Here is a 140,212-nt window from a genome sequence, read left to right as displayed (position 1 = left end):
TTAATCACACAATGTTTATCCAAATCATATACCCTTCATATTACACATATATTGATAGCATTGCAATAAACAAAACATATTTTAACATAGATTGATAAATTAATAAACATTATTTGGATATTGTATTGCCTTCAGCAAACAAATTAATATTTTCCAAAACATCCATTTAAGATATTCTGCCATGATTATTCTAACATTCAAGTGCATTGTACTAAATTACCCAAAACATTACACTATAAATCATCATTCTATTAAATTGCTCAGCACAGATTACTCTTTCAATGAAATCAATCAATCTATTCTCGAGGGTATTGTCAAATGTTTTTCAGTTTAATTCACGGATTAGTGTTTGTAATTCTAAGGAATTCAGAGTATGGGAAATTCCGGAGCCAAAGGATCTCTATTTGAAAGACCTTCGGAATACCTGGATGCGCGGTCCGTTGATCCGCACCTGGCGAAACGGTCAAGAGAAAGACAGACATAGAAGCGATCCCAGCCGGTGTGTGTCAGTAACCAGAGACAGGGCCGTAGCACGGCAGTACCGCGGCAAAGGTGGCTCGGTTCAGTGGAGGGAGATAGCACAATAGCGGGCGACGTTCTCCAGAAGAGCCGCAGTCTCGTTCGGTGTGTGTTTATTGGCGGTCGTAGTAGCGCGGGTGGATTTGTTACGTGTAAAGGAGCGAAGCGTACGTACAAGTCGCGCTCAGCTCGCTAACAGTGGATGGAAAGGAAAAGCGTGCGTTTTTCTTCGCGATTCGACGTAAACTAAAAGGGCACGCGGTTACAAATGCGGTGACCGAGGATGCCTAGTGAGTGAACGTGCAACAAGAGACGCCGTGAGTGCGGGTGTCCTCGAGCTCGACTGCAGATCTTTAGACCGGTCAACGAAAATGCGGGCGCGATACGTCGTGGCAGGTGAGTAAAGTCCCGAGCATGTTCGCCATTCGTGCGTCGTTCTTATTCCCGTGTTTCTCTTTGCCCGCCGTTTGTGTGCGTACTTCGCGCGGCAATCAACGATCTACAACACGCGTATAACGTAAATCTCTTTCATTCTCGTCGAATCGTGTACAGTTACCATCGATCGATATTAAAAACCATGGATCAACGAACTTTTCAAATTCTCGATGCCTGCTAGATGTTTGTGACTTCCGTGACGGTTAAACCACGCTACGTAACGCGGTCCCGAGTTTCTACGTGGGGATTCAGACGCAAATGATGTGCTACCTCGACGGCGTAGAATTCATGACAGGTGGGGAGGCCGTCTTGCCAAACCGTTCCGCACACCTGATCGTCTACCTGAAGTACTGTTATATGTCCGTATATACTAGGATAGTCTAAAATAAACGTCGTTCTTCATGGGAAACCGGTATACTCTTGTGAGTGTTTCGACTCGTTCCTTTATTTTCGGGACGAGCACCAGTTCGACTCGGGGTCTTTCCTAAACAAGCATTAACCGTTCATTGTGCAAACATCATCCGTTTAGTGACCCTGTTCATAAATTTACCAAGTTTCTTGGTCGAACGAACAGAAATTCATTGTAAAATAATTGCTCGACCTTTACGTCGGAGAGACAGTGGGAAATTGAAATCTCCCAGCGTTCAAGTCACTTCGACGATTCTTGGTCCTCTCCCCCTCCTTTCGAACGTGTCGCCGCTGATCCACCGAATCGCGTAGTGTCACGCTTCACGGGCAAAAGGAATTAAAACTAGGCATTGGAAGGATCGATAATGTTGGTGCAATGACCCCCATAGGCCCTTCACACGATCGTTCAATCTTTTCGCCTAAGGATTGATCCGTTCGTAAAATTACTAGGTTATACAAATAAACTTCGACCACGCGTAACGAATTAAGGCGATAACGGGACACACGCTCTGTCTCTTCTTGAGCCTACGTAATACTTGGATTCGTAAACCAGACCACCGGAATATCGATCGTTTTAAATCTCATATCTCCCGTTGTTCAACGTTTCCCACTTTGCTAAGTATACTCCCGTCGCGTAGCAAAACAGTTCAGCCTAAAACTGGTACACTTTTATCTAATACATACTTCTGTGTCTCTGCCAGCCATTAACGAGCGTACACATCTCGCGGCTCACTTTCTTTTCGTGCCATCTCTTGTATACGCGTAATTTCCTTTCGTGAAAGCCTCTACGTAGGTAAACGCTAAACGTCAGAGATTAAATACAAGACATCAGGAGAGAATCAGTTTCTAGATCGTGCACTCGCGATTAATGGTAATTAACCAAAGTAATTCTCAAAATTAACGAGGACCATTAAGAGGAACTTTTTTTGCGCGCGAACGGGTTATCAACTTCGGTGGTGTGGTTCCTTGGGCGAAAATGCGCCGCCGAGCGTGATACTGGAAAAGGTCGGCTACGAATTTCTAGGTGAAGGAAAAAAAACCTTACTTCGCCCCGTCTAGCGCAGGTGGAAGCCACGTCGTTGCATTAACGTTGGCCCCCTCGCTTCACGCTCAGGTGCGTGCCATGAGCAATACACACACACACACACACACACACAAAAGCATTTCTATCCCCCCACGTATAATATGTGTGTATATAAATGCAGTGCGTCAACGGAGGCACCGCAATGTTCGTTCGTTATATACCTGCCGGACGATGCCTGGCGTTATTGCGTTAATCGGTTTCCGTTTCTTCTTATCGTCAGCGAAAGAAGACTCTCGGGCTAAATTCCGTAACAGGTGCCCCCGCCTTCCACTGGTATACGAAATTATACCGGCGTAACCGGAGACTGCTGACATTTTGAATTCGGTAGGGAACTGTGTACTCTAAAATGCGTTTGAAATTTTTAAATCTGTTGAATTGAATAGTAGTGAAGATTTTTTTTATTAAATTGATATGTTGAAAGGGGCTCTCTAAAAAGGCAAAGTATCATTACAAAAAATGTCACAAACAATTATTGGTACCTTTAATTACCAAGTATAGATGATTATTAGTATCGGTTTTTGTTTATTAAACTAGGTCTAACCAACTCTGATCAGTATAATGCTTTGAAAATGAACAATTAAACCTCCTTTTTACTGTTTACAGTTTATATTCTTTCACTTAATCTATGTTTATAGTGACGTTTATGTTAGGTTTCGGTTACAAATTTAACTTGCAATTAAAGGTACTTATAATTGTTTGTGATATTTTTTATAATGATACTTTGCCTTTTTGGGGGGCCAGTTTCAACATAATAAAGTTTAAAGGCAATCGGAGATATCAACCGAATTTTATACTATTACCATTCAGTTTATTCGATTAAAATGGATTGTAACCCAGAAGATTTATCTGAACTTGGAGATGGAACATTTAGCAAAAGAAAAAGAAGTTATATAATATTAAAATATTCAGTTTATTCGATTGATCGTTACTTATGGAGTCGGGAGAAGTTGTGACCTAGATTATTTCCTAAGTACACAGATTTATTTTGCATTTAACTCTTTGAAGCACAGAGTTTTACAATAAAAAATGCGTTGTTGCATAGAAATGTTATTTTTATGAAATGTGACAAAATAGTTTTATTTTCAAACGTTCAAGCACTAAAAAGTGGGACATTTTTCATACCACTATGCTTCAAATAATTGAGCAGTTTACAATAAGTTCGTAGTTGTTCGATTCTTTATCATCTAATTTCTAATGTTTTTCTAAAGTATCACTTATTTGACTTCACCGTGGCGTATGGGGACTCGATTTCTGATCGTAATCATTTACTGTAGGAATGTTTCAATATTAGAATATTTAATATATTAAGTATAAAATTAGAATGATAAATTTAATACAGAAGCCATTGTTTTCTCGACTAGTTATCATGATGATTATGTAGAGGTATCAATTATGTATAGCATCTCTACATAATAGTAAAATCATGTGTTTATAGAAAATAAATTGTGAGCGAATAAATTGGATTAATGTTTCTAACTGACATCTACATAATGACGTTCGATTTTGAATGCATATAATAAAATATATTCTTTTAAAAACAGTTTGAACAGCAAATTCTAAGATTTCAACGAAATGTTCTATTAATTAAAATAGGAGAATGAGATTAATTTCTTCAAACGAGTTAACTTATTCTCATTTATGGTTATCTTGATGATAATGCGTTCAATTTACACGTTTCTTTATATACATCAAGCCTGCCCTTCGACTTTTTCCCCAGAATTTATGGCTTCCGCGTTGTTTATATGTTATAAAAAAAAGAGCTTATGTTCACGTAACTCAGCACTCACAGTCTTGATATTGATTTACCGAACAACTATGCCACACTGGCACATTCGTTATAAAATTTATGAACCCTAGAAACTATTCAACTCCTTCAGAACTGTATTTCATTCACTAAAATTCTCCGTTGACCAGAGTAAAAAAGTAATTAAAATCACTCTGAAAATATCAAACTTTATGTTCGCCTGAATTTCACAAAGAAATAAATCTTCCGCCTAAACTTTGTAAAGTTTGAAAACTTATACAGAAAAATCTCTATATGTCAAATATTACGTTACTAATAATATATACAAGCAATTCATCCCTATATTATTTCCTACCAAACAAACGTAAAGTTTTACAGAAAACATTTTAGTAACTCATATTCACCACCGTCGAAAGACCAATCACATTGATTATCACTAGACTGCGGATTTCATGAATTTATAGCCTATAGGGTTCTGTGAAATACAATAAAAGACAAAACTTTTATTGGATCCAACGAGTTTCTATTTTATTTCGAACCCAATAAGGCACTTAACAAAAAAACAAAATTCCTACATTTTCTCCTGTCTTTATAAATCACTTTAAAAAAATGTAATTTTGCATAAAAATCCTCAGTCTAATTATCACAATCGGATAAATTCTAGAGACGAAATTCACGTTTTGGAGAGAAAAAATGTTTCGCCTTTACATGATGGATGTTTTCATATAAATTACTCGGCCATAAATCAATCAGAGCGCGTTATTCCAGTTATTCCCTTTTTCTCTCCTTCTTTCTGTCGCTCTCTCGGACTCTCATCTTCGTCGTTTTCGACTGGAATTTCGCCGTCTCTCTGGTTATCACGGAAGGATACCCAAGCGCAGAGGATAGGCTACATTTCGATTATTTCAGCTAGTCGATTCCGGGGGCCGTATGCCTCGATTCCTTCTTCGGCGTTATACGTGCTTTCGACGAGTGCGCAACATCGACATTCCAGAAGATTGCATTTTTTCGGGACCATCGAGGCGCGACGGAACGGAGCGAACGAGAACGTACAGCTCCGATTCAGTCCGGTTGTTTTATTCGTGCCGGTGCGTTTTATACCGTGTTTCCATCGAGCCTTTGTCACGACAGTGTTGTCGTCGGGTGACAATTCCGTTCCCGAATAAAGACACCCCTGAAAATAAATCACGACCGGTAATGTAGTAATAACGATAACGAGGGCACAGAGGCAAATAGGATTGTCCGCGTCGACGAGCAATGGAAATTTTACGATCAATTTTATCATCATCTGTTCATGTTTCATTTATATGGACATCTTCCATTTACTTGTGAATTAATAAGTATTGCAAAATAATAACGACATATTATCTGCTGGTCCTTGTTTACATTTGATGAAAGTAAGGACTATGAAAATACATCAATGGGATTACAGATAAATCTTTACAATTAATTATTGTTTCGAAAGTACATGAACAAATGTATGAGTTACTGTATATATATATGTACATGTATTTTCACATTCCGTAGGAAATCTTGGATCTTTCGTGTCCAAGACTAATCGTTTTAACGTTTTAAGCTTTCAAAAAATCTGAAAGTACCCTCGGATACTTATCAAAAGTCTCTACCACGTTATACAATAGTTCGTTAACTCAAATGTTTATAACTTTGTTCGATAAAAATGAAAATTCTGAGGAGAGTCTGGGATAAAATAAAAATCCCACATTGCATACCGAGGATTAATTTTTTAGTATAACCAGTGTCCTAGAAATAAATATTAATAGTTTGTTTTTAAAAAAAAATTCAAATCCTTTTGACGAACCTATTCAAATATCATATTTTGCACAAAATGGTAATTTTTTTTGATTCCGTGTGTATTTGTAAAAATATTTCCTGACAATAATCATGACGGACGAAATGTTCCCTTAACGATGCAACGGAGAAACAATTATTCCTCGGACGATGACACACATTCGGCACTTACTCACGTATCGCTATCTTCTCTGGCTAGTTAAGGATGATGATACCGATACTATTGTTATTACTAACGTAATGTCTAGAATGTTGTGGAGCAGCTAAGTTGCATTCCTCTAACGGTAGGTTTGATTAACTTTACTATACTTAACTGTATTACCCATTACTTCCTGGATGCGCCGGCTTCCTTATACACGCTCTGAGCGGGGTAAACCGTTTTCTCGTTATTATGCTAGAAACAACTTTTATTATATTCCGTTTCACGTTCTATTAATATTCCTGAAATACACAACTGCGAATTAGTGTGATCGTTGCACAGTGAATGGTATTACTGCAACTTCATATTATCCCTGTGCCCTGCCCACCTGTCTTATTGTTACAAATCGACAGAATCTAGCGCAAGAAATACTGAAATTTTATCATAGAACATCAAATTACAAAATCTAACTAAGAATTATTCATTCTTGTTTTGAAATTGCATTTGAACATTTAAACGTGATTTGTATTTCTATTCTGAAAATTTGAAATTGTAGGAAAAAGTGATTGTCCTAAGTAATTTTCAAGGATTCTTTCAATTTTCTCTCGATTTTATTTAGATTTTATTTCGATTTTCTTCGTTGTTCTCTCCACCATCCTGAAGAAGAATGATGAAAGCCATATTCAGAGTTTCTATAATTATATTGAATTAGTATATCTCTTTTCAAAGAAAACTAATCTCAATGTTTGACGATGAAGAGCATCAATCATTTTACAGAAAATTACTGTTTTAATTTTAGTTCGAAAACTATTGGGACAGATCGTGTGTCTTGCGTCGAGAAAGAACCAACGAAGTCCATTGGAGTGTCAGTGAAGCATGTTCTTTTTCATCGTTTTCGGAATTTTTTTTCCATGTTTCCACGGTCACATCTGTGTAAACGCCACTTAAGGTCCCCTCGTAGAGCCCGCACCCCGCACCGCAGAAACGGATGGTCTGGTTACTATCAGAATCAAGTATAGTAGAAAATTCTTGAACGGTTCCCGGTGTGTCCTGTGAAAGGTTTTTTCTTTTAAAGAGCTCACGGGGCGCAGGACACTCTAAAGAGGCGTTCCCAAGGGGCCATATGCCGCGTTCATCGGTATTGTCTCCTCTACTTTCCCGTAGTCTGCTTACCATTACACGTAATCCTGTTTTTCTTCGCCTTGAGACAAAAACCAGATTTCCGGATCTGCTGGAAAGTTCATTCCCCGGAAAACCGCTATAATCCACCGTGAAAATCGAGAAACACATTTCAATATTACACAATTACTTAATGAACTTCTCATGTTTTTTAACGTATACCACTTTAAAATGCTTCAATTTTTATTTACTTAATAGACTTCTCGGGTTTTTTGATATAAACCACTTTAAAATGCTTCAATTTTTATTTACTTAATGAACTTCTCAGGTTTTTTAATGTAACCACTTTGAAATACTTCAATTTTTATTTACGTAATGAGCTTTCCATGTTTTTAAAATGTAAATAAATACTTGAAATTATTATATTAAGAATACTTTAAATTATTTCAATCTTTATTTCGAAGAAGTACTTTCTCGACAAAAAGACAAATGATATCGATATTTTATCTTTAAAATCACACATGCATAAAATGGGATTATTAAAAAAACGAAATGACTACTTCGGAGAGTGTGCTAGTTGTTAATTGAGTTCGCTGTATAGTTAACGAAGTTGTAACAAAACGTGGGAACTTTTTTATAAATTGATTTAAATATGCTTTTATATGGAACTATGTAATATTCCTGACCATACTCTATCATTAGTTAATAAATCGTGTTACTTCACTGTGTGAAATTGTTCATCAACTTTAAATAAAATCAAATTTTTCAGAAATTGTACGCTTCATTGAAGCAGCAGATCGTACCTGGTCTGAACTGTTTTATACTTTATACGTGTGAAATAAAATTCAGCTGATAATTACGTTTTTACACGAGACGAGGATATCGAAATTTTACGCCAGATTCGCCCAGCAGTTCCTTCTGTAATTCAATATGAACTGTGGAGACGTGGCGTCGTGATCCAATAACTGTCACGACCGATACAGATTTTCGCTCGTGTCGCTACTTTTCCGCGATAACCTTGTTGAAAATAAATTTTTTTCACTGCCAGTCGAACACACTTTTTTTGATAAATATCAAGCAGCGAAGCTTAGCTTATTACTTGAGTGATTGAAATAATGCCTATTTAAACAATAATTTACTACAACCTCAGAGATTATTTACAAAAATAAAAATTAAAGATTGCATTCTCATTAACGTCTTTATTCTATTTTATGCTAGTACAAGATTTATTAAACTAGAGGACAGAATTCATTAAATACCGTATTTGTTCAACGAATAACCAATATAAAAATTAATTTATCGAGTATTTATTTATCAAAATTTCCGGTATTTGATTCCAAAATATCTGTAGAATTTATCACAGAGAAACAATGTGATCGTTTTCCTTTGAACAATGAAAAATCTGGTAATTCGTCCGCTCGTACGAATTTCGATCATGCTAATCGCACGGATCGTTGTGTCGTTAATGAAAGATGGATTTCATGCCCGACAGATGCTCGTGTTGCTGAGAGTCGGCCACGCAGCCAGCGCCCATACGTTGGCTTGATCCGATTAATTAAATAATTTACTCGCGACAGTAATTATTTGCGCCTCGCGTGGCCCGTCGAGATCAACTGGCATTATACGCTTATACAGGGTGACCCGAAAACTCAGATCAACCCCTAATTCCTCTTTTCCCATTTCATCGAAATGAATTCAATCGAAATAAATTCAATCGAAATAAAACCTTGGACCATAAAACTTTCTTCTTCAAAAAATGTATTTTTTCACTGCGTAAAATTTTATACCTTCGAAAGTAATGGACTTGAGGAATTACATTCCAATGCTTCTACCGTTGTTCAATATTATAGGGATATATTTTATTTGAAAGTAAACCTTGTATGTACCTATTTCGTTTCTTTGAAAGAGGGCACAGTCCAGTGCTGCCAACTGACAAAGACTATTCTGGCTGAAACGTACGATATTTTTTTCATCATCCCGCGAAAAGGATTCAAATTTTCGGATTTCCCTATTTTGATCCGACAAAAGCAAGGTATAAGAGGAAGGATCAATATTACACAATAGACAGTAAATTCTCGGTGAATGTTCGAAGGCTCTTCGTCACTGAGCATTAAATATTTCATAAAATAATGAGCATAGGCGGTTGTTTTTAAAAGTTTTATAAAAAAAATATGTTTAAATGTCTACAGTTTAACTTACAATGAAACAATTCTGAGATCAACTAGTCTGGTCGAACTTTCAGAACCACCCTATATACGTGACTCGGGTACGTGTCGCAATTGTACGCGAACGATCCACTGCATTGTACACGTGCAACGCACGAAACAATTTCCATCGTCGATGTGGACCGTCCAGTCCGAGGAATGTTATAGATAATGTGCAGAAAATTTCATTGGGACCCCGGCATCAAAGCGGCATTCACTTTAATCGTGCTAGCAGCTGCCGTTTCGCTTTGATACCGTCGCGTAAAGCTTCTGGCTATCGATATTTCAATTAAAATATACATACAGAGAAAATATATTTCTTTGCTGACTTTGATTATCGATTAACGTCCGTGTTTGTTTTATTCTAATTATACTTTCTTGATAATACTGAACCATGTGCTGGAAGTACATGCTTTCAAAAAACATACTACTAATACGAAAGCAACTGTTTTTAGGAAAGCAGAAGAAAATATACAGGGTGTTCGAAAAAGGATGTAATACTTCATGCGGTTGTAATACTCACCGAGTGGAGTAAAGAATTTCTAATCAACATGGGTCCTAAAATCAACACTTTCGGTATAAAATTAACTTTTATATTTACGAGACATAGTAAGATACTGTAATTATATACAGGATGATCCATTTAAATCGACCCACTCGAATATCTCCGAAACTATTGACGATATTAAAAAATGTTTCAGATAAAAGTTCGATGATATCAGAGGGCACGCTTTCTGATGCTAGTAACTTTTCTGTTATTAGCAGTCCAACCGAAAATATCTTTATCAGGTATAGCATGGTTTCAAGAGACCTTTAACGTGATCATAGCAAATTTTTTGTCGACTCTTTTTTTTCATAATTCTTCAAGGTCACCTTTAATTTTTTGCAAATACACCCATAATTTTTTTACGCCTATCTGTTAGAGGATTTCAAGACGAATTCGGTAAATATCATAATATAACATGTGTTACTTTTTTTTTCATCTGGGTCGAGAAAAAATTAAAGAAATATTCGAACTGTAATATTCCGATGTTAAGCTCTTGCCTACTGTTTGTAAACATTTCTAAAATCTACTGATCACGATTCGTGGTTCACCCTGTATATATTGTTACAAATTATCTTTTCTATGAATTTCAAGTGAAATGTCTCCCAATCGAACGTTCCATGATGAAACAAACATCGAAGTTTCAATCGAAAGCGTGACATACTGCGTGTAGCTATTATAGAATTCACGACGATCGTTTCACGTATCTACCTGGACGTTGAAGTTTCGTTGAAAACTATCGGTTTTCCGAGCGACACATATCAAAGCTGCTCCACAAACGTCGTGGAAAGTTCGCCTAGGGCTTCGGTTTGAATGGGGGGCCGTTCTAGTGGACAGTACGATGCCGCTGCACACACACATCGTTGTACGATCTTAAAGATCGCAATTCCGTGCCTCTTGAATTGAACAAAATTCCATCTCTTCTGCATTCTACTGAAATTTTGGTTCCAATTTGAATTTTGAAATTCCGCAGTATTTACCCGACAAAACATTTTGAAATACATGAAATAATTATTATCCCTCCGTAGGCAATGTGGACCCATGCGAATTCCCATTTTTCTCGTACTTTCCTCCGAATTTTTATTTTTATCGAGAAAACTTTTAAACGGTCGTATAATCAGTAGAGTACATATTCTAAATCAGTTTCCCTGTTAAAGAATATGACTAAATCGGTAAAAAAAAGCTAGGCCTGGGTATGATCTCAAATTATTTGTTAGAGAATACCAAATCAGTAGAAATATTAAACTTTGAGTTTAAATTCGCCTAATGTGAAAATATATGTTCGCCAACAAAGGGTTAAAATTACGTGTAGCTATATTACCCTATATGATACAGGTTGCACATAAATCCTTATAACTGTAATATTTAGGGATTTATCGTGAAAATAAAAATTTGTGTACTCAGTTTAATTGTACAAAAAAGTATTCGCAAAGTTTCAAAGAGATCGGTTTAATAATGTCCTCGCAAGAAATTTCCAAAAGTTCATTCATTTGTATCCCGTTTACACCCCTTTAATCAATTCTTTTATTATTATGTCTATATAAGTCTTCGTGCTCGAGAATTCATTTCAACCGATAACGTTTCCCCGTGGTTGGTCGTGCAGAATCCATACCGAATCGATTCTTCCACAGAACTGAAAAGAACCACAAATTACAAGAAGTAAATACATCCGTGAGCAATGAATTACGTAATTCGCGCACGTATCGTATTTGTCTCCGTTACAAGCCGTGATCCTGCTTGAGAAAATCTGGCACAGGGTTGCACGCCGAGAAAAAGTGGTACAAGGATATACGGAACACTATTTACGTTTTCCGCTGTTTTTTTTTTTTTTCTTCTCACGAACTCCCTGTACACGGAGAATTAGAAATGGAACACGCTCGGTTTCCCGACCGCGTGGACATATTTCTACCTGTTCAAGAGAAAGAAAAGGAGGGGCTGGCGCTATTGCTCCAGTTCAACACGGTTGAACCAACCACGAGAAACCAGTTTTTCCCTGTGCAGTTGGAAAAATTGGAAGTCACGCGATGAGTCACGACCACAAGACACATTGTGTCTCGGTGTATCTCGCCGTTCGCTTATCTAAATGCACGCGAAACGCCATTTACATCTCAAAAGAGTAGTTTTAAGGTAAAACCCGCGCGGAGGCCACAGAAATTCCTTGGTCCCGATAACAGACCCCCTCGTTCGTCTGCGGCTCAACAGTCACACACCGTCAAATAGGATTTGTTTGTGACCCGTAGACGTAGGGGGAAAATAGATTTCGAGAGACACCTACGACGAACAGAGAGTCGTGGGCGTACGACATTTACATTTTAAACCCCACAGCTTACCTGCCGAAGGCCCCCGGTAGTCACGCTAAGGTATTTTTCAGCTTAACCCTATGGAGCACACGTTTCTGAGAGGCTGGTGCTATTGTGTTTTATGTTACGGAATATACGTTTCTTTAACTGCTTTGAGACGGATTCTTCTTTGACGATGAACTCGGTAATATAGTATGTAGTACGTGTTAGTAGGGATGAATCGATAAAAGTATATACAAGTACATTACTCGATACTTTTGTTTCAATACCGAGTATATTTGGTATCGATACGTACGGTTACGATACCAAGTAGATATCGAAAAAAAGTACTCGTATCGAATGGAGTGAGTAACGACCCATCAACATTTGATATTATAATTATTTTCTACATAAAATAATGTTCTTTATATTAATAATTAGAAGGATACATATTTTTTTTTGTCGGCTAAGACGCTCCGAAGTTTCGATCGGAAATTTTTTTGTTATAAACAAATTATATTTTGGACAATTTGTTAGCATCATATTATTCTGCATAAAAAACCGCAATCCTCGTCCATTAGAAGTTTTCATGTATCTCCTCTGGTTTTCGAGATAGTACTTTCGGCTCGAAACTTCGATGGGTAGTTTCACCCCATAAGTCGTGTCTCAGCCGTTAAAAAAAAATACGTATCGCTTATTTTCGAAAGTTTATCCGTGCCTTCCCTTGTTAGAACCTACTGTCCTATCAGCGAAGGTTTACCTACACCTTCGAAATTCGTCGAATCGAAATCTGTCCAAACAATGACTTCCCAATTCGATTCCCACCTAGATTGCTTTTTCGTGAAACTTCGAAGACGTTCATTTATAAATGTTCCATCACGTTCCCACGAAAAATTCTGCAATCCCTCGAAAACGAAGCGGACGACCAGACAACAGTCGGTGTTCGTCGGTCCCGTACGGTTCATTACGGAACAATTTCGTGCTTAAGTAAATGCAAAGGAGCTCTCTGGTTCATTTGAGAAAACCGTGTGCGCCCCCTTCTCGTATATGCGCGAGACGGCTCTCTTCACCGTTCGTTTTTCACGTTATTCTTCGCCGTAGTGTCACACTCATCGTCGGGCCGCGTCCTCTTTCTCTCGAGCATCCTTTCCTCTTAGCGAGCGACGCCTGTCCTACGGAGGAGGCGTTGGCGTACCCCGAACACACAAAAGAATCACTCTGTGACGGCCCTCTTTACATACATATATTCCTTTTTTTTTTTTTTTTTTCTCGTTCGAAACGCATTGCGTTTGTCAAAGGTGAGGCGGGAAACAATAGCTGCGCGACGCATAATAAAACATGCGTTATACATACATCGAATGTAGGGGAGACCAGGGACGAATGTAACAACTATTATTAAACAAATTCCAATCGACCAACAGTCGTCATCTCCCATCTTTATACTCAAATTCTATCTGTCTTACAATTCACAAGGGAAGTTCGGTAACCCGAATATTCCGATTTTTTGTAAACTTTGCAGGTTCGTAGGGGACCTCAAGAGAAGTATAACGCAATTTTTGTTAAAAAAAAGTTCTTTCGTTTTAACTCTTTGAGACAGACGATTTTAAAGAAAATAAAAACCCTAGTTGCACAGAATTTTTTTTAATATAAAGAAATTATATAAAAATAAAATATTAGTTACAACTTTTCAAGGTGGGTTGAAATATATCCCACCGTGCATAAAAAGCTAAGCAAAAAATGGGACAGTTTTTAACCCACCTAACCCTAAAGAGTTAAAGGTTGTACGAATACTTTTGACACCGACTGTATGTACGAATTTCGACCAGAATTTTCAAATTCTGAGCTATTGTAGGTACAGCCTGTGCACCAGGGACGTCGTTCTCTTCGAGGCCGAGGCAACGATTTCATGGGTCGTTGTCGGTTGCTTCGGGTCGGTCACTGATCCACAACGATGATCCAGAGGAGAGCCTCGTGGTAAAAGTTTATACCGTTACGAAAGAGAGACGTCGTGCCACGGCGAATATACGCGGGTTAGAGGCGGCCGAAACGTGTTCCTCGTGACGTTCCACGGAACCGGAAGCTCTATCAGTGTAGCTCTCCTTCGGGATTACACCGATGGACAGTAAATTATTCGCAGAGTTTCATCCGAAACCTTTCTCTCTCTCTCTCGGATACCTACAAGGTCGGATGTATGTCCATTCAGTTATTCCTGGGCACGTTTTTCGAAGACTCTCTTCTGCCATTCTTCTGGAAAATATCGTAACGAGCTCGAGCTGAATACGAATGTTGAATACACTCGGTAACAACTGCGTTTCAGGAACTGCCTAGAACAACGTGCATTCACGTGGAAAAGTTAAATACGACCTGGGATTCGTGTGGGAGAATCATTTGGACAATTATTATTTGGATAATTATTTCTGGTGTTTGATTTTGTGGAACTTGTGGAAGAATTTATAAGACGATTATTAGTTATAGGGGAAAGATTTTTGGTTGGTAACACTAGAACTACCAATGTTGAATGTATAATAAATTAAATTGCGAAATGTATAAATATTTATAGTATGTAACAGAGTTGGGCAAAATGTAATCTAATTAGACAATCTATATTATTGTGAATTTAATGTGGTTAATTACAATGCAAATGTAATTGTCTTGCATTTACATTGTATTTGTGATTTTGATTTTGTAATTAGATTACATGTTGCCGAAAAACAGTCAATTTTTAAAATACAAAATTTTCAAAAGTTTGTCACGTTTATGTACCAATCGAAGCAAGTATGCGTTTATCGTCGGTAGTTCTAGTGTTAAAATCGTGCATTTCTCTGCATTTCGAACAACTTTCTGACTTTGCAGTGTACATAATATAATACAATGTATTCGACATGACCAATTGTCTAGAAAGTCATTGTATGTACTCTGTCTATAATTCCTTTAACTTTTCTTATTTTCTCAAGTAACAATAGTTACTAGTATTGTCTCCATACACCAATTAAATAATATCGTTATATCATTGTTCGCCATAAAACTTCCCGAGAACCAAAATGGCGTCCAGTAAGAGAATATCGACGAACCGATCTATCGACGAGATCGTACACTTCCGAACACGAGATCGTAACAATTCTGTATGTATTTTCTCCATATTTGCTCTCTCCTTTTTCAGTATAATATTACATCTGCTTCTTTTAGCCTTCCCTTTTAACTTTCCATATCGGGACCGGTTTACAAACGAAAGAAGCTGCATTGAATTACCATCGCGTTAAAGCACGGGGAATCCGTTTCCGTAGACGCGCTGCTGCGGTCTCGCAATTTCGAAAACCGTCGAGATCGTTTACCGCGTTAAGCTCACCCTCTGCACGAGCGATAAAATCATTAACGTCGCGTTTACCTTCGGCCGGCGGTCGGCGTCGTCATCCTTCGAAGGATCCCGTGTGGCACAATTGCTGGAACGTTACTGAATAAAAGTTGCGTGTTTCCTGCAATTACCGTTCCTCCTAATTACTTGACCGGCTGCCTTAACCTGCAATTTTGCGAGAAGCGCACACACCGTCGCCGCCGATTTACATCCTGCTGGCATACCTGTTCACTTTTACTCGTGAATCATGAACTGACCCAACAGTGGCAGCTACGTCGAGTGATCATTAGTCTCCGAATGCTTTTATCAAAGTTTCGACTGCACCATGAAAAATGTAAAAGACAATGGAAATTGCTCAAGTCCCATAATTACGTTTCATACTCCTTATGTGAATAGTTAATTGTTAAGCATTTAATACCTTTTGTTTGGTAAATAGCTATTATCTGTGTCTGGAATCCCAGAGACAGAGTGGATTAAGTCGCACTTCTCAAACTTCAATCGAAGGTGCAACTTCGGAACGGTTCGGTAAGAATTAAATGGAAACAATAGCTGCACTGGTCGAAATTTCTATAACCATGTTTTTTTATGAATTCTTATAATTATTCCATACCAATGAAAAATTTGTGTTTGGTAGCATTTTGGGATTCATCGAAGAAGGGATACATATCATTGTTTATATTTATTTAAAAAAGATATATATAATTATTTAATGTATGTTTGTATAACATTTCGTAGCTCATTATTAATAATGGTGTCACACATAGTAGATAACATATAACTTGCTATATGACACAAAAAATGTTATATAACATTTTTCTTCCTGTTATTGTAACATATATTATAACTTCGATATACATATAACGTCTTATGCTCCATAGTGTAGACGCAGCTTTACATGAACCTCACCTTTCTAAAGCTGCGTCTACACTATCTAACAAAAGAGTGTTATATAACAAATTGTTCTGCATATCGATGACTTATGTTAGTTATATGTATACATGTTGAAAATTCCATCAAAATCGGTTAACATTATCAGATACAAACGATTGAAAATCGGACCAATTTGAAGAAAACTTGTTCCGTTTTAAAAGGTGTACAAATACTTTTGTCCCCCACTGTACGTAGATATGAGCATAATTTATTCGTATTATTATTTTTCCCCCGGATCGTCGATGTCGTCGTTCTTTCCCGTCGTGTGTTTTTTCTCTCATCTTTTTTATTTCTCCTTGGAATCTCTCGTATGCACCGTCCATCGAGCGTATTACGCAATCAATGCACGTCAATCAAGACGAGTCCACTCACGGTAAATCGCGTACGCACGATAAAGTTGCGGTATTCTCTCGATCATCGTCGGTCTCGTCGACTTTCTCCCTCTTTCAGGCGTTAAATCGAACCTCATCCCCCTCCGCTTCTCGTCGTCGAGTATGTATTTACCCCTGCCCCCGTTTTCTCGCTTGCGTTTCACCCTTTTATTCGTGTCCGTCTCCGTTTCCCTTTATTCTGACATTCACGTTCACGGAAGCGTTCGGTATATCGTTGAACAAAATAGTCGTCCACGGTGCAGCTGCTTCTCAAGACGTTTTAGGAATAATGGCATTTCTCTGTGTGCCACGATGATCCAACAAAACGGTTTTGTCGGTGATAAATAGACTGTGGACGTGTTTATGCAACTTTCAGATACCAATATCGAAAATTTCAAATAGAACCGAATGTTCAATTCTGTACTAGAGGGTTTATTGCAGTAATAATGTGTAACATATATAAATAGGATTGAAATTAATTGGAACCTTTATTCTATTGCATTTTCCTAGTTAAAAAACACTGTAAATGCATAAGTATCCACAGTCTAGAGATAAAAGGCATGGAAATGTCACCCTCCGATTTTGATGAAACTTCGTATGTCTGTTAAGCAGTCAAAAATAAGGGATACGTATTTTTTTTTATCGGCTTAGACGCAACTTTAACGGGTTAAACCACCCCTCGAAGTTTCGATCCGAAATTTTTTTGTTATAAACAAATTATATTTTGGAAATTTTGTTAGCACCATATTGTTCTACATAAAAAACCGCAAACCTCGTCCATTAGAAGTTTTCATGTATGTCCTCTGATTACTTTAGGGTTTTCGACTGGACCAATTGATGGACTGCATTTAATTCTGTGAAAGAAAAAATAAAGAATGTCTTTAGTATTGTGAGTATTGTTGTAAATTTTACTCGAAACATTGGATGATATAAATGTTACATAATGCATCGTTTGAGATGTAAGTTTACATTAAAGTCTGTAAAATATATAGAAATGAACATGTTAGAAATATGGAAATTAAGAAATGTAGAGTGTTATTGGTCAGTTCGTCTTCTGAGGAATTCAATTATACTCACGTAAAATGATACTAACGTGAGTAGTATGTTATAAAAAAAAAACGTCTATAAAATACTGTTAGGATAGCTGTACGACCTTCGAGTAGAATGTCAAGGTTTACTCATATCGCAACATTATCGACAAGACGATCGATGTCGAGATTACCGATTAAATAGAAGTGACTCTTTTCCGGAACTTCGAGTCGATAGCTTGTGAGTTTGTAGAAACGTCAGACAATTTTTCGTCTCTCGCTAATATTCGATTCTTCAGGGTGAAACCACCCCTTAACCCTTTCATTCCCAAATTATCTAACAATCACGAACAAATATTTCAACAATTAACTTAAATCAATAAATTTCTTTATATATTGATTTATTTGTTCAAAAAAACCAAATGTTTACCAATTTTATTGCACAATTTAAGAGCATAAAAATCCATAAAAGTTTTCTTTCGACAGTTCTTTGACATCCACGATATTTTACAAGATATACAGAAAAATAGGAGAAGGCACATTAACCTTTAAAAGGTAGTTTCATCCTAACGAACCGAATATCAGCAAAAAATGAAAAACTGCTGAGTATAAAAGAATCTGAAGTTTCCCAGTACAAAAATTCCCCGTCAGCCACCCAAAATTTTCTTCTCCGGTGAGAATCATTTTCCCTTGAGAACCACTGCGATAATGAATGGAGCGAACCCATTCACCGATCCGCGGGAGCCGATCGTGGCATGCCGTAATTCGATAGGAATCCATTTTCCTACCCGAGGAACGGGTCCGTAAACCCGAAAGGCGAAATTAACGCGACGCGTCTGGGTCTCTCATTTCCTTGGAAATTGGTGACTACGGTCAATGGCGGCGCAAGGCCGTCAACCTTGTGTGTGTATCGAGTAAAGATGGCGTGCAAAATCACTAACGGTGATTTATCACTAGACTGTGGATTTTTATGCAAAATAACATTTTCTAAAGTAATTTATAAAGAGAGAAGAAAATGTATAAATTTATTTTTCCTCCTAAGTACCTTATTGGGTTCCGACTAAAATAGAGAAATCATTGGATCCGATGAATGTTTTGTTGTTTACTGTATAAATGCATAAAATCCGCAGTCTATTTACCACAGTGATCGCTGAATCACGATCACAGTCGTGATTTAAAGGATTATGCCCAGCTGCGAACTCGAAAAAAGACATGTACTTTCGGAATTTATTTTTAAAAAACTTGAAAACTCTTTTAAACATACGTCATTGTATTCGAAAGTGTACATTTTAAAGTGCTTATAGTAATTTTTTCAATGCAATATATGAATAAATAGGGGAAATATCAGCGATCGTAAAAAATCACTGTGAAAACTCACCGTGTTTGGGAACGAACGTAATCGAATCACTCGTGACTCACAAGTAGCAGTTCACGACATCTCTAGTATCGACGTCACACGACGTTACGTGGGGAAACTGCATATTAAAGCGTGGAACACACGGCTTTCCAGCTCTCAGTCAGAGGTTTCAGCAAGAAATTGAAAATTTATTAGTCCCGTCCACCCCCTCCGAGTGGTCTCTCGACGATCTCTCCTGCGCCAGGATGAAACGATCCCGGGGAAAATTTGATATCGATGGGAAATAGAATAATGGTGCACTCGGTTTTCTTTTTCGTGGTGGTCCTGCGGAAATTTTTTTTAATGAAAAACGTTCTTCGAATCGACGTGGATATATGATCTATCGAATAATTTTCACGTGAAAACTGCATAATGGTCGAAGAGATTATTGTTTAAAAATCGAAGTTTGATTTTTAGTTACGTTTTTTTTTTTATTCTAGAAATTCGTGAGGTAATTTGACATCGAGAGTCAGTTATAATTTTTTGGGAGGAGTCAATTCGATTTATTTTGGGTCAATGCAGTGTGAGGATTGATAACGTGATAGCTTCGGGGATTAGAAAAAATTTTTTAGGTCTTGCATAATAACAGTAAATTTTTATAAGAAGAAAAAAATATGAAATAAATGCAAAACGTATGCATAATTCTCTAAAACTGGATCTCTTACATACTGTTAGTGACATATGAAATTACTTTAGCTACTTTCTAACGTACTAATAACCTTGATCGTGTTTTAATTGAACTTATCCTTCTTTTTTTTTAAACAAAATCCTTGATTGCTTTTTGCTCCATTGACCAATAGAATGTACCTCGCTCGATTCTGATGTGAGAAATCATTTATGTTCCATGAATTTCCGATAGAATTTAATCAGAATGCTACAACGATCATTATGTTTCTTTTGCTGTAAACACGTTTTTATGTGAAAATTGGATTGTTTCTTGAAACGAAAGCAAAGGGAAAAAGTGCGCTGGATCATGTCCGTTCCTTTGAAACGACTCTTCGCACCTGTGGCAAACTATATTCCCATCAGCGCGACGTACATATTGGTCCTCTGGACCGTTGCGAGAGAAGCATGCCCATTCTATTACGCTTCCATCATCGTGTTTCATGGCCATTAAAGTACATCGTGGCTTTAATAGATTTCAGCATTAACACCGTTCCATCGGAGTGATGGACTATCAAATTTTGGATTCCATGGAAGGACTTTCTTCCAATCTTCGCTGCACTCTCAATACTCGTGTGATATTTCGCTAAAGGGAATGATACACGTTTACCGTTGTTCCGCTTTTGTTCGCTAGAAGTATGTAATTTAATTATTTCTTGTCGCCTGTAAACGAAGCGACGCTTGTACGAACAGAAACTTTCTCTGTTGTAATGTCCGCATTCATTCGTACCTTTGGTATTGCTTTTCTTTATTATAAATTCGGAATGAAACGTCTTCAAACGAACAGAGGACAAAAATAATATTTAGAAGGTAACGAAATGAAAATTTTCAGAAAATCTTCTAATTATTATTTCATTATTCATATTATTAAGTGATTCACGATATTTCCAATATGAACAGCGATACATTTCAGATTCAGAATATCTTTCTTCCTAGTCAAAATGCCAGATAACAATGGAAATAAGTAACGTATATTGTTCAAACAGAATAAACCTATACGAAGTTCCACAAAAACTAGTGGATTACATATTGGTGCTCCTAATATAGGTACATATTAATAAGGTTTAATTTATATAAAACTACAATCAAAAAATTTATCTACAGTACTAAGTCAAAGTTATATCAGTTTCTAAGTAAAAGGACAATTTCTTATAAATAGACTGCGGATTTTTATGCAAAATAACATTTTCAAAAGTAATTTATAAAGACAAATGTAGAAATTTATTTTTCCTCTTAAGAATCTTATTGGGTTCAGACTAAAATAGACAACTCATTGGATCCGATTAATGTTTCGTCTTTTATTGTATTTCACAGAGCCCTATGGGCTATAAATGCATAAAATACACAGTATACTTATAAATAAAAAAGAACTTAAGAATAAAACGGAAGAAGGCTTACTTAGTCAGCGATTGCTGGAAAAGGAGAAAGTACAATTATCGAGAAAAAAGATGACTACGAGGATAAAAATCGAATGCTGTAAAGGAAGAAGGCATTCTTCCGCGATGGATCAGCGTTTTTACCATGAAACAGCCTAAAGGCGAGGATCGGTCACTGCATACCTTTCAATTTCAATTTTATTTACATATAAACCATCTCGTAATCGCGCCCCGAGTCGAACAAACGTTCACGTGGATCACATCGCAGAATTTCCCTTTGAGCAATTTGTCGGAATCAACTGCAATCTAATAACAAACGCTATTGTAATGAAAAATCGACGGTGACGAAAGGCTACTGATTTGACATTACCGTAACTAAAAATACGCTTTCCGATGGAGGCAAAACGTAACAAAAGCCTGCAGACACAATGTAGATGGTATCTCGGAAGTTATACACGGTTATTGGTGTCAGCTTTAGAACCCAGGGAGCTTTCAGTATTTGTTTTCATTTACATAAAATCATGCAAAGTCGGTTTATTGTCTACGACAAAGTCCACCCTTTGACATTTTTAAGCTCTTTATGGGGAAATAAGGTTTCAAAGGGATCGGTGTTGTTACGTTGCTTCGAGGTAATCCGAAAATTCCAGCGGATTTATATTGCACGGTATGTGGACTCGAGCTCGAGACAACAATCGCAGGGAACAGTGTCTACATACGTCGAGCTGTGGGCGTAAATGGTCCCGACTATACCGAGGCATATGCTTTGGTGTACCAGGCATAATAGGTACATTGGGCATGGCTGGACGCAGATAAAACAATTGCAATCGTCTTGGAAAATACAATTTTGGTGCGTGATTCAAATGGAAATGTAGGACCACCGTGTATCTATTATGTTAAACGATTTTTGTTGAAAACCAGGAAATCGAGGAGAAATTATTTTGTTAGCTTCTAAACGCGAATTGGATAATTTCAGTTCGAGATTTAGATTACTATGTTTCTATAATATTGGACAATTTTTGTTGAATCCCAGGAAATTGCAGAAATATTTCTTGAAGAATATCTATAGAAAAAGTAAGCGGAGTATTTACTTCTTATTCATAAAAGAATCGGGGACAATTCGTTCAAACGCCATTCAGTGTCGTCAGTAAGACAGAGAACTTTGTCATTTACAATGGAAAATTTTATCTGTGCCAGTTAAAATTGTCAGGAACCGCGCACGTTTTTATTCACGATGATGAAGTGTTGTCTGTATATGACAGTCGTTTGCGTCAAAATACATGTGACATCGACACCAAAAAACCGCGTTAAAAATGAGTGTCGAAGATGCAAAACTGATATATCCGTGTCGGAACGTAAATAATTTTTCAATACGAAATACATAGGTATTAAGTGTCGTACAAATTTGCTATTTGTCTGCTTAGAGTCCATCGTACTCATAAATAATTATGAGAAACATGAACTACTGAGATAATCGCTTCATTTTTTACAAGTATCGATACATGTGGAATTCATGGTTAAACTATTCTTGTAAATCATTCATATATATCACCTAATATACACAAAAATACAACAAAATACGCCTGGGTAATTTTTAAATAATTTGGGTACAAAAGAGTTAATTTATCGATACGCATATTTTCAACAAACTGTCCCTCTTACCAACATGATATAAAAAAATAGAAACACGTTCGTCTTCGATACTTCCATATGTATACAGTAAATCCTCGATGAGTGTTCGAAGATTCCTCGGCACTGACAGAGGTCCCCAAGTGTAAGCACGACTTTTTAATGAGGTTTCACACACTGATAGAACTAAGAATTCTGAAGCCAGCGACATCTGTTTCAGTCGCATATGGCCATTAGTCTACGAAATATTTAATATTCAGTGCCAAGTGAACCTTCGAACACTCATCAAGGATTTACTGTATGTAGTTAAGTTAATTACACTAATTCCCCTCCCTTCCATTTAACATCCGCAAGTTTATCTTCACCAGTACCGCCAATTTGAAACAACTCTTCTTCGCCTCCATTTCCACAAGCCGAACCGACATTAACGGAACTCCCCTAGAAGTACAGAAACAATTTAAGCAAACATTCACGTATGCCACGCCGTTTCCGAAATTCGAATACGCGCCAGTTTCGACGGGTCTCCCGGAAGTCCGGGAAGAGTGCAATTAAAGATTAAACGATGCTGTTGCGAACTACATAGAATGAACAACTTTCTACGTATAACTGGCCTGGAACGCCAATTATGCCAAAGGTGGATCCGTACGTTGCGTTTCTGTTTCGTTCTTGAGCCCGACGATTGTCTGTTCGCGAATCGGTCACGCAATTTTCCACGCGTTGTTACGAAGATCCACGTTTCCCTCTTCCCTCCCCTGTGTTCGTTTTGTTATTCGTGTTAACTTGCTTCCTCGAATCGGGCGTTCGTTTCCCTTGTTCGTGATCGTTCCAAGCGATAAAAAGCTTCGAAATTAACCGACAGGTTCCATGGACTCGGCCACACGAGCCTGGTTTCAGCCTATTTTACTACTTTACAAACTGAGCAGACAATAGACGGTTAGTTGTTTTCGGTCCAGTGGCACGTGGGAATTCAGGGATCACGTTATTGAGACTATAAGTGGCTGGAACACGTTGCCAGTAATGTTCTTTGCATCTATTGCGAAACCTGGGACCGTGAGTCATCGTGGCTGTAACGCGTTCCACGATAACAACTATACGGACACAGTTTACTATCAGTGTTCGATATGATGTATGGAATGGAATTCGCCTTAACGACTAGAACCAACGAAGATGAACTCGCATCTCTTTTTCTGGTCACGTTGGCAAAACGACTGGCTTGTTGAAAATATACAGATCGATTAAGTAACCCTTTAACTGCCCAGCGTTGCACCAGTGCATGGTAACATTCATTTTAAATTGTCAACAAGGATCCGTAGTTTCACTGACCTGATGTAGATCCCATGAAGTAGAAAGCATACCTCATTTTCACGGGTTTTGCTGTTAAGTACACTACCCACCGCAGATTCCACCGTTCTCAAAACGTAGAGGTCGCTGGAATCATATTTAGTGTCACTACCCACCGCAGATTCACCGTTCTCAAAACGTAGAGGTCACTAAAATCATATTTAGTGTCACTACCCACCGCAGATTCACCGTTCTCAAAACGTAGAGGTCGCTGGAATCATATTTAGTGTCACTACCCACCGCAGATTCACCGTTCTCAAAACGTAGAGGTCGCTGAAATCATATTTAGTGTCACTACCCACCACAGATTCACCGTTCTCAAAACGTAGAGGTCGCTGGAATCATATTTAGTGTCACTACCCACCGCAGATTCACCGTTCTCAAAACGTAGAGGTCGCTGGAATCATATTTAGTGTCACTACCCACCGCAGATTCACCGTTCTGAAAACGTAGAGGTCGCTGGAATCATATTTAGTGTCACTACCCATCGCAGATTCCACCGTTCTCAAAACGTAGAGGTCGCTGGAATCATATTTAGTGTCACTACCCACGGCAGATTCACCGTTCTCAAAACGTAGAGGTCGCTGAAATCATATTTAGTGTCACTACCCACCGCAGATTCACCGTTCTCAAAACGTAGAGGTCGCTGGAATCATATTTAGTGTCACTACCCACCGCAGATTCACCGTTCTCAAAACGTAGAGGTCGCTGGAATCATATTTAGTGTCACTACCCACGGCAGATTCACCGTTCTCAAAACGTAGAGGTCGCTGGAATCATATTTAGTGTCCCTACCCACCGCAGATTCCACCGTTCTCAAAACGCAGAGGTCGCTAAAATCGTAGGCTTTTTAAGGTGTCGGTACTACAGTTTAGGTGGGCCACCAACCCCCATAAGATGAAAGGTCTGTTCTTATATCTCGTCAATGTTAAAATATTTGAATTTTATTAGTTATCGTCGCTTGTGTTTGCACATGGGGGAGTATATATTCTATGTAATCGCGAAGGATGCTGAAGCACGAGGATAATATGATGTCGAGGAGGACAGATAAGACACTGGTTTGTTGGTCAAACAACGCACGCGACTACCGTGCGCGTTCCACTAGGATCGGGTGCGCGTAGCGATAAACGGTGTTTGTTAGAATTCTCGGGAGCACGTTCGTGCCTTCTTAATATAATTAACACCATGTTATGCAACGATAAGAGGAACGATTCACTGGCTGATTCATAAACGTCTGCTGACTATAAAGTATAAAGATCAGCTGTAGAAGCCTCAAGGAATCCGTGACTGGTCATTAGAACAAAATGAATTTTTAACCAAATTTCATCTTATTATCAACATAAATTTTTAACTGTTAGTATTTGGAGATACAACCATTAAGAAAGAAATACTTCCAAAGTTTCGTATGTAGTTAGGACTTAGAAAAATATTTTCCGTTTTCTGGGCTGAATTTTGCTTTATATTATGATGAATTTGTACTCTTTAGAGCAATCAGACGCAGTAGACTGATTACCTAAACTTTTTGAAAAATGGAGTTAAAACTGTTAGCCAAAGCTTGAAATGTCAGTCAGTTATCAAAATATATAATAATTTTATATCTTTATATATATTTTATATCTAACTGAAAAAGAAAATCGAAATTACTTTCCGAACAACCCAGCAGATCACGGGGCAAAATGAAGTCTCCGTTATGCATTTCATTATTAACTGTTATTCAGCTTACTCCTCTTGTATCGGCTACTATCGTCGGATCTGGTAGTTACTAGGAGAGTGTAGAATAGCTTCCCGCGCGATGCAACAAGGTAAGTTATACTGAGCCCATGAAGGCGTGGCAATACACGCTCGTCAGGCCTCGCGAAGCCGTTGAGTCATATAATTTAACTCATAGCTGAATACCGGTATTCACCGTGTCAAGGAACTCTTCTTTATGAGTCCGCCCTCGCACTCCGGAATACATCGGTTTAATTCGACGAGGTTTCCTGAACCGTTTTATCGCGCTCCATTATCGGCCGACTTACGCTCATGTTTTATAACATACTCAATTGTATAATACAATAACGATCGTCTGGAGCGCCTAATTATTAGTCTGTATTATTTGGATTCGTGGTTCTACCACGATTTTTTTTTTTTTTTTTTTTTTTTCTTTCAAAATCCTAAATATTTTACACACTTTATAGGTTAAAATCGTGCTACTTTAAGAAACCATAATTATGAATAACCACGAATTTCTGAATCAGGAACGCAACTGGGATTGCAGTATTCACACGAACCTCTATACTTAATTTTGTTTCACATTTCCATAGAATGCATAATAACGAGAGGACGTCTATTATTAAGACAGAAGTTGTACTGAAAACCGAACTGAGAAGTTAATAATTACACAAAATATTCTCAACAGCGTCTTTTATAAACGAGTTAGCACACGCGATTATGTTAAAGAAAAGCTTTTCGCGTTCCAAATTGCGACAAGAACGAAAGCCATTCTCCACGGTAAATTATGACATCGCTTTGTTTGTTTCCATTCCATCTCGTCCTATAACACGCTGCATGCTTTCACGTGTTATCCCCCCGGCAACTAGATATTGTACCGTAGATCCTTGTTAACAAGGAGCAATTCTTCAAAACATCAGCGTGCCAAACGAATCGTGAAATTTTGCAGAATCCGTCCGATCCATTATACTTTCTAATAGTACTCTCCTTTCTAAAATACCATGCACAGTCGCTGTTTTTCTTCTTTTTATCGGGAATTCTCCTTGTAAATCAGCCTTAAGTGAACTAAAACATAATGATTCACGGTATTATAAATCTGAAATTAACACGAAACAAAATACTTAATTATTACCTACCCTAAATTTCTATACAATTAACCAGTTAAATCATTGAAACATTTTTCTAACAGTCATAATCCGACAAACAAAGAATTACCATTCAAGGACAAAATGCTTGAACGACCGTCGTTATCTTATAAGAAGACCAGTAATTAAGATTTCTTTTTCTTTGTTGCAACTCCTGTGTCACAATGATGCTCACAAGTATGCATACTTCTTACGATACTAGCGATAATGTCGTAATTTTCTATCGGAAATTTTATATTCCCCTATTTCGTAACGTGTAAGATTTACAATCGTTCATTCAATTAACCCTTTACTGTATTCGTCACAGTTACTGTCACACGGTGACTTTCCATATTGCCATTACTTCATCTGGCTATGATAAGGTCAACCGGTTTCGATAATACGACAAAGAATCCGTGAATGTTCACGAAACGGTTCCTCGGTGTTCCACGCCACGGAGGAGACTTCGATGCCGGCACAGACAACGACGAAACACAGGATGTGTCTGTCCTCTGTAGAGTCATCGTTTGGTCGAGACTGCAAAACCGAAGACACGTCACCATATTCGTCTCGTCGATTCATAGATGAGGGACGTAGTGACTTCCGGTTGTCTTTTATGTTTGTCCTTAAAACGAACTTCGATAAACACAATGTATAATACCGCTCAAAATTGTCCAAAACTTTCTTATTTTTAATAGTTTATAATTTAAATCACAGATGATTTTAGTTTCTTGTTGTTATTATTTCTATCTCCACTTGTTTCTAAACTGAGAAAACTGAATTTAATGTTTACGAAGTTTAATATTATATAAGCAGGAAAATAGTGAAATAATCAAAGATATTATAACATCATCTACTGAATAGATATTTATTACAATATTTAACAAAATTTTATCTTATTATCAACATGAATTTTGAATTGTTAATATTTGGAGATAGAACCAGTAAGAAAATAAACCCCAAGTTTCGCAGTTAGGACTTAAAAGAATATTTCTTGTTTTCTCGATTGAACTTTCTTTATATTAAATATGGTGAATTAGTATTCTTTCGTGAATATCTCGTGAAATACATCGCCTCGTAATTTAGAAAAACGATAAATTATTTATGGTATACCTAAAGAACAATACATACTACACTAGCCGAAATTTCTATAAAGTCTCCATGTTTTTTAAATAAATTCTTATAATTATTCCATACCGATGAGAAATTTCTGTTTAGTTTTGGGGTGGTTTGACCCCTTAAAGTCGTGTCTCAGCCGATAAAAAAAAATACGTATCCTTTATTTTTGACTGCTTAACAGACATACGAAGTTTCATAAAAATCGGAGGGGGACATTTCTGTGCCTTCCCTTGTTAGAGGTTCCACTGCAGCTTTTACCTAAATCACTGCAACCGTCACATGACATGCTATATCCCCGCTTCCATTGCATCCAGTAAATATACATATATGTACATCCAACGTATCGGTGTCTCTTGCGCGGGTATTTTATATGCCGGACACACGAACCCGTGAGTTCCTGCCGCGCGTTCATCCTCGAACGTGTCGCGTGCGCTCATGCGAGAGCATCGTTGAAAAACTCTAGGAGCCGGCACGATATGAATTTTAATTAAGGATACCACACTGCCGCTTCCTTAGACCCGGGTACGAATAACTCTGTTACGATTTAATCGTTAACCGTGCATACCCTTGAATTTTTTCATTTTCTCCGCGGCTGGTTAAAGTGTTATTCTTTCTATTCGTTTTATGTCCACGTGAAGAAATGGCAGAGATTGCAAATATTTATGCGAATATAAATTTTCTTGGAAAAATTCCTCGAAATTGGAATTAAGTATTGGAATTAAATTGACTGATAATCTCTGTACATTTAATTAACCTTCATCACGTTCCTCATTTTTACAAATTGATTTGCCCCTCGATGACAAATTGACAGAGTGATAAAGAATTATTATAATGAAGAGTAAGTAGCTATATTTGCAAATACTTTAAAATATATGTTATGGAACCTAAGCTAAATTTACCGAATATCGAGTTCTAGACAATCATGGGTGTTATAGATGCATAGAATCCGCAAGACTGCTCGCAAGACTGCTCGCAAGACTACTTATCTCATGGAAATTATTGTCTACGAAAATTTCATTTGTGTCAATTTCAATTTGCTTCCTCGAAAAAGACGATTTTGAAGATTGCATAATTTCAGAATGTGGAACTGAATAAGCCCAAGATTTATTTAAAAGACAGTACATGAAGAAGTTTCAAAATTGAAACTAATAAAACTGAAGTGACTGTACATAGAATCTGAACTCGGAACACGAAAGGAAGGAAACATGATTCATGAAGAAGTTTCAGGGTTATACAAGAAAAATATAACGCTTTCGAAATGTTATCTTCTGTTCCACATTCTGCTACCACGAATAAAATTGGAAAAAGTTCAAAATTATTTTTTAAATTGACCCGAGATAGACTCATCATATGTCTCAAATTGAATTTTTAAGTTTTGAGAATGTGTTTTTTAATAATCCTGTATTAAAACACGAAAATAACGAAGGTGTGACATCCTTCTTTTAGGAAGTACCTGCACCGATACTCAAACAGAAAGAATAACGTGGCAACCGGTTCTGCTTCTAAGCCAAGGGAAGTCCCGCTTGAATAATCACTCATCTCTTCTCGTGACTCATACTTCCCCACTGAATCTTCCCCAGAGCGTCATTTTCGACTTTTCGAAAGGATCAGGAAGGACGTTTCTGGATTTCCAATTAGTTATAGTATAGAAACCATATCTCATGAATAAATCCATCGTTTCCCTAGAGAGACAAAGGAACATTTATTTTTTCCTCGTGTATAGATTCTTTTAAAATTCACATTTACTTGAAGATTTTCGAAATAAATAAACGGTTAATAGAAATGTAAGGAAAAATGAGCTGAAAGACGCGATTTCCGTTGGTATTCTCGGTTTTAGTACCGTGATGTCCACCTTAAACGACAGTCTCGGCTGTGCAGATGCATCTCGTGCATTATGCATTCGACACCATCGATCCTGCCTCGGATGCAGCGTACATCAGTCACCTCAAGAGTCACGAGTGCTGTTACACTTCTAACGTTCACGGTCCAATGAATCGTCTAATAACTATAGGAAGAATACTCATTGGTCGATTATTACCAGACTGCGGATTTTTATGCATTTATAGCACCCCTTAACCTGGAAAATACAAAAAACGATTTCTCATTTTCGTATTACTGCAAACCCCACCGAGAAAACTGGATACGATTTACAAAATCTGTTCCATGAAGGTCCTGATGTAAAGATAAATGATAGGAACGAAATTTTTCATAATTTAAATATTATGCTTTGTTTAAAAATGCCTTCGGAAGAAAAAATTCTTGCCAGATATTGATCCATTGACACATTACGTAACAAATATTTTTTTCATCACAGTAACCTGAAGAGATATTTACGTGGCCTTACTTAAACGGACCACCCTGTATACTATGTGTAACGGTAGTCTTCGCCAAACAGTTTTTCTAAAAATTTCATTCCACGTCCAATTAAGACCCAGAAACAGACAGAATTGAAGAAAAAAATCATCAGCCACAGCAACACAGTTGCGAAACGTATAATATATTAAGTACCGTTTTGATATTCTGTTTCAGTACTGACTAGCTTATTAGTGGTCACGGACGAGGCGCCGCAAGACGTCAGGCACAAAAACCACGAGGAACATCCGCGGGAAGCTTACTTCAACGGCTCGGCGTTCCTGAAGCTGAGCTCGTTCGTCTCGGTGCACCGGCACAGCGGTCTGAGCTTTCGTACGTGCGATGGCGGCCGACTTTTCACCCAGAAATACAACGACGACTCGATCAGCCTCGACGTGACCCCGGAGGGGCTGGTCTTCGTGGCCATCGTCGACCAGCAACGTTACAAGGCGCGACTGAACTCCAGGCTGCTGAACAACGCCTGGCAGAACGTGAATCTGTTCTTCAGGCTCGGGAACTTGACTCTGAACGCGGCTGGTCACACGCAGGTGATTCGGAGTTCTTGAAACGTTCCAGCTCGAACGTTTAGTTTCATTGATTATTGATAGAAAGGTCATTCCACGCGAAACCGGACAATTTTTGAAGGACCATTTCGGATTTTGTTTAGATTTGGATATGTTGAAGTCTTTAGCGACATATAAACGTATCTCGAAGGATTTTTGAAAATTTTAGAAATTGTTGATTTTACAGCTGTTTGAAATTTAGGGTCAACCTTATTAGGACTCATAACTAACAAACTGATCGAAATGAACTTTGCGGGCACTTACAGTGGAGACATAGAAGTACCGAATGAAAATTATTTCAGTTAAAAGAAATGTTTTTTAACCGTCTATTTTGCAATTGTTTTAAATAAATGCACTGTTTTTATACCGGGGAATTATTTAAGCAAAATGGAACCGTCCATACTTCAGAAAATCTAATCTCTTCTTCTATTTTATTTTCCTTTCATACGACACTGATCTCGAATTTCTCTGTACAGGTAATAGCTAACGCGACCTACAATGCGGCAGTTCTTACCCTGCCCGACTACGACATGAATGGATCTCTCATCGTGGGAGAAGGATTCAGGGGATGTATCCTCCAAGGTCCTGGCTTTCTTTTTAACGACACTATCAACAATGGAGCCGTCTTCGGTCCCTGTCCCGCGGAAAATAAAGGATGTAAGGATCTCAGTGTTCGTCTAGAAAGTAGTGTAGCCATAATCCTGGAACAGAACAGAAATCCCGAAAATGTCGCGAAAACTCACAGATTGCAGGACGATTTAAGAATTTCATGCACAGAGTTACCTATGATTGACAAAATGTTTGAGATATATTATTAATTACAAAGGCCAGCAAGTGAATAATGGTACTTGTTGACGGTAAATTCAGTTTAGACAATACATAGCATCGAGGAAAATAAAACGATAATTAATCGAAAAACAATTGACTACGACAGAACCCATTTAAAATATTTTGTTAGTACTGTGGAACCTTGATTGTGCGAACGGGTCAGTATTATTCAGTAAACGAGTTGTTTTCAATGAAATTTCTGCAATGTTTTCTATTTAAAAAGATTTACCCATAAATATGCAAATTTTCCTATACCATTTGAAACCTAGTCGAGTAATTCAATAGCGTTCTGTGTAACATTCAGCATCCAAAAGTTAAGTCAGTCATTCGAATCGGGTAAATCTGTTGTTAGCCTCCTCAGTGCAGATTACAAAGTACACCAATTTTACCGTTTATTCTAAAGCTGTTTTACGTTCTTTTTAATCCATTTATATATACTTGCTGTATTTTCCATAAATAATATCTAATGAAAAACATAAAATACCTTAAGAATAAGCATTAAAAATATTGTATATTGCAATATGCACTGGGTCTAAGGAGGTTAAAAAATTCTTTTCCCTATATAACAACGAGAATTTCATTCCATCTATAAACAACCGTATTACAGTTGTACACCTCGATCCCGTCGAGTAAAGAGTAATAGTTTTTGGCGAATTGTGTTTGAATTTAACGATCTCGTAGCTGCTTGGAAACGCGTCCAAGAATTTTGGTACTACAGACTCCCCTCGATTATCGTCCCGAACTCGTGTCCTCGCCGGGACAATAATTAAATAGGGAGAAATACTTCAGACCCCAATAAATTCGTTTTTTTGTCTAGAACCCCAATCTCGACAACAAAAGCGAAGGGGCAATAAAATATACACTTAATAGGTGCCACGCCTCCAAGTGGTGGGTATTATGCCTGGACAATAATCGTGTAGAATAATCCAGACAATAATCGAGAGGAGTCTGTATATCGCTGCACCAATTTTCCAGTGTGAAAAATCACGGCATTTACGTATACTTAGCTCGATCCTGCGTAGGCGTGCGCGCAGATCGTTTAAGCGTGTAGAACTTTGCATGGCGGATGTTTTTCTTCTTTTCCGAAACTTTCAGGTGGTACCAGCGGACTCGGAGGTGGTGTAGGACCGAGCGCGATCACCACCATGGATTTCTGCCATCACGAGCCATGCATGATGCATGGCAAGTGCGTGTCACGGCAGGATCGTTACGAGTGCCACTGTTACGCCCGATATTCCGGCAACAACTGTCAAATTGACAATGGTAGACCTCGATCTCGTACACGAGGTTTTGGCACGATCGGTCGGAGAAACGAGATACGGATTTATGGCCTAGTAGAACTGCGCGTTACGATTTATTTCGTTCTAGTTTTTTTTTTTTTTTTATATATATATTTTTGCACCACCTGATGGAAAAATATTATTTATAACACGAAAAACACGAGGATATTCGACGCTTATTTGACGGATGACAAGAAATTGACAATTGTGTCGTAAAACGTGGAAATTCCAATTTCTATAATAGAATAATACCTATTTCTTCTTGAATGAGTAGACACTTTGTAAACAATTATTTAATCTCCTTAAGTGTTAAGGTGAAGAAATATCACCGTGACGTGTAAGAACTGAAAATTAAATTCGAAATGAAGATTGTCTGTAGAGTAATCGCTTGGCCATGAATTCTTCTCGTTATTCTTCATGTGTATGTTTTATTGTTCTTTTCTTGATTTTTCTTCTCTATGGGCTTGCAGATTTCTAGGGAAATGCTATTAGTTGTTTAATTAAATGGTTTTAGTCTGGATTTTAAAGTGGACGTCGCATGGTTTATTATGCAATCGACCCTCCGAATATAGAAAATTGATTTGGGAATACTTCATACTCGATCATTTCAGTCATTTAATTCCAATCATAAGAAATCATGGATATGGTTCCCATTACTTCACACACTCATTTTCTCCTTCGACGGAAAAGCTTTCTTAGTACTTTTTACTGTCCTCCACTGCGCGGGATAAAGTGACAGTGCATCTCAAATTTATCATTTAAGGTACGTTTTCACGTGACAGTAAATCGAGACTTTTACAGTCATCACACTAAATGTTATGACTTTTGTCGTGAAAATTAGATGTCGCCTTGACGTCACATTGGTTTACATTGACGGATAGTATCACGATAACAAAAGTCATGACTTATACTGTCACGTGAAAACGTACCTTTATACATTATTCGAAATATGCACACACTGTAACTTCGCATTTTTTTGTCTAATTTGTTCTTACTCGATGTACAATAAAATAAGCCGTGACACATAGGCCAAAGTGACTAGCTCGACTATCTGAATTTTTTGCAACATTTAGTGCCACAGCACTTGATTGGAGCTTAACTTTTTAAAAATAAATTTCCTTGATAATGTTTGTGGAGTTAATCACCTCGGCAAATAAACGGCCAAATAACGTCATTCTTCGGAAGAAATCCGTTTCGAACTCTCGTCAAATAACAGGGCATTCAATACCTTATATAAATGAAGCAATAATAATATTAACACGTAACTAACATCTTTTTCTCTTCACACTATACTCAATCGCTGTATCACAACACCACCACCTATCTACATATATGAAACTGTTATTTTATCCCGCGCTGTATTCAATCCTAAAAACAACTATCAACAGCCAATCAACATTCTACTGCCTGTTCCCTCCCACAACCGATCTCCTTCGATCGACAACAGGTGTTTGGATTTTCGGGCTGCTCACTGGCGTAACCTGCTTCCGCACAGAACTTTCATTTGGTTCTATGGGCTCTTTTTCGCTAATTCCTAATCCTCTATCGATCATACAATCAAATTTTCTAAAAATACTTTCGTTCGTCAGGTCCGCCGTGTTTGAACAACCCGTGCCGAAACGGCGGCACCTGCAACGAGGATCAGAAAGGGGACTTCAGTTGCGCGTGCAAACCCGGGTTCACCGGGAGCTTCTGCGAGTCGCAGCTAGGCGTGCGTCTCTGCGAGCAGAACCCGTGCAGGAACGATGGTGTTTGCCTGGCATTGACCGACAGCGAGTACAAATGCGACTGCCTACCTGGATGGACGGGGAAGAACTGCGAGACCAATATCAACGAGTGCTCCTCGAATCCTTGTAGAAACGGCGGTGCTTGCATCGACGGAATCAACAACTACACCTGCCTCTGCGATAGGACAGGGTAGGTGATCCGTGATTGTTGATGAAGATGCCCTGATAACCAGTTGTATGCAAGTTTCGAGCGAATTGCCAGCAATAAATGACAAAAGTTGTCGAAAAAACCATAGCCATCTGTTTCCGCATTTGACTTGGGTTCTGCTATGCCTGCTAACAAAATGGTAAAGCAAATTGGCAGGAAGTCTTGCAGCATTACCTATGTCAAATTGAGGGAAAAACCAGAACAAGGTTTCCGCAAGCCTTGTTGCATATTTTGCTGCCAATGTGCATGCAAGTTGTTTGTAGCAAATCTTACATTAAGCTTGTAGCCATAATCTTACAACAGGTATTGGACTAAATGTGGCTTTACAGGTTTAGCTGACTGGGCACAGCATCCATATATGATTAAGACATCTTTCAGTCTAAATGAATAATTAATAGTGTGAAATTCATTCGGAAATACATTTGAGGAAATCAGATGCGTAGAGTCTATCTGGACCTAGGAACCGCCGTCTATTCGACCACCAATAACGTCCACCCTCCGATGGTTAAATAATCAATTCGTAAAAATGCGTTTAACAACGTCCTCGCTATTACAGATACGAGGGTCTGAACTGTGAGATCGACATCGACGAGTGTCTGGCGAATCCCTGTCTGAACAACGGGATCTGCTACGACAACTACGGCGGCTACATCTGTCACTGTCCGTACGGTTTCGAGGGTCAGAACTGCGAGTTGAATCTGAACGAGTGCCTGTCGCATCCGTGCATGCACGGCGGCGATTGCGTCGACGACGTCGGCTCCTATCACTGCAATTGCCCGACTGGATACGCTGGCAGGCACTGCGACCTCAGGAGCCTCTGCGAGAACGCCGCCTGTCCGCAGAACAGTATCTGCGTGGAGGATGCACACGGGCCCCAGTGCGTTTGTAATCCTGGCTTTATGGGCAATCCACCGAACTGCACTGTCAATTATTGCGCAAGTAATCCATGCGTCAACGGTGGCACCTGCACCAGCAACAAGGACGGGTATAATTGTACTTGCCCGCCTGAATGGAAGGGTAAGCGAGGAGCAAACTATACATATGTATATGATCGTCAAGGTCGATGTGCATGAGAGTTTTATTTAGTAGATACTCACCTTAAGATCAGAGAAAGGTTCTAGAGCAGTGATGGCGAACTTTTTGAGAAGTGGATCAAATTTTGTTTTAATCAAGAAAAAGTAGCTGCAAGAAAAACGCGATCAAAGTTTCAAGTACTGTTTTAGAGCATAAAAAGAGAAATGTTTCATAGTTACAACTATTCACCTATTCCGGGCCATATAAAACACCTTCCGCTTCCTCAAAAACTTGTTGCAAATTGCAAAAAAGAAAAATCCGATTTTCTGAAACCGTCACACTAGCATGTTCGTCCACACGTAACTAACTTCACACCACTTCCGTGCTATTTCTTCTCGCGTACGTCCTACCCCCCTTCCTCCTATGTCATCAAAGTTTTGTCCATCGTTGTGTGTTTTGTGTTGTCTAACCAAAATGTTTCTGTGTCACACGTGTGCCGTCTGTCAGGAGCGACATGCCTCTCGGCCGCATCGGAATGGTGTTCCGCCTGTTACAACGGCGGCAGTTGCCTCGAGATCCGTTTCGGTATCATGTGTCAATGCCCGCGATTCTGGACCGGGCCCCAGTGCAAGGAACCGATCACCTGTCGCGATCTACCGTGCAAACAAGCTTCCGCTTGCCACGATTATGTGAGTGAGTCTGTTACCGCGTCGGTGATGCATGCACACACGTACAACGCCGTTTAATCGACCGTGTCCCGTCGAACGTGTCTCTATGTGGCCACTTGCTTTGTTTGTTACGTACCGGTCCGTACAGCCGGGCGGCTATTATTGCACCTGCGAACCAGGATGGACAGGCCCGGAGTGCTCCCTGGACGTGGACGAGTGCTCCAGCGATCCGTGCCGCAACGCTGGCATCTGCATCGATCAACTGAATGGCTACTACTGTCAATGTCTTCCGGGATACACTGGTAATCATCCCTGATTACGCGACCTTGTCCTTCGTCCAAAATCTGTACCCCTAACTCGCTTTGCTTGAAGATCCTCTCTACGCTACTGTTATACGTTGCTCAGAATATGGCAAGCTGGAGGTAAATTTTCGTAGGATCACCTTCTCTAACGAAATTGTGGAGATGGGGCGTATGACCATTACTTGGAGGGTGGGTCACAGGTGGACTTAAGCAGAGCAAGCGAAATACCCCTCTTGCCTCTATCCTGTATCGTTGGACAAATTCTCAGCAACGCATAATACCGTCTTAACTGTATCCCACGATCTGTCATACACACTTGTATATGCTCACGTCGCTGTGATTAATTGTCAATCATATTGTATTCTCTATAATCGACACGACGATCGGTAGGATTAAATGAGATTCTTGCATTTACACCGCGACACAAAAGTAAACGAACAGGTGGAACATTCGTGATTGAAATGGATACAAATTGTGTCTTATGTAGGAGGCACTTATATGTATAATCAAAATTAGCCGACACGTATAGAAATTACTAAGGCTTTATTTGATCAAAGTACATACGTGTAGGACGTCATTTACCAAATCAGTACCCATCACGCTTTAATATAATTTCATAGAATTTAGCAGTTCACATTTTCTTCGAATTACGTCAAACAAGTATTACGTTTTTAACCACTTAATACTAGAGTTTTTTTTTTTTGCACTGGTATCGATTCAACAAAATGCCTTTCGGATTCTAAACTGACAATACGATACTTAAGGGAAGAAAGAAATCCCTAAGTTTGTTTTTGTCTTTATGAACAACCTTCTAAAATGTGATTTTTCATAAAAAATCCGCACTCTAGTAACGAATATTACACACATTTCAATAAAATCTGCTCCCGTCCAAACAGGAAAGAACTGTCAGATCAACGTCGACGAGTGCCTGTCGCAGCCCTGTCAAAATGGCGGCACGTGCATCGACCGGATCAACGGTTACACCTGCAACTGCACGAAGGACTACATGGACGAGAATTGCGAGCGTGAATACAACGCGTGCGCCCTGAATCCTTGCCAGAACAACGGTAACTGCACGCTGATGTCTAGATCGCGACGGGAATTCGTCTGCGAGTGTCCGCCCGGCTTCGAGGGCAAGATCTGCGACATAAACGTAGACGATTGCGTCGACGTGATATGCCCGGATGGGAAGATCTGCGTCGACGGAATCGCTGGTTACGAATGCAAGTGCCACGAGGGCTACAGGGACCCAAATTGCACCCTGATCGTTGACCATTGCGCGGCGAAACCGTGCAACAACGGCACCTGCATCGATCTCGGAGAACGTGGTTTCGAATGCAACTGCAAGGACGGCTTTCAAGGTGAACATCACCGGGGACACAGTTTTCCACATATTTTGCGCTAATTTCCACAGTTCATAAAAATTTTTCATTCATTCTAATACTGTTTGAATTTCCGACAAATCTGACACTGTTCGCGCGTAATACCGTGTTGTAAAAATGAAAATTATATCAACATACTTCGATAGCAACAGTGTCCGTTATCTTTATTGCAATCGAGATAAGATGAGATCCAGCTAAGCTTACATCAGGCACAAAGATAAACTTTGTAAAATTTCAACGGAACAACTACAGTTAATACGATCTTCTAAATCGTAGTTTCAAATCAGAAATTTCATTCGAATACGTCAAGCCTTAGATAGTAAGGTTATGAACATACATGTTCCGTTTGAGTCGGCCATTTTTATGGCTAACGCTATATCTTTGAAGCAGCTATACCACAAACGAAATATAAGAATAGACCTAACTTCTTACGGGAGTTGATGTCCCATGAAACTCACGCTGGTTCGAACGCACTTCTACATAAAAGTTTCCGATTTCAGGAACTACGTTCGACACTTATTGTCCCAATTTCGCTAACAGGGAATGGAATACTGACATAGTACGGGGGTTTCTGATGCTCCTGAAGTATGGGACAGAAAATTAGATTGGATGTTAAGTTTATTCTTATGTCTCGTCTGTGGCTATATCTCCGATGGGAAAGATTTGCTCGTGAGCAGCATTTGGACAACACTGACCTAAGGCCGTCTCACTCTTAATGCATTAATCACACAAAACGTCTAAAATTCGTAGGAGAGCTCTGCGAGGACGATGTGAACGAATGCGAGGTGAAAGGCAGCTCGCTGTGCAACAACGGTATCTGCGTGAACAGGGACGGCAGCTACAACTGCTTCTGCACGCCAGGCTTCTCCGGTGACCATTGCGATATCAACATCGACGAGTGCCTGTGCGGACCCTGCAAGAACAACGCGACCTGCATCGACGGTATCAACACGTTCGAGTGTCAATGCCCGCCCGGCTACTCCGGCAAGACCTGCGACGTGGACGTGAACGAGTGCGAGAGTAATCCCTGCCTGAATGGCGCGATCTGCGTCGACGAGATCGCCAGCTACGCGTGCACCTGTTCGCCCGGCTTCAGCGGAATTAATTGCGAGGTTAACATCGACGACTGCGAGTCCTCGCCATGCTTAAATCACGGCCGGTGCATCGACGGTATAAACAATTACACGTGCGACTGCAGCGACACCGGGTTCGAAGGTGCCCGCTGCGAGAAGAACATCGACGACTGCCGCTCGGAGCCGTGCACGAACGGCGCTCTATGTATAGACGATATCAAAAACTACAAGTGTCAATGTTACGCCGGCTATACTGGCAAAAATTGCGAGGTTGATGTAAACGAATGCGAAAGCTCGCCTTGCCAATACAATGGCACTTGTCTCGAGCGATCGAACAGGGAATTGTACAAGAGCGACGCGTTGATGTTACCTTTGATCTTCAATCAGGAATTCAGCTATGCAAACGCGAGCGGGTAGGTGACGGTAATTTTGATATACCTTGAATTATGTGTTCTTCTAATCTCGATACCTTATGCATTAAACTCGCGATAATTACCCGGATTTGGAGCTCTAAACTCCGTTCCACGAGAGAAAAGATTCGCCTGCGGACCAGATTTTCTAACGGGTAATTATCGAGAGCCATAGCGTGTGGGATTTCCCTCGCAAGCTCGGATACACGAACTTCGTCCGACGAATTATTAGGCACGTAATGGCCACTGATATATTCCGGAAACTCTCCTCTATCTTTGAAGGCTAAATTGAACTTTCTAAAACTGCGTATCCATTTCCGTATCGTAATTCAAAATTTCGCGTTTTTTTTCTCAAATCCCATGTTTTTCAAAAACCCGAGGATAACAGAGCAATTCTGCTACCGAATTCGCGTTTGAAATGAGATCGCTTAGAGAATGTTGCAAGTCAGAAAAAAATGTTTCAATTTGTTGCACAGTGTAATTGTTCATTTCCTCTATGATTTCAGTTACGAGTGTCTCTGCGTGCAAGGCGTGACAGGGAAAAATTGCGAGGTGAACATCAACGAGTGCGATAGCAGTCCTTGTCAGGCCGGTACCTGCGTGGATCGTATCGGTGGGTACACCTGCGAGTGCGACGAGGGTTACGAGGGCGATCATTGTCAGCATGATATCGACGAGTGCAAACGGTACACGCCCTGCGAGCACGGTGCCTGTACGGATGGCAGAGCCGACTACACGTGCACTTGCGAACCAGAGTACGGCGGAAAGAATTGTTCGGTGGAGCTGATTGGTTGTCAAGGGAACGCGTGTCAAAACGGCGGCACGTGCTGGCCGTATCTCGTCGACGAGACAATACATAAATTCAACTGCACCTGTCCGAATGGGTACCACGGGGAAATCTGCGATTACGTAAGTCTGTCATGTGTAGTTGAATGGTTTTAGTTTCGTGAAGAATGTGTCGTTATCGATGTGTATAGTTTTAAGAAGAAAACCAAGAACATCTATGATGTAATATTCTGCACAAGTAGGAAGGTAGAGAATTTCAACGGAACGATACTACTAATGGAGGGGTCCAGTGCAAGAGGGAGCTATGCCACAAAATATTGAAATATTAGATTTTTATGTCTTCCAGAATCTTCTGGTGTCTAACTAATTATCCCTCATTTAATAACTTGGTAAAATTTCTGCCTCTAAATATCTGTATACATCATCAAATGCCTCTTTTTAAACTTCATCCTTCAACGTTAATCTAGAGTATTCTTCTTTTTGGTACACCCTATATGTACAATCGTAGTATACTATGATGTGCACTATTTTTCATAAAAGTTTTAATATCTAAAAACGCTATTGTTGTAGCATAGCTCCCTCTTTCACTGGACTCCTCGATTTATCACACTTATTTGATCTACGTATATTACTTCCTCTAATTGCACTCCTCGTTCTTGCACAATATTCACAGGAGAAGGTGCGTAAAGGTGAACAGTTGAAATTATGCAAATATGTATTTACCCATCGGTGTAATTCTCCATGTATCTCTTGCAGGTAACAACGATGTCCTTGAGCGGCAGTTCGTATGTCCTGGTGAACACCAGCCGTGACGAAGGCTACGACATACAGTTCCGTTTTCGTACGACCCTGCCGAACGGGTTGCTCGCTATCGGAAAAGGATCGACGTTCTATATTCTGGAGCTTGTCGACGGCAAATTGAATCTGCACTCGAGCCTCTTGAACAAGTGGGAGGGGGTGTTCATCGGTGGCGATCTGAACGATTCCACTTGGCAAAAAGTGTTCGTCGCGATCAACACCACTCATTTGGTGCTCTCGGCTAACGAGGAACAGACGATTTATCCGATCAGCCTGAACGAGGGCTCGAATTCCAATCATACGTCATTTCCGATGACCTACGTCGGCGGCACTACCAACTACCTACGACGATTAACCCACGGTCCATCTTTCTTTGTGGGATGCACCGAGGACGTTGTAATTAATGGCGAATGGGTATGTAGGATTTTATGCTTGCAGCCGAATAGTTAAGACTGGTCCAGGGATGTTCAACTTTGTACAGTTATTTTTGAATTTAAAAAATGGAAACATTGGTCCAATCTGAGGTAAAGTTTCTAGAGCTTTACATTCAGACGTGTATGCCTGCATTCGCAAACTAATTCCACTAAGAGACTTTTGCTCTTAGAGAAACGACTTGCCTGGCTTGGCTGAAAGCCTCTTGTCAGGGAGAAGAACAAGCCGAGATTAACATGTACTAGCGAGGACTTGAACACCCCGGGACTGGACAGAGACAGTATCCCTAGGTTAAAAGGATATACTGTTTCCATAAAATTTGTTAAGATATTGCAACAAATATCGTCGAATAATGTTTCTATATTAAGTGAAGATACTTTGTAGGTATATTCCGGCACGTCGTCGAAAACTGTGTACATGGAAGACGTTGAACCGGGTTGCCCTCGGGAGGCGCAATGTTCACCGAATCCCTGTAAAAATGGTGGACACTGTACGGACCGTTGGCGTGATTTCTCCTGCAAATGCGAGCGACCATATCTAGGTCACACCTGTCAATACAATATGACGGCGGCCACATTCGGATACGAGAACATCACGAACGGATACGTGACAGTGAAGGTGACCGATATGGCGCGAAGCGCGGTCAGATCGATCGTCGACATTTCTATGTTCATCCGCACGAGACAAGACAGAGGTGACATATTTTATCTGGGCTCGGAGCCGAGCTCGCAGACAGATTACAAGCCTCAGGAGAAAACGTATATAGCCGCTCAGCTGGAGGGCGGTGAATTACTCGTTCGGATTCAATTCAACGGCATAGAGGCCTACACGGTCGGTGGAGTGAAACTTAACGACGGTAACAACCACCTGATACAGGTGATCAGAAACGTGACGTTGGTTCAAGTGAAGATAAATGGAACTGAATATTTCCGTAAGACTATCAGCGCTACCGGTCAATTGAACGTGACCGTTCTGTACTTGGGAGGTCTACCACAGGCGTCCAGGTACATACGTCAAGTCGACAATCGGCAGATAGAAGTGCCGCAAGCCTCGCAGGTGAACTTCAAGGGAATCATTCAGGATGTCCAGATATCGAACGGCGTCGAGACCATGGTCGTTGAATTCTTCCCTCTGAAGGTAACAACACATTTATCCGTGTGCTTAAACTAGACTGCGGATTTTATGCACTTACAGCCGATAAAATATTGTAAATATGCGTGTCGAGGCCGCGAGGAATCAGCCAAGTATCGCCACTCGAGCCGCCACCTAACCTAAACACCGATGGCATGTTTAAGGTTCCGATTACACGTGCATCTTCTTTCATAAAAGAATTGATGCTAACATACTCTTGTCTAAATTACTTTAGACTATATTACTTTGCATTAAAATCCGCAGGTCCAGTTTAAACCGTCAAATAAATACCGGTATTTTTTCGGTTTATATAAGGGTGTAGGGCTTATATAGGGTTATATAGGGCGAAGGTAAAACTGAAAATACCGGTATTTTACGTTTCGGTAGAAGTCCCTGGTTTAAACATATTTTTCAAGCATCAACTCAATGTTTTTCCAGGCAAATGATATTCCCACCCCGATACAATTCGGCAACGTCACCTTCGAATACGACAAAGTCCTGAAGGGCGTAGTCTCGGATGACGTATGCGTCAGCAATCCGTGCAATCACAACGGTACCTGTCACGTGACATGGAACGACTTCTGGTGCCAGTGCCCGCGGGGATATACCGGCAAGACCTGTCAGGAAATGGAATTCTGTCAACTGCAAGATTGTCCAGCCGGGTCGAAGTGCCAGAATCTAGACGACGGCTACGAGTGCATCGCTAACGCTACATTCGACGGCGTGACCACATCATTCACCTACGTTTACAATCAGGTGGAGGAGAAGAATGTGACAGACTCGACGATCGACACGATCCAGATCACCTATCGATCGAACACCGGCGGTACACTGATGCATATTGCACCTCGAATCGGCGATCAACATTTCACCGTTTCCGTTTACAAGGACAAAGTCACCGTATCCTGGCGGCTCGACATGCAGAATCAGGGTACGCTGGCATTCGGCAAGGTCGAAGCTGACGGCAACTGGACCTCTATAATTTTGAGGTTGAACAACAACTCGATGGAGTGCGAGTATGCGAACGCGAACGAGGATGCTGCCTCGCATGTTAGCTCGAATTTCAATTTCGCTTTGTGGTACGATCTACTGGTCACCGGCACGGTCACCCTTGGCGGGCTTGGCTCGAATTTGTCCGATCGACACAGCTACGTGACAATCGGTTCTAGTAAACAAATGCTGGAAAATAGAAGCGGTATTCAAGATAACTCGATAGACTTTAACGAACGTGTGCTGACCACCGTTTCGCCGCCTCATAACGTGATGTCAGGTAACGTGCTGCGGCCTGAACTTCTGAGAATGTCCTACCTAACATGAACACCATCAATATGTCACTTGTTTTTGAAGATACAAAAAAATGCGAGGGAAAAGTATTATTTGGTTGAAAGGAGCAAATATTATGATAAGGAAAAATGTTTCTCAGGGTCATATTTATCGAAATCTCGAGGTCATTGATGTTCCTTTAAAGGGGAATACAGATTTTTATCATCGTGGTGTAATGGTTTAGTCAAGACCAATGCAATGATCTATATAGTATGACCTTCGTGTGAACTTGAGTATAGAATATATCCATAAATATAAGGGAGTAGATTTAAATAATAAAATAAACATGTATCGAAGTTGATAGACATCACTTTGAGCATTTGTTAAAATAAATTTTCGGCAAATCAGAAGCAAGTAAGATATTCAAAGTTCTCACGTTAGGTGGGGCACCCTGTATATTACATCTTCACGTTCACTGATACGAAGACACGTTTTATTCTGCAGGCGAAGCTTTCAAAGGATGTTTGGGCGAAGTACGAATAGGCAGCATGCTGTTACATTATTTCACGTACGAAGAGGTCTACCAAAACGCCAACTTCACGCCGTTGGAATATCTGGCGATGCAAGAGAATAACTCGACGCATCATGACAGTATTGGTTGCCAGCTTTGCTTCGACACGGACTGCAAGAACGGCGGTTCCTGCCTCGATATAGCGAGCAGTTACGTTTGCGAATGTCCCGCCGGTTACACGGAGGACGATTGTTCCTTCAACATCGACGAATGCATCGACAACAAGTGTGAAAACGAAGCGACGTGTATAGATGGGATAGCTAATTACACATGCGTGTGTAACAGCGGATGGCAAGGATGGCTGTTAGTATTCTGTTAAACGTTTCGTTGAGTTACATTAGAATGCCTCGGAAAATATTGTGCCACACTGGTCGCTCTGATCCTTATACATTTAGAAAACTTATTCTGAACCTCTTTATGGGGTCCAGCACAGGACACCAATTTTATTTGGTAACATATCGTACGCTCGTGAGAAAAGTGTCACAAGTAAAAAATTGTAAATTTTTTATTTTATCGTATAATATATCTTCCAATACGTAGTTCCACCATTCAGAAAAATGTCACAAGTCCAATACTTCAAGCGACATGGTGGTAAAGCAAATTGGCAGAAAGTCTTGCAACATGATCTTTGTCAAATTGGAGGCAAAACCGGAACAAGGTTTGCGCAAGCCAATTTGCTGCCTAGCAAATCTTGCATCAAACTTCCCAGATAGCACATAGAGAAACAGTGTGGTCTACTTTAGATTCCAAAGTTATTCTAACAATAAGAACTCTCACCTCGGAATTTTGTAAACAATCACGACCGAGCTCGCGATATCTTGTTTGCTCATCGCTCTTATCTTTATGCTAGATGCGACAGCGACATAAACGAGTGCGTGACGCTCAGCCCTTGCCAGCACGACGGTGTGTGCGTGAATCTTCCCGGTTATTTCCGGTGCGAGTGCCCGGACCAATTCACCGGCGAACTGTGCCAGAACTTTCGATTGATCACCTGCGAGAACGAGCCCTGCAAAAACGGCGTTTGCACGGATGTGGTGAACACTCAGACCGGCGACAATTTCACCTGTACCTGCATGACCGGCTACGAAGGCTCGGTCTGTAATGTTCCTTATTGCATCGGGCGAAAGTGTCAGAACGGTGGCAGATGCGATTTCTTGTATCAGGTACGCACTGTTAACTCTTGATAACTTTTTAACAAACAACATTTGATGACTGAAACTTTCTGAAGGTCACTCAGGAGGGTGATCTTGACGACATATGTCAAGGTCATCAGTCATTTTACTTATCAATACTACTGAAGTACGATACTTAACCGTTTTTGATAATAACTTTTTTACAAACGGCGACCCCCAACTAAAACCTTCAAAATATTACTCAGGGTGATGATAACCTTGACAACATATTAAAAAATTATCGAAATCTGAGGTGGCTCCGTTATTTTAAATATTTACCAAATTAGTTAAAAGTTGTAAAAGTGGTAATGTTTTTGAGTTACCAATATTAGAATCAACGAAACAATTAGGTGAACGTCGTTGTTACTTTATGTATTATGATACTTCCTGTAATTCCATGGGAAAGTAGTCGGTAATTTGAATGATTTTGAATGATTTTCTGTTGCATTTACAGACACCTAAGTGTACATGTCCACCTGGTTACTCCGGACTTTATTGCGAAATTAATATCGACGACTGCGCGCCCGATGCTGAGGGAAACGTTCCCTGCAAGAACGACGGGAAATGTTACGACGGCGTAAACAACTTCACCTGCGACTGCACCGATACTGGCTACACGGGGCCAGATTGTGCTTACGATATAGACGAATGCGAGGATCCAACTACGGATTGCGGCCACGGACGCTGTGAAAATTTACCAGGAACTTATCAATGCATTTGCGACACGGGTTATTGTGGATACAATTGTGGAATGATGGATCCGTGCAAAGAGGTGTGCACCTAGTTGAATTTTTTGTGTCTCTAGTACAATTAATATGCTTGGAAAAATTCATTTGTACAAATACAAATACGTAATATTTTGTTTCGTCCCGGCAGGATTATTGCCAAAATGGCGGTACGTGCAAATGCGGAGATGACGGCGGATACAGGTGTCAGTGTACTCCAGAATACACCGGACAAAATTGCACAGAGGTACGTTTTATGTTAATCTTTTCGTTTTCAATCCTACGCAGACGGAGAACTTTTTGGGAAGCCAAGCGCTCGATATAGCTGTGATCGTTGGTCCTATTGTCGGGTGTCTCTTTCTAATCGCGGCGGGTTCTTTGATCGCCTTGTTTATGATGGCCAGGAAGAAACGAGCGACCCGTGGAACGTACAGTCCCAGCGCTCAAGAGTTCAGTAATCCCCGTGTCGAGATGGACAACGTGATGAAGCCGCCGCCGGAAGAGAGATTAATTTAAAATTTCTCGTGCTGGAGGAACCACGGTACCGTATATGTCCCGTGTCCGCGAATCCTAGTCGTTTGAAAGAAAAACAAAAAAGAAAGAAAACATGCAACATATGCCGCGGTACTCGTCGACGATTGAAGAGAACGAACTCGAAGGACCGCTTTGGAACGGCAGGTTAAAAATTACAAGGTTTCATCGCGTTTTCTAGTCCACGTCCCGTATCACGGTATTATGAAATTGACCTAAGAAATTAAGTGAACAATATATGCCAGATACGAAAAACCGAATTTTGAAGAGCGACGCTAAAAACGAACCAACGTTAGAGAGCTGTTTCAATAGCGATTTCGAGTGTGTCGGTTGAGAACCGGGTACGGTTGCAGGCACGTGAAAACTATGAGAACGGAATACAGGGTGTAACAAAAATGTTGAGGGACCCGGAAATGGGAGACTCGTGAGATGATTTGAAATAAGTTTTTCCTTAGCAAAAATGTTATCCGAGGCTTTGTTAACGAGATATTGACGAAAAACCCTGACCAATCAGAGCACAAGTCTGCCAGCCGAGTTCCCGCGGTAACATTAGCTACGCGCTGCGATTGGTAGGGATTTTTCGTTAATATCTCGTTAACAAAGCCTCGGAAAATATTTTTACTAAGGAAAAACTTATTTCAAATCACCTCACGAGTCTGCCATTTTAGGGTCCTCCAACATTTTTATTACACCCCGTATTACGAAAAAATTTCGAGGAAATAAATGCCACGTTTGAGTGTCGGTCGCACGTATGATTCAATGGGATCATAAAAAACTACACAAAGTGTACTTAAAAAGCTCTGTTAAGTGTCCTTATCACGCAAGCAATACTCGAAAGAAGCTCTTAAAGCAACGAGACCCGTCCATTATTAGTGCCTAATTTACCCTACTTAAAGGAGATTTTATTTATAAGCAGTGAATATCGTGCGTCGAGGAGCACGTATTTCAGAAGAGCGTTGAACTCTCGGGTGCGTGTATTGAGATCTCTGAAGCATAATGGTATTAATTATTCTCATTCTGCTTGCTTAGATATCGGGCAGCTAATGCAGATATCGTTGGAAAATATTCTAGAGTAGATGCGCTACGGCTTAACCCTTTGACTGCGGAGTATTCGAAAACTGAACGTTTACCATGGACGATGCTCAATCCATAATGACGATAATTACAGAATTTTTATTATATATTTAATAGATAATTATCTATACTTCTATACAACGCGTGTAACTTGATCCCTAATGTGATCTTTAGTTACATAAACATTATTTAATTTTTAATTTAGCGCATATGTGCGCCTATAGCACTCAAAGGGTTAATGGCAGAGACGTCGAATCTTTGTAAAAATATCGTAAGGGATGTCTGTTTCTACTCACAAAGTACTTATCGTCGGTGCATTTTCACGTTTCGTAGTGTTACCGCGCTTGTTAATTTTGTACATAAACTAGACCATAAGTTAAAGAAATTAACACGATTCTACCAATAGCATTTTATATGAGTATAGTATTTAATAACGAATATTATTTGGTACGTAATTAGTTACTACCACGACCAAAGTAATAGCGAGGATTTTTCTCGTCTGTTAATATAATTGATGTAGCCGTTTATAAAGAAAGTATCATCATCTTTCAATAGGATTTTAGTATGTTGATAACTAGGAGCAAGTATCATAATTCTTTATAGAAAGAAAAAGACGTGTCTTGTTAATATTACCGTTTAAATATCTGAACTTCAGCGTACTATTCATCTGATTTATTAAATCTAAATTAGGTTGAACTCATGGTATCAGATTATAGAAACAAAATTTTTAATTGAAAATTACGTCTTGGTACTGTTATCATTATACCAAGTACGTTTCTTTCAGGCATGTTAATATTTAATAAATATAACATATTCGACAGATAAATGTTTTACATTGTGTAGAAAACGCTGTATAGTGTAATGTGGTATCATTAAAAAACAAAATTTATTCCGTGAGTAGATAAGAATTACCATATTACACTATTAAACTGTAAACAATAATCTGCACTCAGTGTATGCTGTAAAGTGAATATCATCAATATTTACTTCCAAGACTGAAATTTTGGGTACTAAGAATTCAAAAAATAATGTGTGCATGCAAATTTTCACATGAGTACTTATTTTATGACAATATGTGACAACATGCAATATATGTGGATAAATAATTATAATAATTTTAACGATTGAATGTACAAAAACAATAAAACTTAAAACATCTAAGTCTCTATATTTGTCTCTTACAGCACATGTATAACAGTACGATGTAAACATTGTTTCTAAAATAGTATCATTAATCAAATAAAACATCGAAATAATTATATGTAAAAATATTATTTAAAAATAGTTAACAATTTGACTAGATGGACATAAATAATATTTACATTTCTATTTGACTTCTTCTAAAATATTTGTTTTATGCAGTTATTAACTCCAACCGATCTTTTTTCCATTTACTTTACTTAATTTATCACGGGATATCTTATCAAAGAATAAAAGCCCAGCAGCACGTTCGATACTTTCTGGTGGAACCTACAATAGTTACATAATATTATTTACGTGAATTAATTATGCAATAAATAATAACATACCTGAAAATTTGTTAGAGGTGTATTCTCATTTATAGGAGCATTTGGCATAACAAATGCTTCCATTTCTAACTTTAAATCATGCGTTTCACCAACAACTATTTTATAAAAATGAGTTGGCACTGCAACATGATTTGTGCCAATAACTTCATAACGAACATATTTCTTTCCATCGGCTTCTTTCCTATGTTATACGCATTTACATTACTAACACAATTGTTTAAAAAACAAATGTATACAAGATAAGATACCTAAACCAGGCCACCTGAATATCTTAGCTGTTACTAGTGGTAGAAAAAAATGTGTCAGACCAAACTTGCACGATATTGAGGAGTACATAATTTGATGTAAATAATTTTTTAACAGGTAGATGCATAGAGGTCGTATGAAGGTCAACTTTGTCTTTTTCAATGGAAAGACATTGTTTTACGAATCATCTTGTAGATCGTTTAAGGATGCGTACAATGATCTATTTATAAAGGTATGTAAAAACACATGTCTTTCCATTTAAAAAAAACGAAGTTGACCTTTGTATGACCTCTACACATTCACTTATCACATTTCACATCAGATTATGTGCTTCTCGATACCAAATTGGTCTTGGTATTGTTATAGTTTGGTCTGACACAGTTTTTTCTATCACCAGTAACAGCCAAGATATTCAAGTGGCCAGTTTTATGTGCCTTACCCTGTACATAATACAGAAGCTAATACTTACTTTGGCAAATATAAAGGCCCTGTACAGACATATACATCCTTATAAACCTTAGTTAAACCCCTGACATACTTTTCCAGTCTATTCCATGAATCCCTATTAAACCCTCGTCCCACTTGTGGAGCCATATTTGTTAGATAGAAAGTTTGGTCTACATGATGTTGGTGAACCTTATGATTTCCTGCTGCTGCTAAATGTCCACGATCATATCCACTACCTTTATAATCACTATTGTCTGACCTAATTTTTGGCAAAATTTATTAAGACATTAGTTTAATAATATTTGTATCTACAGAGTTCGAACAGCTACCTGAAATAAGGATGTATGCTGGGATCAGGTTGAAATTCACATTTAGTACGTGATATTTCACTATTGTATTGTAATCTATCCTTATTTAAATGTTCAAATACCCAATGAGCTATTCTATTTCTTCTGTCATAGGAAAGTACAAAGTCTTCGTATGATCTGACATGATCTAGTCCAGGAAAACCATATTTCATAATCTATGAAAACATGAAAGTATTTATTTAACTATAAAAAGTTTCATGAAAGCTGACCATTGATAGAAAATAGTTATCAGCATTCCTGTAACCATGAGGGTAATTAGAAAATTTTAGAAACATTAACTTACTTCGGACACTCTTGATGCGGTTGATGACAATTTTGAACCCATGTCCGTTCCAGTTTCTGCGGGAACAAATGTCGTAGCTGCAGAAACTTTTCCAAACAAAGGCAAACCAGGCATTCTTTTAATGTTTATATCAGAGAGAATACTCGTTCGACAATATTCTTCCTCATTCAAATGTTTCTTTTCCTCCGAATATTTACCAATATACCAACCACCTAAGCCTACAGTGGTCAATGCAGTCATTTTTAAAACAATTCTCGTTAATCCCTTCATTTTTCACTCAATTAATACTTCAGGTTACAAAACCACAATAACTGTATGTACATATATACTTTCGTCATCGTTGGTCGTCGTTCGACCACGTGTGTATTACAGAGGAGGGTATTGTTTGCGACGAACAAATTACATTATTTTATAAGGCTACATAATACTTCAGTCTATTTTTACTGAATTTGTACAAATACTACTATAAATATACTATAAAATCGTATATATAAGTAGTATTTAAGGCAATTGTTGTTAAGTTCACACAAAAACTATTTTATATTGTATATTTTTTTACGATTTAAAAAAAAAATAAATTAAATGGTATACCCCACGTCCTCACCACACGGGGTCTCTGGCGCCTCCACCGGGGGTTCCATGGCCCCACGTTCTAACCACACGGGGTCTCTGGCGCCTCCACCGGAGGTTCCATGGCCCCACGTCTAACCATACGGGGTCTCTGGCGCCTCCACCGGGGGTTCCATGGCCCCACGTTCTCACCACACGGGGTCTCTTATCACATGGAATGAACAAGAACACAGAAGAAACAAGAAATTCTAAAACAATGATTTGCTAGGTAACATGTAGATTATAATTTATAATCATTAATTTATTCATTATTCTTCATTGTTTCTAAATATTCCTTCACTTTATACAATATAAATCGAATTTTTGTTTTGATGTCGTTAATATAAAATATACAGATTATGTGTCGCGTGTAAAGAACTGTTACGTTTCTCCACCGAGAACAACGAATTCCCGGACCTGAGCACTCTCATTTCTCTCATTTCCTCTATGGTCTTAAGAATCATTGCGAATTCTATTGGTCTTATCGTTTTAATGTACGTCCTCATCGTAACGACAATTATACAAATAAATCGAAACTATCCTTAAGTTCTCATTATTGTACCACCGACTAGTACATCTTAAGTGAACATACTAACAGGTTACGCTTTGAATATTTGCCGCACAAACGAAACCTATTGCAGTTGTTTTTTTCAAAATTAATGTTGCTGTTTGGGGTGGGCCGTGCATGAATATCCGTTTCTACTGATTATAAATATTTGCAATGTCTGTCTATAACGCTCGGCAGTTTTTAAGTGCATTGTACAAACGTTACATAATTTCACTGCCGTCGATACATTTATCTAGAACACAAAAAGCAAGTATCTTTTTTTGAGGTTAGAATAAATATATTTACTTTTGGTAATATCAGTATTACATAATATTCAAGAGTGAATTTATATTGTGTGTATCTGTGATTTCAGAAATTATTGTACACATATCGTTCGGAATATTCGTTTCAATTCGATAGTTTTACAGTATCTTGTATTCCTTTGCAGATCTTCATTATCTGTTTAACTGGAGGATCGTTGTTACTGGGAGGCTTAGCACAGTTCTTAAAAAGACGAAGAAGACACCCTTTCCCTCCCTCGAGGAGACCTCTGAGAGATTTAAAGCAAAGATATGCAAACTCAAAGAATCCTAACTTTGGTAATTTATCAGAGCAAAGTATGAAGTTCTATGTAGACATTAAATGCACGTCAAATAGAACAAAAGTACAAATGATGATAATGAGTTAAGTTATGAATAACTTGCTTTCTGTTTAAATTTACTTTAGTAAGACTTCATTGTGAGTTCAGATGCTTCCTATAATTCTGAGTAAGCTCCAAAATCTTTCTATAAATGTTATCTCAAGGTGTGAACAATTCTTTTACAGTCAACTAAAAAATGTTGCCTATATCTTGCCCATTAACTGTACTAATTAATATGAATAAGTTACATACATACTATAGTTTTTTTGCTCAGAGAAAAAGTTGTTCATGACTCGATCTAATATTTTCTGTAATGTAATGTAAAACATTCCTGTCGTATCTATAGATGCAGTGTCACAAGCATCGTGGGCAAGAAGAAGTGAAGCCAGCAGTAGGAGTCACATAAGTGATAGGGCATCACTTATATCTTCTGTTCCAGGAGGTCCAGATGGTGATGTAAGATTAACCCCTCAACAGTATGGTGCTCTTGGTAAGTCAGTTTTTTATATTAATGCATATTTCTTATAGGAATGTTATATAAATATAGCAATAATAGTTCTAATATTCCTAACTATTTCACTCACTTATTACAAGTCAGAAATGATTACATTACCAGCTGCTCGACCCTTCAATTTATTCTGATTATAATTGTTTTTTATTTTGAAACAAAAATATTACATGTATGGGGCAGGGGGGATGTGTTCGAATAATTTTATTTAAGAAAAAATAACAATGTAATGTGCACTGTTCAACATTAAAAAAGATTGTGTTGTGCATGCATAAATTATTGAAAATCTGGTACAGTTTTACATATATATAGCATTTGTATTTACATGATAATGTACAGGTATAATAGATCATTCACAAAAAACGTATTTGCTGAATGTAGATAGTTATAGAAGCTAAGAACAATTCTTGGCATCGCTAAATTCAGCTGTTTCCATTGTAGTTTTTATTAATATCATCTTGAAGGTATACAGGAGTTCGAAGAAGCAACTAAAAAATAAGCAGCAATATACTCTTTATCCAAATATAGACTGTTCTGTCTTTTGCCATTACATTTGCAGTTTTATCCTGAAAACCTGTTACTCAGTTCTTTGGGCCATGTTTAGTACACATCGCTTTATTCAGAATGAGAAAATATTGCTCGCACTATCAAACATCGTATTATCTTGCACCTCCTACCTACTTTTCGTTTGTTTCACTTAAACACGCAACATTCGAAAACTCACATGTTTCAACCTCGCAACAAATTATTGCTTTCTATGACGATTAACAAATTACTCAACAGAATATGTCACAATCATATTACATCTACGTAAAATTTCATTGAATATCACAATGTTGTGATTAGGCTTATCTTGATATACGTTATTAGAAATCGATTTGGCCAACCGTTTCCATTTCAATGGAATATTTCATGTTACTTCTATCGATACTACGATATAATAAAATACATAATAATTACAGAATGTCATTATCAGTATCAAGGGAAAAAACTATTAAATAAGTGTACAACAATTATGCCCAGCAAGAATGTAAAAACATGTTATATACATACCAATAGATCAAGTAAAAATGATCGAAAATACAAGAATGTATGAAAATATTACCTTTTTTTGTTTGCATTACACGTTCAACTAAAAGATGTTTAAATTAAACACAGAATTAAATAAAGTCCATATTTCTCTTTCGCTTATCAAAGGAATTATACCTTATGAATTATTAACGCATTTATACAAAATTAAAATACTGCATTCCTTTTCCATTACAATTTCCATTAATAGTAATCTTCTAGGAATCTGCAAGCCCTAATCACTTTACACGGGAGACAGATGGGTACACAAAAAACTACTTCATATTGAATTCAGAACAAAGCATTAATAGTTTGGAAATTCGAATTTTTGTTTAATATTATTCAGATTGTGTACATGCTAAATTCTTGGCTCTCCTTGGGATTATTTTGCTTCGTTTACTATTACCTTACCTTATGGCAAAGCCCTATGAAAACTTTATCAGTCACGTAAATGATATTAAAATAGCATTGGAAAAAATACTTGTACCCATCCACCTGTACTCTACATATTCTTACTAGCTATGCCTTTATAAATCTTACAATTTTCTAAAATTATACTGCAATCTCAAAAATATATCCGTAGCTGCATTAACTCGCGCATCTCTTTTAACCTTCATTGTCACTTTTACTCCCTCGTTTCATTTACAAGCTAGTTGCCCGAGATAATACCTGCAGTAAGTATAACTCTCTTTGAACACGATTCTCAAAGAAGATATCATTCGTTTTTCAAGCTTCCCATTTAAAGTCTTCTAGATGATCTAGAATTACACTTTGCAAAGGCATAATATAGTTTAGCTGGAGATTCGATTCCACAGCGGAATTAGTAAAGACGGAATGTCATAGTTTACATTCAGTTATTCAACAATAGAGGTAATGTTAACGATTCTTCTGTTAACATTTACATTGGCTGCGATCGCTTGTACTTAACATTGTCATGAGACTAGCTCATCATTAAGGTATTTCTTTGCTATAGGCAAGCATATGTCAGCGCTGACATCACAGCCCTGACAGTCAGCAATTTAACCAAGGAGCTTTATTTCGTGCCATAATTACTATGTACGAAATTACAGCAACATTTCATTTTTTCAATTTCATATTTTTTCTGTTATCTTTCTTCAATATTGTTCTACGAATATATTACTATTGCAACTTAGGATTTAGGATTTTCTTTTTAGGAGTTGTACTTTCACGTGATTCTATGGACGATAATCGTTAATAGAGGTATAAATATAATGTTTAATCTATGCAGACATGTTCCAGAATGCGAAGCTTCTACCTTGTTTTTTAGCGATAGTGGACCACCGTCGTCACTTTGCATGTTCGACATGTCTGACTTCTTTGGGGGTATTATCATGTTTTCGTCGTGGTCTTCGTTATCCATATCCTGTTTGTGAGTTTCCTTAATATACTCCTGTGGCATCACAGTGGTAGTTGCTTCTGTAGTGGGCGGTATCGTGGTGGTAGGAACTAAGCTATAATTACTTAGGAAGTAAATAGGTCCAAATTCTGGTTTTACGTCAAACATAGTTTCTTCTCTGCGGATACCGCTGATCACACGGGATTTCGTTTCTCCGTCCTCGTAATGAGAGATTAATGTCCCGGAATATTGTACTTCCATATCAGTGTAATTGGCTTTTAGAGTGACATTTATTCCCGTGCCAGGCTCCAAGAATATCTCCACCCTGTCATCATGGTCGAAATTGATAAGAGTAAGAAAATAACTTCAAGTAATTGCAAATAACTGTACACATATAATACTTACATATACACATCAGTACGATTATTTATCTCCATTGTACCCCACATTACTTTCGGCAAAACCGTTCCATTTGTCAATGTGATCGATGTATTTAGGCCTTTCAAGATAGCATGCCCTTGCCCCCAGTACACAGAATACTTGTACGTGTAACCAAAAGCCTGTGCCATGTTTACAGCTTCCTGTCCATTATTAGCAATCGTTGCTTTCCCTAATACAAGGGGTGTACGTTTCATTACACGCTTTTTAGACCAGTTCAATTTAACCCTTGTTAGATCATAGTATATCGGCTCTGTCTCGACCAGAACATCACCAGACTTCGCATTTCCTTCTGTGAGATCCTGTTACAAAAATAACACTCTTTTAACAGCATCCTTTCATTGGTCAGTTCTTCTTATTTCAAGTCTGTATTGACTCGTTACTTTTAATATACAAATAGACTGCTCTATCAGACTCTAATTCTACCTTTCGACAACCACCCGCATCTCTCATAATCAGTCCTAATGTTTTCGCACATCTACAAAAACTCCATTTCTACCATAAGCTATTCGACACTGTATTCCTACTTTTGCTACAATCTTAGTGGGGTTAGAAAATGATTGAAAAGGTGGTATCTCTGGAACCGTGCGAGATTTCGTTCTCAACAATCGGACAATGGACCTCGGTGGTGCGCAGCAATTACTTACATCGCTCACGTAGCTGATAGAGCCGAGATTGTCGTTTGAATTCAAGGTTCCGATATAATGGGTGTACCTCGCCGCGCCGTCTGGCGCGTCTTTGTCATTGTGGGTTGCTGCCGCGTGCCGGGCGACGAACATGTTTTCCGTGGCCACGGCACCAATGGGAGTCGGCTTGTATTTATCCCAGTGCTCCCAGTTGACGCGTGCGGCATTGTCCACGTTCTCCAGCAATTCGTACTTCTCGTACGATTGTACGGTCCCGTGAATCGTCACGGTGCATCGTTTCTGGTCGCCTTTCTGGCTACCAGCCACCCAGACAGTGGTGTGCAACACCCGGCACACGTACAGAGGCTTCTTTCTCTCCGACTTCTCCGCCTGATTGTACGAGTCGTCTGCGAAACGTTGACAATTCGTTAGAAATGATGGTGTCTAGACACGGGCGGAACGAAACAATTATATTTTGTACGCGTCCATCGAAACGGAAGAAGAGGAGGGGACGGACCACAACGTCTCTCTGTAAACATTAAGCGAGAAAGAAATGTCGTGTTGTGGCTTTTAGCGACGGTTGGTAATACTGTTGTGTGACAGGGATGTTCACGGTTATGTCTCCAAGTCTGATGAACGGAAACCACGCGCGGGAGACTTTAAGGGGATAACTTTTCAAAGAAGAAACGAAACAATTTGAATTCTATTTTGTAGATTTTAACTATACGTTAGGAAAGTGATAAATTTTCCGGTTCCTGGTGCTCTTTACGGGGATACCAACCGTCGTGAAGCCCACAGTTTCGACCAGCTACAAACCAAGAGTACTCAATGTCCATTTTAACCATGTATCTTTTTCGTTTAATCCGTGGGTTCCTAATATACATAATAGGTTCTCTGTGTTTTGTGATCTCAGTTGAACGTACCTTCAGTTTCCTCGATCTCAAAACCACCGATCACGATTTCGCTCGGCCGATCGAAGTGCGCACGGGGCAACCATTTGAGGGTGGTCGAGGTGACCAGTTGATTATACTTTGACAATATGTGCACGCTGTTATCCGCGTTGGTCAGAAGCAGCAGGACACCGAACAGTCCCACGGAAAGGTAGACTCTTTGCCAAGACATCTGCAATAATTTCACGATTGTTCATTTTGAGAGTGTGTGCGGCACTGTTTAACAAGCTAACGCTACAATGTAACACAAAGTGCCTGTGGCTTCTGGTATCTGTAGGCGTAACACGTTTTTTTTTTTAAACGTTTGTACACCGACGAGCAACACTCGGCCATCCACTAGGGGAAAAAGTGAAGTTGGCAAAGGGCCTGCTACCATTTAGTTTTGGGAGTTACTGAAATTTATACCAAATTAACATTCGATTTAACATTTATTTCAGTACCTGGAATAAATTTACCAAGTGGTAGGAGACTTTTCTTCTACGCCGTTTTTTCCCATAGTGGAAGCCGAGTATGCTCGTCGGAGTACAAACTTCGATCGAATCCATCGTGTGTACGAAAAACCGTCTGTCAGGCGTGTTCAGGTTATACGACAATGAATGCAAATGTAATCGAGGTGGTTCACGACACAGATGGGACACGTGCGTTCGGCAACCAAAAGAACTAACGAGAGTCTCGAAGTAAGGACATCCAGTTAAAAACAGTACAAGTGTGTATCCACGGAAATATTTCTGGCCACATACCGGGAGGATTACACGAGTGTTGCGCAATACAACTAACCGCGCGCCGTGTTCCAGCGACCTTAACTTTTGTAACAGTAATACCGCTCTTTGTGATTATGTTTCTTGCTTACAGAGCGTATCTTTAACACAGCCCGAGTATAACTGGATCTCTGGCTTGGCTCTCTTGCCTCTCGCGCCCGAGTTAGCGCGCGAGGAAATGAAACCAATACGCGGGAACGAACCACCACCCGGGTCAGCGAAACACGATTGTTTTTTTTTTGTGTTGCTGTCACGTTGATCCCGCGGTTGAAACCAAACAAAGCAAAAAAAAAAAAAAATGTTCAGGAATGAAAATTATTTTTTTTTTCCAGTAAGACGTAGGGCAAACGATCAGGCAATGATTCCTCGTGGAGAACTAAATACATAAAAAAATGTGTAATACAGTTTTTTCATAAGTAGAAACGGCATTGTAACAAACAGAAGAACACTGTCAGTGTCGCTTTTTCTTAAAAAAACAGTCATATCGTTGAAAGTATTATTGAAGATTTTCGATTGATTTTTATAGTTGCCCCCCCCCCCTCTTCCCCATCCAATTGATGTATAATTATTTGTATATGAATATATCATTTTTCCATGCTCCTTACTTCACGGCGTACCCGGTATACTTTCTACTCGAGTTACCGTAACGGTTCCGTGGCGTATCCGTTTACGTGATAATACACTTATTTTATAACGTTCATGGCCCACTGCATTCGCGACTTCCTTTCGACTCGAGGGTCTCACGGATAACTGGAGTACACCTTTGGAGCATGATAACGCGTGTGGTGTGTGTTCTCGAGGTTGTGTTGCCCGATGTGCCCGTTTGCACACACACAGAGGACATATTGTAACCCCCAACGACTTGTAACGTCTTCCCTTCAATTTGTCATCGGAGACCCACTTTACGATAAATGAACTCGAACGACGTATAACTATGCACTTGGCATTATTTTGACTAAAATTTAAATTCAGATGAACGACGTCGGAACAAAATGGTGGTAGCGAATTCGTCGATGAACCCTGAAGGACAGAAATGGTGTATTTTATACAGACTACTGGTACAGAGGTAACTTCTATTTTTTTTTAAAGTTTTTTAATCGAAAAAATGTTTTCTTTTCATCTTAGTTATCTACCGTTACAAGTAGAACATTATTAAATTAAAAGATCAACAAAAACCCCGTGTAGTTCCTCTATTTATTCAAGCATCATTTCAAAATTGTAATTAAATATTCACTAGGAAATTCCCCTGTAAAACAAGGTACCCTATCAATTAAAATAAAAGAAAAATTTGTTTCTGGTCTGATCAAATTCGTCCCTAAAGAGGTTAAGGGTTAATTCAATTCACATCTAATCGATTCTTGTGAACTGTTTAAACAGCTACTAAACGATTCGGAAGAAGTTTCAAAATTTCTGGGTTACGACCGGAAGTCCTCGAGATATCGCATCCGTGGACGCTCGGGTGGTTTTTTTCACGTTTGAATGATCGTGTGCACAAGGTCATTGGGTGAACGAAAGGTCGTTAGAAGCGGGGTTTTACCGATATTTTCGGTGCTCGTCCCGGATCACAAAAAGACCCGTGTGCATAATCCACTTTTGCCAGGTGAAAGAGGGCCATAGGTCACAAAGAAGCAGACTCCCTTTGTCCTGGTTGCGTAAAAATCCGAACAAAAGCGTGACACGCTCTCCGCCCCTCCTGAGGGACGGCGAAAGAGCATCTGTGCGCTTCACCTCTGGCTTTCGAAATCATTTCTCTCGGATCGTTATCGAGATCAATTTCACCCGGAGAACATTTCGAGATCTTTCTCAAGACGAGAAACTCCGACGATTGCACACTGTAAAATAGCTCGACGACAAAAAAAAATTGCACAGAAGAAATATTACTTTATTATAAAAATTGCAATTTCCACGTTTGATCGATACAAAATGAGGTAATACTTTTTTTTCACCCTTTGTTCGAAATTCTTTATAGATTTATAGCAAATTGTACTAAATCATTTACAAGTTGAACAAATTTTAAAGTCGATTTTCTCGAAAACGGAGCCCCGAATGAGAAAATGTTATACCAAAATATTTTTTTCTTTTTTAATGTAGAATCACCCCCTGCCTGGTTGTACTACGATTTCTGGTCCACCTTGTATATACTAAACTCATCAGGAATTGGGTCCGTGACAGTACTCTATAAATTCTTTTGATCTTGCTCGGATCCTCTGGTCACGACGAGAATACACGTTTCCGTTCCCCTCGCAGTTTCCGCGGATGCACCATTGTTACGGGTGCTCTGATCGAAACGATCAACAGGAACGGGTTCGATGCCGCGAGATATCCCATTGTCCTGCTCTACCATAGATAGGAACCGTTGACGGTCGGTCGAGCACGCTGAATAACTGGCAAATAAAATCCTCCACATTCCTGTTCGTTCGATGTTAAAATAGAAACGAATCCGGGAGTAATAAAACATTCCGTTCGACATTGATCCTTCAACTTTCACTGTTGCATCGGTGCACCACTGATTTTAAAAGTGCGTCAAATTCTTTATTGTCGATTAATACCGAACTTTTACCAACAAGGATCCGTAGTTTCACTGATGGTAAAGTCGATCTCAATGTTTCCGGTTGGGAAATTTCAGTATTCCCTCGAAAAAACGTAAAGAAAAATAGGTCGATTTAATATCGATATTTTTTATTTCAAACTAATAAGATACAATATATTCAGATACAATAGTTCATAACTTCTAGGATAGATAGTACTCGTCAAACGATGAAAAAAAGTCGTGACAAACATGAGGCGAAAAATTAATATTTTCAGTTATAAACAACTTCTTTCGGTTTGGTCAAATCGAGTGACTATTCTTCGGCAGTTATTGTATGGAAACAATGGATTGCCGTATCATTGCTTCTTTCTTTGTGGTTACAGAAGGTTATCTACAATTTTTATTAGTCTCACAATTTTCTCCATTGTTTACATACGGTGTACCGATAGCTCGCGAAGCGAGAAAGTGATTTGCCTAAACCGAAAGGAAAAAAGTGTTTATAATTTGGAAAATTATAAATTTGTAAATTCGTCCCTGAAGAGGTTACCGAAAAAAAATTATCAAAATTGTAAGTGGCTCCCTTATTGTAAATATTTACCAAAAAAAAAACAAGCTAATTTGTCTCTAAGAAGAATAGTCTATAGTTTAAGGGGTGAAAACCGAAAGCAAGATCCGAGATCGCAACCCCTTCGTTGCGAAAGACAATTTCAGTCTACGGACAAATTGCCTCGTTTACACATCTTTACGACCATCGATGTATCGGGGCTGCGGCAATATCAAAGGAACGAACATTGATCGAGAAAGAAAAACACGATAAGACGGGGAACGAAAGGGGTGCAGAGGGGGAATAGCGCATATCCTAGTCACGGACGCATCAGTCTGGTTTCTATAAGATTTACAGGGCACGGAGGAGATCTATGTGTGCCGCGACATGCATTATTAACGGCGGTCTCGTCCTTCGAGTAATTCGGTCAGACTGTGGTGTATTCGTATATTTCATTTGATGATGCGCGACGCCGACCCACTGACCTTAACTGTATGTACAACACAAGAGTCTTTTCTACGGTGCTAAGAATGCCGGGGCGAGTTTATTTAATTGAGACCGCGGCGAGGTACGCGCGCGCCAAATGGCGATTACGTCTCGCGGGGGCCTTCGCGAAATTCGCAGCGACCTTCGGGCCCAATCACCGCGTGGATGACGTCACTGGGCCCGGAAGTCTCTGGATTTTTGCGACAGAAGGACCGTGAATCAGTTGTCTGATTCATATTATTGCAAACTAAATTGCAAACGTGAACTTCGAAAAATGTTATTCCGAAGCACTAAGAAACATAAACTTTCAAAAAAGTTAATCTAAATCACAAACATGGTCTTCCAGAAAAGCTATTCTAAACTCCAAAGTAACATAAACTTCCAAGAGTTATTCTAAATCACAAACAAGTATAAAGTACCAAGAAAGTACAAACAAATATAGAGTACCAAAAGACACTCTGGTACCTACAGTTGGGAGCTGCTGATTGGGTCGTTCTCCGGCAAACTGAAAGGCACAGGGGCAAGAGGGGTATTTCGTCGACCAATGGTTAGCACTGCAAGACGCTACGTCATAGTTACGTCAGTACCACGTGATTACTCTGTTATCGCTCTATCTCGCTTAATCTTGTGAATCCCGTTCGCTCTCTTTGTCACGAACGAATTTGATTGGAGGTCTTCTCGTCAGCTCCCAATTAAACCTATGGTCGGGTCATTTGTGACCCACCCCGAAAGAAACCATCCCTGTGTTCCATACCGACAAACCAACTGTTTACGCGTACTCCGTGGACTGGGTCACTATTGACCCGGCCAGCGGCTCCATATAACCCCGAAGTTTAACAACCTCATAAGGTATTCTGCATACGATCGTGTTTCTCCTACGTCCACGCAACGGAAACTGTAAGAATCCCACCGTACGGATATATTATATCGACCAGCCTTTATTATCGGCCCCCGGTGGGCGACTTTCTAAACGTGCAACAAGAGAGAGAATCCATAGGAAAAAAAGTCTTCAACCTTCTCGGGCAACGCGGGCACGGGGGAAAAACAGGTTCAATCTCTGATTATCCTGTAATTTCGCGAACGACCCGCATTCGCGGTTTAATAAGCATTGGCGTCGCGGGCACTTACTTGGTGAAACTTTTTTCTCTTTTTTTTATTTTCTTTGCCCCCCTCCCAGCCTCCCAACGAATTCCCCGGTTCGAAGCAGTCTCGAGATTTCCTGTGGGTGAAACGTTGCCCGATATGAAATTAGACAATTGACTTTCACGCGGCGAATTAGCGGCCCGCGAATCGCCTCGATGCCGCGGCAGCAGCGGTTTGCCCGGTGATTTAAGAGAAAGTGACGGTATTTTCTGGATTCGATCTCCGAGCGATTCCACGGACGCCTCGCGACGTTGTTACCAGGCTTCTAGTGGCGCCATATTACCTTTGATTTATGTAAGGTAAAATATTTTTTTTTTTTTGAACCTGTTACCTACGAGAATCTCCCCTTAATAACCGGACATTGTGATTCTAGAACTTGTATGATCGAAAGAACTGTGATCTAGACACTCTTCGAAATGAGGAATAGTAAATCCTTTAAGCTTGTATGGGGAAAATTTAATCTTTTGAGTACTATAGGCTGTGTATTTGCACGTTCATGCGAAACGTTATGTGTAATTTGATGTTTCAAATGAAAATAGAGGGATGATTCGTAATGTAAAAATGACGCCATTACGTACGATCGAGTGGACTTAAGTTTTAGCTTGGTACAGTCTCACGTGAACCTCCAATTACGGCGTCATTCGAGGTTCGTTATCGTCGAATCTGACACAGTGTGGGAATGGACATCGCTGACAAAGCGGTTTTATTAGAATTACTAATTTCTTCCTCGTTGTTATCCTTGATTTCGACGCCGGCCAAACGCACACGTGTGAGACCCACCTGTGTCTCAACGTTTCTCTTCATTGCCTTATATACATACATTATCCAGACGAGTCCTTAATTGTTGACTCTATTTATTGCTCCTGATCCATGTATTAAGTTTAATAAACCACATCTTTGGTCTTGTTCATCTCGAAATTTTTACAAAATAATGTTCTCTTTAATCGACCGTGAGATCTGGGCTCTCTTGCACAATTGTACTAAACGTTATTTATACAGAACAGTGATGAAAGTAAAAAAGTTGTCAAATGGCAACAAATGAAAAATGACATTTGATAGTTTCAAAATGTTTAAAGTGTTCTTGTGAATCATTGATATATCATGTAATATACACAAAAATGTAACAAAATATTTACTTGGTAATTTTTAAATAATTCTGGAATGAAAGGTTATATAGAGTGAAAGCGATATTAACCCTCAGAATAGGAACCATCAAAAGCTGCAACTGGGTCAATCGTGACCCGTAACACCACAATGATTCACTGACCCCACCATTTAAAAAAAAAAAATAACATACTAAAATAAAAAAAAAATTTTGGAAAGTCCCAAACCGATATTGTCCAAGAGACATTTAGAGCTCAACAGGCAACGTTTATTCCACTATGATATAATAAACGTGGCCTGAAGTGTATAGAATTTTCGCGAACCATCACATTTTCCTCTCACAGGACAAAGTGTCCTAACACACTTACGAGCGGGTACGAGTATAATATCTCGGTCACACGCGAGCCCTCGAATTTATATAATCTGTCCGTGGATAGATTAAATGATTCCCGTGTGAGAAAATCGGCGGTCTGATAGAAAAATTGCTCGAATTTTCCTGGCACCGCTGGTCACGGCTCGTCGGATAGGGCCTGCTGCCCTTGCCGTTGAATTCGAAACGAGGGAAGGTATCGACTTTCCACGGTCGGACGGTATCAAGCGTTACCATGATAACGCCCCGCCCGTTCCGCGATCCGACGACCACGACGACAACCACTCGACACACACGGCCACTTCTTTACCAAGACGCAACTGTGGATTGGCTTCTTAGCCACGTGCATACGCTGGGAACTCGTCGAATCTCCAGAGAGACGAAAGAAGAAGAAAAAAATGCATATACAGGATGTTTCAAAACATGCGTAAGTCGTCGAACGGTTGTAATTCCTGTGGTGATTTGAAATAATTGTTTCCTTAGCGAAAAAGTTCTCAGAGGCTTTGTTAACGAGATATTAACGAAAAACCTCGACCAATCAAAGCGCAAGTCTGCCGGATTAGCTCCCGCGGTAGCGGTAGCCACGCGTTGCGCTTGTACAATGAACAAGAAAATCGGTATTCATCGGAGGACACTTCGTAGAATAGTAAATGAAACTGAAGAATTGGATTTCATTTGTTATCATCTGATTCCCTTTTAAGGACTTACACCTGTTTTGGGACACCCTGTATATACGTCACACACAGGGAGAGGGGACACAACACTCAGACTGCAGTAATGACGAGGAAGAAGTAAATTCCAACGCGGGGGCGACGGAGCTGCACACGCGTCACGGTGAGACACCTTGGGCGCAACGGACTCATCGCTGAACAATGGAACAAAGACCTCGCTCGCGATTCTCTTTCTCTCTTTCTAGACTACGATCGTAACACGTTTGTTCGTTTATACGTAGCGTTTGTTGCGAACCGCCCTCTGAATCAGATCGTGTAATATCGTGGGCTGTGGATCGGGAAGCGAACACCGACAATAGTGGTCCAGGATAAAGATTTAGCAAGCTTGTAACTACGGTTATGTAGCCCAAGCGATCACAAAATTTAGAAACTTAAAAAACATTTTTTTTATTAATTTTACGGATCCTCTTCGACGGTACGATCATTTGCTAACTACAGTCAGTTCTCAACATCCTCATGAAAGTCTGAATGTTTCAAGGGAATATACAGTGGACGAAATTTCTATACGAACACCATTATTTAATTGCCAGAAATTCGTTTATTCTATAAATTTATGTTTATATAGAAACCTTATGAACATCACATTACGTCGTTACTGGTGAAACAGTGCGTCTAAATATTCTAAAACGATATTCCGATTGAGCCTTGATTGTTAACCATCGTATTCCTGTGGTTGGGTCACCTGGGACCTGTCTACGAGTACGTGGTCCAGTTATATTTTGTTCTAAGGTCATGAGTGACCTTTACAACCTTGATGGACCCGTATTTCGGGAAAAAGACAATCATAGAAACCCCCGAAATACAGTAAATTATCGATGAGTGTTCCAAGGCTCTTTAACACTGAGTCTTTAAACGTCATCACCACCACTAGGAGGGTTCCATAGAACCAGTCAAGTGCTTAATAGTGGGTATGATGTCTGAACACTAAGTGCTGGGTAGCCTTCGAACACTTATCGATGATTTACTGTAATCCATACACACCTTATTTACTTCCGTACCGCCGACCGACTGACATTATTAAATACTATTTATAGACGACAAAACCTGCACTTGATCAGATTCCAACCAGGGTGTCCGGGCGTTCTACGTGTGCGTTAATCGATAACCCCGCTGCTCCCAGGAAACCGTGTGTGAATCATTATCCACAGTTGGTGAGTGTGTACGCGTCGGTGCCATGGGCTTTAACTCGAAACGAGAGCAATTATATCACGAAATATTTAACGTTCAGTGCCGAGGAGCCTTCGAACACTTATCGAGAATTTACTGTAACTCGTGAACACCATGAAGATTAGTTAATACCATCATAAATATTTCCAATATTTCAACTACTAAACAGCATCGATCTGGAGTGTCCTACTATCCTAAGGCAATCTACAGTAAATCCTCGACGAGTGTTCGAAGGCTCCTCGACCCTGACAAGGGGAGGTCCCCAGGTGTAACGTTGATTTTTAATAACATTTTACACACTGATAAACCTTCGAATTCTGAATCCAATGATATTTTTTACAACCGCATATGGCAATTAGTTTACGAAATATTTAATGTTCAGTGTCAAGAAGCCTTCGAACATTTATCGAGAATTTACTGTAGTGTCCTGTGATACACAACCGATGATTCGTACAGTCGGACGGATTTATGGCCCCGATATAGCAGAAATCATTTGTGTTCACGTGGATCGTCCGTCGTTTCCATGAATCCCCGGGCGCGCGGAATTTCCTTGACCCGAAAAATCCTCGAAGGAGGTTGCGCGGGCAATTAAACACACAACAGACTCGTGATTTCTGCCTAACACCCGTCGCGATCGTGTCCTCGGACCCGTACAATCGGCCCGGATCAGTGGAACACGAGCGGTTCAAGATCAGACGCTGCGGAAAATTGAGCCGTTAATCGTCCGAGCACGCCCGCGTCTACACACGAATGCTGTTCAGGATGATTTACGCTAGAACCACAGAATATGAACGTGTTCCTACTTCTGTCGCCAAGTTTGGCAAAAGGGACAACTTGTTGAAAATATTCTAATCGATATTAACGAACTTTTTCACTTTTTAAACTTTCAAACACTTTTAACAACATTATTTTTAAATTACTCCAACTGACTTGAGTTTTTCTTCTAATGAAAGATTAGTTTACTGAATGTGTAAAAAAAATTTTGATAAAGTTGCAATACGAAGCAATTGTTTCTCGTTGCATTCTTACAGAAAGGTCCCAAAGTTACAAAGTTTTCGCACCATCGATTTGCTTCTCCTCTAAAGTTTGAAAAACGTGCGACTTAATACACTCTGCCTCTGGGGTCCAGATATCAGTCTCATCGTTTTAAAATAACGATTTAACTGTCTGAGCATTAAAGGGTTAACAATAAATAATAAAAAATACTAGAAACTCGGGTAGGTAAGTGATAAAAAGAAAAGAAGTGAAAAAATTATGAAATGCAACGAAATAACTAACGTCGACTGTGGTTTGGCAAGGTTCTTTCAATTAAGTCGGAAGACTCGAGATTCCATTACGATATTGGGAATTGCTTTTCTCGGGTGGGACAGTTCGGATGATAGAATGACCAATGGGTTAGAAGCTACGCGACTGCGGCTCTCTATTTATCACTGCCAAGGCCACCTATGCAACCGGATCGTCGTCTCTGCAGTCATTGTTAAACTCATTTCCGTCCCTCGATTGCCCCGTGAGTGCAGCAGAAAATTTAACCGTCGGGTTTACGAGCGGGACAAGACCCCCTTCCCCCCTCCCTCTTTCGTCATCGGCGTGTCGGTGCCACTGGTGCCGCGGGCCCAGAGGAAGACTCTACTCTAGGCCATTAGGGGTTACACCATAAGTAGCCGTCGTCTTCTTGTAACCCGTTCATCGCGGCCGTTTAACCATCATAGTCCAATCGAACGAAAGCACATTCATTCACGGATGTAATTCTATTCTCGTCTCTGTTTTCCGTAATTGAAATTACACTCTTTGTTACGCGGAAGTGTTAGTCAGTTAGGCGAATATCAGAAGCTTTTTATGAGCCTCTCGGGAGAGAAATTAATTAACTTCGTAGAATTAAAGGCACAGAATCTTGGGTATATATTTGCCGTTGTAAATTTACACTAAAATCGTCCGATTTTCTTGGGTCAAACGTAATTGTGATATACAAGGTGTACCGAACAGATAAGTACCCTAGATTATCCCAGAAGGATGAAGTTTTAGCAAAATATGTTTGATACGAAAGTTTTAGTATTTAAAACGAGGCATCAGAGGTCAAATTTAGAGGTCAGTTCGGTTTTCTTCATGGGAACTGCCATTTTTAGTATCAAAAATGGGGGTTCTCAATTTAAAAAAAAAATCTAACTGACCTCGAACAAGGAATTTACAAAGATCCCAAAGGGTTCGATGTAACCTGTCTGAGTTGTTACGACAGCAAAGATACTAGTGAAACAATTGCAATATCTCTCGAGAGGCGGTGCGTGTATCTATCCAGGACCAAGGGAACTTGATGCCACCCTCGATACAAAAGGTCCCGCGAGAGAAACCCGGTACGAAGGTGCGGGCTGAGTCACAGCAATAGGAGGATCGATAAACCAGGAAACGATACTCCGAGAAAACGAAACTTCTCCGAGGGAGATCCGTGAACCCCATTTCACTAACTGTTGATCCTGTTTCTTTCTCTCTATCGCTAATCCCGGTGGCATTCCATCCCGTAACCACGGATGATTCATTCCCCCCTCCCTGGGGTTCCGTTTAAAAACAAAACCGCTATGTCGGTGCCGCGCGCACGGCGCACAGATAGAGAGAGGCTCTCCTTCTCTTGTTCGTTTCTCACGGGTCTGTGGATCCACTGACGCGATTCTAATCGGGCTCCACGATCGGGACGTAAAGATAAACGTGATCTACGGAAGGAACGAACGGGTTAGGTTTGAATTTGATATGGATTTAGTCTTGTTTAGGTCTTGATTTGGATAATGTCCAGCCTAGAAATTAAGGGAACACCCCTAGGACGATGAATCCTCTAAGGATTTGAGCCTAAAAGTGTAGACACCGAAGTCAGGCCCTTCTCCGAGTGATCTCATCCAGAGGTGGGCAATAGAAGATAAAACATGAGTAACCGTGTCCAACGTGTGTCCCCCTGTTTGCGACAATCAATGAATAATTACTGCGTCGCGGAGGGCAGCTACTACTGGCGACCTTACGCCACTTTCCATCGGCGTCTTTTTCCAGGAACTCGAAACCAGGGAGTTCCATGTAACCGCGCGCGGACGCCTCGAGCTGTTGCGAAACCACGTCGAGAGCCGGACGCCCACGACGAGCAGCCGTTCCGAATGATGCTCTAATCCCTTGATGACCGCTCAATGAATTCAAATGTACTTGCCTCCTCTAAAGGGTACGAGGAGCCCCGGGTGTGTCACTGATCTCTGTCTCCGTAACAGCTAGAGGCTCGATTGGAATCAAGAGTGATCCGAATAGAGTATTTTCCGAGGGATTCGAAAGTTGGCCAGGAAACTGGCGAGACTTTTGGAAAGGGGTTCGATAAAGGGTTCGAGATCTGGGTCTTCAAACGATGGTGTTGACTGTTCGGATAGTGGAGGTGGGTGTGAACTGGACTATGAATGATCAGACTCCAGAAATAGACTGAGAATAATTAATCTACAGATATAGACTAAGAATAATTAAACTCCGGAATTGGACTGGGAATGATTAGACTCCAGAACTGGATTAAGAATGATCAGATTCCAGAACTGGATTAGGAATGATCAGATTACAAAAATTGGATTACGTAATTTGAAATTGTTTTACAGTGATTGAGGGAGAATTCCAGGTAGTTACTTCGAAAGATTTTGAACTGCGGATAGAAGTCTGGAACGTTAACTAAGAACGTTAAGTTCGTCATATCAAGATCAGAAGGAAGATCAGTTCAGGAACAAACAGTTTCCCGATTGTCTCTAGAGCTGGAAGCCATGTTGGCACATTTATTAACAGTCTCTTTAGAGGTCAGGGGTTCGAAATCAATCATCAAGACGGGAAAACTGGTTACACAGTAAGATCAATCAGAGATCATTTTTCGAACAGTATAGACTTGGAACCGATCAATGCAAATGAAAAAGATCTTATGAGTCGAGAAAAATTCCAAAGAAGGCATTTGTCGGTGTCTGGAAGAGTTTCTGAGTATTCGCGGATCGTTTGGGGCACACGATATCGAATGAATTCACGGACGGAGTGAACATCACCGGGAAGAAGAGCAAAGTCTGAAGGCGTTGGAGAGCCTCTCGGGCTTATCGAGATAGAGAAGATCTCTTTCCGGCTGACGTGGCTCCGTAGCCCGTGTGTGCAGTGTTGACCTCCGTCGGTCTACTTTACGAAGGCGAGAGAGCTATGCTGGTGGGGGGTACATACACCTTTTACCCTCTTGCCGTTCTACGCGGTATATATGCTCTCTAAATGCTTACCTCATCCAAGGATAGTGAGAATATTAATGCAGCTTGGTGGAAACGACACAAGCCTGATCGCGATTGTAAACCCTCTAACCAACCAGGGACATTGTCAAAAAAAAAAAAAAAAGTAACTGCCTTATCAAACAGCCCTCGCACATATACAGCAGATCTTTGTTTCTAGTGTTTTTTCTTCTTTTTCCTAAAATATGTTAAAACTACGAATATGCTTTTTGTTCTGCCTAAATTTTACTTTAAACAGCAAATGCAATTTTTTCTGCGTAATAACGAGTATACTTGACATGAAGATCGAAAGGGTTAACCAAGTGTGTACTGCGGTTTTACTTTTCTGTTGAATTTTACGGAAGCCTTAATAGGGCAAACAAATTTCTATTTCACTCCAATCTTTGTGAATTAGTCCAGAAAATATTTAACATAAACAGTCTAGCGATCAGCACTTGCAATGGTCATCTTTCGGAAGACCTAGAGCCTGGATCCATTTGGACCATATCTTTCGAGGCACTATCTCCTCGAGGAGCTACTGCTCGTGAAAACTGAAGGGGTCAGCATAGACCCGTGTCCCAATTCACGCGAGAAGCGAAACAGAGCTTTACGTCACTTTCACGAACGTCTGCAAATTCTTTCGTCCCAAGTGTCTCTATACCCTAAACGTGAGAGCACTTTAGCTCTCCCCGCTTCGTTTCACGACCGCATCGCTTCCGTCAACACGCGTCCATTGTATGTACCAGGTGTTTTCACGCGAAAAACAACTTCGAAGGACGTAAAAGCCTGTTTCCATTCCGTGCGTTCTTTGTCGCGACAGAGAACAGTGGCTATGGTAGAAAAAAGAGAGAGAGAGAGAGTGGCACCGACACAGAGCTAAAATGGGGTTGGGAGATGGCAACGATGATGTGAACCAGATTATGAAAATCAGAGCGTACAGCCATCGTAGGTTAAAAGCTCGTTGGCGGTGGAGCGATAATGATGTCACTTTTATTAGCCTCATCAGGGTCGGAGCATCCTCGACAAAGAATGGGGAGAGATCCACTATTACCTAATAACCGACACGGTATCATGTCGTGTATCTAGTTTATTACCCGTGGACATTTGCATCTATCGACAGGTCGTACGCGTATTAGCCGCTATCCAGTGGGTTCGCGCGCTATCGATTCGAAAGGTCCCGCCCCCTCCCCACCCCGACGGTTTTATTAATAAATTCCTTTCTGCACCGTACTTTCCCAAGTTTTACGGTTTAACAGATTGGCGCCCCTGATTGTAGAGCCCCCCCCCCCATCCTGCCTCTCTCGAACGCTTACGAATCGAAACTTTCTTCGCGGGGAATCCTGTGAAATTTGTAATCTCTACTATTCGAATCGTGACTTCGATGCCGTTTGAGGATCGGACCTTATTACGATTTTATCGCTAATTGGGTATAAAGTCTTCAGTCTCCTTTCGATTATAATTACTAGGATTAGGGATTTTGTGTAGATTCGAATTTTTACAGAATAATTTTCAAAAAAAAAATATTTACCCTTTCGATGTGTATATCGAGTATACTAGTCGTTAAGCAAAACATTTGCATTTGCTTTTTAAATTAAAATATAGATAAAACAAGAAACATTTTGGCAATTTTAACACATTTTAGAATATTTTAGGACAAATATAGAAAAGAAAGAAAACAGTTACTTTTTTTTGACAATAGGTAGATGCTCGTATCGTAAGAGTAATTTTGTCGTTCTATTAGAATTTATTAAATTTTTCATGGCTTAAACATAATTAAGCACGCAAATGCACATTTTCAAAATGAAAGAAAACACTTAAAGGGTTAACAGTTTTTGTCGAACATTTTTGGGATCTTCGTTTTATCGTGTTTCGAGCATTCGGATATTCTGTGAGTGCATAAAGACCGAGATGAACAGAATTGTAATGTTCAATTATATTAATATTAACAATCTCAATCTATACGAATACACTAATAAAATTAATAGTACGCTTGATGTACTAATATTAAATATTCTTTTCTCGTGTTTCATTTATATTGATTGGTTCGATTTATTCTTAATCGATTCGAATAGGGATGTTATGAACGGTATTATGGTTATGAAAACGGTAGTAGATCGTAATCGTATCCGTGTCTAATTAGGATATTATTCGTTAGGTGTGTCTCGTGCGGACGCGCGATTATGTTTCCTTTTCGCCCTATACCGGTACATGTTCGTTAACTGAATCGAACGTGAGTACAGTTCAATTATCCGCGTCGGCGATCCCGTTTACGTGTAGGGTCGATTATTATACGTTTTTAACCATTTAAGATTTCTATAAACGGCGGGGCATACGAATTGAAAATATTTTTAAAATTTCACGAACAGATGAAAACTTTCTCATTAATATGCACCAGTGTTCTTATGTTATTTGTATTAATTGTTACAAAACCGCTTACGTTATTTTAACATTTACAAATTGTGCATCTCAAAGGTTAAGTTAAATCAACACCATGAAGAAGAAAAAACATAATACGATAAGTATTATTTTTGCAATTCATTTATAATACATATTTATTCTAAAACAGGTTTTGACGTTACAGGATGTTGATTACCTTGTTGATCATCGAGATGCTCAATCGTTTCGTTGAAAGCAGTTTATTTCGTATTCCTGAATATTTTAACATCTTTATAGCGGTTGTATATTTCAAATCTACTACTTCATTTATATACTTTATGTTGCATCGATTTTAATGTTGTTCAAGGATTAATTTATTCGACAGTTCGCACAGTTTTCTGTGTTAATATATATATATACACATATATATTAAACGTGAAATAATTTTGTCGGATATGTAACAACGATACCTTTGTATCACTTCTTATCTTTAAGGGTTAATAAAAGCGTCGCGACGGTTGCCACGAGCAAGGATACATCGTGTTCGCAAATATCACAGTTGCAGGAAGTGCGCGTGTGCTAGGGAAATTTCCAAGTTCACCAGCGCACCAGGCACCTCCATCGATCTGCCGGTGCGCGCGCGGTGCCTATTTGCTACATTTACGGCATTCACTTTTATTCGAGATTCAACGGGTACGAGGTATTGACCCCTGAACTTGACCTATACAGAACTTATACCTGGATCCCCGGAACGATATCCCAAAAACACAGAATCGAAAATATCATCGCTGAAAACTCGAGACACATTGTTACACATCCTTCGACCTTTCGTTATCTCCCTCCCCCCTGGCGAATTACGCAATATTTTGGAATCTACCATTTCATCGTTTCCCTCCCTCTATATCACGATTGGCCAACCGATACGTGGTCAGAATCGATGTGTCCACTGAAACGTTGGTTATTTTAAAATCAATTTTATGTCCCGTTACAGAATTCACGAATTTTCCAACCGTCGTGCAGGCCTAACCCCTGTTCAGTCGACGAGCAACACACAATTTTCAACAGAATTCAAAGTCACTGGGGATTTCGAAACGCAACGAAAACTAATATTCACGACACACGGTATGCGAGCAAGATATACATTTCGAAAAATTGTGCTGTTACGATGATAAAACGCGTTCACCGAACGGCCACGACGTGTTCAATAACCATAGAGTAGGAGAAACAGTCGTACTTACTATTGCATTATCTTAAATCCGACTAACGTCCGAATACTGGCATCAAGGGGTATACGTGGCACTAGGTGTCCTGTCTGTTTTTTTGTTTGTTTTTTTATTCGAAACAGTACTCGTTAGTAAATCCCCGCGTGTGTGTCAACGGCCCGTGAGATCCTCGGAGTTACATGCACACTAGACCCGGCAAGCCGAATAACTGACGCCAGCCGCGAAGGACCCAGTGCGTGTCCCACCCTCTCCCTTCTTCTGTCGCGCTGGTATATAGCTCTCTCTCTTTCTCTCACTCTCTCACTTGACGGTCCTCGTTTCTCCTCTTGGCAGTTTCGTCTACGGTTCTCTTTTTCTTCCGCGCGTGTATGTGTATCGTTCTCCTACACGACCTGACTCGTCGGGGTTCCAGAAGAGCACTAGCCACCGCGACAAACCGCGCGATGCCGCAACGCGTGCCTGGAGCACACTTTGAGACCGCGCGCGCCTCCCAGCTGCCGTATCGACCCCTCCCCATTGGATGACACATCCTCCAATAACGAACCTCGAAACGGATTACGTCACTTCGGTATTATTGACGCCAACCATCCGGCAGCGCGGCGGCAGCATCGCAGTGCTGGATTCAATTCCTGGGTGTCTTTCTCCTCTAACACGGGGGATGACAAGAAAGAGAGAATTCTCGAGGGCTGGTCGCCCCATGAAAGGCTGTCTCTTCTCCGTAAGACTCGCGTGGTCTCTTCGTTAACCCTCTCAATCCTACTTGCAGCGATACAAGCTACGTACATTCGAATTATGGAATAAAATTGTAATTGCCATATGAACTTTCATTTATCGGAATAGGATACATACATTAGTTGTTCCTTTCTCATTTCCCCGTAGATGGTTCTGTCACGTATCCCGATAGGTAAATATCGACACTTTTAATGTATTTATTTTCAAGTATTTTGCCCAGATAGCACATGACGCTTCTGACATTGTATCTGAATTGTTTAAATTCTAGAATTATGTGGATTGCGGCAATTGGAATTAAAACTGAAATTTTGCTTCCTTGTATTTATAGGTTCTGTTTGGTTGGGAAATCTACCCAGCGAACAATGCGTTAAGAACACTCGGTTCAATTAGGTTTGAATAAAAGACTCTTGAAGGACTGAGTCTCTCGTGCCATCTTTCAGGTTATCCGGCCGAGATTCTACTTTGTATTGAAGACTTTTATGCACCGATTGCAGGCGGGACGGATTCTGTACGAGAAAATTCTGAATACGTTTTCTTTATTATTTCGAATGCTTCGGTTCGTTATTTCCCCCGGGCGAGCAATTAAACGGCGCTTTGTGGTAAAGGTTTCGAATCGTTCGGCTTTCGATCGTTACGGAAAGAATAACGACCATCGGCGCCGAGCCGTAAGAGTTGAAAGATTAAAACCCGATTCCTTTTGTAGCTCAAATGAATTACGTTTGTTCTGTCGTGTAATCTCATCCCTTTTTTAATCAGCTGTCATTCAACTTGTTTAAAATTGTATGATTTATTGGACATCGGTATAAAATACTGCGTACACGTGATAGTTACGGTGTAAGTAATTATTCACAATAATAATTGATTTTAAAAAGAATTATCCAGTGCATCATTTCGATGTATTGCCAACAATCGATTCGATTCACGTTTGTATAGGTACGTCACTGGCAAACACACCCCATCTTCGCTCCCTCTGTTGCGCATATTTTTTCTCCTCTCCGTGCATATCCCCCTTCACAGGGACTGTGGCAGTTAAAACGGCCTTAAATAAAAATCAAAATTCCGATCGAAGGGAAACGGCCCATTCATTCTCACCCTTCCTGCCCCACGTTGGCCGTACACGTATGAAGTGTTCACGTTCAGTTCGAAAATGTTCGTATAAGTACACATTCGAAAAGTTCGAACAACATCGAACTGTGTTTCGATCCAGATGATGAACTTTTCGTCATATACATATATGAATATAATACATTCGAACCTGTTTGCTCACGGACCCATCACTCTGTATGCACTCCGTCGCATCGTGTTAACGAGATGTCGGTTGGCATTTAGTGCACTGACGTAGGTGCGAGGTTTATTCTTGTCGCAGATTGAAAATAATGGACACACCTTTCAGACGATTATCCTTCGTAATTGATACGAGCTACTCTCGACTTCCGTCCTCGACGATTTGTTTCGTCTGCGCGGGGAACCGAAACAGAAACGAAGTGAACGAAACGTTGAACATGACGAAATGTCGTCACCGACTCGGAATTTAAATCCTGCCGACAGTGACAACGTTAAGTAGGCTCGCTCTCTCAACCCCTTTTACTTCTCTGCTGACTGTCCGGACACGCCAGCCAAGCACACACAGGGTCTCTCATTTGTAAATCTTCTGCCGTTGCAAAATCAGACGTTGAACTTGCCTTTGCCACTTGTGCGAGTGCCAAGTACCGAGTCGCGACGTCGTTTCCTCTTCCCGTCTGGGATAGAGTTGGTCGGAGAAAAGCAAGTCGAGCCGACCACTCGAACGTTTCGAGGTATATGTACTACTCGAATTATTGTACGAATTAACGTCCAGCTTAACGAAAACTGTTTTTTTTTTATTTGATATTCAGAGTTTACAAAGTCGATTAATGGTTTAGTGGACAAATAAATGGTTGATAGTTCGTTGGTTCGTCGATTGGAAGATATAGGACAATAAAAAATTAAACATACGTACGAGCCTCTGTATAGTTTGTTTACCGTATGCGAGAGGTTGATATAACGCCGGTTACACGATGGATCACTACGAAATTCCGAGGCTTTGGAATATGTTCCGAGTCGTTACTAAATCAATACCTCTCTGTGGATGGACCAGAACGAGTGTAGAAATCGTGTGGGGAAAAAAGCCAGTTATGAAAAACAGTTATCGCATAGAAAGTTCTGTGACGACACTTAACCTCACAGTGTAAACAAAAACGAGAGGACCTCTCGAGTCGCCCGTGGATAGCTTCGAGAACGGTGCCTAAACTGAGAAGGAAGTGAAAGTCTATCCCTTTCTATGTATACATAATCGCTCGATCTGTACACTACTCGGTACAAGCATTAAATCCAAGATTACCAACACAGGAACAGTTATGAACTATAGTTGAAAGGTCATATCGAACAAGCGAAAGATGAAAAACATGAATTCAAAAGACGATTTTTTTTTGGTAATTTTTTGCGTTGACATTCAGAATGTATTTACGTGTACGGCTAGTGCGTTAAATGACACAGTTGAAAATTTTCCTTAACTTTGACGCGCTGCTGCTTCCAAGTTGACAGTGATGTATAGAGTTGTTTTAAAAATACATATTACATCTGTTCGACGGCACAAGCACTTTAATCGTTTATGCAACAGTGTTAGCAATCAATAATGATAAAACGTGGAAAACGGGAACGAGTCGCAATAAAGATCAAAGAGACGATACGTTTGAATTTGTGTAACACGTTCGAGGGATCGAGAACGTAGTTATTATGTTGACGAAAGCAGTAAACAGAGAAAACTGTGTATACGTCCTCCTCGTCGAAGGAGGCGACGTTTGAAATCTTAATTGCGCAGCGCTTGAATTAATCTGTTAATTCCTTCGAGAGCAGAGGAGGGGGTACACTTGTCCTTTACTCGTGGATTTCACTTTTCCTTCGTCCGTGAAGGAACCGTAACGGATGTATCTCAGAACGTCGATAAAGTGTAACATTATTCCTGCAGATCTAACCTTGATTTACCGATAAATTATTTTCTACGGCGCGAGAGGATTTTTCAGTCGTGAATTCATCCTCACTTTTCCAATAGATAGATAGACCTTCAATTCGATAGATCAGAATATGAATATAAATGTATGTTTAGTCACTGTTGCTCGCGCTAGCAATGCCCGATACAATGTCGACACACGTAAATATCCATATATCAGTTCATGAATATCGATATTTTAGGCAATGATACATCGTTCTATCGGTACTCCCCGTGTTTTAATTACGTGTTTTTTAAAACAAAAAACAAGTGAACGCAATGTACACAAAAACATAATACGTTAACGAGTGTTCTATTTGATTTTATATGATTGAAAAAAGGGATAATTTTCTTACCGATTTATTCTTTCTACTAATATTGTATCGATATGCTTTAATATCCATACTTCCTGACCAATATATTATATGCATCGATACTAAAAAAATGAATACGTATCGATACTTTTGAATGCGAATCGCTAAATTTCGTATGTTGGAACTCTTTCCTCTCGTCGTACGAATAAGGGGTTTCCGAGAACGAATTAACCCGAGTCCGAATTCATTATTAGCGACACGAGAGGCACGTGTGCCGCCCCCTCTGGGGATGGAATGAAAATTGACAAACGTAAAATGATCCCTGACTTTTAACGATACAGGACTGGAGGCGCTGGAAAAGGCTCTTTACTGCTGGGAGGATGCGCTCACCGCGTTCAGCTCTTCTCTCAGTAATGACACGCTCGCATTACCGTCCAAGGCGGATGCGGCGTTTACGCACGATGTCCAGGACCTTCTTGACATGGGTTATCAAATCCAGAGCCAGGCGGAACTCCTCTTTATCGACCAGGTAAGGCAGCAAAAGATCGGTTTACTACTCACCCTCCCCTCTCCCCTCCCCCCAGTGTTTTCCTTTCTTTCCATTTTTTGTTTACCGAAGCGAATCTCCGTTACTCTCGGAATTATTATATCGTTATACCGCGAAGCTTGTGTTTATCACGGTGAACAGTTTTCAACCACCGAACCGCTACGAATCCTCTTTTTAACAGTTCGTTATAAACGATTATTTCGAGATACCTAGATGCATAGAAAGTAGGTTGATCGTTAACGGTTTTAATCACGACTATGGGCGAATTTCTCCATGTTGCCGGTGAGGTTCTTGTTTCGATATTGTCTTTTTTTATTTCCTTCTTTCTTTCTCTTGTCCCGCGAAATTTTCGTCCGACGCTGCATTCGCTGTCATTCCATTCCATTGCACTCATCAGTTACATTTTCTGCTATAAGAAGGAAAAATATCTGAGAATTAATCCAATTTAAATGATAACTGACCGGTGGCAATTAGCAGAATGAGTCACTTGACCTAACGCAAGGAGGAATTATTACATAGGAAGTTCATGGCACCATGGACCGTTGGTTGTTTGAATCTAAGCCCACGGTGCGTCTACTATGTACTCACAATGACAAAAGATTCTTACGTGTCCTGACAACGGGGTGTCGGTCAATTAATGATTTTCCTTTTAATTGCAAGAAAACGAGACGTCATTTTTTTTTATCGTACCCCCCTTACGCAGTGTTAATCGATTTAAAGCGAATTTACAAGCTGTTACAAAATGAAATCAAATTTAATACTGTCCGCAGCACTCGGTACTGTTTCGCCACGACAGCCAGGAGAGCGTTGAAAGCCACAAGCCATCGAACATCAGTACCCGGATATCCGGAAAAGACAAAGCGGACGCTGCGTCATCGCCTGAGTCGTTCGAGTCTGCGCGCGACGGCGTAAGTTATTGAAAACAATTTGAACCTCTGAATTTCAATCCATGTATGTTAATTAATATTCGATACTTGTCCGTTGTTAACTGTGAAATATTTTAGGTGGCAGATTTACGGGAATTCGAGGAATTTTCCGAGTTTTTCCCGCACTTCGAGAAACAAAAACTTTACCACACTGCCCTCAAACAACACGAGGATAAAGGTATTCCTTGCAGGTAAAGGAGATTCTTATTTTTTTTTTTCCTTTTTACGCAGTGTATTGTGCGATGCATTTTCTAATTTGTTATATTCCAATAGGCGACTGCACACGGAACTGGTTAAGTGCGGTTCAGACGTTGAATATTTAGCAAAAGTTTATTGTTTGCGACAAGCGTATACTAAATTGTTCACTATACCAACCGCCAAAGTGTGGATCGAAGATATAGGCCGACAAGTCATTAGTGATTTGATCATGTATGCAGACAGGGTATACACAACATGCATCATTTATTTCCGCTAGGGAAAATTATAAACGTTACAAACAAATCGCAGTCGATATTTTAACAATATCAATTTCCAATGTCCAGGATCCTAAGGATTACTTGACGCATTACGAACGGATGATGGAGTTCTTGCAAGAGCCACGGAGTCAAAGTCTTATGGAGGAAGAGTTAACGGCGAAAGGCGTGAAATGTATTAACTTCTACGATATTCTTATCGACTTTATTCTGTTGGATGCGTTCGAGGAAATCGAGAAACCGCCGTCGTCGATTAAATCTCTCACGCAGAACCGATGGATATCGGCTAGTTTCTGTGAAACCGTGAGTACTTGAACATAAGAGTGGTCAGTCACGTTTGTGTCGTGATTTTGGTTATTTTATATCGTTAATCGTTCGTTTTAAGGCAATCGGCACTGCGGTTTGGTCGATCCTTGTTAGCAAAAGAAAAATGTTGAAGTACGACAAAGGGTTCCTGGCACATTTCTATTCGATCTCCGAACAAGTCTCTCCAGTACTTGCTTGGGGCTTCTTAGGCTCGGAAGGAAACCTACGTTCCACCTGTCACTATTTCAGGGATCAAGTCGTTGAATTCCTCGTAGATGTATTTAATTTCTTTAAAGTAAGGTACACCGACGTCGATCATCTAGCCGAAGATGTACTCAGGGAAATGAAGATAAGGGTCGAGAATATAAATCAAAGGCTTTCGCTAGAAGGCTGCTAATCAAGCGTAAGCAAACAAGTTATTCAGAAGAAATATTTAATATATACAAAACAATCCGTAGACTTGAATAAACACGGCGATAGAACAAAAGGTGCGACACTTTATTAAATGATTATAATTGTTACAATTGAACTACTTGTTGTTTTTGCAATTGCTGCGAAGCATATAGAACAGCACGTGCGTTGATGTTCCTTTTAACGAATATATTTGCTGTGGCCACGTTCAACATTTATATTTAAAACTTAATGCAAATACATTATCAGATATATTTTGTTACTATACCCACCGGCAGACCCCTTTTTATTTAAATCATGTTGTAAATAGATCTATTATTTTGATAACAGTATTGTTTTCTAAATATAGAGCAACTATTTAATTTATGAAGCGAAGACATAGTAATATAGAAAAAAAAGCATGTTCAGTAAATAAACGATTCACCATTACCAAACTTTGAAAGATCAAAAGTGCATGTAAAACTAATTATTTATATGACTTTATTTTTTTATTTACAGTGCTTGTTATAGATTCTTAATTCGAAAATGTTACCATATGTGTAAGTAATTGCATTTCGTATGTACTTTGCATTGAAATCGACAAGTTTAGTAGAAACCTCGTGCAGTATGTATAAATATAATTGTTATAAAATTTAATTTACGACCAAAATAATTTTATATAGGTGTACCGAATTGTGATTTTTAGCATTTAACGGTAGCGAATGATAAAAATGTTATAACTCCTTGTGTACTTCATAAGGCAGTGCTATGTAGTATTATCGAGGCACTAATAATGACATATTTATTAACAATTACTTGACTGTACTTCAATTTCGTCTCGAAAGCTACTAACAGAAGTATTTGATAATTTTAATTTACACTCTCTAATATTCACCGTTTGTTCATCTTTGAGTACACATTACACATATTATTTGCTAGACAATATTCTTTTCATAGCCTCATATAGAACCATTGCATGCAATTATTCATAAGACGGTCGTACTACACATTGCCAAAGATAAGAAGCAACATTTCTAATGAAGGACAGTGACTAACATACTGTTCTTAGTTCGAAGCTTTTCAACTTTGTTGTAACTCGTATTGTACACAGTAAACACAGCATAAAAACATTCCAATTATTGTCTTTGTGTAAACTGTACTTGTCAAGAAATTTTGTATATATGAATACATATGATGTAAACATTATTGTTGGCTCATGTAAGTTATTCTCTGGAACAACTATCAATGCTCAATAAAGCTGCCATTAAAAGATAATTAACTTATGTTGTAGACAAAATATTTATACAACCCAATTACAGTAGTATGAATATTTCAGAATACTAAACCTTTTATTCCAAATTCCTTCTCTGTAATTATGGTATTGTATTGTTGTACATAAACAAAATTATTGTGTGCTGTTAAAATGAATTTATTTTTACTGATTATGTTAGTGAACTGTATAGAATGTATATTGTTGGATGTTATATTAAGTATTGTTTAAATGATTTTATACTTTATGAAAAGCAATTTGTATGTATGTTACTCTCATTTGTAAGTGAATTAATAAAAAATTTCTTTGGATAATACAGTCTATTTAAGAAGAAACTTAGCATAAAATTAGTATAGGTCAAAGAAATAACATGTCCATTGCGTCATCATCAGACACTTCCTCATCGGTAGATGGTACATCTGGCATTATTTGTGATATATTATTTCTACGTTTATATTCTGCAAAACTTTCTTTCTCTGTGATAAAATAGATTTTTGTCAGATTATATATTGTTTGATAGGAAATAACAATCTTTAAATTGTTATTGTCAATTAGTAACAAATAATCTATTTTATATTAGTTAATAATTACCTATTTTTGGAGATACCTTAAACCAATCATTTTTGTCCAAATGATCTGGATCTCGTACTATTAAAGGATTTTTTTCCTTTTCAATATGTAATCTTAGCCATTCTGTCCCTATTAAATGATGGAACAAAAATTGCATAAATTTATGAGGTAAAAAATAGATGCAAATAGAATGTAAAAACATTACATTTATGTGCCTTTACTAGAGTAACTTTTATCTCTCTCCCTAAATTTACATGAACTGTTTTTTCAGCCACTACCGTCCCAAAAAGGTACAAGGAAACGTAATAACCTCTTTCATTTACTGTAGTACTAAAAACAGTATTCTTCGTTACATTTTGTAGAGATAATTAATACATAATTTTTATATAAATACCTAAATGATAAATGATCACATACGACACGTAGAAAATATTTATCAACATCTTCCAATAAAATACGTACGATAACTGTAATATCAGTTTGATACCAAAATATTTTTGGTGTGTATAATTTACTAATGAGTTTTGGGTAACTCATAATTTTATTAGATTTGTTAAAACAAAAAATACATTACTTGTATATATACAAAGTATCGCTGTATTATGTTAACCTCTTTTAATATCACTTATTAAATGACAAATTGAGATTGCAGCAATAAACGGTAAACTTCGAATTGCAAAATGATATTTATATTATTTTATATTATCAGTACGCAATCATAATTTCAAGTAATAAAACACACGTGCTAGATAAAACCAGATACATAAATTGTATCGCCTGAATCATGCACCTTTTTTAATAATCTCTATAATAGTAAAAATATTAAGTATAATATAGTATATTTAAAACATCAATTTCTTTGAGACACTTATTCTAATTAATAAACAAAATTACAGATCCCCTAACGTGCTAACATTGTATCCAATTTGTAATTCGCATTAGATTTAAGAACAGTAAGGCGATTACTCATGAGTGAACGTACTGAAAATAGAAAACATCTTAAGCCGAGATTCGAAGTCCAATGAAAACTCATTCTGAAGCGTTAGTTGATGATAAGCCGGGCGTGATCACGGTTGAAACGTCAAGCACGTAATCAAAATGTCAAGAAACGACGGCAAAAAGGACTCGTCAGCGTCTGCATTTCGAAAAATTGACGTAGATCAATACAACGATAATAATTTCAAAGAAGAAGACGCTGACGGAGGATTAGGAGGACCAACTGGTCCAGACGAGAATGAAGTTTTGACACTTCTTAGCCAATATCCTTTCTATCTTTCTTACATTAACTCATACTAATATTATATTTTTTGTTACATTTCTAAGCATTTTCCTTAATGTTTATACAAGGGTAAGAGTGCCGAAGCTTTGATTTCAGTATTAAAGTCTGCTCCGCTTGAGTGTAAAAATCAACAAGTAAAGGTAACCTAGCTGTCACACGTTTTAATTATTATATTCACACTTGTTACATAAAATCAACATTGTGTTACATGATAATGTTTTATTTTTTCATATTTGTTGTTTATAATTTTAGTATTTTAATATAATTTAAAATTTGATTTATTTGATGCGAAGACATCAGTCATGTAATTTTGTTCAGGCTCCTATTCTTTAGCAATTTTCTTGATGGAAGAGATGTAGTGTGATTGTAAAATTGACTAAAAACTGAAGTATCCATGTTACAAACATTAAGACAAAAGAATTGAAAGAAACACAAGGTATAAAGGGTGTTTGGTTCTCGTTAAAGATAATACATTAAGTTAAGATTCAATTTAACCAGTTCGCTACCAGCATATTATTTCGAAAATGTTCGTGACAGACTATGCTTTTTTATCTAAGAAAGTATGCAGACATGGAACTTGGAGCGTCATACATATGTGATGCTGGTAGCAAATTGATTAACTTATGTTAAACACGAATAATTGTTTAAATATAAAAGGAAACATTAACACTGCTAGCAAAAGCAGTGTTGTTAATTACCATTATTATCCTTTTGAGGCACGAAGCTAGAACAATTTACAGAGCCTTATGCATTGAACCATATTTAGGTCAGTTTTATGATCACACTACATTATTTTCATAGACTACAAATAATTAACATGTTACACAAAGGAATCTGTAAATGTTACAGGACAATGCACGGAATTTAACTCTCAAGGTTCTCTTAAGTATAAAATCAAATCAAATAGACGACTGCCTAACACAATTAGATCGAGACTTACTGGACGTTCTAATGAAATATATTTATCGGGGATTTGAAATTCCCACTGAAGGTAGCAGTAGTCATTTATTAATCTGGCACGAGAAGGTGTACAATATCAGTGGCGTTGGCAGTATTGTACGAGCATTCTCAGATAGCAAACGTGCTTGAAGATTTGTACATTTTCCAGTAATGTTCATTACAATAATTACCATTAACCCTTACTGTTACTCATTGTCATTGTTAATACAATGAGGATGTAGATAGCCAAGCCATTCAATTTTCCAAATGGGAAATATACAACACATTTGTGTACATTTGTTATCAATAAAGTAATTTTTATTTCTTATACATTTGGAGAAGCGTCTGCCGTATTTGAAATCTTTTCCCGCTTTTATTTTTGTTTTCAGATGTTAATCTTTTCTCCCTCAGTTACCTTTAAATAAGAATTATAATTTAACTGTATCAAATAATAAAAAGATACAATGAAGATAACATTCATATCTTTTATTAGATGTTTTTAAAATGTTTATGACTTCATGTGTGTATAATGGTGTTATAACACTTTTAATACATATAAAATAATAATGCTATATACTTTATATTAAATGACATTTAAATTCTATTATCAAATACATAACAAAATCAATAAAATTATTATATTTATATACTTTATAATAGTTACAAGTAACTTTGTTATCATAAGAGTGTCATACTCTTCAATTTTACAATTATATATTCATTACTCACATTTATCTTTTACTGTGAGCATTATCATATTTGTCTGATGTATTAAGTACAGTGCACTCACAAATACTGCATTAGCTCTGTAAAGATTATAAATTTTAATTAACGATACTATAATCGAAATTATTATAAATTTCGAACCGGGGACAAGTACTTACTGTCCTTCTTTAAAATACTCTTTCAATGTGTTACTAAATCGTTTACTATATTTAACAAATTCCCTTTTCCTCTGATCTAGTGCCTGCTTCCCTGCAGAACCACGTATAAATGCAGTGACTTCGTTCACAGCATCTAAGAGTTTCTTTATTGCACTTGCTATCTCCCTAAAAATGTTTAACAAAATATTACAATAAATAAGTAACAAGAAATTTTAATATTAACAGAGTATATAAATACACACTTTATTGTTTCAAGAAAAGTTTTACGATCTGTTATTTCATCAGGAATTCGGCTAAGTATTCTTTTCAACGAGGTTGATTTACGATTTAATTCTTGAAAAGCATCTTCAGATCTAGCCGATCTATATTCCACAACTGTAATTACAACATATGGAAACTCGAGTATCTTATATAATTACAAGAAATTATCAATATATTGTTGAATTTTGATATCGGTGTACCATCATAATCAGAAGCAGCTCCTTGCAATCTCAGTACACTCTCATTCATATCAAGATTAAGTTCTGCCCGTCTAATTATACCAAGAATGAAATCATGTGTGATCCCTGGATGAGAATTTTCAGCTTTCAATAAAGCTGTGCGTAAAGTTTGAGCTGCCAATACATTTTGTCTCTCTAGCTATAATGGAGCAAAGAAACATGAAACAAACACACATCATATTTTGTTTAATTTATGACAAAAAACCATTATCTTTTGATGAACTTATTTTTTTCTTGTTAATATACTCTACACCGCGAATGCACCGAATGAATTCAGGAAGATTTAAAGTACCTTCATTAATATCGGCCTTAAAATTACAGGAAGAACCAGTGATGCAACTGGAGTCTCATCGCCCATTGTCATCGTTTACAACGTTTATTTGTAAGAACAGTTTGAGCGCAATTAATCTGAATGCGATTTAAACGTCAAATCCGACTACTTTATCTTTGAAACAGACGACGCAGACATCGGTCAAATTGTTTACATTAACATTTATCAATCACGATCACATTCCTAATATGACAGCTGTCACGATGCAGTGTCTTCTCCAAAAACGAGGTAAACAGGTTGTGCAACCTAATTTTCAGGTAAATACTTTTTACCAAATTATTCTATAAGTCGGACGGTCTCTTACGACTTTGATCATTCTATTTCTAGAACGTATTCACAGTGGTTATTATTTTGTAAGCCTTTAAAGTAAAAAAACATTTTAATTATTCAGAATCTTTCCTTGCTATATTGTGATTTGAAAGATAATTTTTCTCAGTTATTTTTGAGTGACTCTATTAACGAATAAGCTTATTCCCCGTTAAACAAATCCGAACGTTAACCTATGGTTAAATTAATTGTCCACCCCGCTTCTTCCTTGCGAGAATCACTAATCACTAGCTGAAATGAAAACTTTATCTTACGATATGATATTCCACGGTCTCTTTGCAGCACCAGACTTCTCTAGAATGTGGTACTTTTCACAATTACTTCGTCCCTAGGTATGTATTTATTCTGTCTTCTTTCACGCCATCTCTAGTGCAAAAGTGCATCAAAACAAAGGATAACCTTTTATTTGAATATTTAATTGTATATGTGGAACGCAGTTGATTTACCATTGCGATCAAATTAAGTAAATTATACAGTATTTATTAACAGCATCAATGATGTTGGAACGCAAAGACCCGGAGGGGAACTTATACGTTTTTGTATGTACATGCATCGCTGTTAACCTTATGTTCCTATTAAGTTAGTTTCTTTATTTAAATGTTATTTTACCACATAGAATGAAGAGGATTTACCATATGAGGAAGAAATTTTAAGGAATCCGTATTCTGTAAAACACTGGCAACGTTACATAGATCATTTAAAAAGTACAAAAAGCAGTAACTTAAACATTGTATATGAGAGGGCACTAAAGGAACTCCCTGGAAGGTATGACTTCTGTTATTAAGTTTTTAAATAGGTGGTTAAATAATAATAAAATTGTGCTTTTTATCAGTTACAAATTATGGTACAATTATCTACGTCAGCGTGTAAGTCAATTAAAAGGAAGGTCTATAACAGATCCACTGTACGAAGATGTAAATAATGCATTCGAGCGTGCACTAGTTTTTATGCATAAAATGCCTCGGATTTGGATGGATTATTGCACATTAATGACAGACCAATGTTATATTACTCGTACTCGACAAGTGTTTGACAGAGCGCTTAGAGCTCTTCCTATCACACAGCATCATCGTATATGGCCACTTTATATTGAATTCCTAAAGAAACACAATGTATATGAAACTGCTGTAAGAGTTTTTAGGAGATACCTCAAAGTATGTATACATACAGAAGCAATGAAATTTAATATCTTATTGATTTGTATTTAGATAATGTACATTATCGGAAGACTGGATGAAGCAGCTGTAAAACTTGCACAAATCGTTAATCAAGATGATTTTGTCTCGAAGCATGGAAAATCGAACCATCAATTATGGAATGAATTGTGTGATTTAATATCGAAGAATCCTTCGAAAATAAAGTCTCTTAATGTAGATGCTATAATCAGAGGTGGTCTGAGACGTTACACCGATCAGTTAGGTCCTCTCTGGAACTCTTTGGCTGACTATTATGTTCGCAGTGGCTTATTTGAAAGGGTACTAAAATATTTCCTGTTACATCCAAATATAAACCAATCTTATTCTTATATCAGATAATTCCAGATTCTTATTTTGATAGGCAAGAGACATTTATGAAGAAGCTATACAGACAGTGACTACTGTTCGAGATTTCACGCAAGTTTTCGATGCCTATGCGCAATTCGAAGAACTTAGTCTCAGTAAACGCATGGAAGAAGCTGCAAAGAACCCCACTGAGGATGGTACAGACAAAAACATACATACTAATGTTGTGCAAAATCTATGATTTCTTACATTCTAATTTTGTATTTATAGACGATATTGATTTGGAGTTGAGATTAGCACGATTCGAACACCTGATGGAAAGGCGATTGTTATTACTTAATTCTGTACTACTTAGACAAAATCCCCACAATGTACAAGAGTGGCATAAAAGAGTTATGCTTTACGAAGGACAACCACACGAAGTATACGCAGATTTATCAGAAAATATCTTTGATAAGAAAAGAATTGTTTTATTAAAGTTATTCATTATTTCAGATCATTAATACATACACAGAAGCTGTACAAACTGTGCAACCACAATTGGCAGTCGGAAAATTACATACTTTGTGGGTTGCATTTGGTAAATTTTATGAAGAAAATGGACAAATAACGGACGCCAGAGTAGTTTTCGAAAAAGCGACCCATGTTCCTTACACCAAAGTCGATGACCTCGCCTCTGTATGGTGCGAATGGGCAGAAATGGAAATCAGACACGGGTATGGCACGCTTCTGTAACACTTTTGTTTTTCCACGAAACTGTGACAATCGATAAAAACATTAACAAACTGCAATTATACAGGAATTATAAAGAAGCATTAAAACTAATGCATCGAGCTACTGCTATGCCATTCCGTAAAGTGGCGTATCACGACGAAACAGAAACCGTACAAATGAGATTATACAAATCTTTGAAAGTCTGGTCTATGTATGCAGATTTGGAAGAAAGTTTCGGAACGTTCAAGGTAATCCTCACACGTGAAAATATAATTCTATTTTTATAATGCTTACCCCTCGATTTGTAAATTTTACATCGTTTGTTTAGACATGCAAGGCAGTGTACGACAAAATCATAGACTTAAAAATTGCTACACCGCAAATTATCATCAATTACGGTCTGTTCTTAGAAGAGAATAAATATTTCGAAGAAGCGTTTAGGGTGAGTAACAACAATAATTGTATTGCAATTCAATCGGCTTCAGTGGCAAGTGATGTTTAACCAATTTTAATAGGCTTACGAAAAGGGAATTGCGCTTTTCAAGTGGCCCAATGTTTATGACATATGGAATACGTATCTCACAAAGTTCTTAGCACGTTATGGCGGCACTAAACTAGAGAGAACACGGGATTTGTTTGAACAGTGCTTAGAACATTGTCCGCCAAAATACGCTAAAGGTATTGTTTTATATATTTAACGTAATCGACGACCAAAGAAACTGCTGATACACTACTGATTACAAAACAATCGTATTCTGTTGCAGCTTTGTATTTGTTATATGCAAAATTGGAGGAAGAACACGGCTTAGCGAGACATGCAATGTCCGTGTACGAACGGGCAACAAGTGCTGTTCTTCCTGAAGAACGATTCGAGGTACTATACTCAGTTGTATCATTTATAAACACGTTCTGATAATTCTGTAAAAGTAGCACAAGATTGAAAAATTACTGGTAATGTTGCAGATGTTCAACATATACATAAAGAAAGCAGCAGACATATACGGTGTTCCGAAAACGCGGCAAATATACGAGAAAGCTATCGAAGTTCTTAACGAAGAAAATACAAGAGAAATGTGTCTGCGTTTCGCAGAAATGGAAACGAAGCTGGGAGAGGTTGACAGAGCAAGAGCAATATATGCGCATTGTAGTCAGATCTGTGATCCAAGGGTATGCAATATCAGTCTACAGTATAAAACCCTTTCATTCCTTACAGAATTGTTTTCCCAACGTTTCGCAAGCATTGCAGCTAGCTTCATTAGGGGGTCGAAGACACACTGATACTGTACACCAGTCACCAGTGTCAGTGTGTCTTCGACCCCCTGATGAAGCTAGCTACAACGCTTGTGAAACGTTGGGAAAACAATTCCACAAGGACACGGCTTACACCCGAAAGCCTCAACAGTGAGAACTGTACGATGCCGGGTCGTGAAAGCCTCAAATCTCTGACCTTTCATTCCTTGTTCTCTGTATCTGAACAGGATACGTATTTAACTTGTTATATATGATTCCCAGCGGCTAGTATGTTTTTGAAAAAAAAATCTAATTTATCCACATGTGCGTGCTCGTTTAGGTAACTTCAAATTTCTGGCAAATATGGAAAGAATTCGAGGTGAGACACGGCAATGAGGACACGATGCGTGAGATGCTCCGAATTAAACGTAGCGTTCAGGCTATGTACAATACTCAAGTGAACATGATGTCTGCTCAAATGTTGAACAATGCGTCGAATCCACCTCCCGACGTGCCCGTAGATGCTATGCGACTTTTGGATAGCAGGGCTCAAAGCACAGGTGATTTATTGAAATATTTACAGGAACGGGCACACGCAATTTCCGATATATTTATCTTTGCTAATGGAATTCGTGTAACATTGCAGATAATGCCGCTACATATAAAGACAGCATTAAATTCGTCCGCGGTGTAACGGAGAAAGATGGAAGACCAGAAGCTCAGGTTAACAATCCGGACGAAATAGACATTGATATGGATGACGATGTGAATGACAATGAGCCGGATGCTGAAGAAGGTAACATCGAAGTCTGCGATAACACACTTAGACCTTTATTACATTTGATCACATGTAATGCGTTTATATGTCGTTCTGCATACGTTTTCATGGCAACATACACATCTTATGCTTTGTCTTTTAATTTCATACCTTTTTTTTCTTTCACTTTCAGATATACCCGTTGAGAAACAAATGATACCGTCGCAAGTGTTCGGTAGTTTAAAAGCAGCCGAAGGCGAAGACGATGAAGCAGTTTAATATGTTACGCTGCGCGCGGAGAACATGTAAATAAATCATTTCATAATGAGATACGGGGGAATTTATAATTACATATACACTGTTTCTAAAGCCAACGGTGTCATAAATCCTTGTCATTTTTCCAAAATTAATTAAATGTCATACAGGACGTTTTCTCAAAAAAAAAATAAATCAACATTTTAAATACTTATCACATGATACTTATAAAATTCTCTTATGCTAGTGCACTGCATGAACTGTCAACGTTGAAATAATAATCTTCAGTAAATACTGTATTCTTCGTACAATTGAATTCGATGCAACACTAATATATTAGTATTGTTTTCTTTTTTTTTTTCTATTGCGGAACATTAAATAACGTATCGTGGCGGATTTATAAAATGAAGATCGTTGTAGACCTCTGACTCATCCATATCCGGGAGATTTTGCAAAGACGTATGTTCCTTACGAATGCCACCGAATACTATCAGTTCACCTCGACCGGCAACTAGAGAATAGAGAATTCTCTCGTCGGGACCTGATTGGTTGTTGTGCTTTAAAGGAATCCACGAAGCGGAGCATTCGTCGCACAAAACATTCGTAATATCTAATACAAATATGGACAGTGTATTTCCAGTTCTTTTCGTGGCTTTCGATTGCGTCCTTCGATTTCGTATTTTCTCTTCCATTCTCCGGAGGGATTCTAATTGACGTTGCCGATTGCTGTTTGAACCGTTACGCACTGGTTCGTCGCGGAAGGCAGCCATACTTAAAACGCTATCATTGCACAATGCTAAACTTTTTATAAAACTAGGAGGATGAGATGAAGAATGTGCGTTCTGCACGGAGATTCTTGAAAACGATCCATGCCGACCATTAACATTTACATCTCTATCGGCACGAGATACATTTCCTTGTCTGAAACAATATACTCGTGAACATTTATAAAAAATCACAAGTGATAATAGGATTATGTTAGAATTATAGGGCCAATAATTAGACTTGTCGAACCTTTCATTTAAAGGGGCAGAATCACAAGTGCTTGGCGGAGCTGTTCTTTGGCTAGCGACTTTTTTTAGCCATACGTTCGTATCGTTCGTTTTTTTCGGGCATTTATTTATGTTCAGAACGATAACATAATTTCCCACCTGTTAAGTTAAGAGTTTATTAATAGCAAATAATCCAGATTATCGTACGGTACTGTCGACTGTATTTTATGTTATTACCTTACAGGCTTGATGACACCAAATTCGGGTTGGCGCCCATTCTGTATTGTGCATGTTTACTTTCTTCCATGTCCAGGCTGTGCCTTCCATTTTCAACAGCCATGCATCGTCCATTGCGACATTAGGTCCAGAACAACCTCCTGATATTTTTAATAATTAATTTAATGCTTGTGAAACATCTATTTCATGATGTCGTAATGAGAGAAATACCTAGTATAAGAAGATGATTATCTCCTAGTTCAATTTGAGATTGACCGTAACGCGGCTGTGGCTTTAAGTTGGAAGTAGTTTGTTTGTGCCAACTATACGAGTCTAAATTCAAACACCATATGTCATTGGATCTACCTCAAAAATAACATGATGTTCTTGTTATTAAATGAAATTAACGTGTCGAGAAACTTATCGTAATTATCGTCCGGTGAATGCCACGCACAGTCCACTGTCGAAAAATCGGATCTTATCGCAGTAATGTAAATCACTTTATATATCTTGATATTATTAAAACAAAAAGCATTTCCTCCAAATAATAAATTCAAAGTGGAATATAAAAGCTTATCCTAAAGCAAATATATCGGAACTTTTGTTATGGGTTAAAATGACCCGCATTAGCCGACCGTGACGATGCTCGAGCATCCGCCGTTCGACGGTTAAAATATATTACCTGTATCCGTTACATATACCACCGAAAACAATCATGTTATTCTTGTGAATCGATGCAGAATGCGCTGACGTCGGCGGTGGTGCTTCTAGCGTATTCACAACAACCCACTTATTAGATTCTATAGAATAGACATGTAATTCATTGAATAATTTCCATTGCTGAAAATATAAGAAATTAGGTTAAAACTAGTCGGATAAACATTGGTTCATAGAATAAATTTTTTAGAAACAGTACGGTGCTCCAAATTTTCTAAACGGCGGTGTGTATACCTGGTGTAATGAATAAGGTGAAGGATAAGACCATCCACCAAATAATATAAAGCTCTTTTTGTAATATAACATAGTAGCACAAGCCTTGGGAGATGGATAACTCCCCATAGTAATTAATCTGATCCATGTTCGTGTATCCAGATCTAGTCTCCATAAGTCATTGAATGTTGTACAGGTCGCTGTACATCCCCCGAAAACATACATAGAATTTTCATATGTGCAAGCAGAATGCGAGTGTCTTTTTCTTATAGTAGGCACCCAATGTGTAGATGGCCACGGACTCCAAAGTAACGATCCACAAGCCACGGATTTTTGAAAATGTGCTTTGTTATGCTGTATTACATCTATCAAAGAATATAAGCATTTCATAAATTACTGTAAATATTACATACACGTACACAGGGTGTATTTTATTTAAATGGTTCGATATAAAAAAATTCTACGCACTGTTAGTAGCATGAAACCATCTTTTGGACACAAGCTTACATTCTTGTAGATCTTTGTACGGTGGAATCAAACTCAAAATGTACTCCAACAATACATCTGGCAAGTTGTCGATTTTACACTCCATTTTACACGAAATGTCTACACTACAAACGTTCTAAATACTATTATTAAATAGCTACGCTACTTTCGAGACTTCGATTTTTTTTTAAGGAAAAACGACACTGTTATCTTAGGCAGTCGAAAATCATGGTTTTTCGATATCACTTTCTAGCGACCCTGACAATCCGAAGGATCCTCGAGCTTTCTGCACAACGAATTTGACCGTTCCCCATCAGAGACCGGATATTTCTATTCACTTTAGTCGACTATCCTACAAAATACAGACCGCATAAAGATTCTTGTACGTTCTTTGTAAACAGTGATAACCTAATGTCAGATAACCATAACTGACGGACCAAACAGTTGTTCACCCTAAACTCTCGGCCGCCATGGTGGCATCTCAGCGCCCCCAATCGGGTCGGTGGATCGAAGACATTTGGAAAAAAGTAAAGGTTACCCAATTCAATCCACTAGATTCAGATACTGCGCGCGGTCTTATGGTAGGGATGAACAGGGATTTGGCAAATGCCGAATACTCATACAAAGAAACAATGATCTGTCAGTCTATTTCATGATTTCTTACCAAAAAAAACTCAAATATTAAAAAATAAATAATTCAAAACGTTACGAATTTACAGGACAACTATATTTGCAACTTTGTAATATTTCATTACGAAAATATGAGTTGCGGTTACTTATATATATATAATATGAAAGTATCGATTCATAGGTCTTGTCTGCTTTTTCAAAATTTAAATATGACCGCGCTATACAACCAACAACATGGTGACTCTTCGACGGTGACATCAAAGGGCCCGACACGGAGTGACCATACTGGTTATAAATACTTATACTGTGACAAAATTGAACTGCTATTGTAATTGATTGTAATCGTACTAATAGATACGTGCGCATCATTCGCTAATTTAATCGTGATCTCCACAGAATTTGATCATGTACCTTCCTTCGTTCATTTTTATTTCTTCACAATTCAACCATGACAAAAGATTAGTTTCTGGGAAACGCCTCGGAATCATATGCGTGCGAGCTTGATGTTCTTATGTCTAGCCTCGTATGCGCCTCGAATTTTTATCGTGAAATTTTAGCTCCGGTATATAACAGCGATCACGTGAAGCTCTCAACTATTTCGTAGCTTCCTACGTGTATAATTCGAGAAAACTCGCTTCTTTTACCCAAAAAAGAATTGTCAATACATTACATACTGATTTTTCAATGAATGAAAGTTGAATTCTCAAGGAACTACCATGTCAACTTCGAAGGAGTGTGGAAAAGAAGTACCGATATCACGTGTGTATTCTGTCAATAGGCGATAAGTAGTCCGTAATATTTAATAACATCGTTGGGTTTCAATATTTTAGCGGACGAACATGAATTCGTCATTCCGAAGAAGTCTATTAAAGTGCCGGTTGATATGGCAATTTGGGAAAAGTCTGAAGCATATTTTGTAAGAACTTGTTTTATTCTATAAAAATTTCACGATTTTCCATGCATTCTGAATTCTGCAGCGTTTCAGAGTTTCTTGGAATTTGTTAGTGTACGCATTTCTTAAAACTTTTGATGTATGAAATTTACAATGAAATCATTTCACAGGAATACTTGGGATTTATATTGGCCTTAAACGAGTCTGTTCAGGGAAAAGCACTAAACGTTGAGTGCGCTCATAGTCCTGTGATAGGTAATGTTGTGACAATGCTTAATGTATTCGATGAATGGATAACGCAGATACCTCCAACTGATCAGCCTCAACGTTTTGGCAATAAATCTTTTAGGGTATGGCATGAAAAGCTCCAACAGGTAAATATTTACAAATCTCGCATGAAGGACTGTAAAAAGTAAGGAGCTACAAATATTTATGTTGTTTATAATATTTTAGAGTGGAATGGATGAATTGCATAAAATATTACCAAGTGAATTCCATAGAGCAATTCCAGAAATAGTCCAGTATTTGTATGAAAGTTTTGGTAATCCAACACGTATAGATTATGGTACAGGCCACGAAATGGCATTTCTGATGTTTTTGTGCTGCATGTTTAAAATTGGTGCTTTTAAACAAGATGACAAAGTTGCTGTAGTTGTAAAAATATTTAATAGGTAATATACTTTTTGCACACTATACATTGCTTAACATTGTCTGTATATACAGAGTGCTGCAAGAAATTGTGGTATAAGTGAGTACAGGGTGATTCTTTGTGCAAAAATAAGTCTGCATTGTTTTTATACCATGTTCGTACCACGAATTTGGCTGCACCCTGTATATACATACATGTATATGCACCCTGTGTGTATGAATTAAGATGATTTTTTTCTGGAAGGTACCTCGAATTGGTACGCAGTTTGCAGTTAACTTACAGAATGGAACCAGCAGGTAGTCATGGTGTGTGGAGCTTAGACGATTACCAATTTGTTCCGTTTGTATGGGGAAGTGCTCAATTAATTGGTAATTCTTTTACTTCTCCACTCTTATTAGTTTGTATTAAAGATCATTACAGGAATGTGCTTATATTGAGTATCAATATTTCAGGGCATCCCCGGTTGGAACCTCGCCATTTTGTTGATTCAGACATTGTCGAAGCGCATAGCAAGCAATACATGTTCCTTGGCTGTATTGAATTCATTTCAAAGGTTTGTACGTGCACATAAAACATTCGTGTATACACAGACTCTAACAATATCGATTTGTCAATTTAACGAACTAAATATTAATACTGATAGATAAACAACTTGTTTGTATTTCAAATACAACAAACGTTCTTTCAGGTGAAAATAGGTCCATTCGCTGAACATTCAAATCAACTGTGGAATGTTAGTGCAGTTTCATCGTGGGTCAAAGTGAATAGTGGCCTTATAAAAATGTACAAAGTTGAGGTAACGCTTAAGCAACGTTAATAAATACAGTCGTATCGATACATGATTTTAAAAAACTTGTAATGTACTTTAATCGTCAGGTTCTCGCCAAATTTCCTGTCATTCAGCACGTATTGTTTGGCTCTCTGTTATCAATAAAACCCGCAAGTGCCCCTCCGGTGGCAAGAGGATCTCGACAGGATCAGCGTATAAGACCACCACCGCCTCTTAAATAATATTACGAATACGCTTCGTACTCGTCGATGTAGATTGTAACAAATATCTCATGTTTATAATAAAATTGTACATTGCGATTTCATAGTATTTATTGCGCTGTAGAATTTCGAATTCTTATATCAGTTTTTTGCAAGTACATTGCATAGACTCCTTCGTATATCAAACTTTGCTTAATTAAACGTCATATTTAACTCGCGTAGGAAAGTGATAGATACAACAAGTCAGTCACTGACACTGTAACCACCTGCCAGTTTGTATACAAATGATATTTCTGCCAATGAAAGTCTTTCATTATTGTATACAATATTTTTTGCAGGCATTAGCAGATGAACTACGAATTATTAAGTAAACACACGTGAATGCATAAAGTGAAATATTACTAAAATATAAGATACTGTAATTCCTATTACGTTTAACGGAATGTGTAAAAAATATATCATAATAATAATATTCCTTCTAGTAATAATATTTGTGACAAATTCTGAAAGATCAAGTGGCTTATACATAGACAATGGACTTGATCAAACAATATTACACCGTGTTGCCAGCGTCAAACAAAAACGTGAAATGGAGCAAAATTTATTAAATATTCTAGAACTGCCCGAGAGGCCAAAGAGAATCGCACGCAGAGCCTTATTGGTGAAAAGATCAGCACCCAAATTTCTGCTGAACATTTATAAAAATATTTTATTAAACGATAACAACAAATTAATTATTGGCCAATACGAAGACACGGAGAAATTCAATTTGAATGGACATGATATTAATATCATTGATCAAAGTGATTTTATCATGACTTTCGGCGCACATAATCCTCATTCAGGAAATGCGTCGAAAACGAATAGAGGAAAAAGAATCTGGTTTGATGTATCAGAGGTACCATATGGAGAACACATAATCGCAGCTGAACTGCGACTTTTCCAAAGTTTGGAGAAAGGCTTTGAATATAATAGGACATATACAATTGCATTGTACAGAGTGGCTAGAACCAATAACGGGGGACGAATGAAACATTATATAAATTCAGCTAATACCACAACGGGTAAAGAGGGATGGATAATTTTAAATATTAGTCGAGCACTTGAGTATTGGGTTAAACATCCAAAAGAAAATCGAGGTTTATTTTTAGCGGTACATCATGCCGATTACACTGGCCATATTTTAAGACCAGATGATATAGGGGTTGTAGGTGTTTCAGGGATCCCCGATAAGCAACCCTTCATGGTTGGCTTTTTTAAAAGTCCCGATAATCGTGGCAAGCGTGAGATACTGCGAAGACGGAAAAGAGATCGACCGAAAAAATTCGATTTTAGTAGTATGAACGTTCAGAATAATCCTTATACTAGTCGTGGTGTTTATAAAAAAATAAACCCTTGTAACATGAAAACTTTATACATAAGTTTTAAAGACCTTCAATGGCAAGACTGGATTATTGCACCGGAAGGATATGACGCTTTTTATTGCAGCGGAGAGTGCAACTTTCCACTGAACATTCACATGAACGCAACCAACCATGCCATTGTGCAGACTTTGGTACATCTTATGAAACCAAAGGAAATACCGAAACCATGTTGTGCACCCACAAAATTGTCACCAATATCGGTACTTTATTTTTTAGACGACAGTAACGTTGTATTAAAAAAATACAAAAACATGGTCATTAATAGCTGTGGTTGCCATTAAATTACATACGTAATTAACGTTGCTCCGTAAGAATGGTCCATTCTGTTTTATGTGATATTGACCGTTTTTAGACGATTTACTTTACACGAATGGATAAGAACCGTTTTATCTGATTTAAATTATTTTTACATTAAGATTTTAAGAAATAAGTGGACTGGCGCTGTTTGTAGATGTATGTATTCAAATAATATTGGTAATAAAACATTGTGACAATAATAACACGGTTATAAAAATATACAAAAATTATATTACAATGACAGTCTTTCATATCTTTTGAAAAAGCCACAGACTTATTATGATAAAAATAGGTTTTTAAAATACTTAAAGCTTAGACTGTGCTATTCCTTGCTCAACAATTCCATTTTTTATTAAGTCAGTAATTTCACTGGATTTAAAACTTAATTCTGTAAGAATCTCTGTTGTATGCTCACCAGGTTCAGGATTCTTCTGAAGTCCCTTCGACTTTCCAGAAGTTCGAGATAAACGGGGAGCAGGGTTTGGAATGACCGAATCGTCTTCCGAAACTGTGAACGTTTTTCTTTCTCTATTATGCGCGTGAAGCGCAACCTCTTTCACATTTAAAACAGGTGTCACGCATGCATCCGTGCCATCGAATACAGTGCACCACTCAGCCTGAGTTTTTTGTTTGAATATATTTTCTAACTTCGCTCGATTCTCTTCGAAGTTATCATACTGTGATAATTCGTCTATTGACAGACCAAGTTTCTCCAAAAATGTCTCATAGAACTGTGGTTCGATTGCTCCAAGACACATATACTGTTTATCTTTTGTTTCGTAAGTATCATAAAAATGTGATCCTGTGTCCAATCTATTTGAAGATTATTGTCAGTATGAACTAATCACAGAGTTATAAAATATAAAGAGAATTACTTTTGTTTGGAAACACTCACATATTTTTACCACGTGGGTTTCCCCATAATTCAGGTATATTTTGGGTCCTGAAGATCCAACTACCTAGATAGGCTGACCCATCTACCATTGATGCATCAACCACTTGACCGGCGTTACTTCTGCTACGCTCTAACAGCGCTAAGAGTATTCCAAAAGCGCACATTAACCCACCACCACCGAAATCAGCAGCCAGATTGATTGGTGGTGTTGGTTTCTGATTATAACGCCCAAGCAAGGATAGTATACCTACATTACAAGGCGAATAATATAATCACACATGTATATGGTGTAGCCAACGACATGGTACAAGCAGGCAAGAGGTGATTTTTTATGCAAAAATATATCAAAAGTACAAAACAACATTTTTTTTATCCAAGGCTTCATTTCTGAAATAATAGATTTCGAAAATTCATCTAAAAATCTATGTATTTATGCTAACAATAAGTAGAAATGCAACGCAATGAACAGACGGGACTGCCAAGTCCTATTCAATTGTACCTGCATCAAGTAGGTGGTCAAATTCAATTATCTTGAAAACAAAGCCTGGAATGAAAAAGTTATAATTTACACTTTTCATTTATTTTTGCATAAGGAATTACCTTCTGCCCACCTGTACCATACTTTCAGCCACACTCTGTCTATCACCGATCTATTATGAGAATCAAAACATCGTACTTAATGTATACACCTCTCACCAGATAAACCTAAATAATTAATATCATGGCCAGCCATGTGTGCATAAGGCCCTTTCTGACCAAATCCTGTTAATCTGGCATATATTAGTCTCTTATTTGTTTCCATAAGATCCTTCGGGCCCAGTTTTATTTTCTCCATCACACCTATTAAATCAATATTTTTTTAATGTATATATCATCAAAAAAAGAAAAAAAAACAAATATTTCTGTATGAACATGTTATGAACTATAACATTACCACAAAAAAGTACAAACCAGCTCTAAATGGATCAATAACTACGTCACTTTGATCACTCAATCTTTTGAATATTTTAATACCCTTCTTGGTTTTTAAGTTCAATGCAATTGATCTCTTTCCATGGCCAAGACAATCAGGAATAATTTGAACTGCATTGGCCTATGGAAAACAAATGATTTAAGACTTATAAGGTTGATTGTTTTTAATTATAAATCGCCAAGTACGTTTTAATATTTTCACATATATAAACAAGGTCTGTGAAAGGTAAAAAGTGTAACATTTTTACTGTGAAATTAATTTGAAATAGAACATATGACTGTAATCTCATAACATAACATAATATCTCCAACTCAAACAAAAGAATAATTATATTTTTATAGTACCTTGTCTACTTTAATGACCGATGCACCAAAATCAACTAACAACATCCCACAAAAAGGGCCTGGTGCCAGTCCAGCTAATTCTAAAACCCTAATACCTTTTAGAGGCATTTTTTCGGTAGGTAAGATAACAATAAACTGATTTACAGACGATGATTTTACATCTTTTAAATAGAATCAATTAATTGATTACGTATTCGCACACAAATTAAAATCTGGACTTTAAGCTAATTACGTATACGGTTATCATTTTACCACACGGAAGCGTAATTTTGATTCAAAGTGTCAGCGAAAGAATAACAAACATTTCTGGAGTAATTTCACAATTCATAGTTACTTTAAGTTGGTATTATAGTCTCTAGGGAACGAAAAAAAAAAAGGAATGTTGGGAAAGTCGATAATGTTGGTAATACCGATGCGTGCGGTGCGTGAAAAATACATAAATATTGTCGTAACCTGTAAGGAAATAAATTTAATTTTTTCAAAAGAAATTCGATTGTAATAGTATCAACATGAATCCAACGGAACCAACAAGTACCGAAACGTTAAGGTAATTTAAACTTCAAGAGATTCGATAGCGGTATTAGACAATTTTCTGTATGACAAGGTTTTTGGTAATGTGCCGGTTTACGGTGTACAAAATCCAACATTGCAATGATGAAGAACAAATTTGTGCATAAACAAAACAATCAATTACTGTCCCGTTCTAATTCGGATATCCAAATATATTTTCGATCTTTTGAAATTCAAGATATTTTTAATAAAACAAAAATATATATGTAAATTAACAGTACAGTATGTATTTCACAGTTCCAAAATGAAAGATGTTATTGATGTGCTAGCCATGCAAAGGGAAAAGAGAAATACTTTACAAAAAAGTATTACGATTGATTATACCAAAGGTAGTGACAGCTTCACCGTTTCCAGATTTATATTCGAATGTGGTAAGTTTCTTGTTTATACGTGTAATATGTTTACAAAGTCTGTAGTTTAAGTTTTAAATTTACAGGCTTAAAACTGGAAGCTCATCCATTAACTATTGCCACAGCTGCAACTTTATATCATAGGTTTACAAAAGAGGCTACCCCAGGAGGTTACGATAACTATGTAAATAGATGATACTGATCTTAATTTATACATTTTGTAAAATTGATGTTTATGTAAATGTATGTATGTTTTAGCTAATTGCTGCCACTTGTCTTTATCTGGCTGGAAAAGTGAAAGATGACAATTTGAAAATCAGAGATGTGATGAATGTGTCTTATAGCACTCTACATAGAGGATCTCAGCCTTTAGAATTGGGAGATCAGTATTGGAGCATGAGAGATGCAATCGTTCAAGCAGAACTTTTAATAATGCGTATGCTGAAGTTTCAAGTGACCCCTATTCATCCACACAAAGTAAATATATTTTTTTTTTAAAGAAACAATCATCCTGATTGATTTTACAAAGTAATTCTTTGTTGTTAAATTTATATTGTAAATTATAGTAACATAATGAAATTTTATTCTTTCAGTACATGTTGCACTATCTCAGATCCTTACAAGCATGGTTTGGGGAAGAGGAGTGGTCTAAATATCCAGTTGCAAAAACCAGTATGGCACTCCTACAAGATTTTCATCACTCGTCTGCCATTCTCGATTATCAACCAAATTTAGTAGCTATCGCTTGTATTAATTTGTCGCTACAAATTTATGGTGTTGTAGTACCATTAATGGATGAGTGTGATCAACAGCCATGGTTTAATGTAGGTCTCGAGGATCTTTAAACATGCAAGCACTGCAAATTACTTTGAAAGATATAAAGTATAATACCTTTATGGTTTTCAGGTATTCTGCAAAGAATTAACAAGAGACAAGCTTTGGGAAATAATGGAAAAGGTCATGGCTGCGTACGATGAAGAACCAGAAACTAGAGATAACTGATACATTTTAGCTTATCATTTTAATGTATAAAACATTCAAGCTCAGTGTATATTAACACAGAAACTGGTATTAATATAATACAAAAATAAATTGATGTCACCATTTGAAATACAATCCTTAATATTTTTATATCATTGATCTGTATCATAAATTAATAAACAATGCAATACTAATGTCTGGAATTATGTAGATAATCCAAAATGATTTTAATACATTGTCATTATTTTTGCACCGTTACTCCGAGCATCCTAATTGATAATATGGACACCCAGTATACGAAACAGTGATACTTTTAATAGATATTAAACAATATTACATTAATACTAAGGTTTATAGTATTTGATTAAATCACTCCTATTAAAGAAGACCCTAAATTAGTTCAATTGATCAATAATATTTTAGTTAATATTATTGATTGCGCCTTATGGTAAAGGTCTTTTGAGATTCAACGTTCAACCCGCGTGAAGTTAGTCACCAACGATCCGCTATTATTATAGTCAAATGTGTGTACATATATATATGTATAATAAACATTACTTTCCCTTGATTACAGAGAATTGTTTATTTATTGCATTCTATATAACGTTAACAAAGATTTCATTACGCACTACACTCGTTTCATAAAGTAGTGACTATTTACGTGTTAGATGCACAAGAACGTTGAACATGACATTGTTGCGCGGTGAATAATTACACAGGATTTGTCGAGTGAAGAATTTGAACTGGTTCTGTAAATGGTTTGACGACAGATTATGAAATAAAATGACGACAACGGAGCAAATGGACATATCGTTCTCGTTGAAGAGGGAACGGGACGAATTCGACATCATAGACACCGACGATGACAACACTAGTCTTGAAGATATTAACAATCTTCTGTCAATATCGCTACCTTCCCTTTCGATGAACAACTCTCAATTTCCTACTGATCCAAATGACGAATTTCTTCGATTGACTACCAAGGCATGGTCCCTGTACAGAACTAAATAATTCCTTCAAAGTATCATCGTTTAAACGAGACATTAATCGTTCATAAATAAACCGAGGACGTTTATGCAAATATCGATTGTTATGGATTTATTCACAGAAATTAGAATGGAAGGGCAATTTACTTACTGAGTTAAAAATTACCACATTTCAAATGAAATGAAAACGCAGTTTGACAGTCTTATACTTTTCATTATGCCAAGATTCAATACATAAATGCTTTGCATTTTTAGAATTTCCAGTTCATAAATTTTAATTTACGAAAAGTTAATGGTCATTTAATCTGAACAAATGTGTTGTATTACAGGTTCGTGCTGTGTACTACTCATATCTTCATAAATGTTTGCTCACCAATTACATTCTGTATTACAAAGACAAGGATCAAGATATTCCATGCGAACAGTTAAAAAGATGTGCGAATCAAATGGAATTACTGGCTGTTCGGTCATCTTTAGAAGCCACTTTGTATAGACATAATATGTTGAAGTTGGTAAGTTCACCCTATTGTTATAAATTAAGAAATTTAATACAAGGATTAACAGTTACAATTAAAACACTTATAGATTTCAGATGTGAAATCTTATACATCGGATAAGAAAGCCTATAAGAAATTAGTGATATTTTTAGAGACTCCACCAACCAAGGTAGATGTCGCAGTACAAACTATTAATTCATGGGCAGAGCTAGAGAAAGCCGATAACATTCAAAGTATTTGTATTACGTCCAATTGCGAGGAATTATTTTCCAAGGAAGAGGAACTGCTTCTCAAGGAAGAAGAGAATGTAACTGACATAACTGAACCTAAAGCTGAAGATTCTGAATCTTCTAGTTACAACAATACAGCATCACCCACTGTAAATTCTACCTGCTGTAATGATACAGAACAGAGTATATTTAAGGCTGAATCTGACGAAGAAATCAACAATAAAATGGCAACCGATGAAGAAACAGTGAAAGAAGAATGTAATATTTTTAATTGTACAGAGGATAATTCTAATACTCAAATCATAAACAATCCATCCAATATACCGAACGATGATGAAAATTCACAAGATTCGATATTACAACATATGGAGGATATGTTCTGTGATAGCGACGATAGCAGCGATCTTATGACATTAATAGAGAAACATTCAGGCGTCAGTAAAGCTAATGTGGACAAAGAGATTAATAAAATATGTTTAGAAACAGACGCTGCTTTTCCACCTAATTCGACCAGCTCTACTTGTATACCTGAAAGCAATGGCAATAGAAAATGTAATATTAAAAGCAATACTACAAAGCCGTCAAACACAAATACAGGAAAATATAGTTTTAGTTATTACAAAGAGATGAAAAACAGAGAAGCTAATAAGTTGTTGGCAGGAGAACATGAGACTCCTGAAAGTAAACAGAAACGCAGAGCAAATAGTATTTGGTTTGTTGAACGTGTGTATCAAGTATCAAAATTGAAAGCGAAAATGACAGAATTGTCTTTGAAGAATTATAGAAGACATGGAAAGGTAAAACAAAAATTTATCGATTTGTTTGGAGAATCCGACGACGAAGAAATGATGCCGGATTCACCGATCTGCATCGAGGAACATTTGACCGCATGTAAAGAGAGGATAGCACCATGGATAGTAAAACATCTGATGCCGTTCTACAAAAAAAGAAGGATTAAAGACAGACAACTCTTTAAAGTAGTTGCAAAACACATAGCTGATATGCTTATTATTGATAACACTTTTCCTGGTTAGCACCCAATAATATATGAAATGCTTAATAAAAGTAGCATAGTACAGAATGAAATAACTAATATTTATTTTTCTTTTTCAGAGCAAGACTGCGTGAGCAAATATATAGACACGTACTTTAAAAATAAAAAATTCATTAAAACTAAACAGGATGTATACTTATAAGTATAAATTACATAGTCTTAAATTCATTGATGAGGGAAAACTATCTTAATACAATTGATAGACTACTAGCACCGTAATTATTTCATTTTTAAAAATTTCAAAATTAAATTTCGTTGAGAAGATTACACATATCGGTTTAATGGCAAAAACGCAATAAAGATGTTTGTTGTACGTTGATTGTCCAACGATATGCATATAACAGGAATGCAGTGTAAATAGGAAAGCATAGTAACTGTCTTTTTGTACGATTTTTTTTTTCTTTATGAATCATATAAAATTTTTAGTTGAAATTTTCTTACAACTGCAATCTTTGTTTCTAATAAGTTTCTTATATACATATCTTTTGTTCTTCTTTTAAACGAAGTAGAAACTTTTATTAAGATGTTTCCACTAAACATAGAAGCTTTAAATTAGTACATAAGTCACAGTCTTCATCTTTTTTTATGTTATTATTTATATTGATATACAATACTCCTGTTTATATGTGAGTGTGTATGCATGTGCGTGAACACACACGCAAGTATATGTACAATTAGTGTAATGAAATACAGTTAATGAAAGTTCACTTGCCATATACATTATAAATTAAATGAAAAACAGTAAAGTAGTTTTAATCTATGCCCTGTACACAGTCCCATTGACAGTTACAAACTTTTAAGAAACGTTGCTTATGTTATTAATTTAAGCAATATATAAAATTAACAAGTTATCGATTTTACTGTTGATTTCAGTATAATAATATTATTTCTGCATCCTATCCTCACAATAAAACACGAAGTATATAACAAGGAGATTTGAAACACCTTAGTTATATATACTTTATCATTAATAAACAAAGAATTATGTTCAGTAAATTTTAGATTTCTTAACATTTCATTCGCATAGAGAATATCAAATCATGTACAATTTTCGCGAGTTTTATCTCTATTCTTTAACTCAATTATATCTTATTCACCTAGTTGCAATAGCACTGTTTACAAATAAATTTATTATATATGCCACTCACAAGTTGTCCAATAGGAAACTGTGATTCTGTAATATTACATTTTTCTTTTCTTTTCCTCTTTATTTTATACTAAATACTTTTTATTTCAAAATATTATTCTGCAATAATACCACAAACATACAAACAATTTAACTGAAATCCCTCTAAAAGGCAGCGGAGAAATATTTCTCACTGTTTCTACTGAACAACTTGTAATTAAATAGCTTTCATCTTGATATTTCATTTGTAAGCTATATTTTAAAATTTATGAATTTCATATTTATATATTAATTGAACTGTTTGTATACAATGTTACTCTACAAACATTGAAAATGATAAATATCAAATTATACACCTCTTTATAGAAAGCCAATGTTACTATAACATTAAACAAAACAGAAGACAGAAAAAAATTGTATTAGTCTGTTCAGGTGACTGATAATGACACTTAATAACAAGATCCCTCTGAGTGTTTAATACATTTTTTAAACACAAGTACTTCCAAAGAAACAAGTATTGTAATTTGACATCACAGCATCGAAAACTCGATTGAATATTGCATACAAATCCAGAAGGATCTTGCAAAATTGTAGAATCAATTTTCAACATAGTCAAACATGACTAAATATTAAAGGTGGGGAGACAAATATACTTGCGATGAGTCTTATTGTAACTTATGTATTACGTATTTTTCCAGGTACGTAGTTCTTGTTTATTACAGGTTCTTGCAGAAACATGTGCAAACATCGTTCATTCTGTGCTAGTGGATGTCCTGCTATTCTGAAACAGCATTTATGATTTTTTCACCATTTTAATAACTCGATACTTAGGCCACTGACTATCAGTTTTCAAGTAGAGACTAGTGATATATTATTGGCTCTCAAAATACAAATACACATACTTATTAACAAACTCTTCCAATCCTTTTCTTCGATCTTCAATAAAGTCTTCTTCAAAAATACCATCATCTCCACGAAAAGGCATCTGGCGTTTCCAGGCCTTTCCTGGTAATGGAGGCACTACAATCTAAGCAATTAAAAATATATTAATACAATTTAAATAAATGTATAAATGTATAAATATATTCGTTTAAATATTGTATTAAATAATATATCTGAACTCAATAGTCAACTGACCTTGCTATCTCTTTCTAATTCATTCCTTAACCATTCAAAATCACTATATCTTCTTCTCACTGTGGAATCTTTAACTTTGAAAACTGGTAGGTTTGTCTGGAAACACAATGTAGTAGTTACAATTGTTTACTTAGAAACTTGTTACTTTTAGAATATCTATCACGGATGAATCAAGTTATACAGCTCTGAGTATTTCATTTAAAATTTATAATTGACAATTAAGATTCATTTGGTATTAAAGATTATTAATACCAAATCATGTTAGATAATAGAATCTACAATAAGACACGATTTGTTCACATTAATTATTGTCCCTCGAATTTCCACTAATTCTTAATATAAATTAATCTATAGTTCTATAAATGGACCCAAGAGTCACATTCATTTTTCTATCTGTTCACTTTTATCACCAAAAGTAAGATAGCAGACACAGCCCATAATACATTTGATCGGTGTGTGCCCAATGGAATTATATTACAATTATCGTTACCAATATAATTGTTTTACTCGCTGAAAAATAAACTTCATTTATTCCAGCATTCAAAAACATTCAACATTCAAAATCGCCGAATTCCCACAGTTTCGAACGTAGGAAACATTACGATCAGAGCGTGTGCATCGACTGCAATGCAGAATTTGATCAACAATGAAAACACAGTCGCGGACCATGCGATAGTTAAAATGATTCGTGAATTCGTGATGGAATGTAATTCGATTAAATTTTTCGACGTATGGTCCACGTAAGTTTATCTTCCTCGATAACAATACGTGACACGTTACGTTTAAGCGGCAAAAAGAAAACCGTCCCCGGGTGAAACAACTGGTACAATTTCAAGGTTCAATGGGACGTTAACAGACAGGAATAAACATGACATGAGTAAAACATTTTTACTCACCCTCATACGAACTTCGTAATCGGTATATCGTTTCTTGCCGACGCCGTGTGTGATTGGATTAATCACGTCAATCTCGAGGAAATTTGCAGGCGCTGCATAAGCGTCGTCTAAGGTCTGTTTTTTAACATTTAAACGGCGTGTCGCGTCCACGGTCGTATCCGCCATGCCTAACGATTATAAGCTAATTGAACCGTCTCGAAGCCAGGTAGAAAATAAATCCGGTACGGTGGTTAACGAAACTCCGTCAAATGACAGCGGTGAGAAACTTGACACAATTCGTTCTCATGTGTTACGTCCGTGGTCATGGTGTGCAGTACAAAGTGTAGGAAGGAAACTCACTAGGAGAAACGGTATACCGGTTATTTCGTTGTAAGTACTGTAATGTTCACGTTAAAGATAGACTTCGTCACAACAAAATGGCTGTTCAGGGTATCACGTGATGGATCTCTGATTGGTACATTTCGCAGCCGACAATAACGTATCTACTTGCAATAAATCCGCGCATAAAGTCTCTTTTCTAGCGACGTCTTATCGTACGTTTGACTAAATTTTGTGTATATAAACCATTAAAAATATAATTGCGCGAAACACGAAACGAAGCACCTTTCTCTTTTTTTAAATATATTTTTTAATTTTTGCATTCTCAAGTAACACAGCAACAATTTATTCTTTTTGAACTTTCGATTAAAAGTCTATACCGAAAAATGAATAAGCCTCACCCATTTCGCATTTTTTTCCATAAATATTTAACTAATCACAATATATATATATTCTAAAATAAACTTTCAGTTTTAGCACATATATTCGAAAATAAATTTTAAACAAAAAATACCATATGCTACGTCTCAGAAACGTCACGTGGTCTTACTCTGACCAAGTCTATCTTTAACGTGAATAGACGGTAAAATGATTAAATACTAAACAATACGTTAAAAAAAGTGATATCTCTTTCTATTGTAAAAAATTACACGTTATAATTTGTATAATAATGTTGTTGGTAATGCGGGATTACGTTACGGGGGTTAAGTATAATCACTTCAAATGAATGTAGTTAGTAAAGTACAGGAATATTAATTGAAAATTCCACGTCGACTCTAGATACTGTATGTTTCATGAAGAGAATGCTGTTATTTAAAAATACATGTTTAAAAATTGATTATGTATCAGTATTTCGAGTTACGGTTGATACGTTGCTGCTGGAACAGACTCTGATGTACTAGAATAAAACAGATTTTTTTTTAAAAACAGTGTATGATTTACGTAGCTATATATAACTGCGAAAATACAAATAAAAGTTGGAAGGTGTGAATAATGAATATATAGCATCCGTAGTATCTAACAGACTGTTCAGTTATACGATTATGATACGAAATGAAGAGGAAACTGCATAATAGCACGTACTTGCTTATATGATTTATCATTTTAATGCTAACCGTCGAGAAACGACTGTTTGAACAGGTGAGACATTATGTTGTGTTTATTATTGCGCTTTATTTAGCATTTTTAAAATACTTACATCTACACATTCTTTTATTTCTCTAATCGTTTGAATGAACCATAATACACGGTTATCTTCGCATTACGATTAATCGAAAATATGTAACATATGTACATACATATGTATATGTATAAAACAATACATATTTCGTTCCGAAGGAGGAGTCAACTATGCCAACTAAGAAAGGGACGTCAATTACTCTGGGACGAATTTTAAAGCAACGATTTTTATTGTATAAAACAAACATACCCTCGACACAGTTGTACCTGTGCGTATGTCTAACATAGCTTCTCACGAAAGTGATAACATTTGAATGTTTACAATGCAAGTAATCTATAAAAAATCGATTCGCTCACACTATTAGATGTGAAACATCCGCTGTGTACGCGGCGGGTGATAGTCTGATATCATCTGAGCGAACGATTGGTCGTTGACGTATATCGCTGTCTCCTGGCCAGGCACGGCCAGGACTTCGCGGAGTTATGCTCGATCTAGCTACTGTGTCCACCGCTAGGCTCACGGTGGTAGGATCGTTTAGGCCGTTGCTTTGAATTCTTCGTTGGGCTGCTATCGAAGCTCGTAGAGTCTTCCGTTTCTGCATGAAAGAAAGTATACAATTATTCCCGATTCATGACAGCAAAGAATTCCGCTTGCTGTTTTGTTTCGACTAATGCTTACAGACTCGCAGGTTATACTGCACTGTATCTTAAAGCGTAATAACTCTTTTAGTGCACGTATCGTCTTAGAGTACTTACTAGTACCGGCACCCAAAGAGTTACGATCATACTTTGTACTTCTAACTGTAGCTTGATGATATCTGAAGCTTACTTTAAATACGATAAAGCTGACATAATAAATACTTGATAAATGCTGTTGAGGGTCAGTCACGAGAGTCAAGACATCCGAATATTTTTAGTGGATTTGCTAATCAACACGAACTTTGTCGAACGTCGAGGTTATTTGTTCCGAGTTATTGAGGTTATCGATGACTTTTTTTTGTTTTTCTTAATGAAACTGCATATTCTTATCTTTTCCACTTCACAGCTTGGAAAACGAAAGATATCAATTGTGTACTAACACAGGACCTCGTAATGACCTTGAACTGCCATGTTCATAAAGATCCACTAAAAATATTTAAATGTACATATGTACATCTAATGACTCACCCTGCGTAATAAATAATGGCAATACCGATGCAAGATACAGAGGAAAATCGTTCTTTCTCTATGAATTTTCTATCTTGCACCAACTTTACAGAAGCCCCGACTACCGATCCATAAAGCTGATGGAAGCAAGAACTGGTGCTCGACGATCTATCGTGTGTTAACATTCGACGATTGTAATTTTAAGTGATCATTACTAGATGGACTTTCCTGCGACGCTCCTACTTCGTCCGTACGGCTGCTTGCGGTTTACTGATAAACACAGAATTCTGAGGAGAGGACAACAACGAAAGATATTCGAAAAAGAAGACGATGGTACCGGTTACACACCGTGGAGGGTTCCGCCCCACGGTCTCATTACCTCGATCGCTCCCCTCCATTTGTCCGCCGCGTGTCTGGCCAGTTCCATCTTCTTTTGCTTGCGGATCTGATGCTTCTTGTACGCGACCTCGATTATGATCAGACCGATACCACCGATGATGCCCACCCCGACAACTATAAACACACCGGCCATGTTCTTCAGACCGAGTGTATTCGGTGCCTTATCGGATTGCTCGCATTGCTGTATGTTGTCCTGGAGAATCCAGTGGTGGTCGAGGCTCTCCATAAAGCCGCCTGCAAGCAACATAACCTGACTGTACAGGGTGTCCCACCTAACATTAGCACCTTCAATGTATCATTTACTTTCGAAGATAGACAAACATATGAGAGGAAAATATTATTCGGCTGGAAGGAGCAAATACTGTGACAAGCAAAATAGATTTTCTCAAGGTCATATTTTTAGAATTTTCTAGTTCATCGATGTTTCTTTACACAGAACTATATATTTTTATAATCGTGGCGTAATAGTGCAGATCAAGACCAATCGAACGACCTGTAATAGAGTGACCTTGCCTTTAGAGTGATTGCCAGGGGGTGTCGAGTAAGTCTTACTTTCATGGAAATCCAGAATGGCCAATGTCACAGCGTCCGCCCATAAAGAGCCCTTTTGCAAGCCGATCCCGTAACCAGACCGTCCGAACAGTTCACCGGCAGTCACCAGCTCGCAGTCTTGCGCTGCTTCGAATTCCAACCGGGAGCTGTCCCAGATGAAGGCCATCAGTTTCCTACAAGAACATCATCCTCGAAACAATTGATTTTTGCTGAAGACATTTTTTAAATGGCCAATCGCTGGTCCCGTACCCGATTTTGATGTCCCTGATGGCTTCCTCGGCGGTGTCGTAATTGTTCGCTTCCATGGTGCGATACATGTTCGACAGCTCGACCTGTCGACGGAAATACATGTCCACGGCGGAGCCCTTCACCGTTGCGCACGTGAGATTCTCCATGGTGTTCCTCAGCTGCAAATATACGGATCCTTTGTGAGCAACGATTCAACCCTGGGATGCATAACCTGGGTACTTTATACCCACTTGAATATTTATTCTTAGATTTCTTTCTTGTATATTGAAATAATTGCATGTGGCCTTGTGTATGCCTTCCTTGCGAATTCATGTACAGGGTGAGTCAATAAGAACTACTACCTACACACAAATGAATTATGTGACATTTTAAGGGACACATCAGATGGATACAATTTGACATTTTTATATATAATTTTTGTTAAGTTAGTAAGGTGATCTTGAGTTTTTTCAAGGTTAGTGCATCATTTTTTTAATACCATCATGTTATAGGTCGCTGTATTCGTCCTTTGACAACAACGTGATATTAAAATATGCATTGACCATGAAAAACTCAAGGTCACCTTGATATCTCAAAAAAAGAAATATGATATAAAAATATCAAATTGTATCCACCCGATGTGTCCTTTAAAATGCTACGTAATTCATTAAAACGTTTTCTGATAAAGCCAATAGGTAACGAGTTATTTTAGACAGTAGCTGGTGGGTCTTTTTTACCCACGATATATAAATCCGATGAACGCTCAGATTCATGCATCGTAGGGTTAAAAAAAGAATGTACGTCCACCCTTATTGCTCTCGATTGTGTATTTCCCTGGAGTGATTTTGTTTTTTTGATTAAAAATATTCGAGGCGTCCTTACACGAGCGTCGTTGATTCCGGTTAATTTGGTCTTCGGTCGTTCCAGCACCAAGAACGCAGCCAAGTTGGCGGTGTAAGAGGCCACGATAATCATCGCGAATCCCGCCCAAACCATACCCAACACGCGGGCGGAGAAGCTTCTGGGAGTGCCTATTGAATCATAGAAAATCCTGATTTAACGTCTGCGATCATCTAGACCCGTGGACTATTATCTTTTCTTCAATAAACGTTTAGAAAACAAGCGCTACCCTCGTCACCCGACATTTAAGTCACCATAACTTCGAACAATTTCATCGAATACCTTTCAACATTTGAAACATCGCCGGATAGAAGAGTAAGGCAGTAAGTATCGGTCGCGTGATTCCATTTTTGTCCTCTTGTTAATCGATTCAATTATACCCCGGTTGGCAAAGGAAGATAATGGCGGCCGCTATAAATACATTTCTCGGCGACTCTATGTTAATGATCATCGGGGGTAAACACGCTCCACGGGATAACAAAGCTTATCGGATTCCTTTTAAATTGATTGAAAAATGTAAAGCAAAAGGAAATCGTCTTTATTCATCCAGCGATGATCTACTATCCTGTTTCTACAATGTTAAACTTCGTGACGGTTAAACTCAGTTATCTCAGTTTAGAAATTAGCAGAGATAGAACAATTAAGAACTAGAACGACGATATGAAGCTTTTGTATGTAATATTCAATTTTGTAAATCTTAATTTAGCCAAAAAAAACCTTCTCCGATGCCGCTGTTCAGCAGAACTCCCCAGGCGAACCACACGGCGCTGGACAAGTTCAGGGCGTCCTCTTCGGTGCCGTCGGTGTTTGCTAGCTTGAACCTCCCGAAAGGCGAGAACCGGTCGAGGAGGTACAGAACTAGAGCCACCACGTGCACCGCCACCATCACCAGTATCCATAGCGTGTTGCTGAACGGTTGCAGGAACGACACCAGGGTCGACGATCTCGAGGGCTGTCGAGCAAGACGTTGTTCTGTTCAATCGATCCCTCACCGATTCAGATCAAACAGTTGTGTATATGTTATGGAGCAAGTGATTAATAGGTCATCTACAGGGTGTCTCAGTTAACTTGATCGCCTCGAATAATGACTTAACGGTACACTTTATAAAAATTTTGAGACGTAGAACTTAAATGACATCAAGGGGCGCATCTTATAAGGTACGTGCTTTTTTTGTGGGTGCATTATTATTCATTGTGGCCGAGCATTATGCATAATATCTGTGTTATTCACTTGGTCGATAACATATATACCGTGCCATCCAATTGCGTATACCTTCTTCTCGAGGATAGTGATACCCTGGTACTTGAACGGTTTGCTGAATTCGATGAACTCCGCCCGTTCGGGATTGATCGTTAAAGGGGCGACGATCATGTCCGCTCTTTCGTTGACCAGCTCGCCTATGAGTCCTGTCCACTCTTTCTTCCCTCCCACTGAAACATTGGTAAATGTATATCTCACTGCTTCGTTTACAGAATCGGATCAGCTATAAGGTTGTCTGGAAATTAATGCAGGTTTCATATTTGTATTATATTCAAGCCCTTTTGTTAAACAATAAAGAATTTGTAGTCGTAATTTTTACGATAGTTTAGTAATCTAGGGTTAATAAAGTTTGTTTCAAGCCGAAGTAGGCCGTCTTAACGACAAATATTGAAAAACTGCATTAATTTCGAGACAATCTAACATAATTCTCCCTAATATGGGAGAACCCACGAGGTGTTATCCCGAATTTTGTCGATCGGTTTTTTTTCGAACAAAATTCGAAAATGTAAAGAAATAGTGATTTATGTTTTAGATGCGATACCAAACGCGGAAGCAACCTTAAGGAATACTTTCGGAGATTGCCTCCACCTCTTCTCCACACCTACAAAGCAATTTAATAAAAAAAGAAACTCGTGATTCAGCTCTAAGGTAAAGGTTTCCCGTGCAAGAAGGATTCGCAACCTGAACTGTTTTTGATGACGTAACTGCCGAACTGTCCGTCGGGGGACAGGGCCAAGCTGTAAGTGAAGTTGATGGTCTTCGATAGCTCTTTCAACAGATCCATACAGTAGCCCTTGCAGCAGAACGATTTCGTGCCTGGAAACCGTTCGATTAATTGACAGAAGACCAAGAGGAATTAATTAACAGAACAAAATGTTAATTGATAGAACCAGAGAGGTTTGTACTAGTTTCGTAACTCACGTTCGTGCTCCGTGGCGTTGAAGTGGGGGCACAGAATCTCGTCCGGCAGACAGGATTCACTGTCTGCGATCTCGCGAACGTAGACGAACGGCTTCTCCTCGATGGTGAGCACTTTTAAGTGCGTCGGGATCATGAAACCCTCCGGTTTGGTACGCAGCCGACCGGGCCACGTTATGTTCGACTCGTTCACCCTCAGCTTCATCTTGGTACCGTTCTGCGAACGCAATCGCAAACAAGTCTGACGAGTGGATGATCGATTCTCAGTGATTAAACTTGCGAATTAGTAAATCGATGTACAGGGTGTAACAAAAATGTTGCAGGTCCTTGAAATGGGACACTGAGGCGAATTAGAACACGTTTTTCCTTAGCAAAAATGTTATCCGAGACTTTGTTAACGAGATATTAGTCGGGGGTGTTCGTTAATATTTCGTTAACAAAGCTTCGGATAACATTTTTGCTAAGGAGAAACGTGTTCCAAATCGCCCCACGAATGTCCCATTTCAGGGACCTGCAACATTTTCGTTAGACCTGGTATAAATTTTATAATATTTATTATTTTCCTCCTATGGGGGATGGGACGGAGTAAACCCTAATTTTTTCGCCCTACAGTAAGGAAAAAGGCCATCCTTTTTCCTCTAGTGTGGCAAGTGTCACCTGCTCTCCTGGCTACACCCATGGCCGATTTTGAAACGTTTGTTTTTTTCCATAGCAATTGTTCTGTTGTATTGAAAAGTTATGAAACATAGTTTTAACATTGTAGAACATGGAACAACCTCGTTTTTCGGTAACAATTTCAATGTCAACATATTCAGAAAAAAATCGTGAATTTTTTCGCTAAAAAATATTATAACTGCTTCAATTTTTATATATTTTCGATAATACGTAAAGTATAGAGATATAAAGCCTTAAACTTTTGCTGGGGTTATTTGGACCTTGAGTGACCACGGAGGGTTAATTAGTAGGTTACAGCATGTATTGAGTTACCGGTAGTAGTTTAGCATTAAGTACTATTCACAATCAGCGTAGCTATTGACCTACAAACCAGAGCGGAAATATTTCCGACGATTCGAGTCGGACAGTGGGTCCCGTAGGAAATCTTGTAAACTCGACCGAATGGTTCCTGAAGCTTACGGTCGGATAAAAGTATTGTCCCACGGAGACACGTTCGCCGTTCTCTTTGATGTTGATGATGTCGTATTCGGCGAAGATTCGGTCCCCGTTGTCGTCGAACGCCACCCTTCCGGTTTTACCGTCCGTCAGCACTTCCTTGCGGATGTATCTGAACGATCGATGGAAACGCTTTATATACCGTGACATCGTTCGAATTTCTATGTACATTCTACTTGGGGCTACCACTTGTAAGCATTAGGACATCTGGTCTGCAAGGAAAAGATATGTTTCGTAAAAATTATGCAGGGTGAGGTACCTAAAAGATACCACCTGAATATCTTGGCTGTTACTGGTAATAGAAAAAAATGTGTCAGAAACTTGCATGGTTTCGAGGAGCACATTTAATGATGTTTTGCAACATTTACTGCATATTCGATAAGTGTCCTAATACTTTTGTACGGGACTGTATACACATGGTGGACATGAAACGTACTGGAATAACCGTTTCCCGGTTTCCCAAATCGATCCGGATCCACCGCAGTCCTTCGGCGCTTCGGTGATCTCTTCCGAGGCGTTCATCGCTCTCAGAGCGAACAACAGGACCACCCTGAAACATAAATCTCACTGTATCGGGGATACCAACCGGGCCGATATCGCGGAATATTTGCTAATCGTCCGCCATTTTGCCGGAACTCCTCCAGACCGGAGACAAGTATGTGGATTCAGTACTTCTTGGATCACTTACGTAAAAACTTTGGTAACACGGAAAGTTTGGATTTTTTTTTTGAAATTGAGAAAACAAAATTTGCTTTTTGCCACATTTTGATTGTTCAGGGTGAAAATACCACCCCGTTAAACGGTTAACCCTGATCCGCCCCTAACGTAGATAGCACATGACGCCTTGAAGACGCCCATTTTAGGCCCTGAGGCGCCTTTAAGCCGTCATTAAACCGCCTGTGTGCTATCTGGAACTGTACCTTGGGTTTTTTTGTAAAAAGACAACAGATCTACGAAAAGAAGGCCACAAATTAATGTGTACACCTAATACCTATACATGACAGAATAACATTATTTCGTAGGAGAAAAATGTGTCAAATTGATACAAGGGACGGAGGAGGGTTAATCGGTGTTTTCCTATTTTTCACTGGACAATCTTAAGAATACTGATTCTGTTCTTTCGGTGTTCGGTCTGAAGGAGTTTATAGCCTGAACGGGTCACGCAACGTTACTCCGAACACACACAACATATATGTATATTATATCCTAGATGTATATATATAAATATAAAATACAGCGTTACGGTGAACAACACGGAATGTCCACTCGGAGAGATTTGGAAGGTGTACTAGGAGGGTATGTAGATGTGATTCCGGTGATCTGAAATCAGTTGTACGTTGCAGTGAAAACATAGGTGTGTGCCCCTACGTAACGCATGCGGCATCTACAACATCAGAGAAAGTCAAATACGCGAGAGAGAGATTGCAAGGAAGTGAGACCAAAAGTAATCAGTCCAGACGGCGAATATTGTTCGTTCGTGCAGCAATCATAAAGCGATCGAATTATTTTTCATGAAAAGGTAAAGACGCAAAGATTCAAACCAGTCCCCCTTTAACAATACTTTCAGCAAAAATTCCTAAACTACTTGTATTCTTCCTAATTCAATGAACCCTTTAAACATGAAGCATGTTTTTCGTCCTTTCTGGTTCTGGGTACCGTGAAACGGGGGGTTTTTACAAATATCTGCGATCTACTTGTTACAATTTGCATATCCAGGCCAGATCGTGGATTTTATACGTTTATGCTGGAACGAAACGCGATAAGAATAGCAAGCACGAAAGCACTATGAACGTCCGCGATCTGGACGTGCACTTATAGGATAGGAGCATAGAGAAACAATCGAACGGATCGTAAGTCTTCTCATGCGTACAGTGCCGTTCGTAAGTATTAGGACACCTCGCCTGTACGGCTATTTTCCCTACACAATATTTATTCCAGTCCTTCGGCAATCTTGTAATGCCTTATTTCGTCTACTCCATATACGATAGGCGTCCTCATATTTATGAACGGTAGTGTATGTGTAGAAGTGGTCTCCATGGTTTTCCATGGCGAAACGGGGGGAGGGGATGGCAACATTATCTAAACACGAGAAGCTACACAGTCAATGGCCACTGATCAGAAAGGGGACTGACAGGCTGTCCTCGATGTGTGCCTTCTCTTTCTCTGCGTTAATTAATTTCAAGCCGAGAAGACCTTCCGGTGCGTTCGTCGCGTCTAAGGCTTGCTCCGTCACGATCCATACGTATCCGGCGCCGGTCATGTTCAGGGCGGCGGCGTCTTGGAAGATCACGCTCGCGTCGGTTTTCCTGTTTTAGTCCGGCGTGCAACAAGAGGGAACAAATCGCGTGTTAAAACGGTATTCGATCACAGCAGAATTTATATATAGTACATGTACGGGGTGGTCCAATAAGAAAGAATACGACGAAATTTTAATACTGCCTGAATAACGTTTAGTTCACGGGAATAAATGGAACGGTTGCTTCGTTCATGTAAACGGAATTTCATTGTCATGGACGTAGCCAGATTATCAGTCCGGGGGGGGATATTACACATCGACTGACACAGTGAAAAAGGTTGTACGTAGCCAGACACACTTCATTTTGTTTTTAAAGTCATAAATCGTTGAAAATGTATGCGTTTCAAATTATACTGCAATATTAAATATTATGCAAAAATTTTGTAACTCTGGCAAGGGAGGGGGGGGGGTCAAGATCCAATTTTTTTCTTGTAACCCCCTGGTAAACCCCCTGGCTACGCCCACGTCCATTGTATACGGGACGAGGACACGCTAGATCGGGCGCACAAGAGTATACACTTACGAAGCGTATAGTAGACAGACTCTGGCCTGCGCGTCCTTCATGTCCATCAGCTGTTGCGTGAAGCTCACCAGGCCCGGTTCGAACTCGATGATCGACTCCACCTGTTTAGAACAATCCCCGGTACTTGGAGTAACTGATGAATTCACTACCGTATATCTTCTTTTTTTTTTTCGTTTCTATAAACCCACCTGGACCTTAATTTCTACGTCATCCTCCAAATTCTGCGAGGTGGTCTGGAATCTGCCGAGCAGAGCACGGCCATCGGTATCGGAGCTGTGTATGAAGATCACCTTCATGTAGTTGAAGTGTTTCAACAGCTCCACCCAGACGTCCGCCTGGTGCGAGTACGGCGGCACCGTTCGCAGAAAGGAGACATGGATATTCTGTGAAAAAAAAAAAAAAACGAAAAAAAAAATACCGTATCAGTTGAACACTCGGTCGTTCCGAGTACATAATCGTCCATAAACGGACGATAGATCTTTAACGCGGATTGCATAATAATACCGATAATGCGATACTGACGTAACGGTGGTATCACTCGGGAATCTTGTTTGCGCAGAATTGTCAGGCTTAGCGAGCGTCACAATGAGTAATTCATCATTTTTCATCATACTCTGGTCTGCTCGACGAGCTTAAGTCGAAAAAATATCGCCGTTTCTTTCGCTCACTTTGTCCGAGAACGCGGAGTCCCTCGACGATATACCGATGACAGGTATATGGTAAAATCCGCAGGTGTAAGAAACAGCTGCCGGCGACAGGTCCCCCGTAAGAGGATGCGAGACCACCACAGCATACACTTGTTCCGCGATTAGGAACTTGCAGACGTTCAGCGCCGTTTTAATCGGATTCGGGTCCATCTCGATCACGGTGTGCTTGTAGGTCACTCCCTTCCCGACGTACTTCGAGTCGAAGTTCAGGTGCTGGAATCACCAATACAATAGTGCCAACCGCTCAGCTGATTAGAGTTCGTAAAGTTGAAAAACTTAATACATAATACTAATTTTCGTGATACACGTGACATAAACAGAAAAATATGTACAAGGGTGAGTCAATAAGAAGTACTATCTAAAATAACCCGTTACCTATTGATTGTATCAGAAAACGTTTCAATGAATTATGTATCACTTTAAGTGACTTCTTATTTTTCTTCTGAAAGAAATCTTATTTTTTTTGTTAGATATTAAGGTCACCTTGATATCTAAAAAAAAATACGATATAAAAAAATCAAATTGTATCCATCCCATGCGTTCCTTAAAACGCAATATAGTTCATTAAAACGCCTTTTGTACAACTAATAGACAAGAGTTATTTTAGATAGTATTTCTTAGTGACTCACCCTGTATAATTATAGGAAGTGCTATCCTTTTGTCGCGAAATTCGAACTCGAGGCTCCACTCTCGATCGTAAAACGTTTTTGTCTCGATCGTGGATCAAAGAAATTGGACCTTGGTGTTAAAGGGCATTTAATTAAAAAACAACGAAAAAAATGGGGCGAACGTATTCGAGAATCGAGTGTTCCACAAGAGGCTCCGTATTTCAATGGACCCCGTTTTTGCGAAGGGGGTACGTTCAACGGGCGCGTGTTACTTACGTCGATTGTTTCCCTGAAATATGTTTTGCTCTCCTCATTCGACAATACGCCGCCGATCTTGAATAAGGTGGGATTGTTCGCCTGGCGTACCGCGAGTCCATTGTAGATCACGTCGTTCAGAACGATCAGCAGGACGAGCAATAACGCTACTTCGTGTTTCGCCATTCCAGGACCTCGATCTACGAACGGAGAAAACAAGTTGAGTTCGTCGAACAGCAAACGAAATGAAAATTGAATATACGATAGTTAGGCTAGATGTCCTGAATCCTTGCACCTTAAGATCGTAGCGTAACTTCATTAATCGCTTTACATGTTGTTTAACCTAAAGTCGTCTCAATTTGGAACATAATATTATTTAACATTTCTTTCATGAAAAAAAAATTAGTTTTATACGTTAAATTGTTAAATACGAAGAATTAGTAAGATAATTAATTAAAATCTACAAGCAATCCCAGTATCCGTATAATTGTCGCCTCAAAAATTAAAGTAATTCTTATATGCTTTTAACAATTGACGGACTTAGTGGAAGAGAACAAAAAATTGACACAATTACTTTTAGGGAAAATGAGGTTACAGCTTATTGACGATGCAAAAAAACTAAAAACCAGAAACAAGAAAAATTGCAATTTATCAGACATTTCAATACAACCGTGTTTCGAACAATCCTACACGTTATTAAAATCCATAAATTCGTAATCCAGATTACGAATAACAAACGCAACACAAGGACAGAAAAGGTCACAACTTTCTCTTCGATTCCCCGTCCGTAATCTATCCATCGATCGTTACGTTAACCCTTTAACGCCCAGCCCCTTAAATCATTATTTAAAAATTATAAGACTGATATATGTATATATAATATATATGTTGTATCTTGTTACTTCGAAGTCGAAGTATATCGGCATTAAATCGACCTATTTTTTGTAATTTCTTTTTTCTCTTTTTTTGGTGGGAATCTATGCTCCAATTTCTCAGCTGAAAACGCGAAGATCTACTTCACATCAGTGAAACTATGAATCCTTAATGACAAAAGTTAGATATCAATTGTGCACTTATAAAATCAGTGTTGAACCGGTGCAACACTAGGAGTTAAAAGGTTACAGAACAAAATGGTTCGAAACGTACCGACAAGGAGGGACCCAGCCGCAGATCCGTTGTTTTTTTTTCTCACGGGATTATTCTCGCGAACACGGCGATCGGACTCATTTGGGAAAACTGGTACACGCCCCTTTCGTCGGGTTTTCCCTGGCCGAACGGACCGAGCGGTCCAGCGTCGACGGTGAGCGCGAAGGTGGATCTGAGGACGGAAACTCGCGGAGAATTCATTGATCCGTTCGGATGCTGCGCACAGTCGCGTGTGCCCCCCGTCCCCCTACTATCGTGATTTTCGGCTCTGCATTTTCCACTTTTCCGACCAGGATCCATTATACATAAATCGTTTTTTTTTGTCCAAGATTCGCCCGTTCATTCGTCCTCCATCCGAACGATCGATAGCTAGCGATCAGACAGAGAGTCGGAGCATCCATCTCGGTCCGCTCGATCATTCTCGGGAGGGAGGATAGGGGCGATTATGTAACAAATATTAACCATTCCACAGTGTGGTATTTTCCCAATTCATCTAAATTTAACTAAAGAAAAAGTTTATGTACAAGGTGAATTAATAAGAATCACTATCTAAAATAACTCGTTACCTATTGGTTGTATCAGAAAATGTTTTTATGATATGTAGCATTTTAAGGGATATATCAGATGAATAGAATTTGATTTAAAAAATTTTTTTTAGATATCTAGGTGATCTTAAATTTTTTAAGGACAATCCGTCTTTTTCTTAATACCACGTCATCGATGAAAAGACGAATTCAGCGACCTATAGCATAATGGTATTAAAGAGAAGATGCATTGACCTTGAAAAAGTTGAAGGTCACCTTGACATTTAAAAAAAGAGTAAAATATATAAAAGTCAAATTACATCCACCCGATGTGTCCCTTAAACTACTACATATCTGATTAAAACGTTTTCTTATACAGCCAATAGGTAACGAGTTATTTTACAGAGGTAGTAGTTCTTATTGACTTACCCTTGTACATATTTTTCTGTTTATGTCGCGTGTATCATGAAAATTAGTATTTAATAGGCTTATTAATCTTCATGACATATTAAGTTCTTGAACATTAACCTTTCTTAACGAGTGAACCCGTCATTTATTAAAGGTCAAAAATTGACTACGTCGGTAAAAAAATGTCTAAACTCGTTTCGACACGATATCTTTAAATACTGTTTAACAATGAAATTCGTTACTATAAGTGCCTAGTACATTGAAAATATCAGATTGACCGATATATTCCATGTGTTACGATCATAACTAGACTTCGGATTTTCTGCATTTATAGCCTATAGGGGTTTGTAAACTACAATGAAGGACAAAACTTTCATCAGATCCAATAAGTATTTTGGTGTATTCGGAACCGAATATGATACTTGAGAAAAGAAAGAAATTCCTACATTTGCTCTGCTCTGTATGAATTGCTTTAGAAAATATCATTTTGCATAAAAATCCGCAGTCTAATCATAACTACGACTTAACCTATCATTTCTTAAGACACTGTAATGTCTCCGCATACGGTTGTCGTCGACGATCAAGGAAGGACCACCAAAGAGGACGGGGTTACACGCGATCCACCCACGCGCCACCCCACGACTGGAAAGCCCAGTTCGTTGTTGGAAGTGGGTCGGCCTCGACAGGACAACAAACCGACACACAACCTGACGTCCTCCTCCGTCATCGTGTCGTCTGGGTGGCCACGTGGTGGTCCGATGATCACCGCGAGATGCCAGTGCATCGTCGACAACGGAATGGAAATATCGATCCCGTAAGTTTCCGCACGGTGGCGACCTCCCTCCCTGACGTGATCTGCCTGCGTGCGCATCCCCGTCGTCTCGGGTTATTTACCAAGCGCCCCGCGTACCGAGTCGGGAGAATCCTGGTGAACGTGTGAACGGGCGAGGAGAAAAGGAGCCGCGTTTTTTTTGTGGTTCAGGACAGCCTGGGGACAGAACGGGAACCGTGAACGCGGGGGGTGGCAAGTCCGATCGGAAGTTCCATCGGCATTCAAGTGGAAGACACGCGTCCCGAAGGTGGGCCAGACCTAGACCAACGGGCTAACCCGTAGCACCTGGACACTTCAGGGCAGAAAGTGCATCGAGAGGACCGACTAGAAAAAAGAAAAAAACTCCAGCGTATCCGTTCAGAGGTGTCATCGTGTGTCAAGCAAGTACAACGCCGTCGGGGGCAACGTCAGGGACAACGGGAAATACGACAGTAGACCGTAGCAAAGAGACACGAGAAACAGTCCCGGGTGACTACACGAAAGAGACGAGGCCCAAATCAAACGTAACTCCAATGTATTACGGTCCCCCACGCGCGAACGGAGCCGCTGAAATATGTCGTTACCACGAGAATGGAGCATCCATCAGGACACGGCCGATCCCGGCGAGTCTGTCGTCGTCTGCGCGACAGCGTCGCAGGAGATGGTCGTCGGCGGCGGCGGTACAGTTATCGACGAGAATATGAATCAGAATCAGCTGGGCTCGTTGCTGTCCATCCATTCGGCGCCTGTTTTCGATCTGAGCAACGGCGCGCCGTCACCGAAGAGGCCGGCCTCGTTGGCGGTGCAGACGACCGCGACCTCGACGCCGATCGTGCCGCCCCATCTGCAGAGCCCAGAGACCATCGAGGACGAGGACAACGAGAATCTGTTGACGATATCGAGCCTGACCGCCCGTCCGTTGATCGCGAAATCACGGGAGTTACGGTCGACCAGATGTACAACGGCCAAGAAGAAACGACGCGGATGCGAGCCGAGAAAACCGCTAAACGTCACCTGCATGCCGTTGGACGGCGGTTACGGATGGGTGATCGTGTTCGGGGCGTTCTTTGTGCAGTTCTGGGTAGCCGGCCTGGTCAAATCGTACGGCGTGCTCTACGTCGAGGTCATGGAGACGTTCAAGGACTCGTCGGCCTCTGTCGCTTCCTGGATACCGGCTATATTGTCTTGCCTTTGCCTGGCACTCGGTGAGCAACGGGGATCACAACGTCTCTTTACTTTACCGATCGATTCCACGGGAGGGGGTGGGGCGACGGAGGGAAGTGATGTGAAGTTCTCTGAAGGGGGGAGGAGGGAAACTCGCGAGAATAACGGGAAGTTTCGTGAGGGGGCTGGTGGGAAGTGTTTTGATGGACGCCAAAACACCGTTCGTTGTACCGCGACCCACATGTGGGTCATGGTTTATTTTTATTTTAGTTATCATACGGGTATAAACCCAGTATGCATAGGAGTTAAATAAAAATCCAAATGGAAACAGTTACTGCAACGTAGTGTATAGTAGGGAATTAATCATAGGAGAGAATGTTTAATTAAACAGTTCTTAGTGCCCTATGTAAGGATTTCTTGAAGTAATCAATAGAATCATTGAAAAATCGATCTTATTAGGCAGACCAAGTATCCACACATATTTATGAGTGGTAATAATTCTTTCACGTGTGGATTATGTGGACATTTGGTCTGCACAATGAAAATGTAATGTTTTGTGAAAATTACACAGGGTGGTACCAAAAAAAAGGGTTCCTAACTCTGGGGTAGATAGTACTCGTCGAACGATGAAACGAAGTCAGAATGAACATGGGTCGCAAAATTAATATTCCCGAAGTTATAAACAATTTTTTGCGTCTGTTAAAACTAGGAACTTTCTTCGGGAGCTATCGTACGGTATAGAGACAATGAAGAAACTTGTAAGAATACTAATAAAAATTGTCGAAAACGTTCGGTAAACCAGAAAAAGATGAAATTATATATGGTAATCTATTGTTTCCATATGGTGCGATAGTTCCCGTGGCGATAAACTCAATAGCTTTGACCGAAATAAAAAATTATTTATTAAAATCTGAAAATAGTAATATATATTTATTAGGACTTTTTTCCTCATTTGACAAATACCACCTATCTACCTTAGAAGTTAGAACCCTTTTTTGTATCACTCTGTATATTTTAGGCTACATTTGTAGTACTTCATAATAGCATACGCCTTGTCCATCGAGCTTCAATATCCCCTGAACAATATTTATTTCAGACTTTCAGCAATTTCGTGATTGTCTGATAATATATTTACTGCATATTCGATAAGTGTCCTCATACTGTAGAGTGGATCGAGTAGGGGCTAAGTGCTGTATACATGTTACGATTGATTTGAACAAGTTTTTAGGTAGGACACAGGAATCATTATTGCTGTAGTATTCATTACTAGGTGGGAGAGGAAACGTGTATGTAACTGTATACAGGGTGGACCCAAACGTGATCAGCTTAGATTATATACTGCTAACTGTTCAATCAAACATTTTTTAGTTAGTATAACTAATTGAATTGTTTGCCAACCGTTTTCTCTCCAGAGTTTTCAAAATCAAATTCCGTTTTTTTATAGACATACCTATAATTTGTTTACACCCATCTTTTAGCGGATACTGAGACAAATTCGACAAACATCATAACAAATCACTTTTTCTTCTTCTAAACCAAAGAAACATTAAGAAAGTATCGTTTACATTAATTAAAACTATTTTTAAAATGGTGTCAAGCATGCAAAAAAATGTTCGATCGAACATTTAACAGCCGCATAATCTAACCCTGATAACCAGTTCTGTACAAGTTTCGAGCAAATTGCCAGCAATAAATGAGGAAAGTTGTCTAAAAAACCATAGCCATCTGTTTTCGCATTTGACTCGGGTGTTTGCAGGCAACGCCAGGTGACAAAATGGTAAAGCAAATTGACTGAAAGTCTTGCAGCATGACCTATGTCAAATTGAGGGCACAACCGGAATAAGGTTTGCGCAAGCCAATTTGCTGCATATATTGCTGCCAATATGCGCGCAAGTTGTTTATAGCGAATCTTGCATCAAACTTGTAGCCATAACTTGATAACAGGCATTGGACAAAATTTGGCTTTGCAGGTTTGGCTGACTGGGTGGGTAAGCTGATCACGTCCACCCTGTATAGGATATATGGATACGGTTTGTTTTCTTGCCAACAGACTGAATCTCCCCGTTTTTGTTCGATATTGCAGCTCCTGTGACGAGCATGCTCTGCCAGAAATACAGCTGTCGGGCGGTGGTCTTCGTCGGGGGATTATTCTGCGCACTTGGACTGACCACAAGCTACTTTGCCACGAGCTTGATACACCTATTTTTTACTTTTGGAATTTTAACAGGTTCGTCCGAAACCCAGATAACACACAGACTGTTTAATGACGGGTTAAAGACGCGTAAGACCTAAAATAGCCGTAAAATGGGCGTCTTGAAGGCGTCATGTGCTATATGGGCATGGCCGTTAAATATTTATAGACATGTTACAGTGTGTCTACGTGACGGATTTGTACCCTGTGCATCAGAGTTGGGCAGAATTTCGTTCGAATAATATATAGTGAAATGCAGCACCATCTAAGAACGTCTTGACCTTTAAACGGTCAATGAGATTAAGTAACAGTTTGTCACGTGTCTGCTCGTTCAAGAAGAAGTATCATTCTATTATAAAAATTGGAATTGCCACGTTTAATCAATAAAAAAAAATGGCCAAGTAATTTTTTTTTATCTTTCTTTCGTTATTCGAAACTTTTTATCTAGATAATGAGTTTGCCCATCTCTGCATGTTCTTCGAGGGTAATAGGAATACCCTATTAGACAATACATGGGCTCGTGATTCATGGTTATAGAGTTTACTAGAATTTTCCTCTCGGTTAACCCCGAGCCTGTACGTTTCGTAACAACTCTCGTCGATTTATCCTGTACATACACGTAGTCTCATAGATTATATGCACTTTCGACCAGGCGCATTACGTAACCGAAACGGGTTGCACATTATTCGACACACATGATCGAACGTGACATTCTAGGTAATTAATTGTTTAAAATGCTTACGGCATTTACACACCTTTACAATAATTTACTATTTCTGCGTGGCATCGGTTTTCCCTAAATTTATTAAAATGTGATACAGCTTGTACCATATATACCTCTAAAAATCATTGGAATGACGAAAAAGCCATTGTCGTGTTTCGGATAGCATTATTTAGAACGGTGATCAATACCGTTGATCCAAGGTGTTTTGCAAAACATCCAATTATCGTGCTGTCCGATTTAAAAAAAAAAAAGAACAAAAAAAACTGTGACCTATCCGCAACGAATACAGTGACTGTATACACGAAGGTTTACACAGTAGTTTCATCGCGTTAATACTAATCTGAATAATCAATATCAATTCTCGATCGGGTTGTCGTGCAGAGAATAATCACGGAAGACTATACGACAGACTACAATATCGTTTCAAGTGATTCATAGTAGCATCGAATACTTCCTAAACTGAACGTGGAATACAGTAAATCCTCGATGAACGTTCGAAGGCTCCTCGGCACTGAACATTACGTATTTCATAAATACTGCTGAAACAGATATCGTCGGCTTCAGAATGCCAATCACTGTGCTAAACCTCGTTAAAAAATTAACGTCACACCTGGGGACCTCTCCATGTCAGTGCCGAGGAACCTTCGAACACTCATCGAGGATTTACTGTAGACATTACCTCTCCCCTCCCCTTACACAATCATTCTATTCTGATATTTTTCGAGTTCAGGTATCGGTGGCGGTCTGTCGACAACGCCAGGCATCATCCTCGTCTCCCAATACTTCGACAAGCACCGCGCCCTGGCGAACGGTATCTGCGTATCTGGTACAGCGGCTGGCAGCTTCGTTTTTCCCCTTCTGATCGAGGTGCTAGTCGAGAGTTTCGGTTTTCACGGTACGATCCTCCTATTGGGCGGTTGTATGCTCCACGTATGTGTCAGCGCGACCCTCTACCGTCCCCTGGAGAACAATTACGCCCCCGTGGGCCAGGAACTCGCGGCGACAGCCGAAAGGATGGTGGTCGCCACCGCGAAAGAGCTGGAGGCTGCGAAACAGCAGAAGCTCGATCTGTTGTTCGCGAACGACACGACCACCAAGCACAATCTGCTGAACGAGCTGTTCCACCAAAATGGCGTGGCCGCGGTGGCGGTCGAGCTAACAGACAGCGAGGAGGAGAAAGATGTGATGGGCGAGGGTCTTCGGATGAAACCGATCTCGAAGATACGAAGCTCCAGTATATTGCACAGCGTCGAGGATCTGTCGACCGATTCGACGTGCGTGTACAAAGCTCGATCGTCGCTTAGATCCCTGAAATCCACCTCGATCGCCGCGGTGTGCACCCCAGCGCCGCAGATCGACACCCAGATCAAGGATGAACCGAAGACCATTATGCAGAGGATAATGCAGTATATCGATTTGTCCCTGTTGAAGAATCCTCAGTTCATCATGATGTGCATCTCCGTCAGCCTGATGTCCACCGGTAGCCCGTACATGCTTTATTATCTGCCTGCGTACGTACACGCGGCCGGCTACACGAAATCGGAGGCGGGTTATCTGGTCGCGATATCCGCGGCGTTGGACCTCTGCGGCCGACTGGGGCTCGGATGGCTCTCGGATCTGCAGCTATTCGATCGTCGGAAAGGGTACATCGGAAGGTACTTAACCACTTTAACACGCTCGGTGGGAACTGTAGTTCCCAACATGGGCGAAACTCGGTGACCGTTTGGGAACTATAGTTCCCAAGCCCTTTCAATCCAATACCCGCTTTTGGGTCATTGTGGAAGGTACTTGTACGTCTTCTATAGCAACGGGTGAATTTGTCTACATCGGTGACATCTAAAGGAAGCTAGTGATATTTGTTTCAACCGCATATGACCATTAAGTTATGAAATATTACATGTTTAGTACCGTGGAGCCTTCGAATACTCATCCATGATTTATTATATATTTATATTCTTCTTGTTGCTGTTCAACAGCATCGTGGGTGCCGGTGTAGCTGTGTTGGCGATCCCAATGGCCCATTCTTTCTATGTACTGGCGTGCTCCGTCGGGATGTACGGACTTTGCCTGGGTTGTTGGTTTCTCTTAGTTCCCGTCCTTCTTGCAGACCAATACGGAACCGACAAAATCTCCTCCACCTACGGTCTCGTCAGGATGTTCCAAAGTGTCGGGGCTATTTCTATTCCGCCTTTAACAGGTAATTTAGCAAATAAAATCTTTAAATGGAATGTTAAGATGCTTCGAAGAGATTAACGTTGCAATCGTTCAGTTCGAAGGTGCTCGATTTCTGCACGGTAGTCAGCCGAGGTATCCGTTTGAGTGTCTGTACGCGGAGAATAATATCACTGTTGTTATGTATCTGTAACAAACTAATTCCAGGTTACCTGCGCGATGTAACTGGAAGTTACACCGTATGTTTTCTCTGCATGGGAACGTGCATGGTGATGGGAGGTGTACCTATGCTCCTGGTTTTTAACGAAGTATCGAAATCATCGAAGATGACCGTTAATGCCGAGAACGGTAATACGCAAGGAGAGACGACTGTGAAAGAATAAAGATATTTTGCAAAATGTGATTAAAACTAACGAAAAACAAAAAAAAAAACAAACGAAAAAAAAACCGAACGAATGTGTAATAGAGAACTAATAAAAAAAACTCGCAACATTTGTCGCTACAATTAATCCACTATGATATATTGCTTGGTTCAGTTATATGCGTACGAAAGAAAACAAAAAAGATTTATGATAAATACCTCGTTCGCGACAGGTAAGGGTGATTTTCATTAAGTTTTTTTTATAAATGCACGCCTTCTAGTTTTTATTAGTAAACGAACCTTCCTCATTTACAATTGTTCTTAAGTAAAAATTACTTGACCATAGAACAAAAATCTTGTACACCATATTTACATGTTACATTATAATTATTTGTAGAAAACGAAGAATTGCGGCAGGTTCTGCGATGAAAGAAACAATCTTAGTAGGAAATACATATTTTTCATACAAAAACAGATGTAATTTAAACACAGTGATCTTTAATAAAAGTTATATTCTTTTCACTTATATTGTCTCGTCTCTTTCAATACTTGGAAGATGAATTAATATATAAAACGTATGTTCAAAATATCTAACAAAGTTCTGTCTTACCAAAAACTAAAGTAAAAAGAATTTATCACAACGTATATACGTATAATTTTTTACAATTAAGAACAGTCTATCACGTTTATTATTTTACCTATGAAAAAAATTATATGTAATTTGCATAAATTGATACTACTAATCTATGCACAAAATTATCTAATACTATTTTAATGCTTTGCAATGCAATTTATAGACTGTATTGTAAAACACATTTCAATACCTGTATAAAATGATTACATCAGAGTCTACTGGTAACAGATGCTAGTGAATCTGATGATAAGGGACACATTGATAAGTAAAAAAGAATCATGTTGGCTTCCAAGCTACCACTCTCATCTTGTTATTCAATTCTTGCAATATCAAAGAACATGTGAGTTGTTTCTCTGGTGACAAACCATTGATTCCTTCCATTTCATCATCGTCATCTCCTAATCCATTACTACTTCCATTTTTTCCTTTACCTTTTCCTTTTCGTTTCTTCTTCTTATTTAATTGTCGACAGTCAATGTCACTAGCTGCATCTGTTGCTTTCCTTATCTGAAGCAAAGATAGTTTTCTCATAAATTTTAACTAGTTCCATGTATACTTACAAATCATATGATACAATGGCTCACTTTAGCACTCTTCTTTGATTGTTTGTCATATTCTAAAGCATCGTAATAATTTGGCTTCTCTCTTTTGATTCGATTAGTTCGTCTTGTTTTCATTACTCCGCTATCAGGACTAGGAGGACTCTTAATAGAATTGCGTCTTGCATTAAAAAATGAATGACCGCATGGACATGCTTTGCAGGCAACGGGTACCTTCGTAAATAAATTAAAAAATTAATATACAGCAAGTATTTTAAGGTATTCACAACTATCGCATAAAAATAAAATTGATTACTTATTGTAAGTAGCCTAAAAAGTGTATTAAAATGGAAACATCATATTTTCATTTTACAAAATGGATTCCTACATTTATTAAATAATTTAATACCATAAAAAAATATCACATTACGTTTCTTTATGTTTACAATACAATTTGTATAAATTCAACATAATTATAATAAAATTGCAAAATACTGAGATTTGATTACTGTATATGTACGAATAAACCAAAAGTTTACCTGCTGTTCACATTTGGGGCAGCCTTTACTGATCGTTTTAGTCTTTGCCATATTACAAAAAAATATTTAATAAAGGTACAGTTATTTACAATTAAAAAATACGACTAGGAAACTATATCGTTAAACCATATCACAAAATAATGACATCACAGCACGAAAATAACTTTTGTATCGGTGAAAATGCATTTTAAGAGTCCTTCACTGTAACGTTAAATACGTTTTGCTTCCCTTAGCATCACGCTAATAGGTAATGACAGTCGTAATGAACAAAAAGAAGCACAATAGAAAATAATTCGTACTGCAATTGACAGATGGCGGTGAAAGGCAATTAGAAGAATGGACCAATCACGGAACTTTAGTTGTTTCTCTCGCGTGAGGTGTTTTCATTTACTTCCACTCCAGTCACTCCAGTTTTTGAAGTACCTGATAACGGTTAATTAGTGTATTTTCTTATCTCAATAATATGATAATAATTAATTATTTGAGTATTGACAGAATCAAAATGATTTTTAATACTTTAACTTCATCTTAATCATACCACATTTGATATTTATTATTATCAAGTATATTTTTTATGTACACTTATTTCTTTAGTTTATAAGAAATTGTATCATTATATGTTGTTCTTAAGATGTATGTCATTGTCCTTCAGACACTTCTTTAATCTTTTACGTTGTAATGTAATCTAAAATTTTGTTACAACAAGACTTATTATTAGATTAAGATTTGTTGATAGTGCTGTCTCTGAGGTGTGCCTTGCTCTCCAAAGTTTTTTTTGCAGGCCAAAGTTCTTTTAGTCCCTTTTCATTATTTCTACTATGTTAATTTAAACATGAAATTATTAAAAGTAACATTACTCGTTTTACTTGTATGACAATCATTCGTGTTAATCTCTTCCGCGACGTTACAAGTATTTTTCATGATAAGTACTGAGTCCCCTCTCTAAAAAATAACCTGTCATCTTTGGAATCTCCACTTCACAAACAAATAAGCTGTAGAAACATCCTGTTGCTCTATAATCTATAAGTATAATTTAAGTGTTTATAGTTACGTTAATTCATGCAAATCAATTTATTTATATCAATTTTGTCATGATCGAGCTGAAAATTTCTTTTCCGTACAGATTTCACCCATATCAGTTTGCAACACTGATCCAGTTCATGAGTATCCTCCCCGTCAGTATTCAACGTTATTCGAAGATTCTTTTTCAGCCGGCGTTTGTGTGCATTCGAATCCAGGCCAGTAAGTAGAAATAATTACGTTTTCCCTGTGGAAAACTTTCGATCTGATAACCCATCGTGATTTCTTTGAATTCGAACGCTTCGTCAAAATCTGTACAACTATTTATTCGCCATTTTTAAGAACCACTCGAGATCATTCGAATCCCCAACCGACTGTTTACAAAGATGACGATGTCTCCTCGGCTTCCTTGCCCGATACACGCTTTCTTTATCGGAACCGTATTATTCAGCCGATGTATCAAAGTGTAATCGGATTCACAGCGAACCTCTTTCGAGCCGTGACACCAATATTACCATCTACAGAGTTATCGGATACGCTGCCTACTCGCCACTATCAGATGCGTATATACTTCATTATGTCCTTATCACATCTTCAGCATTCTGATAGCCTTACCACGGTTTCTTTGATTTCTTCGTCATTGATGGTCGAACCACCGCACATCTGTCTTCTCATTCCTTACCTCTTTTTCTAGTATTATATATACAGGGTGTCCCGTAATTGGTGATTCATTCGGAACAATCATGCTACCTCGGAAAAAAAAGTAAGAAGTGTATAAGAACATTTGTCGATGTAAGGCTTCGTTTCTAGGTAAATCAGTCTTGAAAATTAATCCTGTTTATTTGAATACATTTGGCATAAATATTTGCTTATTACTGATCTTTTTTTTTTATCGTAATAAGCATAATTATAGTCATTGTCTGTGATACGAGATTATTCGTTTTATCAAATAATTCGGTATAAATTAAACCTCGACAAATCATGCTCAATGTATCCCTCTACAAACGGAAATAGTAATTAACATTATTCCAATCGCATATGAAAACGTTTGCGTTGTCGAATTTCCAAATTCGATTTACTTCAAACCGAAGTAAATCAAGAAAACATTGAAACTTATTTTTTTCCATGTACAGTCATCCTCACTTATGGTTGTAGGTACCACTAGTTATGGACTTAGGACACCGTCTATGTCTCGTTCTACCTTGTACACAATTCTTTTTCAGTTTTCTCGTTTTGTGCGTATATATCGCTTTTACATTCATCGTGTCAATATCAGGAGCCATTTGAATATTTTGAATGCTATTCCCAATTCCTTCGTTAAATTTCTCGTCTAAAACTGTACGTCCCGTCGCGTTACTGTCGACAATAATCGTCTTTGGCTTTTCATTAACGTTTTTATTTAACGCATCGTTTGGCTGCTTAACCGTCGTCGAATGTAACACTTGCTCAGGGTCAGTCTTAGATACGAATATTTTGTTTTCTGTACACGTGCCACAGTGGTTCGTAGAATCAACGTGGTTACGCCGTTGTTTCTGCGTCATAGTGCATTTTGATATACGCCTGCGTTCCCGAGGCCCTATATTTTGATCTTGCTGCCTTCTGCTAGATCTTCCACGGTTGCTGACATTTTCGTTTCGATCAATCGGAGCGGGAGATGTGATTTTCAGATAAGGACAGTCGCAGCGGCAGCATATCAGGTTTAAGTCCATCTTATTGGTCGCGTTTCTTGTTTCGACGCGTTTAGGACTTCTCAAGGCTTCGAGCTGACACTTCGTTTTTCGAAGACAATAACAGAGCTTGAGTTTCGCCCGTTTGTACATATCTTCACGCTTGACGATTTTATGCCTGTTGAAGATACCTTTCCTATTTGGTACATGACCGTCCACGGCAGAAACATCCTGTCTTCGGAAACCCTCTCCGCGATAAATGTTCTCGCAATCTTTACAAAGTACACGCTGGGATACATTCGACTGGTTAAGTAGATCTATGTGATTGGACAAACACAGAATATTTGGACCAACATAATCCTGTAGCATGCAACCATAATAGACAATGTTAGGGACCGTTTGAGTTTCAACTGATTGTACGATCCCCTTTGTTGTTTCTAGCGAATCCGGTGGGATATATTGCGTAACGGTCGCTTTAACGTTTGATTCGTTCAATATCTTGTTCAACTGCTTCTTTCGATTGTATATTAACGGTTTCTCTTTTACAGATACTGTTTTTCCTTTCGTTTCCTTTGCTGCAACATCAACGTTCTTAACTTTCTGTGTAACTCTCTTGTAACGTGACGATGATTTCATATCTTCGGACGGCTCTAATTGGTCAGTAGCATTCCGAGCATTTTTCTTCTCCGATGGCAAGTTCGATTCGTCTTGCCTCCCTCGAGCGGTGCCTTCTTTGTCGTTCGCGTGGTCTTTCATGTATCGATCGTATCTCTTTACAACGGGTTCTGTTTCCAGCTCATCGCCTCCGTCATAACTACACGTACCACCTGTAGGGACAATTTTGTTGCACCGTCGTCGCAGCTGTCTGACGGCTTGTGGCGGACTAGACCTACTTTTCCATGGATCAGGTATGCCCTGTAGGAAGGGTAAACCCAGATCGTTCCAGAGTCGGTCAGTGGCGAGCGATCTGACGCAACAGGGTATTAAATTCTTTTGCAGAACACGTGCCTCTGTTGCACCACAGTATCCACTGGAGGCTACGTATTCGCGCCAAGTGTCGGGAATGCCTCGTCTCAAGCACCGAATGTTTTCTTTCCTCTGAAGAGACGAGGCCTCGATGCAAGGCTGTGTTCGTAATAATTTCGGCGAGGAGAATGGACCGCATACCACCTCCCGTATATCGAGACGGGTCTCGTTTGTAAGTTCGTTCGGGGATACCCATTCTTGCGTCCATCCAGCGGTAACATTGATCTCGTCCGATTTCCTTTTCCGCAATCTTTTTCTACCGTCGACACACATGTAATGAACGGTGTAAGTTTGGCCTCTTCTGCGACATCTCGACACTGTGAATTATACGTAACCGATTAGTGATAAAATCGTACGTGTATGGACATGGTGGATCAACGGCCACATGACAATATGAAACGATAATTGAAATATTTTTGCATGCCAGTTATTATATTGAATGGTAGAAAGCGATAAAACAGATCGTCGTAGAAAAAGTAAATCAAGGTTTCTCACTGACTGTACGTGTTATGCAATTTGAATATTTCGTGTGACGGTTACAAAACGTTTATTGACGCAGATTACGAAAGGGTAGCGTTTTCTAAATTGTTTTTACGATGTAATTTGCGATTACGTAACGACGTTCCGATGATATTTCATCCCTATCGGAGAATTTCATGCTTATTTGAACAGGATCTCGAATGCATTTGAATTATATAATAGATTACAATCTTATGCTGAACAGTTTCACGTTTGAAATGTCATTTCGAATGGTCTTACTTCAAGCACGACAATGTTCAAGTAATTGGTAATGTTTTCTATGATTCGCACAACGAATTGCTGTTGTTTCGATTAAAACAAGTACTTCTCGAAAAAAGAACTTACTATACGTATAAATTCCTATTTGATGCAAGTTAAATGTTTTTTTCTTTTCCTTCGGCTTCCATGTGATCCTTAGGCTTATACAAAACGATCTAACCCAAATTACTGTCTCGATATTACTTGCTTGATAATATTGTACATAGAAAACCAAGTCCTGGCGTATTTATATCTTAACTATAAGTACGTTTCATAAAAGTACGTAGTAACGTACATTAGTACAACAGTATCTTGATTGTTTTGAAATAGTTGATACTCTTGAAGTACCACAGAATTGTCATGTACGAGCAGGGTTACCAATGGCGTATAGTACCAACATAAATGACTGTATACATCAGGATAAAATTGATTGTGTCAGTGGAGTATTGTGCAAAGTGACGAGTAGTGTTTTCCGTTAGTGTATGCAAACATAAACACGATGTCGTTACTACGCTCCTTGCCTACCCTTAAGAAAACTTCCAAATTAGTGTCTCAAAGCGTTCCAGCTGTTTTTTATCATCCGAATGTGAGTACTTACTTTTATTTGCGGCATCATTCATAACCTAACGTAACGAATGCATTGCGTTATTGTTTGCAATCAATACTGTGTAAATGCAACTATTATTATACTGTATATATGGGAAATCCAACCTTCACGCATGACCTTCATACTATTCTAATTTTAAGCTTAAACGTTTTAAAAACACAATGAAACATTTCCGGTTTATTTTGTGAGAGTATTAGGTTATGTTGATGTTTTGCCTTGACTTTAATGCGTAAATTGTCTTCCCTAGAATTTATTAATACGCATATATGTTTATATGCAAACATTTGCTACTTGATACAGTTATATTACGAATGATGTAGTAATATTAAAGTAATGACTGGTAAATTCACTGAGTATAAATTGGCGAATGATGTAATCCTCATAGTGATTTAACTTTTTTTTTTATATTTCAAATGTCCAGGTGGTCTTTTTATTTAAACTTAGTATATAGTTTTTATAAATAGACTATTATTGTTTATGCAAACTTTCGTTTATTCCTGATAAGGATTTTGTTTTATTGCATAACTAAAAGTAAAATAAGAGTATAGAATCTATAGTTTAAATATGATCATTTTGACCTTATAGGTATTAGATCACTATGAGAATCCAAGGAATGTGGGCTCCTTGGATAAGAATGATTCACAAGTTGGTACAGGATTGGTAGGTGCACCAGCTTGTGGAGATGTAATGAAACTTCAGATTAAAGTCGATGAGAATGGAAAGATCGTCGATGCTAAATTCAAAACTTTTGGCTGTGGTTCTGCTATTGCTTCTAGTTCATTAGCTACAGAATGGGTTAAAGGAAAAACTGTAAGTATTTTTATACATTTATAAATTTACTTACTAAAGAATGAATAATTAATTGGTTCGTATTATAGGTTGATGAAGCCCTAAAGTTAAAAAACACTGACATTGCTAAAGAGTTGTGCCTACCACCTGTCAAGCTGCACTGTTCAAGTAAGTGGCATCTATCATTTATTTGTCTGTGAAATATTGAAAATTGCTTGGAAGAATTTTTCAGTAATTATTTATTACCTGCGTTCCTGTAATAATTTTTTATTAACAGTTTCGGAACTATATTGAAAACAATATATATATTCCGTTGAGAATTTGGCAATAAATTAACAGTACAGTTAGAATTGAACTTAACTTCTTTCTTTTATATATTATAGTGCTTGCAGAAGATGCAATTAAGGCTGCATTGTCAGATTATCGTATAAAGCAGCAGACACAATCAAAAGAGAATGAAAGCAATGATAATACTTCAATAAAAGCTTGATTCTGACGTATCTCAGTTAATATACTCAGTAGAACTATGTAACATATTACTTGTGGCTACTGTTATTATCTTGTAGTAGCACCTGCTATATGTATTGATAAATGTTAGAATCTTCGCAAATTATAAACTGTGATTAGAATTTAAAAAACAACATGTCAATACATATTTATAGTTCCATTTAGGAATATTCAGCTGTGCTATACTTTCTTTTATGGATCCAAATAAATATATTTAGTTAAAAAATTACTTACTGTAAAGTACTTATTTACATATTAATACTATACTCATCATATCTCCAATAATCATAACTCGATTTAGTTCAATTCTATGTATTATTATCAGTTCGATAATTATCGAAGTATTTCGAATTTATTGAAATTCGAAATACTTCGTTGCTTCGTGCGCGCCTCTGACGCCATTAGTCATGATAGGCAACGTAGTGACGTCACTGAGAAGGGGCGGTACT

At 38.5% G+C, this 140,212-nt stretch overlaps 20 protein-coding genes across 22 annotated transcripts; 11 read left to right on the top strand and 9 right to left on the bottom strand.

Annotated features, from left to right (window-relative positions):
* The first annotated feature begins 882 nt into the window (after positions 1–882).
* Positions 883–47,871, top strand: LOC107190064 (protein crumbs-like). The gene is made up of 20 exons (XM_015578788.1): positions 883–915; positions 30,850–31,220; positions 31,712–31,892; positions 33,159–33,326; positions 34,933–35,260; positions 35,835–36,295; positions 36,800–36,981; positions 37,109–37,262; positions 38,159–38,623; positions 39,395–40,130; positions 40,634–41,036; positions 41,587–41,592; positions 41,670–42,125; positions 42,528–43,280; positions 43,713–44,544; positions 45,042–45,411; positions 45,959–46,271; positions 46,735–47,052; positions 47,157–47,252; positions 47,294–47,871. The coding sequence occupies exons 1-20, from the start codon at positions 891–893 to the stop codon at positions 47,519–47,521; spliced, it is 6,846 nt and encodes a 2,281-aa protein (XP_015434274.1). The 5' UTR covers positions 883–890; the 3' UTR covers positions 47,522–47,871.
* A 2,085-nt stretch (positions 47,872–49,956) lies between these two features.
* On the bottom strand, positions 49,957–51,753 carry LOC107190086 (endonuclease G, mitochondrial). The gene is made up of 5 exons (XM_015578818.1): positions 51,484–51,753; positions 51,162–51,355; positions 50,855–51,091; positions 50,140–50,320; positions 49,957–50,080 (listed from the first exon to the last, which is right to left on the bottom strand). The coding sequence occupies exons 1-5, from the start codon at positions 51,751–51,753 to the stop codon at positions 49,976–49,978; spliced, it is 987 nt and encodes a 328-aa protein (XP_015434304.1). The 3' UTR covers positions 49,957–49,975.
* Positions 51,754–52,722: 969 nt separating this feature from the next.
* On the top strand, positions 52,723–54,185 carry LOC107190021. Its single transcript, XM_015578736.1, has 4 exons — positions 52,723–52,906; positions 53,088–53,238; positions 53,626–53,769; positions 54,127–54,185. The coding sequence occupies exons 1-4, from the start codon at positions 52,814–52,816 to the stop codon at positions 54,183–54,185; spliced, it is 447 nt and encodes a 148-aa protein (XP_015434222.1). The 5' UTR covers positions 52,723–52,813.
* Positions 54,186–55,984: 1,799 nt separating this feature from the next.
* Positions 55,985–75,349, bottom strand: LOC107190132 (protein unzipped). Its single transcript, XM_015578885.1, has 5 exons — positions 74,915–75,349; positions 58,200–58,398; positions 57,298–57,683; positions 56,618–56,952; positions 55,985–56,537 (listed from the first exon to the last, which is right to left on the bottom strand). Exons 2-5 carry the CDS (start codon positions 58,396–58,398, stop codon positions 56,042–56,044), a joined length of 1,416 nt encoding a protein of 471 aa, XP_015434371.1. The 5' UTR covers positions 74,915–75,349; the 3' UTR covers positions 55,985–56,041.
* On the top strand, positions 72,182–81,992 carry LOC107190019 (protein FAM73B). Its single transcript, XM_015578735.1, has 7 exons — positions 72,182–72,245; positions 79,294–79,481; positions 80,270–80,407; positions 80,504–80,616; positions 80,699–80,867; positions 80,968–81,201; positions 81,284–81,992. The coding sequence occupies exons 1-7, from the start codon at positions 72,182–72,184 to the stop codon at positions 81,599–81,601; spliced, it is 1,224 nt and encodes a 407-aa protein (XP_015434221.1). The 3' UTR covers positions 81,602–81,992.
* A 1,229-nt stretch (positions 81,993–83,221) lies between these two features.
* On the bottom strand, positions 83,222–83,971 carry LOC107190115. The gene is made up of 4 exons (XM_015578849.1): positions 83,829–83,971; positions 83,640–83,764; positions 83,456–83,563; positions 83,222–83,340 (listed from the first exon to the last, which is right to left on the bottom strand). Exons 1-4 carry the CDS (start codon positions 83,969–83,971, stop codon positions 83,222–83,224), a joined length of 495 nt encoding a protein of 164 aa, XP_015434335.1.
* A 525-nt stretch (positions 83,972–84,496) lies between these two features.
* Positions 84,497–85,989, top strand: LOC107190046 (actin-related protein 2/3 complex subunit 5). The gene is made up of 3 exons (XM_015578769.1): positions 84,497–84,693; positions 84,781–84,853; positions 85,563–85,989. Exons 1-3 carry the CDS (start codon positions 84,533–84,535, stop codon positions 85,800–85,802), a joined length of 474 nt encoding a protein of 157 aa, XP_015434255.1. The 5' UTR covers positions 84,497–84,532; the 3' UTR covers positions 85,803–85,989.
* A 28-nt stretch (positions 85,990–86,017) lies between these two features.
* LOC107190045 (programmed cell death protein 10) lies at positions 86,018–87,588 on the bottom strand. 2 transcript variants are annotated; one of them, XM_015578768.1, is made up of 6 exons: positions 87,329–87,588; positions 86,998–87,175; positions 86,779–86,911; positions 86,537–86,701; positions 86,382–86,458; positions 86,018–86,067 (listed from the first exon to the last, which is right to left on the bottom strand). In XM_015578768.1, exons 1-6 carry the CDS (start codon positions 87,398–87,400, stop codon positions 86,060–86,062), a joined length of 633 nt encoding a protein of 210 aa, XP_015434254.1. In that variant the 5' UTR covers positions 87,401–87,588; the 3' UTR covers positions 86,018–86,059. The 2 variants fall into 2 exon arrangements, with proteins under 2 accessions (XP_015434254.1, XP_015434253.1); XM_015578767.1 differs by lacking the exon at positions 86,018–86,067 and having other exon boundaries at positions 86,374–86,458.
* A 464-nt stretch (positions 87,589–88,052) lies between these two features.
* LOC107190044 (pre-mRNA-splicing factor SYF1) lies at positions 88,053–92,422 on the top strand. Its single transcript, XM_015578766.1, is given in 14 exon segments — positions 88,053–88,233; positions 88,311–88,459; positions 88,527–89,169; positions 89,252–89,393; positions 89,467–89,618; positions 89,692–89,912; positions 89,996–90,158; positions 90,239–90,352; positions 90,426–90,588; positions 90,675–90,784; positions 90,874–91,077; positions 91,481–91,700; positions 91,787–91,936; positions 92,091–92,422. Coding segments are annotated over 14 exon segments (2,562 nt in total). The 5' UTR covers positions 88,053–88,188; the 3' UTR covers positions 92,177–92,422.
* A 104-nt stretch (positions 92,423–92,526) lies between these two features.
* On the bottom strand, positions 92,527–95,212 carry LOC107190089 (F-box only protein 42-like). The gene is made up of 7 exons (XM_015578823.1): positions 94,759–95,212; positions 94,312–94,655; positions 94,043–94,200; positions 93,592–93,722; positions 93,382–93,521; positions 93,167–93,303; positions 92,527–93,073 (listed from the first exon to the last, which is right to left on the bottom strand). Exons 1-7 carry the CDS (start codon positions 94,880–94,882, stop codon positions 92,527–92,529), a joined length of 1,581 nt encoding a protein of 526 aa, XP_015434309.1. The 5' UTR covers positions 94,883–95,212.
* Positions 95,213–95,992: 780 nt separating this feature from the next.
* LOC107190065 (serine/threonine-protein phosphatase 2A activator-like) lies at positions 95,993–98,029 on the top strand. Of its 2 annotated transcripts, XM_015578790.1 has the most exons (8): positions 95,993–96,165; positions 96,237–96,322; positions 96,469–96,672; positions 96,752–96,969; positions 97,191–97,315; positions 97,400–97,500; positions 97,636–97,743; positions 97,824–98,029. In XM_015578790.1, the coding sequence occupies exons 1-8, from the start codon at positions 96,123–96,125 to the stop codon at positions 97,956–97,958; spliced, it is 1,020 nt and encodes a 339-aa protein (XP_015434276.1). In that variant the 5' UTR covers positions 95,993–96,122; the 3' UTR covers positions 97,959–98,029. The 2 variants fall into 2 exon arrangements, with proteins under 2 accessions (XP_015434276.1, XP_015434275.1); XM_015578789.1 differs by having other exon boundaries at positions 97,191–97,500.
* Positions 98,030–98,327: 298 nt separating this feature from the next.
* Positions 98,328–99,642, top strand: LOC107190093 (protein 60A-like). The gene has a single exon (XM_015578827.1). It carries the CDS (start codon positions 98,380–98,382, stop codon positions 99,640–99,642), a length of 1,263 nt encoding a protein of 420 aa, XP_015434313.1. The 5' UTR covers positions 98,328–98,379.
* Positions 99,643–99,963: 321 nt separating this feature from the next.
* Positions 99,964–102,166, bottom strand: LOC107190054 (alpha-methylacyl-CoA racemase). Its single transcript, XM_015578779.1, has 5 exons — positions 101,871–102,166; positions 101,505–101,646; positions 101,250–101,393; positions 100,554–100,800; positions 99,964–100,471 (listed from the first exon to the last, which is right to left on the bottom strand). The coding sequence occupies exons 1-5, from the start codon at positions 101,976–101,978 to the stop codon at positions 99,964–99,966; spliced, it is 1,149 nt and encodes a 382-aa protein (XP_015434265.1). The 5' UTR covers positions 101,979–102,166.
* Positions 102,167–102,328: 162 nt separating this feature from the next.
* On the top strand, positions 102,329–103,886 carry LOC107190055 (cyclin-related protein FAM58A). Its single transcript, XM_015578780.1, has 6 exons — positions 102,329–102,417; positions 102,678–102,811; positions 102,877–102,974; positions 103,049–103,267; positions 103,384–103,614; positions 103,697–103,886. Exons 1-6 carry the CDS (start codon positions 102,380–102,382, stop codon positions 103,790–103,792), a joined length of 816 nt encoding a protein of 271 aa, XP_015434266.1. The 5' UTR covers positions 102,329–102,379; the 3' UTR covers positions 103,793–103,886.
* Positions 103,887–104,381: 495 nt separating this feature from the next.
* Positions 104,382–107,020, top strand: LOC107190053. Its single transcript, XM_015578778.1, has 4 exons — positions 104,382–104,755; positions 105,087–105,269; positions 105,343–106,513; positions 106,598–107,020. The coding sequence occupies exons 1-4, from the start codon at positions 104,555–104,557 to the stop codon at positions 106,678–106,680; spliced, it is 1,638 nt and encodes a 545-aa protein (XP_015434264.1). The 5' UTR covers positions 104,382–104,554; the 3' UTR covers positions 106,681–107,020.
* A 1,229-nt stretch (positions 107,021–108,249) lies between these two features.
* On the bottom strand, positions 108,250–109,972 carry LOC107190104 (sorting nexin-12). The gene is made up of 4 exons (XM_015578838.1): positions 109,698–109,972; positions 108,802–108,897; positions 108,567–108,691; positions 108,250–108,445 (listed from the first exon to the last, which is right to left on the bottom strand). Exons 1-4 carry the CDS (start codon positions 109,860–109,862, stop codon positions 108,340–108,342), a joined length of 492 nt encoding a protein of 163 aa, XP_015434324.1. The 5' UTR covers positions 109,863–109,972; the 3' UTR covers positions 108,250–108,339.
* A 1,551-nt stretch (positions 109,973–111,523) lies between these two features.
* Positions 111,524–122,343, bottom strand: LOC107190051 (glutamate [NMDA] receptor subunit 1). Its single transcript, XM_015578773.1, has 16 exons — positions 122,179–122,343; positions 121,256–121,507; positions 120,776–120,970; positions 120,588–120,688; positions 119,901–120,074; positions 118,205–118,318; positions 117,733–117,880; positions 116,602–116,815; positions 116,362–116,496; positions 115,693–115,850; positions 115,137–115,371; positions 114,402–114,550; positions 113,541–113,698; positions 113,292–113,464; positions 112,720–112,973; positions 111,524–111,790 (listed from the first exon to the last, which is right to left on the bottom strand). Exons 1-16 carry the CDS (start codon positions 122,341–122,343, stop codon positions 111,548–111,550), a joined length of 2,868 nt encoding a protein of 955 aa, XP_015434259.1. The 3' UTR covers positions 111,524–111,547.
* A 2,849-nt stretch (positions 122,344–125,192) lies between these two features.
* LOC107190080 (monocarboxylate transporter 12) lies at positions 125,193–131,851 on the top strand. The gene is made up of 5 exons (XM_015578807.1): positions 125,193–126,251; positions 128,294–128,437; positions 129,856–130,780; positions 131,102–131,322; positions 131,505–131,851. Exons 1-5 carry the CDS (start codon positions 125,621–125,623, stop codon positions 131,678–131,680), a joined length of 2,097 nt encoding a protein of 698 aa, XP_015434293.1. The 5' UTR covers positions 125,193–125,620; the 3' UTR covers positions 131,681–131,851.
* Positions 131,852–132,568: 717 nt separating this feature from the next.
* On the bottom strand, positions 132,569–133,597 carry LOC107190112 (UPF0547 protein C16orf87-like). The gene is made up of 3 exons (XM_015578846.1): positions 133,371–133,597; positions 132,877–133,065; positions 132,569–132,799 (listed from the first exon to the last, which is right to left on the bottom strand). Exons 1-3 carry the CDS (start codon positions 133,419–133,421, stop codon positions 132,569–132,571), a joined length of 471 nt encoding a protein of 156 aa, XP_015434332.1. The 5' UTR covers positions 133,422–133,597.
* Positions 133,598–138,275: 4,678 nt separating this feature from the next.
* On the top strand, positions 138,276–139,977 carry LOC107190094 (iron-sulfur cluster assembly scaffold protein IscU). Its single transcript, XM_015578828.1, has 4 exons — positions 138,276–138,446; positions 139,053–139,277; positions 139,346–139,424; positions 139,640–139,977. Exons 1-4 carry the CDS (start codon positions 138,360–138,362, stop codon positions 139,744–139,746), a joined length of 498 nt encoding a protein of 165 aa, XP_015434314.1. The 5' UTR covers positions 138,276–138,359; the 3' UTR covers positions 139,747–139,977.
* The last annotated feature ends 235 nt before the right edge of the window (positions 139,978–140,212 follow it).

This window comes from Dufourea novaeangliae, unplaced genomic scaffold, assembly GCF_001272555.1.
Source record: "Dufourea novaeangliae isolate 0120121106 unplaced genomic scaffold, ASM127255v1 scaffold172, whole genome shotgun sequence".
NCBI classification, from domain to species: Eukaryota; Metazoa; Arthropoda; class Insecta; order Hymenoptera; family Halictidae; genus Dufourea; species Dufourea novaeangliae.
The sequence above is the reverse complement of the archived record's forward strand: the minus strand, read 5'-3'. Positions and strand labels throughout refer to the sequence as shown.

Coding starts and splice junctions, on each gene's coding strand:
- LOC107190051 (XM_015578773.1), bottom strand. CDS start 122,343: ATGGCGAAACACGAAGTAGCGTTATTGCTCGTCCTGCTGATCGTTCTG. Junction 113,699..114,401: donor CCGGAATCAACGACGCTCGT/GTAAGGACGCCT, acceptor GTATATTTGCAG/CTGAGGAACACCATGGAGAA. Junction 111,791..112,719: donor AATGGAGGGGAGCGATCGAG/GTAATGAGACCG, acceptor TCTTTCATGCAG/AAACGGAAGACTCTACGAGC.
- LOC107190053 (XM_015578778.1), top strand. CDS start 104,555: ATGACGACAACGGAGCAAATGGACATATCGTTCTCGTTGAAGAGGGAA. Junction 104,756..105,086: donor TTCTTCGATTGACTACCAAG/GCATGGTCCCTG, acceptor GTTGTATTACAG/GTTCGTGCTGTGTACTACTC. Junction 105,270..105,342: donor GACATAATATGTTGAAGTTG/GTAAGTTCACCC, acceptor AAACACTTATAG/ATTTCAGATGTGAAATCTTA.
- LOC107190086 (XM_015578818.1), bottom strand. CDS start 51,753: ATGAAGGGATTAACGAGAATTGTTTTAAAAATGACTGCATTGACCACT. Junction 51,356..51,483: donor CCGCATCAAGAGTGTCCGAA/GTAAGTTAATGT, acceptor ATGTTTTCATAG/ATTATGAAATATGGTTTTCC. Junction 50,321..50,854: donor GGGCCTTTATATTTGCCAAA/GTAAGTATTAGC, acceptor CGTATAACATAG/GAAAGAAGCCGATGGAAAGA.
- LOC107190080 (XM_015578807.1), top strand. CDS start 125,621: ATGTCGTTACCACGAGAATGGAGCATCCATCAGGACACGGCCGATCCC. Junction 130,781..131,101: donor CGGAAAGGGTACATCGGAAG/GTACTTAACCAC, acceptor GCTGTTCAACAG/CATCGTGGGTGCCGGTGTAG. Junction 131,323..131,504: donor TTCTATTCCGCCTTTAACAG/GTAATTTAGCAA, acceptor AACTAATTCCAG/GTTACCTGCGCGATGTAACT.
- LOC107190115 (XM_015578849.1), bottom strand. CDS start 83,971: ATGAGTTACCCAAAACTCATTAGTAAATTATACACACCAAAAATATTT. Junction 83,564..83,639: donor TCTAGTAAAGGCACATAAAT/GTAATGTTTTTA, acceptor ATCATTTAATAG/GGACAGAATGGCTAAGATTA. Junction 83,341..83,455: donor TAAGGTATCTCCAAAAATAG/GTAATTATTAAC, acceptor ATTTTATCACAG/AGAAAGAAAGTTTTGCAGAA.
- LOC107190093 (XM_015578827.1), top strand. CDS start 98,380: ATGTGTAAAAAATATATCATAATAATAATATTCCTTCTAGTAATAATA.
- LOC107190046 (XM_015578769.1), top strand. CDS start 84,533: ATGTCAAGAAACGACGGCAAAAAGGACTCGTCAGCGTCTGCATTTCGA. Junction 84,694..84,780: donor GTTTTGACACTTCTTAGCCA/ATATCCTTTCTA, acceptor ATGTTTATACAA/GGGTAAGAGTGCCGAAGCTT. Junction 84,854..85,562: donor GTAAAAATCAACAAGTAAAG/GTAACCTAGCTG, acceptor TAAATGTTACAG/GACAATGCACGGAATTTAAC.
- LOC107190112 (XM_015578846.1), bottom strand. CDS start 133,421: ATGGCAAAGACTAAAACGATCAGTAAAGGCTGCCCCAAATGTGAACAG. Junction 133,066..133,370: donor GCCCCAAATGTGAACAGCAG/GTAAACTTTTGG, acceptor TTATTTACGAAG/GTACCCGTTGCCTGCAAAGC. Junction 132,800..132,876: donor AATCAAAGAAGAGTGCTAAA/GTGAGCCATTGT, acceptor TCTTTGCTTCAG/ATAAGGAAAGCAACAGATGC.
- LOC107190055 (XM_015578780.1), top strand. CDS start 102,380: ATGAATCCAACGGAACCAACAAGTACCGAAACGTTAAG. Junction 103,268..103,383: donor CCCCTATTCATCCACACAAA/GTAAATATATTT, acceptor TTATTCTTTCAG/TACATGTTGCACTATCTCAG. Junction 103,615..103,696: donor ATCAACAGCCATGGTTTAAT/GTAGGTCTCGAG, acceptor TATGGTTTTCAG/GTATTCTGCAAAGAATTAAC.
- LOC107190094 (XM_015578828.1), top strand. CDS start 138,360: ATGTCGTTACTACGCTCCTTGCCTACCCTTAAGAAAACTTCCAAATTA. Junction 138,447..139,052: donor CTGTTTTTTATCATCCGAAT/GTGAGTACTTAC, acceptor TTGACCTTATAG/GTATTAGATCACTATGAGAA. Junction 139,278..139,345: donor AATGGGTTAAAGGAAAAACT/GTAAGTATTTTT, acceptor TTCGTATTATAG/GTTGATGAAGCCCTAAAGTT.
- LOC107190104 (XM_015578838.1), bottom strand. CDS start 109,862: ATGGCGGATACGACCGTGGACGCGACACGCCGTTTAAATGTTAAAAAA. Junction 108,898..109,697: donor ATTACGAAGTTCGTATGAGG/GTGAGTAAAAAT, acceptor TTGTGTTTCCAG/ACAAACCTACCAGTTTTCAA. Junction 108,446..108,566: donor TTGGAAGAGTTTGTTAATAA/GTATGTGTATTT, acceptor ATGCTGTTTCAG/AATAGCAGGACATCCACTAG.
- LOC107190089 (XM_015578823.1), bottom strand. CDS start 94,882: ATGGAGTGTAAAATCGACAACTTGCCAGATGTATTGTTGGAGTACATT. Junction 94,201..94,311: donor CACCTTATTCATTACACCAG/GTATACACACCG, acceptor TTATATTTTCAG/CAATGGAAATTATTCAATGA. Junction 93,522..93,591: donor TAATCATCTTCTTATACTAG/GTATTTCTCTCA, acceptor TAAAAATATCAG/GAGGTTGTTCTGGACCTAAT.
- LOC107190021 (XM_015578736.1), top strand. CDS start 52,814: ATGTCTGTCTATAACGCTCGGCAGTTTTTAAGTGCATTGTACAAACGT. Junction 52,907..53,087: donor ATTTATCTAGAACACAAAAA/GCAAGTATCTTT, acceptor ATTCCTTTGCAG/ATCTTCATTATCTGTTTAAC. Junction 53,239..53,625: donor CTCAAAGAATCCTAACTTTG/GTAATTTATCAG, acceptor TCGTATCTATAG/ATGCAGTGTCACAAGCATCG.
- LOC107190045 (XM_015578768.1), bottom strand. CDS start 87,400: ATGACAATGGGCGATGAGACTCCAGTTGCATCACTGGTTCTTCCTGTA. Junction 86,912..86,997: donor AGCTGCTTCTGATTATGATG/GTACACCGATAT, acceptor TTGTAATTACAG/TTGTGGAATATAGATCGGCT. Junction 86,702..86,778: donor ACTTTTCTTGAAACAATAAA/GTGTGTATTTAT, acceptor AAACATTTTTAG/GGAGATAGCAAGTGCAATAA.
- LOC107190054 (XM_015578779.1), bottom strand. CDS start 101,978: ATGCCTCTAAAAGGTATTAGGGTTTTAGAATTAGCTGGACTGGCACCA. Junction 101,647..101,870: donor CGGTCATTAAAGTAGACAAG/GTACTATAAAAA, acceptor TGTTTTCCATAG/GCCAATGCAGTTCAAATTAT. Junction 100,472..100,553: donor AACCCACGTGGTAAAAATAT/GTGAGTGTTTCC, acceptor ATCTTCAAATAG/ATTGGACACAGGATCACATT.
- LOC107190065 (XM_015578789.1), top strand. CDS start 96,123: ATGTCAACTTCGAAGGAGTGTGGAAAAGAAGTACCGATATCAC. Junction 96,166..96,236: donor AAAAGAAGTACCGATATCAC/GTGTGTATTCTG, acceptor TCAATATTTTAG/CGGACGAACATGAATTCGTC. Junction 96,970..97,190: donor GTTGTAAAAATATTTAATAG/GTAATATACTTT, acceptor TTTTTCTGGAAG/GTACCTCGAATTGGTACGCA.
- LOC107190019 (XM_015578735.1), top strand. CDS start 72,182: ATGGGGTTGGGAGATGGCAACGATGATGTGAACCAGATTATGAAAATC. Junction 72,246..79,293: donor AATCAGAGCGTACAGCCATC/GTAGGTTAAAAG, acceptor TTAACGATACAG/GACTGGAGGCGCTGGAAAAG. Junction 80,868..80,967: donor TGATCATGTATGCAGACAGG/GTATACACAACA, acceptor TCCAATGTCCAG/GATCCTAAGGATTACTTGAC.
- LOC107190064 (XM_015578788.1), top strand. CDS start 891: ATGCGGGCGCGATACGTCGTGGCAG. Junction 916..30,849: donor GGCGCGATACGTCGTGGCAG/GTGAGTAAAGTC, acceptor ATTCTGTTTCAG/TACTGACTAGCTTATTAGTG. Junction 31,893..33,158: donor TCCCGCGGAAAATAAAGGAT/GTAAGGATCTCA, acceptor CGAAACTTTCAG/GTGGTACCAGCGGACTCGGA.
- LOC107190132 (XM_015578885.1), bottom strand. CDS start 58,398: ATGTCTTGGCAAAGAGTCTACCTTTCCGTGGGACTGTTCGGTGTCCTG. Junction 56,953..57,297: donor CTATCAGCTACGTGAGCGAT/GTAAGTAATTGC, acceptor TTTTTGTAACAG/GATCTCACAGAAGGAAATGC. Junction 56,538..56,617: donor AATCGTACTGATGTGTATAT/GTAAGTATTATA, acceptor CCATGATGACAG/GGTGGAGATATTCTTGGAGC.